Below are 141,981 nucleotides of genomic sequence, written 5' to 3'. Positions count from 1 at the left end.
TCTCTGTAAATGGCCAGTGCGCATCACAGCAGCTCCTGCAATGTGCATCATAGTGACCGGTTGGATGGTTGGACACTTAGCATATTAGCCTTTTATATATATATAGATGTCACAAGAGTGTGCCTTCTGATGGATTGTGGCATGTGTCCAATCAGTAAAGCATGCTACACCAGCAGCATAACGTTTGCAAATATGGTGCTCCTGGCTCTCATATTCCCAAGAGATGCAGTTATAAGGATCAACATGTAAAGTGGCCCAGCTCCTGCTAAGAGACAGTCTGGGGAGTGTAAAGCCTGAAATAAGCTCTGCTAACAATGACCTTCCATTTTCAATTCCTTCTCATAAGTTGCATGGTGCAATTATAAGCCACACCGCCATCCCACCATCCAACCATTGAGGCTGAATTCCAACACAGAGCCTTTTAACAGACATGGCAGCCAAGGCCACGTGCTGGAAACTCCAGGGAACACCCCACACACTAGAATCCAAGTCAGTAACACTTCCTCGGTTTGGACAATTCATGGTTCTGTGAGGATGGATACATTTCTATAAACAGAAAATCATAGTCTCCACTTCCATGAAAATGTTGGATTAAAAGTATTAAATAATGGAGGAGGAGGCACCTTATTAGCCTACATAATAGATAGTGTGCCATGTGTTTCTTTTCAACTCCACATTCCACATTATGTGGGTAGATTGAAATGTGGCCCGTGGCAGCATTGTTGCAAAATACTCATGGTACTCAATTTGTCTCCCAATAACCTTAGCAAATACAAATAATGAACATTTGATTTTTAGTGTTGGATTTAAATGAGTTAATATATGTAAAGTACTTAAAACGACAGTCCAAACACATATAGGAAATGCACTGATTTTATAGTAATGTGCAAATGTATATGTGCTTGAGCACTTACATATTTAGGATTCTCATATATCAATGTTTTTCTCAAATACAAAATTTTTCACACTGGCTTCAGTCTTTACACCAGAAGCAAATATGCATATTGAGAGAGAACACCTTTACCTGCAGCTGGACTTGCACTATCTTGACCACGTGGAAGATGTACTTATCCTCACTCTCTTTGTTGTACTCTTGCATGGCAAACCACAGACACTGCTTCACGTTGTAATTAGAGGCATCGATAACTTTTAATTCCCTTACCACCTTGACCTTATTCTTGTCTGGGTCTGTGCTGGCCACCAGAGCCACCACAAGGGTAAGCAGGAACAGGCAGGACCCCCAGAGTCTTGTCATGGTCTCTCCATCCAGGGGCACAGGTAAGCGTCTTTGTCCTCTCAGGGATGGAGCTGCAGATGAGATGGGGTGACCGCTGCTACTACTGCTATAGGTTCAAAGATCTTACCACAACAACATCAGCCCAGCTAGATTCAAGACAGGGTCACCTGTAGGGCTACCCCTGTCCTCAAAGGAAACCCACCCTAGAGAAGCTATGAGGAGTCTCTGCTCCAGGCATTTGCCCTCCTTATCCTGGGTGTGGTCTGCGGTCCCAGGGACAGCACTTGGCCCAGAGGTACCAACATCTACCCTGTAAGCCTCACCACACACTCTTGCTTGTGTGTCTCAGGCCTATAAGATGTGACTGGGTTCCTGGCTCCAGCACTCAGTGGGCCTTCCAACCTACCCCACTGCCAGCTGCTCCTTCCTCCTTGTGGAGTCAGATTCTGCCCCAGGTGCCAGCTCGTGGTTCTCCTGGGTCTCCAGCACTCTCAGCTTGCAGCTGTACCCTGGCCTGTGGCCTCCTAATCTCTGGTTTCTCTTCATCTGTTGAGTCCATGCCCCTGCAGAGAGGTCCCACTTTGTGATGTAATCTAGCACTTGTGACCCTGCCTCAGGGAGGGCATCTCCAGTCTGCTGCCACTGACCTTCAGTCCAGGCAAACCCTTCCTGCTTCTGCCCTTGGAATGAGGGTCCCTCAAAGGTTTCCTGCTCACATGTGCCATGACCCTAGCTTCCTAAATGCCTGGCCTCTGGACGCCCAACAGTAACTCTCTCCACTGTTCTGCCAGAGAGCAGGTAACACAGCCCACCCTGTGGGGATCATGCACCCCCTGGGCTCTTAGAAATTCTGCTTCTCTGTGAAAATCCCAAATTGGTGTCCAGCACATTACTAGAAAGGTAGATAGGTGAGCATTGGTCCCAGGGTGCCTTCACCTGACCTTGGCCTGCACCTCTCAGGAGGCCCCAGAGCAGTACATGCAGTGGAAAGCTTTAGACCACATTCAGCACCACCACCCAACCACCTCCACAAGCAATACACTCCAGAGGCAGGCTCAGCAGGCAACAGAACTCTGATGAAGTAAGTCCTGCTCTTTGGTGTGGGCTCCTGCACAGCTGGTCCTGGACAGTGTGGGGAGATCAGTGGTCATAGGCAGTCCTTATAGCTGATAAACCTGGGAGTAAATCTCTCCCATTGATGAGCCAAGAACTATCAAGGCTCAACTACAAGAGGAGGGTGTACACAGCCCACACCTGGGGTGAATTTAAAGTGCCCAGTTTGGATGATCAGAGAGGCTATGACACTGGATCCTACAGGACACCTACAACATTAGGCTACTCTACTAAGCCTGGGATACATAGTAGCTCTACCTAATGCATAGAAACAAACACAGGGAAGCAGTCAAAATAAGGAGACAGCCCTAACCAGTTTGGCTCAGTGGATAGAGCATCAGCCTGCGGACTGGAAGGTCCCAGGTTTGATTCCGGCCAAGGGCATGTACCTTGGTTGCGGACACATCCCCAGTAGGAGGTGTGCAGGAGGCAGCTGATCGATGTTTATCTCTCATCAATGTTTCTAACTCTCTATACCTCTCCCTTCCTCTCTGTGAAAAATCAATAAAATATATTTAAAAAAAATAATAAGGAGACAAAGAAGTAGGTCCCAAATGAAAGAATAGGAAAAATCTCCAGAAAAAGAACTAAGCGATACGGAGGTAAGCAAGCTACCAGATACAGAGTTCAAAACAATGGTTATAAGAATGTTGAGTGAACTTAGTGAGAAACTCAACAGCATAAAAAAAGACCAGTCATAATGAAAGATACATTAACTGAAATGAAGAATAATTTACAGGGAATCAACAGTAGAGTAGAAGAATCCAAGAATCAAATCAGCAATTTTGAATATAAGGAAGCAAAGACCACCCAATTAGAACAGTAAAAGAAAAAAGAATCCAAAAAAATAAGGATAGCATAAGGAGTCTCTGAGACAACCTCAAATGTACCAACACTTGCATCATGGGGGTACCAGAAAGAGAAGAGAGACAGCAAGAAATTGAAAACCTATCTAAAAAAGATAATGATGGAAAATTTCCCTAACCTGGTAAACGAAATAGACAGATGAGTGCAGGAAGCACAGAGAGCCCCAAACAAGATGAACCCAAAGAGACCTACACCAAGACACATCATAATTAAAATGCAAAAGTTTAAAGACAAAGAGAAAATCTTAAAAGCAGCAAGAAAAAAGGAGTTAGTTATTTACAAGGGGGAGCCCATTCAACTATCAGCTAATTCTTTAAGAGAAACTTTGCAGCCAGGAACTGGCAAAAAAATGTTCAAAGTGCCCAGCTGGCATGGCTTAGTGGTTGAGTGTCGACCTATGAACCAGGATGTCACAGTTCAATTCCTGGTCAGGGCATATGCCTGGGTCGCGGGGTTTGGGTGTGCAGGAGACAGCTGATCAATGTTTCTCTCTCATCATTGATGTTTTTATGTCTCTCTCCCTCTCCTTTCCTCTCTGAAATCAATAAAAATATAAATAAATAAACGAGATGAGACTGGCCATGAGGGTATAGGAGGCCTCCTGCACAGTTGGTGGGGATGAGAACTGCTGCCTCTATTCTGGAGGACAAATTGAGGGCTTGCAACCCCTGAAATGCAGCAAGTCCATCCTCAAGTACCAGTTGAAAGAATTTCTTAGGTACAGGAGGGACATAAAGGTTCATTGCAGCAAATTTGGCAGCAAGGAATCAGAAGCAGTTTAGGAATGGAAGAAAGGGTAGGTAAAATAAGTGGGCATTCCTATCATACTATGCAAAAGTGAGAAACTAGACTAGATGTATATAGAGAAACAAGAACAGATCTTTTAAAAGACAATGCTAACAGGAAAAAGTAAATTCAAGGGCCTTGGCTGGTGTGGATCAGTGATTAGAGCACCAGCCTACTCACTGAAGGGTCACAGGTTTGATTCCTGGTCAAGGGAACATATTTAGGTTACAGAATCGATCCCTGGCCCCCATTGGTGTGCGTGCAGGAGGCAACCAATCAATATGTCTCTCTCACATTGATGTTTCTCTCTCTCTCCCTCCCTCACTCCCTCTCTCTGTCTCTCTTTCTCTCCCCCTCTCTCCCTTTCATTCTCTCTAAAAAAATCAATGGAAAAATATGCTCAGTGAGCATTAACCAAAAAAAAGTAAATTCAAGTTACATAACGACACAATTACATAAACATTATGAACACAAAACAATACTACCAATTCTTCAAGAATACCAGCATAAAGATACCCATAAAAGTCATAAGATTGGTTATCTAAAAAGGAAATGGACAGGGAACACCGGAGTAGGTGTAAGAGAAAAAGAGAATGAATCAATAAGTGAATAAATGGGAAGCAGAAAAACCAGAGAGGGCTCTGGCACCCTTGGATGGCAAGGGGTAAGGCCTAGGAGTGGGAAAGTACTGAGAACTGAGTCATAGAGGAGAAAAGTGCCTTCAAGTGCCCCTCCCCATGAGGAGGTCCCCTGTAAGCAGTGTATCTGTTGAGTACCTCCTGCACAGGAGGGGAGGGCTGAGTCCTTGCCTGCCCAGTGTGGCAAAGAGATCAGCTTGAAGTCTCCAATGAATAATTTCTTCTTGATTTCTACCCTAATTTCACTGAGGTTTTAGAAGAGTCTGCATGGTATCAGGTCTGTGAATTTCACTGAGAATTACTTCGTGACACCCCATTGATCAAGTCTGAAAATGTTTCATGTACACCTGGCAAGACCATGAACTCATGTTCAATGTTTCAGTGATGTTGGGACAATCTGATATTGTGTCATTCAGATCTTCTGTATCAGAATTTGAGACCCTGACTGATGCCTTGTGTCCAGTCAGTTTTACCAGTTTATGGAAGTTGTGTTTTCTACGTTCACTATGATTGTATATTTGATTATTTCTTCTTTCTGTTCTGTTTTTGCTGTAAGTATTTTTAAACAGGTGAACATTTTCATCAGCATAATAGCCCCCTTGATTTCAGGTGGTGCTTGTTGTCTTACAGTTAATTTTATAGGCTATTAGTACTGTTACACCACAGCCGTTGGCATAGTATACTTTAGTCCATACTCATTTTTCAAAAATCTGTTTTCATATATTTATGACGTTTCCTTTTTGCTTTGTTTTCTTTTTTGGACATTTTTTATTGATTTCAGAAAGGAAGGGAGAAGGAGAGAGAATCAATGATCAATTGCCTCCTGCACATCCCCTACTGGGGATTGAGCCCGCAACCCAGGCATGTGCCCTGAGCAGGAATCGAACCATGATCTCCTGGCTCATAGATTGATACTCAACCACTGAGCCACACCAGCTGGGCGCTTTGTTTTCTTTTGTTTTTCCAACAATAAACTAAATTTGTCTTTTAACTGGAGCATTAAGTTCACTTACATCATTCTAGCTACATTTACTCTTCTCCCAGCTTTGTGCCATGATGTTCATGTATACTAATTCTATATGCATTTTACAATCTTCAATAAAATATTATATTTATAGTCTGTATATCATCTAGATTCATCCACATATTTATTCTTTTGAATGTTGTGTCTTTCTTCCTACTATACTATTTTTTCATCTTTTCCTTCTGCCCAGGAAACTCCCTTTAGTATTTATTTTAGAACAATTCTACTGGCAATAATTACATTCCACATTTGTTTAAAATTACTTAGTTCTATATGCACTTTTGAGAGATATTTTTGCTGGCTAAGGAATCATTTAGAAGATGCATGACAATGTCTTTTGACTTTCATTGGTTCCTATCTGAGGGCAGCGGAAAGCCTGATGTTTGCTTATTTGAAGAGAAAACACCTCTGTCTGATTTCAAGACTTTTCTCCTTAAATTTGATTTTTAACTTTTTCATGCTCAGCTGTGGATTTCTTCTCTTATCCTGCGTGGAGTTTGTAATACTGCTTTAAAAAAATGGTTTGATGTCTTTGGTCAGCTCTGTATAACTCGGGCTTTGCAGTTCCAAATATTGCTGCGGCCCCATCGTCTCCTCCTTTCACTATGAGGCAGATCTCACACTGACCTTCTCGTGCTTTTCATCCTGCAGCCTCTCCTTTGTCCTGCCTCCTGCGGTCTAATTCTCCTTTCAGCTGTTTCTCATCTGAGCTTAACCTGCCTGTCTCACTATTCACTTCAGTTATTGTATTTTCCAGTCCTGGGACTTTCCTTTTATTCTTTTTTGATAACTCCAACTTCTTTGCCAAAATTATTCATCTTTGAATTCCTTGAACCAATTCACCCTAGGTAGGTTAAAGTCCATATCTGATAACCACGTGGGCTAGATAGCTTTTCAGGTTTGTTTCTATTATTTATCTTTGTTCTGTCCCATCATGCCTTGTACTTTCTTTGATAGTTTTTTTTAACGTGTTCTAGAAATTTGTGTTTCAAAAATATAGAACTAATTTGAACCTTGGTGTGATTTGGCTAATATTTTAGATTTATCTAACAGCTATGCACACAATGTAAGCCATAGGACAGGTCTATGTAAAATGTAAGCGATTTCAGAGATAATGGGTGTCATCGTTTACAGAGTAACAGAAAGTGGGAGGCAGTGAAGAAAGCGGAAGAGGAAGAAAAAGAGATGGTACAGGGTCTATGGAGTGCTGGGGATAGATTGAGGCAGATGCTATGAGGCCTTTGAGTTTGGGGCAGTTGGCGATGGGGTGAGGGGCTCATCCTGACAAATGCAATGATTTGAGACATTGATTTGTTGGTTTTGATTCACTGATGGTATTCCTAGGCTGATAATGTGACCTCATAAGAGAGGACAGGAGAGCAGATAAACAACAGCGGTTTCTGGGGCAGGTGATGTTGTTCTGAAAATAATATTTGGAGGGCCTCACAGAAAGGAAATAAGAAGTGGTTAGTTACAAGTGTTTCTAAGCCTTTGTTTCTTTGCTAATAACAATGAATCTTTATGTTTGGAAACCAAAGAGTCAAGAGGGAAATTGGTGATAAGAGTGCTGGATTCAGTTGGCCTTGAGCTCAATTCAGAAAACCACGAGACAAGTTTCTAGTTTCCTGATATAGAAATGGAAAAGGGGGCTGATGGTGGAGATTCACAGAGGTAATCTCATCACTCAAAATGTACTGCATCCAATGTGTAGGGAGCACGGTTCTCCTACTTCTCCTCCACCTCCTTCCCTCTGCCTTGTACTTTTTCCCCAAAGACCCCAGTGCTGCCATTTGGGTTAAGCCCCATTTTCAGGAGGGAGGGGGGTTCTCAGCAAATATATTCCATAAAACAATCTGGGTTTTGTGGAAATCAAGAATTTCTAAAATGTGCCCATTTTCATATTGTGTGCTCGTATTGTGACTTTAAGTGCATTTGTACTCCCTCCTGATGTGGGACAAATAGTGGCTGCACTGAATCCGGAGAGGTCTCTCCAGGACACAGCGACACAGGATAGGTTGCTCCTGTTCTAACAGACCTTAGTGAGTGGCGCATCATTCAAAAACTACTGGTGTGGGTTCAAGGACCGTGGTGTTAGGCAGAAAATGTACCAACCCTACCACAGACCTGTAATTCGGTGAGAGTGGGAATCAGAGGAAAGATGGAGGCCACAAACAATATTCACTAACTGTGATTTACATAATTTCTAAATATGGAAGTTCCTTAGAGAACCATTACACGACCTTGGCCACAAGTGCCAATCACCTGGGGGCTTTCTATATTTCTCATGTCAGGTCACAAAAATTCTTCTATCGTAGAGATGGGGGTGTGGCCTGGTCTCTAGGAAATTTGTAAAATAAAACCAATGGGGTTTTCACACAAATCAAGGTAGGAAACTACTGAAGTACAGTGAAAAGGAATAGGACACCAGGCCCCTGATGTAAAACGGGAGTCAGAGTTGAAGGTGATGCCACCCATGAGGAATGCCAACTAGCATTCAGGCAGGGTCTGGCTGTCCTCAACCATGAACAATGTCTCAACCACTAGGAACCCGAGTGCTATCATAGGCAAGAGAGGGCAATAGGCTGGCTTTGCTGACTACACACATGCCCTTGCAACTTTATAGATGCCCCTATAGAACTGTGGGCAGATGTTACAAACTCTATACACAGATTGGTCAAAAACTCCCAAGCTGGCCCAGGCCACTGTCTTCACGCTGTCTCCAACTGTTCAGGGAAATCCTACACCGTCAGCCTTACAACCAGTTCATGGCAATGGGATGGCCAGGAAAGAGCCAGCCTTTCGACTATGGACCAATTAAACCAGAGTTCCCAGAAACCCAGGTGGGATGAAGGAAGTCCCGTCAGCCCTTCGCTCTGAAATATTTCGACAGAAGGCATTGCCATTGTGTCTCTCCCCATTCATGCTCTGCACCCTCCCATGCCTTCCATCTGTCTCTCCAGTCTGCTCCTCCCTAGGACCCAGGGACAGAGAGATGCTCATCAGAGTGGGTGTCAGTGGCCATAGTGCCTCTCCCAGGGGAAGCGAGTAGTGTTGATAGCCATTTACATCACACTAAGCCAAGATGGAGAAACAGAGGCTCAGGGAGCATGTGGCAATATAGTGACTGGAGCTGCTACATTATAAGCCTTCTCAGAGAGCATGAGAGGATGTTCTTGTCGACAATTCAGCTCTTTGTGTAGATGCTCTGATGAATGTACAGGGAGGACAGAGCCTTCAATCAGCTTCAGTCGCCCACCTTCCATCCCTATGTCTGGGCATAACGTACTATAAAAAGGCCACTATACTGTGACCTGGGCCCAGAGGGGGAAATTTATCTGCATTCTTATCAGTGGAATGAAAGAGGAGCACAAAGAGATTGGGGAATAAATGAATAAACAAATAGATGGATGGATGAATAGATGAACAAAAGGAAAAATGGATAGATGGATGGATGGATGGATGGATGGATGGATGGATGGATGGATGGATGGATATACAAACAAACCAATGGGGCTCTACAAGAACCAGTAAGGACAGCCACACATGAACTGGGGAGTTGGATTTACTCAACACACTGCACCTGCAGCCAAGGTAGGAACAATAGTGGTAAATCCTCTACCACATGTCACTAGCAGAGCTTTCTCTGGAAAATAAACAACAGGAGAATGCAAAATTGACAGGGACCCAGGAAGTGCTCTGAAATGCCTTTAATTCCCCTGTGCTTCACAGTCAGACCCACTGTCACTCTCCAGAGGAAAGGAATCCTCTGCTGTGAGAAGCAGGCGCCCCTTCCCGGCCTATGTCTGCAGGCAGGTGCTGTCCAGGAGGGTGAACTGGGAAATCCACGGTCGGGCATCCACAATGAAAGTGCAGTTCACCTGAAAAGTGGAATTGCAGGACAAAATCAGAGCCATGTAGCACATGAGAGCACTTACCATGAAGAACTTGATAGGAGCTCAAGACGCATTTAAAACTACAAAGGAAAGAAAAAAAACAACAGTGGCCTGAGGTGGACTTAGGAAGCTCAAGGTTCAAACAGGATGATAGGCAGTGGTTACCTGAGTCTGTCCACCTGAGCCCAGAGACTCCTAAGAGGTTGCCTGCTGGAGTCAGCACCTAGCTCTGAGGGTCTCCCAGGGCACATGATGAATGGTCCCTTCCCCATGAGTTCTAGGGGACCAGCACAATGCCCAGGGGATGGTGCAGGTGGACATGCACCCACTCAGCAGAAGCTGCAAACCTACCCCAAGGGGAGACTTTCCCCAAGGCTGGGGTAGGAGGGGAAGACCAGCCCCACTGACAGTGTCACCCTGAGTGAGGCTCATCCCCAAGGTCCGAGTTCCATGGATCAGATGTCATCTCATCAGATAATGACAAGGGCTTGGACCAGGGATGGGCAAACTTTTTGACTCGAGGGCCACAATGGGTTCTTAAACTGGACCGGAGGGCCGGAACAAAAGCATGGATGGAGTGTTTGTGTGAACTAATATAAATTCAAAGTAAACATCATTACATAAAAGGGTACAGTCTTTTTTTTCTTTTAGTTTTATTCATTTCAAACGGGCTGTAGTTTGCCCACGGCTGGCTTGGACTGATGAGGCATGTCCTTGCAGCCCAGGAGGCTAGAGGGAGAGGTGGGATGACCAGACCAACTAGACCCATCCATGGTCGGCAAACTGCGGCTCACAAGTCACATGCGGCTCTTTGGCCCCTTGAGTGTGGCTCTTCCTCAGCCTTAGGAGTACCCTAATTAAGTTATTAACAATGTACCTACCTATATAGTTTAAGTTTAAAAAATTTGGCTCTCAAAAGAAATTTCAATTGTTGTACTGTTGATATTTGGCTCTGTTGACTAATGAGTTTGCCGACCACTGAACTAGTTGATCTAAGATCCAGAAGAACAGGAGCAAAGAAAGAGCAAGGACCATGGGGAGAAGAGCATCTGCCTTGATCCCAAAGTCTCAGAAAACTCCGAGGGAGGAAGGTAGAGTGTGTGTCGTCAGAGTGTCTCTGGTTAGCCAGTCAGGCTAGGAGCACAAGGTTCAGCTCACTGCTCTGCTGAGAGTAGCTCTGTCTGCTTAAAATGACCTCCTTCCTCCTCCAGGGGGGAACGCTGGGACCTGGTGAGAGGTGTCTCTGAGACCTTGTGGGAGAGGGGCTAAGACCCTCATCTACCCCAGGATTATTCCTGAAGGCTTTCTTAAACCTTCTCTCTGACATTATTTTTTATTTCCAGAAGATTCATGATGCTTTGTGGTTGTTTTAGTCTCACACCTCTTTCATGCCTGGGCCTTCTTGCAAGGGGCAGTTGTCAATGTCTTCATCATGTTTCTTACAAATCGTGCGGCCCATATTCAAGTCCATTAAATAATTCCATGAAAACAGCTGTCAAAAAGAAATTGTAGAAACTGCTATAAATACTTACTGTGAACTAAGGAGTAAAACACAGACAACCGAATAGAAAAGTGGGGGAAAGATATGAATGTGCAGCTGCATGCATATAAATAATGATATACATCGGTGCACTTTTCCTTACTTTTCTTATTTTTTAATTTATTTATTATTTCACTTGCTCCTTGATAGTCTCCATTTCCATTACAAAAAGATGTTCATGTGTGCACACAAAGCATGCACTAGCATCTCCCCTGCCACACTCCTCCTGATGGCCAATACCAGGCAACCGCATCGACATGCCATGAACACAGGGGGACATGTGCACAGGATGGAAAGCTCCACAGCAAGGAGCCTACACACGCTGCAGCCACACCTGACACAAGACCCGTCTCTCGCTTCTATGCCCGGGCACAGCCGGACACCAGAACACACGGAATGAGTGCTGCTATGGAGAGTAGGACAATGAGCCTGCCTGTCCTCTGACTGGACATCAGAGCTGCACTATTCCTTTTGGGGGCCCTGGGGGCGGGGAACACTCTGTCTCTCCCCGTGGGAGCTGGCTGCACAAAAGGGCTCATCTTGCAGACATACATTGAGGTGATATTTATGAATCAGGTGCTGCTTGCGTGTTTTTTAGGCTTCTACAAGAAGTTATTGGAAGTTGTGATTTCCTCCTCTGGTTGGGGTGGCTCGGTTGGTTGGAGCATCGTCCCGTGCACTGGAAGGTTATGGGTTTGATTCCCAGTCAGGGCACCTTCCTAGGTTGCAGGTTCGATCCCCCGTAGGGACATGTATGGGAGCCAAGTGATCAAAGTATCTCTCTCACAGCAAATTCTCCCTCTCTTTCTCTCTCTGTCTCTCTGTCTCTCTCTCTCTCAAATTAATAAGAAAAAAGTTTAAACATAAAAATTAAGAAAAAAGTTATGATCTCCTTTCTTTAGATATAGTCTCTGAAAACTAGGGAAGAACTCAAACTCAAAGAGAAATCTAGCCAGAAACCAGCGCAGGCGGGAACATGCCTCTCTCACTGGACTGACCTGGAATTGTTTAGAAAGTTGATTCATTGGGCCTCAGGAATTCCTGCAGCTGACACATGACACCCACTCGTGCCTGGACACACACCAACAACACACTCAGACACACAGACACTCTTGCATGCCCAGGCCCTCTGAATAGTATCAGACCCTGAGCTAGGACAGGGTTCAGGGTCTGGTGCAGGGGCAGTCGTGTTGGTGTCCCATGGGCCTATGTAGCCTACCCGGATGCAGCACAAGAAAGAGGCAGACATCAGGAAATGGGAAAGACTGAGGGGAGCCGGTGTCCCTATGCAGGTGAGGCCCACCCTCCCGTCCGTCTCTTCCAGAGTGTGGCCAGTGGCGGGACCCTGTGACAGGGTGCCTGGCTCAGGGCTGTTCACGGGGAACCAGAATCTGGGCATGGACAGAACGACTAGAGAACAACACTCTTCATTCAAGTCAATGTAGGCAGGAAGTGGTAGGAATAAACATCAGTAGGAAGGTTTGCATAAACAGATGTTAATGACACCTACATTTATTTCAGGCCCAATCTCTTTCTACCCTTAAAGCTCTATAACCCACTGCCATATATGTGTATATATATATATATATATATATATATATATATATATATATATATATATATATATATATTTTCAGAGAGGAAGGGAAATGGAGAGAGAGATAGAAACAGCAATGATGAGAGAGAATTATTTATCAGCCACCTCCTGCACAACCCCTAGAGGTCAAGCCAGCAACCTGGGCACGTGCCCTGATGGGAAATCAAACCATGATCACCTGATTTATAGGTCGACGCTCAACCACTGATCCACGCCGGCCAGGCTAACCCACTGCCTTCTTGACCTTCCATAGCTGGTTCAGGGATACTAAATGTCATATTTCTACCTAGATTTTTCCACCTTGGGTCTGCCCTTGACCCCATTGTTTTTCTCACATCCCACCTCAGTGCACCCCACATCCACCTTGAAGCAGACCCAGATGCCAGCACTTCTTCTATCTCCTGGTGACCAGGAAACCGTCCCTGCCTCTTGGTCTCAGCTTGCCCATGGGCTGTGGACCCCACTGTGCCCACAGTATCCAGAGAGATGTCGCTAAAGCATCTGAATTACTTCCCCCCATGGGTGCTCATTACTCTGAGAATAAAATCCTAACTCCTCACCTGTGGCTCTGAGCATGCCCCAGCCTCACCTCCCCCAGAACCCTCCTCTGTGACACAGGTTCAGACTATTTGGTTGTTTCCAGGATTCCCGGGGCTTGTCCTGGTCCAAGGGCCTCTTGGTGGCTGCCTGCCCTTCTTGTCCCCAAACCTCCACCATGTGACTTGGTCCTTACAGGAGTGCCCATCAAAGAAAAGCCCTCTCTGACCGCCCCCACATACCTTGCCTGCCAGGGCCCTGGGTCCCTACACTGACATTCTTGTCCCAACTTCTACTGTTTCACTCATGAACCTGACGCCTGATTGCCTCTCATCACCGGCATAACAGTCCCATGAGAACATGTCTCCGTCTGTCCTCTCTGCCACCTCCCACCAGGCCTGGACCCACAGTGGCTGCCAGGTCAAGGCCTGCCGGCTTCGATTCAAGCAGGAAAGAAGGCCCCTGCCTTCAGATCAGCACAGCGGGGCTCCCAGGAGCCTGGCCCAGGCTGCAGCCAGGTGCCTCTGTGCCGCCTTTCCTTCTGGGGCTTTTGTTTCCAGCAGCCGCTTCTCTTTGTCGTTCTCCTCACCTGTCAATCTCTGCTGCCCTGCTTCTCTCAGCTGCCTCACTTGAGAGGTTGCTTTTCTCTCCCCCACACAGCCGGCCCCTGAGTGCTCTCCTTCCTGCTGTCTCCTTTCCTCCTCTACCCGGATTTCTAGGGGCTTCACTCGTTAAGGAACCAAAACAGAAACTTGAAGCACTTGTAATTATACCTTGCATTTCTAAAAATATTTACCAAAACCAAAAAATCTTCCTTTCCTCCTTTGCAGACCAAGGAGTCACCTCTCCCAGGTCTATTTCAGGGCCAACATGAAGCCTGGGGGGGAGAGGGGCTGGGGGAGGTGGTGGGGGGAGGCGTTGAAGCACCACTTACCTTGCGCTGGCTTCTCCCCACCCACAGCAGCTTGTAAGCATACTCATCCTCCTGGGCTTGGTTGAACTGAAACATGGCAAACTCCACACCTATGGCAAATAATTGTGTGTTCTTACTCTCGTCCACAAACTTGGCACTGCAGACAGGAGGCCCCAGTGCAATGAGCCCCAGGAGCAGAGGCACCTTCAGGAGCATGCTGCCTGGTGTCAGCCCTGGGGGCCAGCAGCTTGCCAGTGTTGAGTGGCACCTGCTTTGGCACCGCCTCCATAGCTCCCCATCCCACACAGCCCTGCCCCCAGAATCCACGCGCTGACCTGTGCCTTGTCCGGCTCCTCCTCTCAGCTCCCTTCCTTGTCATCACCAAACGGAAGGCAGAACATTTTCCAACCCTTGGTCACATAAACCTTGAACCCAAGGACATTCATGCCACATGACCTGTTCCCTGCACATTTCCAGGGCTGCCTCCTCCTGCCCCAGGCCAGGCCTGATAGGGCCTGGGTAGGGGTCTGAAGCCCCGCTAGCTTGCCCTCACAGCAGTACAGCGTGGGGATGACAGAGTCACTGGAGCTCTTAGGAATACCGATGGACCCTAAGGACTTGATATAAAAGCCAGGTCAACCTCGGACCTTGGCTGCAGCCGACAATCTCAGGGAACATCGGAAGGGTCAGGGAGAGGTCAGTGCACAGTCTCCTACACCACCTCTGGCACCTGCTGACCTACTCGCTATGAGGCCTGCCCAGGCTTGGCAGTGCAGAGAGGGAGTTCTATTATACTGGGATGGGTTTACACCTCAAAGGGCCACCCACTGTGATCATAGTCACAGATATGGAAGCAGAGGGGACACATGAAGACATGGAGAGATTGGAGAATAAATGAATAAACACATAGATGGATGGATAAATAAGTGGACACATGAACAACAGGATGGATGGATGGATGGATGGATGGATGGATGGATGGATATACAAACAAACCAATGGGGCTCTACAAGAACCAGTAAGGACAGCCACACATGAATTGAGGAGTTGGATTTACTCAACACGCTGCACCTGCAGCCAAGGTAGGAACAATAGTGGTAAATCCTCTACCACATGTCACTAGCAGAGCTTTCTCTGGAAAATAAACAACAGGAGAATGAAAAACTGACAGGGACCCAGGAAGTGCTCTGAGATGCCTTTAATTCCCCTGTGCTTCACAGACAGACCCACTGTCACTCTCCAGAGGAAAGGAATCCTCTGCTGTGAGAAGCAGGCGCCCCTTCCCCGCCTATGTCTGCAGACAGGTGCTGTCCAGGAGGGTGAACTGGGAAATCCATGGTCGGGCATCCACAATGAAAGTGCAGTTCACCTGAAAAATGGAATTGCAGGACAAAATCAGAGCCATGTAGCACATGAGAGCACTTACCATGAAGAACTTGATAGGAGCTCAAGACGCATTTAAAACTACGAAGGAAAGAAAAAAAACAACAGTGGCCTGAGGTGGACTTAGGAAGCTCAAGGTTCAAACAGGATGATAGGCAGTGGTTACCTGAGTCTGTCCACCTGAGCCCAGAGACTCCTAAGAGGATGCCTGCTGGGGCCAGCACCTGGCTCTGAGGGTCTCCCAGTGCACATGATGAATGGTCCCTTCCCTGTGAGTTCTAGGGAGCCAGCACAATGCCCATGGGATAGTCCAGGTGGACATGCACCTACTCAGCAAAAGCTGCAAACCCACCCCAAGGGGAGGCTATCCCCAAGGCTGGGGTAGGAGGGAAAGACCAGCCCCACTGACAGTGTCACCCTGAGTGAGGCTCATCCCCAAGGTCCGAGTTCCATGGATCAGATGTCATCTCATCGGATAATGAACAAGGGCTTGGACTGATGAGGCATGTCCTTGCAGCCCAGGAGGCTAGAGGGGGAGGTGGGATGACCAGACTCACTAGAGGGTCTAAGTTCCGGAAGAACAGGAGCAAATAAAGAGTGAGGATCACGGGGAGAACAGCATCTACCTGATCCTGAGGTCTCAGGAAACTTCTACGCTGTGACTCCAAGAGAGGGCTCCATCCAAGGAGAAAGGTAAGGTGTTGTCAGAGTGTGTCTGTCAGCCAGTCAGGCTGGGAGCACAAGGTTCAGCTCACTGCTCTACAGGGAGCAGCTCTGTCTGCCTTCCCCCTCCAAGGTGGGAGCTATGGAACCTGGCGGGAGAGAGGCTAAGACCCTCATCTACCCCAGAAGTGTCTCTGAGTCCTGTTGGGAGTGGGGTCAGGACCCTCATTTTACCCCAGGAGAGTTCCTGAAGATTTTCGTAAGCCTCCTCTCATAGTATAGTTCCTCTGTGAGACAATAGAAAACATATATATATATATATATCCGCCCCCTGATTCTTGGCACAGAGCTCTTGAGTTTCTTATAAATTTTGAAGTGATAAGAACACTAAGAGCATTTTTTGTTCTATTAAGGTGACTCTGGATGGGCTCTTGGATGAGGATTGGGTGACAGAAAGAACAAATCATGATCAGTAGGTTAGAATTCTTTGCCCCACCAACCTCCTATCTTCCAAAGAGGGGAAAGAGGCTGGAAATGGAGTTAATCATCAATCATGCCTACACGATGAAGCCTCCATAAAATCCCAAAAATATAGGATTTGGTAACTTCCCGGTGGGTGGACACATCCATGTACTGAGAGGGGATGCCCCCTGACTGCATGTGGACAGGACTCCTGCTCTCTGGACCTCCCCAGACCTCACCCTGTGTATCTCTTCAGCTGGCTGTTCATTTGTATCCTTCACCATGTCCTTTAACAAACTGTTAAACATAAGTGTTTCTTGAGTTCTGTGAGCTGCTCTAGCAAATTAGAGGTGGTTGTGGGAACCTCGGATTTTTAGCCAAATCAAACAGAAGTTGTGGGTATCCTGGGGACCTACTATTGTGATTTGCATCTGAAGGGAGGGGAGAGTAGTCTTATGGGACAGAGCTCTTAACCTGTGGGATCTGGCACTATCTCCAGATAGAATTAGAATTACATTACATTGTAAGATACCTAGCTGGTGTTACAGAATTGCTTGTAGTGGGAACACCTCCACCCATTTGGTGACCAAAAGTATCAGGAACGAAGTATTCTGGGTGAGGATTAAAGAAAACATATAGCAAGACTGTAAGTTTTCTTTGCAATAAACCTTTCTTGATATTATTTTTCATTCTCAGAAGATTCATGATGCTTTGGGGCTGCTTTTATTCTCAAACCTTTTCCGCTCCTGGGCCTTCTTGCAAGGGGCAGTTTTCAATATCTTCATCATATTTTTTTTTACAAATTGTGCAGCCAATCTCTAAACCTCATTGTCCACAGCCCTTCTTCTTTGGCAGGTGCTGAACTCCAGTTTTTGTTCCCCAAATTGAGACAAAGAAAATGCCTTTTCTTCTGAGACATTGAAAATCACCACCTCTCAATCCTCCATTCACACCCCCAGTGCCCTCCCACTCTCTCATCTCTCCCTTACAGGTCTTGTTCTGAGAAAGGCAGAATAGGGATGAGACAGTCCACACCAGGTGAGTGTCCATCGCCACGCATTTCTCCCAAGGGCAGTGATTGGTGTCTGCCGTCCAAGTTCTCAGCGTGGAGGGCAGTCTGGGTCCCCAGGTAGGGAAATTTATTTTTTAAAATATATTTTTATTGATTTCAGAGAGGAAAGGAGAGGAAGAGAGAGATAGAAACATCGATGATGAGAGAGAATCATTGATCAGCTGCCTCCTGCATGTCCCACTCTGGGGATTGAACCCACAACCCAGGCATGTGCCCAGACTGGGAATTGAACTGTGACCTCCTGGTTTATATAGGTCAATGCTCAACCACTGAGCCATGCCAGCCGGGCCCCAGGTAGAATAATTTATGCATCAAGGAGTAGGTAGGCACATGCAGAGCTGAGTTGATGCCTTTGAAGGTCAAGTACAGTCCTGGTAAAGGTATTCTCTTATTTTTATTTTATTTTAGTATTTTATTTTATTATTTTATTGATAAAGATATTCATGTAAAGCAGTGACCCCCATGCAGTGCTCTTGGTGGGTATCTACAGATAAAAAGAGCTTCCCTCGGCCACCCTTCCCCTCTTCTCAGGCCTGGGCATGGCCCCTCCAGAGAAGACCTGTGTCATGTATGAAAGAAAAGCTATAAAATATATTTTTATTGATTTCAGAGAGGAAAGGAGAGGAAGGCACTGGGAGGGCACTGGGGGTGTGAATGGAGGATTGAGAGGCGGTGATTTTCAATGTCTCAGAAGAAAAGGCATTTTCTTTGTCTCAATTTGGGGAACAAAAACTGGAGTTCAGCACCTGCCAAAGAAGAAGGGCTGTGGACAATAAGGTTTAGAGATTGGCTGCACAATTTGTAAAAAAAAAATATGATGAAGATATTGAAAACTGCCCCTTGCAAGTTGGTATTGTCAAGAGAGCAATCTAAAATGGAGCCAGAGATCTCCAACAAGCTGAGCTAACACACTTCCTCCGTCTGAAACTGAACTTTTAATTGGGCTAACCCAAAAGGCTACATCCTGATACAGTTCCTGGAGCTGGCTCTGCATCACTGAGCTCTCTATTGAAAGTTTTTTATCTAGCAATCAATCATGGATAGCATCAATCACGGCTCTTTCAAAGCAACTTGTGTAATCACTTTGTAAGTGACCCTTTTTAAGCCTTTATAAACTCTGTCCCTTTCTTTCTCCCTGGAAACCCAGTTGGATTTCTGCCTAAATCTGTCCCTCAAATTGCAATTACTAAAAACAAAACAAAACAATTAAAACTTTTGTTTGCCTTGCAATTCTTGCTCAAAACTGATTAACACCTATAAGCCTTGTGGCCTGAAGCAGAAGTGGCCTTATTTCTTGAGAAGTTCTCCTGCAATCCTTGACATTCAGGAAGTTTATATAAAAAGAAGAAAGTTTTTGTTTCATTTGAAACAACATCAAATTTTGCAACCTGACTTTGCCTTAAAGGGTTCTTTCATCTTTTTTGGCCTCTAGTCCAGGGTTGAGCACTGCCCCTGTAAGGGTCAACAGAGGTATTTCTCCTCTTCCCTGTGGAGGTCAGGTCCCCAGGGGCAGGACCATAGGATTAGACCCACTTGTGGCTTATGGACAAAGCAGAGAACTGCTTAAGTCAAGGCCTTAGAGGTTCTGCTGGACCCCAGTAGTTACTGCTCTGGGATGGGGCTCAGGCCTGAGCAGATATGTGCACACCCACATCACAGTAGCTTTAGTCACTGTAACCAAAAGACAGAAGCAACCCATGTCCATTGACAGATAAGTGGATAAACAAAATATTGTATATACATACAACAGAATACTATTCAGCTTTTAAAAAGACTCTTGAGGATATTATGGTAAGTGAAATAAGCTAGTGACAAAAGAACAAATACTATATAATTCCACTTGTATGAAGTATGTAGAATAGCCAAATCCACACACAGAAAGTGGAATGGTGGTGTAAAATGGGAGGTATCATGCTCCCTGTTTTCAAACTGTACTACAAAGCTGCAATAATCAGCATTGGTACAACCATAAAAAAACAAAAACAAACAAACAAACAAATAGATACATAGATGAATAGAATAGAATAGAATAGAATAGAATAGAATAGAATAGCCCAAAAATAAATCCTCATTTACATAGTCAATCTTCAACAAAGGAGGCAAGGATATATAATGGGGTAAAGACAGTCTCTTCAATCATGGTGTTGGGAAAACTGGATAAATAAATGCCAAAAAAATGAAACTGGACCATTTATACCATAAACAAAATAAACTAAAAAGTAATTAAAGACTGAACTGTAAACCTGAAACCATAAAAGATCTAGATGAAAACGTGGGCAATAAACTATTTGACATTGGTCTTGGCAATATCTTTTTAGAAATGTCTCCTCAGGCAAGGGTAACAAAAGCAAAATAAATGAGACTACATCAAACTTTAAAACTTTTACACACTGAAGGAAACCATAAACAAAACAAAAAGACAATCTACTGAACAGTAGAAGATACTCACCAATGATACATCCCAAATGGTTATTATCCAAAATATATAAGGAAGGATACAATTTAACACCAAAAAACCCCAACAATCCAATTTTTAAAATGGCCAGAAGACCTAAATAGACATTTCTCCACAGAGGGCATACAGGTGGCCAACAGATATATGAAAAGATGCTCAACATCACTAATCATCAGGGAGATAAAATTAAAACACAATAAGATACCACCTCATACCTGTCAGAATTGCTATCATCAAAAAAATCAATAAAAAGCAAGTGTTGACAAAGATGTGGAGAAAAAGGAACCCTTGTGCATTATTGATTGGATTGCAAATTGGTGCAGCCACTATGAGAAACACTATGGTGGTTCCTCAAAAAAATTAAAAATAGAGCTGCCATGCAATCCTGTAATACCACTTCCCTGAAGAAAACAAAAACACTATTCGAAAAGGTACATGTACCCTATGTTTGCAGCATTTTTTATAATAGCCAAGATATGGAAGCAATCGAGGTACACATAAAAATGGTAAATAAGTACAATGGAGTATAAGTCAGCCCCCAAAAGAAGGAAAATTTGCCATAAGGTATTATGCTAAGTGAAATAAGTCAGACAAAAAAAATACTGTATGATTTCATTTATATGTGGGATCTTCAAAAACAAATCAAATGAATAAGCAAAACAGAAACAGACCCATAGATACAGAGAACAATCTGATGGTTGCCAAACGGGAGAGAGGAAGGGGATGGGTGAAAAAACCTAACATCAATAATTATTTTTCAAGTTCATGTGCATGTGTGAATTATAGGGACACATTTTGTTAAACATCTTACTGATATATATTGTTTAAAAATATACCATGCACAAAATCAAATAATACTTGCAGATTTTTTAATTAGCACCTACTATGTGCCAGACCTGTGCTAGCCTTTGTGCTATAAGGCAAAAATATTGTCAGAAAACATTGTGATTTCTATTTTCAAAAAAGCCCAGTCGGCATGGCTCAGTGGTTGAGCATTGACCTATGAACCTGGAGGTCACGGTTCGATTCCCAGTCTGGGCACATGCCTGGGTTGCAGGCTCTATCTGTAGTAGGGGGTGTACAGGAGGCAGCCAATCAATGATTCTCTCTCATCATCAATGTTTCTGTCTCTCTCTCCCTTCCTCTCTGAAATCAATAAAAATATATTTAAATAAATAAATAAATAAATAAATAAATAAATAAATAAATAAGATTATGTGGAAGATTTTACCACCAGCAGGGCAGGTCATTTGAGACAAAGAGAACAATATAATATACACATTAACTCCCAGGACAGGAATCAAAGCAGTGGGTTAAGAAGGGGGGGAAAAAGAAAGAAAAGTAAGATGGTAGTTGCCAGGGATTGGGGGAAGAATGATTAAGGTGTTATTTTTTAATGGGTGCAGAGGTTCAGTTTGGAGATGGATAGTGGTGAGGGTTGCACAATAATATGAATGTTCTTAATGCCACTGTTCACTTGAAATGATTCATGTGGTAAATATTATGTTATGTATGTTTTACCACAATAAAAAAATCAGGGGCGTAAGAAATTTAGCATCGTAAAAGAAGGAAGCCTGTGGTTTTAAAGGGCAGGTTGCTCCCATAATGCCCGTTGTCTTCACCCTTTGGTGTCCCACTGTCAGCAGGAAGAGCAGAAAGGAAGAGCTCCTCTTCCCCAAACACAACCTGACTTCAACCTGCTACGCCTCCCCCCAGTTAGCCTTAGGTTGCTGGCTCTTTCAAGAGCACTGGGGGCTGATATTGGCCACTCTCAAAGCTTTGTCACATGTCTCAGAACATCTAAGGCCTGCCCAGATAGATGTCCAATTTCTGTACCACATTTGAGATCATTCACTCCCAAGGAACCATCAAAACTAAGCAGATCACAGCAGAGTTACTGGCTGTTAGCAGCATGTTTTATCCTCTTGAGAGCTCTGAAAAGTACATCTAGGTAGCAAAAAAATGTTAAATGGTGCAAAGGAAAGCCGTTTCCTCAATCACTTAGCCATCGATCAGAACCAGAATCAAGCATCAGTGTCATTATTTCACCATTTGAGAAAGGATAGGAATTTTTTCCCAGCATCTGGCAAAGCACTTTTGTGGGTGTTTGAGGGAACCTTTCTAGAAGGAAATGGGTGTGCTGGAAAAGACAGAGATCTGACTAACATCGTTCAAGTGCCCAAGCAAACCAGACCGCAGCCCCCCAGGCCTCTGCTCTCCTATCTCATCCCACGCCTCTGACCTTGACCCTGGGAAGATAAACCAATGCATGAACATGCTTGCTACAGGGACATTCCTATTCCTTAGCTCTCAACTGGTCTGATGGTTACTATTTCAGATGTTGGGAGGGACCAAGACGGCTAGCAAGGCACCCACTGAGAGAACAGAGCGTCCTATCTCGGGGGAGTGGAGCCTGAGCTGAGGCTTTGAGCAGATGTGGGAGGTGCATTCACGGGGACTGACAATGGGCACAGACCAGGACAGACCTATGGCTAGGTTTCTGCACTGACAAGGATACCATGTTAGTGTACACATTAAACAAATACAAATTTATGAAAATTCTATAATATAAAGACCCTTCAAAAGTGTCAAATTTATAAAAGTCAAGGAAAGACTAAGGAACTGTTCCAGGTGGGAGAACAAATGTAACCCACGATTGTGCATCCTTTTGTTATAGGGGCAGTTGGGAGGAGAAAGGGCTCCTTATTCTGGAAAGCCATGACCCCACCCCAGCCCACAGAGCATCCTCGGAGCAACACGCTTTTGATGGTCTATCGTTGGCTGAGCCTGGGGGAGGCAGGCCCGTCCAGTGACACTTGACCAGGTCTGAGGATAGAGCAGGAGGGACAGATGCCTCCACGTTTATGCCCTGGATCCCATGGGTAGCACTGTGGTCAGGGAGGAGAGTGTGCTTGCTTGTAGGACATTTTGGGGGTAATGAGGCATCATGTTGTCAACTTCCCCTCAAATGTTTCAGGAGTAAAGTTCTTTGCATTGTAACTATATTTCTGTGCATTTAAGATCCTTTTAAAGTAGAGGGAAACTAAGATGGCGGCATAGGGAAACACCGAAATTGCTGCCTCCTACAACAACTTCAAAACACAATAAAAAGACAAAACGGGCATCATCCAGAACTTGCAGGAAGGCTGGCAGAGTGGAAATTCTACAACTAGAAGGAAAGTGAAAAGCACATTGAGAATCAGGAGCTGCGGAAGTAAAGTGCAAAGGTACGGAGGCTCAAGCGCGCGGAAAGGGGCTGGTACCTGAGGATGCGGCTGTCTTTTTGAATCAGGAGGGAGTCACAAGCTCCCGACTGCTCTGAACTCTGGTTCCGGGAAGTCTCTGGGGACTCAGGACTCATACGGGGAGAAACTGGACTGTCTGGCAGCGGGCAGAACTCGGAACTCGAGGGCGGCTTTCCCTCAGAGGTGCTTGAAGCAATTAAATTATCAGGACACTGAGACGCGTGCGGCCCCTTAGGGCAGGGCTGAGAATCCGCCATAGTTCCTTGCTCCGCCCTTTGATTCCCTGAGACCCTGCCCTACCCAGGCTTAGGCAGAGGCTTTTGCATATGAAAGCCCTGGCCCTTTGCAACCTGAAAAGTACCTAACAAACTGCAGCTGGGCCACAGACCCAGAACTTCCAAGAGAAGGCCCAAGGCCCCACAGCAGCTTGCATTGCTTCACAGCTGGGCCTCATCAGGGCACCTCCAAACTCCAAAAAAGGAAGGGGAATCTGCAGTTCTCTTCATAGCTCCTGCTGGGTAACCTCCAAGAGCCAGTGTACCCAGTGGTCAGAGGGGGACCATCTGGATTACAACTCCTCAGATCCATAAGGGACACACCCAGGGGGCAGACTCAGTGAGCACCAAAGCCCCACTGAAGCAAGTCTTGCCCCAGAAGGGTGTCTTCAGCACAGAAGTTCTCCCACTGCAAACAGAGCCGATTCTCACTGCCAATTGGCCTGGAGGTCAATTCCTCCCAGTGATCCTACAACAATCAAGGCATAACTACAACAGGACTGTGCACAAAGTCCACAAGGGGGTGCACCAAGAGTGTCCACCTCAGGTAACGGGGGAGGCTGGGCCCTACAGGACACCTAGCACACAAAACCACTCTACCAACACAGGGAAGCATAAAAAATGCGGAGACAAAGAAACAAGTAACAAATGACAGAAATGGAGGAAAGCAAACGACTGGATATAGAGTTCAAAACCACGTTTATAAGGTTTTTCAAGAATTTTATGGAAACTGCCGATAAATTTAGTGAGACCCTCAAGAAATCTAGTGAGACCCTTGAGGATATGAAAAAGGACCAACTAGAAATTAAGCATACACTGACTGAAATAAAGAATATTATACAGAGATCCAACAGCAGACAAGAGGATCCCAAGAATCAAGTCAAAGATTTGAAATACAAAGAAACAAAAAATACCCAACCGAAAAAGAAAAAAGATTCCAAAAATATGAAGATAGTGTAAGGAACCTCTGGGACAACTTCAAGTGTACCAACATCAGAATTATAGGGATACCAGAAGAAGAGAGAGGACAAGATATTGAAAACCTATTTGAAGAAATAATGACAGAAAACTTCCCCTACCTGGTGAAAGAAATAGACTTACAAGTCCAGGAAGCCCAGAGAACCCCAAACAAAAGGAACCCAAAGAGGACCACACCAAGACACATCATAATTAAAATGCCAAGAGCAAAAGACAAAGAGAGAATCTTAAAAGCAGCAAGAGAAAGAAACTCAGTTACCTACAAGGGAGTACCCATACGACTGTCAGCTGATTTCTCAACAGAAACCATGCAGGGCAGAAGAGACTGGCAAGAAATATTCAAAGTGATGAATAGCAAGAACCTACAACCAAGATTACTTTATCCAGCAAAGCTATCATTCAGAATAGAAGGTCAGATAAAGAGCTTCACGGATAAGAAAAAGCTAAAGGAGTTCATCACCACCAAACCAGCATTATATGAAATGCTGAAAGGTATTCTTTAAGAAGAGGAAGAAGAAAAAGGAACTCTAACCATTTGCCACAGCATGGATGGGACTGGAGAGCGGATAAATACCACATGATCTCACTCATTTGTGGAATATAATGAACAACATAAACTGATGAACAAGAACTGATCCAGAGACGGAGAGGCATTGATTGGACTGTCGGGCCTTGGAGGGGAAGGTAGGGGAGGGTGGGGGTAAGGGGGAAAGATCAACCAAAGGACTTATATGCAAGCATATAGGCCTAACCAATGGACACGGACAACGGGGGGGTGGGGGGGAGGGCATGAGCGGGGGGGGGGCGGTAGGGGGTAACGTGGGGATAAGGACACATATGTAATATCTTAATCAATAAAAAATATATTTAAAAAAATAAATAAAAAATAAAAATATATTTTAAAAAAAAGATCCTTTTAAAGTAAAACTTATTTTAAGAAATAAGTTTTTAAAAGCAGAACTGGGGCACAGCAATCCCCTGGGCTCATGGTGAGCAAAGTGGAAAGATGAGCGCACCAGGACAGGGCATTGCCCCAGCCCTGGGAGATAAAAACGGAAGAGATAGGTGTATCCTAGTGCAGCACTGTGACCCCTCTCTCCGTCTTCGGCAACAGGAAAATATCGCGTTGCTCCTGACAGTGTTATTACAAAAGGATAAAAACTGCCAAACCAGAATTCCATATTCAGTGAAATTGGAAATAGACTGTGATATAAAGATGTTGTCATATGAAGAAAAGCTAAGATTGCCAAAACCGGTTTGGCTCAGTGGATGGAGCGTCGGCCTGTGGACTGAAGGGTCCCAGGTTCGATTCCGGTCAAAGGGCATGTACCTGGGTTGCGGGCATATCCCCAGTAGGAGATGTGCAGGAGGCAGCTGATCGATGTTTCTCTCTCATTGATGTTTCTAACTCTCTATCTCTCTCCCTTCCTCTCTGTAAAAAAATCAATAAAATATATTTAAAAAAAAAAAAAAAAGCTAAGATAGTCCATTGCCAGCAGACCAGCTATAAAAGAAGGGTTAAAGTAAATTCTTCAACAACCAAAAACAATACCAAAAGTTAACCTGAAACACCAGAAATACAAGAGAACAACATAAATGTACATATTTGGATAACATAATATACAATTATTCCCCTCTTGACTTTTTAAAGTACATTTGATGGTTGAAAGCAAAAATCAAACATTTTATGGAGTTTTCGGTGTATATGATTCGATAGGTAAAATGATTCTAACATAAATGGGGGGGAGGATAAGGGGATATCTATTATGGTAAGATTTCTACATTCCAGCCACAGTAATGGAATTAATGATCCTAAGTTGTCCTTTAAAGGTTAGAAATGTGTATTACAATCCCTAGAGCAACCAATGAAAAACTATACAAAAGATATAGGTAAAATCACAATAGATAAATTGAAATGAAATGCCCTAAAAATGTTCAAATAACCCATGAGAAGGCAGGAAAGCAAAATCAGAGAATGAAAACAGGATGGTGTTTTGCAGGGGGAGGAGTAGGGGTGGAAGAGGGTATAGAGGGTATAAATGGTGATGGGGGAAAAAAGAAAAAAAGAAAAGGATGACTCTGGTAGGCTGCAAAATCCTAAACAGCTTTCTGGAACAGGAGAAAAAAAGATTAAATGCAGCTTGTTATGGTTTGTGACAAGTGTTAAAAAAAAAAAAAAATACAAGATAATGGGTCCTTCCCTAGAGTCTCCCGGAGGAGTGCAACCCTGCCAACACCTTGAATTTAGGACTTCTGATCTCCCAAACTCTGAGATAATAAGTGTGTGCTGTCTTAAGCCACTGTCGCTGGTGACTTGATAGGACAGTCGGAAGAAACTAACACAGCTGCCGAGAGGGCTGAGAGGAGGGTTAACTAACCAGCAGTGAGGTTAGGGGAGAGCCAGGAGGGCACCGGCAGAAGAGTCAGCTTTAAAACGCCACCAAGTTTGGGGAGCACTGAAGCTGAAGCCAGTGGGAACTTTCCAGTCCCCTTTTCCTTTGCTAGTACCAGCCCTAGGAAGGTCCTCAAACCCAGGCTTGTAAGACGGTGGAGGGAGAGTAGCCAGAGTAGATGGGGAAGGGGGAAGCCATCACTCCCCACAGGCAGACCTCCAGGAGGTTCAAAGCTCTGACAATCTGGAGCGGTTACTGACCACATGGAGCATCTCCATTCCTGGGCCGAGGCCATCTGCACTGTCTGAGAGTGTCTTAGAAGGTCCCAGGGACAAACAGCATGGCTGTGTCCACCAAAAAGGTCAGTAGAGAGTGAAAATACAGCCACAGCATGACTATATCTGCAAGTGGAGCCTGCTTCACATACAGGGCACATCCTCTGCTTTCTGGGGACATCAGCTTCTCCAAGGGGCCCAGGCCTCCCAAAGTTAAGAATTATTAACACAGAAGAAGAGGCCAAGGATTGGGCTTGAGGGACCACTTGTGTCCTGGTTGGCCAGATAGAGTGGGGAGGGATGACAAGAACAATCAGAGGGAAGGTCAAGAGGACAGGGAGGATGTGGTGGTGTTCACCCGCTCACCTGTTCATGCCCCACTGCCCTGACATCCGCATCCCCTGTGTCTCAAGTGCTTCCTGTCGCTCCAGACCTCCCACATCCCTAGCCGAGGCGAGCTCAGTGAACAGAGGCCCCTGGCCAGGCTTCCACCCAGATAATGCTGGGGCAGCAGAGGAGAGGGGGTGTTGCCGAGAGAATAACCCCCAAAAGAGGAGATGGGTGTTTACATGGGTGTATGAGTAAAAGACACAAATGGATGCAAAAGGGTAAGAGGAAGTGAGGGTGAGCTTGCCAACCATTGCACAATCTCCCCTGCTCATCAGGTTCAGCTGCGGATGAAGAGAGGGGGAGGAGAGCTGTGGGCGTCCACCATGCATGGGCTTAAATCCACCAGGCCAGTCAGGGTCCCTGGGAACCAGGACGTGGAGGGAGCTCTTCCTAGACCCCCTGAGCTGAGGGGCAATGGCTAGACCCAGGCAGGCCCCACAGCTTCTACTGGCCATTCTGGTGGCCCTGGTGGCCATTGCCTACCAAGAAAGGAAGAAAACCTTTATTAGTGTCCAAGAAGTGCCTGCATCAGAAGCCTTCGTGGTAACCACCTTGGAGTATGTGACCAGTGAGTTCAACCAGGAAAGTGATGACAAGTACAACTTCCGGATTGTGCGTGTCCTGAAGGTCAAGAAGCTGGTCAGTGGGCTCCTCTCCCCCTCTTCCCCGTGCCCCTATGCCAGGGGACTGCTGACACTCTGGGGCAAGCCTATTCACGTGAAATTCAGCCTCATTTAATGAGAAGTGGGCATCTGAAGAGAAACCTAAGTTCACTGATAAAGTTAAGTTGCTTAAGTGGTGCCCAATACCAGGAGTCGGTACATTGTGGCCCGAGGGCCAAATCTGCCTGTTGTTGCCTCTGTGGTTCGTTTCATTGGTTCCAGGTGTGCCATGTCCTGTGGGGCTGCTTTTGCGCTGTAATTGCAGGGTTGAGGACACATGCCCCCAAAGGCTAAATGTTTACTCTCTGGTCTTTTGTAGACATAGTTTGCAGACCCTGTACCGGAATCATTGGCATCCTTTGGGTTTTCCAAGGGATGGCTTTGCCCACAGAATGGTTTCTAGTGAGTTGTCCTCAAATGACAAAAGGAGGCATGGGAGTCAGATGGTTAGGGGAGAGAGGGGCCCATCTCTCTACCTAGGATGGGGTCCTTGCCCTTTGGCACCACGGGAAAGAGGTCCCGCCCCCAGAAGCTATGGAGAAGGAGAAATCCTTGTGTCTCCTTGTCGCCTGCTTCCCACAGGTTACCGACCACATGGAGTACCACGTGAACTTCGAGATGCGGCGGACCACCTGCCCAAGGCTGGAGGCCAACAACTGCAGCTTTCAGGAAGGGGAGCTTTACAAGGTACTGGGCGAATACGCCTTCACTCAGGGCGAACTCATTTGTAGTGGGGTTTGCCTCTGGTTTTGGGATGGTGTGGGGTGGAATTATTGGGGCTATATTTGAGCTCACTTAAAAAGGAAGGAGGGTAACCAACACCTGCTTTCTCAAAACAGAGCAGCGAAGGTGCCTGGCAGGTGCTGCTCCTTCGTTGCTGGAAAAATAATGGGGAGGTCGAAAGGGTTGAGAGGGGGAAGCGAAGTGTCTGAGCTCCGGGAAACACTCTGCGGCTGAAGGAAGTAGTTAGCTATTTCAGCAGCCAGTGGGACCTCACGGTGTGCCCTGATGAATTTCTGAATATCAGCCTGAAGTTAACACAAAAACCACTGGGCTACTGGCCTCTGTCCCTTTCATCCAGCAGTGTGGGAGGCAAAATGGGAGAGGAAATAAGAAATTGAGTTCAGAGATAGTTTAATGGGTGGTAGGAGTGGGTTGGGGTAAGGGAGGTCAAACCTGTATGCGTGTGATCTGCTGAGGAGCCACTCCCACAACAGTGACTTAGTCCTCTCCTTCCTCCCTCTCCCCCCCACCCCTCCATGCCTCATTCCCACCCAGTGTTGTCACATCGGAGGGAGGCTGGCCAGACATGCATAGCTGCAGTGTGTAGTCTGGATGGGCCCACTTGTATAGGGCCTTGAAGGTCTCAAAGCTCACAGGCCCTGCAAATCACTTCTTTTACCCAAATGAGTTAGAATGAGGATGATCCTATGTCCCACCCTGCCTGGATAGTCCTGACTTGCACCTAGCTTCTTTGTGTCATCACTAATGGCATCCCCATTTGCTTACAACATGTCCTGATTCATCAATTATATGGTGACCCTGGTTGTAATGGCCTGGGGTGTTCTCAATGTAGAAACCTGTGATCAGGAGCTCCCTCTGCACTTTCGTCACAAATAATTCTTCAAAATCTAGCAAAATGGACTTTTTTAGTTCTTCCCTGAAGAAGATCATGAAATCTATAACAAAGTAATTGAAGACAGCAGTAAAGTAAAATTAGAGGATCTTATTGATATGACTAATTTAATTGGTGGAATTAGTATTCTGATTTCTATTTTAGGAAAAATGTAAATGCATACTTAACCCTCCCACCAGCACCACATCCCCCAGCCTGGACTTTCCAATGAAGAGCAGGAAAACAAGCTGACACTATAAAATGATAATGTGCAAAATTTATTGATTGATTTTTCATTATGGAGGAAGAAGGAAGTTAAAAAGAATATCTTGAGAGAGAATAGGGGCAGAGTGAGAGAGAGAGGGTGTGATGAATGAGTATATAAATGGATAAATGAAGGATGGGAGGAAGAAAGAAAAGATGGATGGACTGGGTGAAAAAAAGGAAGGCTATATTGATGGAAATAAGGATGGATGGAGATGGATGAGAGGATGGATGAATGGATTGATGAAGCCAGTACAGGTCAAGGAAGAAAAAGTGTGAAGTAAACAACACAAGTAAAAATGAAAAGGGAAATCAATCAGTGAATATATGCGGGGGTGGGGGGGGGCACTTTATTTCTAGTCTCTAAGTTTAACTACAAACAGAAGAGCATTTTCTGGAATGACCTCAACTCTAATACTATCAAGTGATTAAAATCACAATAAAGAATAAACTATCCACAAGTATTCTATCCTCGTCTTTCCCCTTTAAAATTTCCACCTTGCATGTTATCTTTTTAAAATATTGTTTTTTGTTTCTTTGTTTTTTAGCAAATTGAGTGCTTTTACTCAGTGTTTGTTGTCCCCTGGTTTGAAAAGTACAAAATTCTGCGCAAAAATTGCACCAATGGCTAGGTGACCTGGAGCACACACACACCTGTGGTCACTGTATGCGAAAGTATCCTGCAATAAGCAGTAACTCCCTGTACAGAAAATAAATGTTTGTCCATCTATTCTCTTAATGTTCTTAATGTGTAAAATTCCATTTTTCCCCAAATTCTTCAGTTCATAATAATATCGTCTGAAGGTCTTCTGGGCAGGGCAGTTTTGGGGTCCAAATGAAATGACATGAATAATTTCAGGCCTTATAGCCTGCATAACCTGCATGGTAGCAGAACTTCAACACTATCCTCACATCCAGGAGGTTTCTTTAGATTAAAACAAAACAGAGAAAGGGGAAAGAAGAGAGAAGAGGAAAGAAACGCTAAGACAAGAGGTATTGGCAAGTATGGACTATGATGGCATCTCTGAGGAGTCCAATAAAGAACATCCCCTTTCTTGTCTAGCATGCAAAACACAGAGAAATAATATAACTACAAAAGCTAAAAGGCCTTTGTTGCTGATCAGGACTAAGTTGGGAGCTGTGCCATTTTGATAGGCAAGTGCACTTCCTGATACCAAATTCTAGAATTCAACTTAGATGCCCAGCATCAGCAACATTGGACCAGAGCAGGTCTCTTCACAAAGAGGCTCCTCTCCTGGAGTTGACAAGGAAAATGTGTGCCCCGTGGGAAAGAGTAGGACCAGGACTACAGTGCCCAGTTTTTTCTTCCCAAATAGGCCAATTGGATTAAGTTCTCCTGGAGAGAAGTGATGAGGACAGCAAGAGCAGGGAGGCTATGTAGGGGCTCCTCTTCCATGGATGGCGATTAGCAGTGGAGAATAAGCAGCACCCAACAACGTGATTCAGGATTTTAAACTAAGTCACCAGGCTCCTCTCTCCACTCTACTTCTCCCTTTGCAAATTTAGCTCTGTGTCCTTTCACTACAATGGATCACAGCCGTGAGTATGACTCTATGCTGAGTCCTGGGAATCCTTCTAGTGAATCTGATACTGGGGGGTTGGTCTAGGGCAGTGGTTCTCAACCTTCTGGCCCTTTAAATACAGTTCCTCATGTTGTGACCCAACCATAAAATTATTTTCGTTGCTACTTCATAACTGTAATGTTGCTACTGTTATGAATCGTAATGTAAATATCTGATATGCAGGATGGTCTTAGGCGACTCCTGTGAAAGGGTTGTTCAACCGCTGGACCGCTGGTCTAGGGTGTCTTGGACACACTCAAAAAGACATGTGTCAGTCACAGAATTATATGTGCATTGAGAAGAAACAGAGCTCCCTCAAGCTTGGGTCAGAGGTCAAGATGTGCCCCAGAGATACGGGCTGATGTAGAAAAAGTTATGAGATTCCTCCAAATACATAACAACCTTCTGCTCAAATTGAACCAGCCCTCTAAAGACCACTCTTGTCTATGTACAAGAGTGAGTGTGAATGTGAGTGAGTGTGTGTGAATTGTGTTTGGGTTTGTGTGTGTGTGTGTGTGTGTGCGCGCGCGCGAGCGCTGTGTGAGTGTGTGAGAGCTAGTGCATATGTGTGTACATGTGTGAGTGTGTGTGTAGTGAGACCCTGCTGAGGGGGATGAGGTCCTTCCAGGGGTCTGTAATAGAAAATGCACAGCACAGCCATCTAAGTTTTCATCGAGGATCTTTGCACAAACCCATTTACAAGTGGGCCTCCAGACAGGAGTTGTTCCAAAGCTCATAATAGTTGATCCAGGGCACAGTGTATATCAAAAAATCGCAGATGAAGCTCTGTGGAAGGAGAAAGGCACAATCAGCTTTCAGGGAAATCTCCTGCCCCGAGACCCTCGGTGGGAGTTCAGAACCATCGCTGAGGCTGCACACTGGCCATGTGGGTGGGGAGAATCTGCTCAGTCATCTGGAGGGAGCTGAAGGGACTGAGGGGGTTCAAGGCCTGGAACAGGAATGTCACCTGGGGCTCCCTCTGCCCAGCTATTTGGGAGCTGGAGCAGGTACAACTGAAAAGCCCTCCTCAGATCCCAGTCCCCCAGACACATGCACTCAGGCACAGGGAGACTGTCATATTTGCCAGTAAGTGGTGCCACCCAGAGGAACCAGGAAAAGAGTGAGCAAATTCATGAAGACAAGGAGGCAATTAAACAATCCTCAGCGGCCTGGAGAGTGCAAGCCATGACCAGAACAAGGTCCCCATGGGAAAAAAAAAAATGCTGCTTCCACTGAAGGCTGGGAATGGTCCTGGAGACCTGGAGGCCAGGGTCCAGGTCTGTGCCATGGCCAAGGTTGGGGGGGACTGTCCAATCAGAGAGCCTCCCTCCTACCCCCAGCACCTCTGGTGGTTTCAGCAGCCCTGGGGCTGTGCCCTTGCTATGCCCCAATCCACACAGTGGTAAAATCTGTCAATGTCCAATTGTGTTAACTTTTAAAGTTTTGACTTTTCTCCCTTTGGTTAGGAGTCTCTTTTCAGATGACTGCCACCACATACCTTCTTCATCTTCTTCTCGCTTTGTCGGGGGCATGAATGACTTTTTGTGCTGTTCTTTTTGCACTTCGTCCGGCTGATCTTTACGGTGGCCAGATACTCCACTCCTGTCGTCAGCTACAGAAAAGCATTAGCACTGTTAGTCTGGAGTCAAAGCATCCAGTTGCTGGCTCTCTCCAAGGAAGGCTAGAATGGAGAGTGAAACCCCAGGAGCCACGCCCCTGGGTCTGGCTCACCCACCCAAGCATGCCCCACCCCCTCCCTCCAGCTTGAGGATGCACAGAGGCACTAAGGCCCCTGGTCAGTGCCCAGCATGTGCATAACCCATTCCCTGGCTCTGCACTGGACTCACTGCAATGGGCACAGATGGATCGCACCTATCCCCCCTGCATCCTCATACATTGAGCTTGGCTGACTGGCAGTGCCAGAGCACCCCCAGGTCTGCACACATGGTCCTCAGAATGCATAGAACCAGCCACACCTTATCCCCCTGCTCTCCCAGCCCCTTCAGCCATGTCCTCCTTCTCTTCCTTCCTTCCCAGCCAACCTGATGGGAGGCGGTCAGCAACACAGCTCAAAACATAAGCTTGGAGGATTCAAGTGGGCTGCAGTGTAACTTGTAGCTATGCAAGTTACATAACCCTTGCTCCCAGCCAAGGACTGGAATTACAGTTCAAGTACTTTGCAATCAATTTGAAAAGTCAAGAGAAGTGCAGCTGGTTGGACATCTATCTAAGGAGCACCAAAGAAACAACATAGAGACTGGAAAGAGAAGGGGAGTCACGGAAAGGGGGAGCCCCCCCTGGAGCAGGTGCTTGGCTGAGAGGCCGAGCAATATCAGCAGCATTATTTACAATAGCCAAGATCTGGAAATGGCCCAAGTGCCCATCAGCAGATGAGTGAATAAAAAAGCTATGGTATTTTTACACAATGGAATACTACATGGCTGTAAAAAAAAGAAGGAACTCTTACCCTTTGCAACAGTATGGATGGACCTGGAGAGTATTATGCTAAGCTAAATAAGTCAGTCAAAGAAAGATAAATACCATATAATCTCACTAAGATGTGGAATCTAATGAACACAATAATCTGATATACAAAATAGAACCGGAAGCATGGACACGTGGATCAGACTGGCTGCTGCAGGAGAGGAGAGGGGTGGGGATGACTGGATAAAGATGATGAAGCAATTAGCTAAAGATCATACGTGCATACCCCATGGACACGGACAATCGTTTGGTGAAGGCCAAGGGAGGGGGAGGTGCCTGTGGATGAGGTGGGTAAAGGTGGGGAGAAAGGGGACACCTGCAACAATGTCAACATTAAAATTGTTAATAAAAAACCCATAAGCTTAGGACTCTAACTGATTTGGAGCATGTGTTCTCCATACAGGAATGCTGTGACCTTGGGTCTAGCAGCCTTAGTTTCCTCACCGACAGAGTATAGGTAATAATTATGCCTATTCTAGGAGTTGTTACATGGCAGTAGTTCTCAACCTGTGGGTAGCGACCCCTTTGGCAGTCGAACGACCCTTTCACAGGGGTCACCTAAGACCATCCTGCATATCAGATATTTACATTATGATTCATAACAGTAGCAACATTACAGTTATGAAGTAGCAATGAAAATAATTTTATGGATAGCGAACTAAGATGGCGGCATAGGTAAACACCGGGAAATTATCGCCTCACACAACAATTGAAAATTACCGCAAAGGACTGAGCAAACATCATCCAGAACAACAGGAAGGCTGGCTGAGTGTAAATTCCACAACTAGAAGGAAAGAAAAGCACGCTGAGAGCCAGAGGCGCTGCGGAGGTGAAGTGCAGAGGTACGGCGGCGCGCGCGCGAGGAAAGGGGGTGGTGCCTGAGGACGCGGCTGTCTTTTTGAATCACAAACTCCCGACTGCTCTGAACTCCGGTTCCGGGAAGTCTCCGGGGACCCAGGTCTCATACGGGGAGAAGCTGGTCTGTCCGGCAGCGAGCGAACTTGAAGGCGGCTTTCCCGCAGAGGTGCTTGCAGCCGTTACCGGAACACTGAGATGCGCGACTCCGGGCGGAGAATCGGCCATGGCTGCTTTCTCCGCCCTCTGACTCCCTGAGACCCCGCCCCACCCAGGCTGCGGCAGAGGCTTTTGCATGTGAATGTACCTAACTGCAGCCGAACCAGGCAGACCTGGAACTTCCAAGAGAAGGCCCAAGGCCCCGCAGCGGCTTGCATTGCTTCACAGCTGAGCCTCTTCGTGGCTCCTGCTGTGTGGCCTCAGGCAGAGGCTGAATTAGCACCTCCTTAGAACCAGGAGCCACTGTACCCAGTGGTCAGAGGGGGTCCATCCAGACTGCAACTCCTCAGATCCATAAGGGACGCACTCAGGGAGCAGACTCAGTGAGCACCAAAGCCCCACTGAAGCAAGTCTTGCCCGAGAAGGGTGTCTTCAGCACAGAAGTTCTCCCACTTTAGACACAGCTGATTCTCACAGCCAATTGGCCTGGAGGTCAATTCCTCCCAGTGATTCTACAACAACCAAGGCACCAAGAGTGCACCAAGAGTGTCCACCCCAGGTAACTGGGGAGGCTGAGCTACTGGGCCCTACAGGACACCTGGCCCACAGGGCCACTCTATCAACACAGGGAAGCTGCCAAAATGCGGAGACAAAGAAACAGGTTACAAATGGCAGAAATGGAGGAAAGCAAACGATTGGATATAGAGTTTAAGGCCACGGTTATAAGGTTTTTCAAGAATTTTATGGAAACCGCCGATAAATTTAATGAATCCCTCAATAAGTATAGGGAGACCATGGAGGACATGAAAAAGGACCAACTAGAAATTAAGCATACACTGACTGAAATAAAGAATAATTTACAGAGATCCAGCAGCAGAAAAGAGGATCCCAAGAATCAAGTCAAAGATTTGAAATACAAAGAAACAAAAAATACCCAACTGAAAAAGAAAAAAGAAAAGAGATTCCAAAAATATGAAGATAGTGTAAGGAACCTCTGGGACAACTTCAAGCGTACCAACATCAGAATTATAGGGGTACCAGAAGGAGAGAGAGGGCAAGATATTGAAAACCTTTTTGAAGAAATAATGACAGAAAACTTCCCCCACCTGGTGAAAGAAATGGACTTACAAGTCCAGGAAGCGCAGAGAACCCCAAACAAAAGGAATCCAAGGAGGACCACACCAAGACACATCATAATTAAAATGCCAAGAGCAAAAGATAAAGAGAGAATCTTAAAAGCAGCAAGAGAAAGACAGTCAGTTACCTACAAGGGAGTACCCATACGACTGTCAGCTGATTTCTCAACAGAAACCATGCAGGGCAGAAGAGACTGGCAAGAAATATTCAAAGTGATGAATAGCAAGAACCTGCAACCAAGATTACTTTATCCAGCAAAGCTATCATTCAGAATAGAAGGTCAGATAAAGAGCTTCACGGATAAGAAAAAGCTAAAGGAGTTCATCACCACCAAACCAGCATTATATGAAATGCTGAAAGGTATTCTTTAAGAAGAGGAAGAAGAAAAAGGAACTCTTACCATTTGCCACAGCAGGGATGGAACTTGAGAGAGGATAAATACCACAGGATCTCACTCATTTGTGGAATATAATGAACAACATAAGCTGATGAACAAGGACTGATCCAGAGACGGAGAGGCATTGATTGGACTGTCGGGACTTGGAGGGAAGGTAGGGGAGGGTGGGGGTAAGGGGGAAAGATCAACCAAAGGACTTATATGCAAGCATATAGGCCTAATCAATGGACATGGACAACGGGGGGGTGAGGGCATGAGCGGGGGTGGGGGGGGTGGGGGGTAGAGGGCAACGTGGGGACAAGGACACATATGTAATATCTTAATCAATAAAAAAATATATATAAAAAAAAAAAAGAAAATAATTTTATGGTTGGGGTCACAACATGAGGAACTGTATTTAAAGGGCCAGAAGGTTGAGAACCACTGGGTTAAGAGAAGCACGCATTTCACTGAATGCACAAAATACATTTCAAAGTAACTACATAATTACGAATTATTAAATGCTTTAACAAGTGTTGGGAACATTACTCTGAAGTAGCAATGGAGTTGGGAGAGTGTCAGAACAGAAGACAGAAGAATTGAGCTCAAGTTCTGGCTTTAACCCCTGCCAACTTTTTCTGAGCAAGTAGAGTCCCTCCACCTACCTGAGCCTCAGTTTCCTCGTCTAGAAAATGGGAAGAATAGTGCCCATTTGCTCTGATGATGTATGGAAATGGTGAATATATAACCCATGGAGATGCACACAAGAGCCACTTCCTGTCGTTGTGATTTGTCTTCTTGTCGTACTCATGTTCAAGTGCAAGATCCGAAGATGCAAGGGCAAAAGACTGGGAAAGCCTTTGGTGGCAGGTAAGCCCTACACACAGAGGTGAAACTAATTCATGGTTTGTGTTGGAAATGGCTGAATTTTCCAGTAACCGTGGGGACTAGTCACTAGAGAGTTCTGCCTGGTGAGGGGAGAAGCTCCTAGAAGGTCCTGCTTCCTTGTCCAAATGCAGTGGCCAACCACATAAGAAGGCTTGTACTCTCTGCTGTGGTGATAGAAGGAGTGCTCATACCGCCCCTGAGAGGAAAGCGCCACTACAAAACCTCAAGGTGTGCAGTGTGGCTGGGGGTGGAGGCCTGAGGGCGGTACCCCCACCCTGGTCCCCACGTCTAAGGGAAGAACCTCAGGATGCAGAGCTCCTGAGTTCTTCATGAAGGGACAGTTTCATCCAAGTATTGTTGGCAGCTTGCAGGGCTTGTGCCAAGCACTGTCGCATTGATGTTCAGCACATTCTGCATGTATGGAGAAACTAAAACATTGGCCATAAATTTAACTAACATTCCAATGAATGTAGTGCTTTCTTATTCATTATAAGACTTGACTGTTAAATAATAATAGGAATTATCATAATAATACAAATGTTTTCATAAATGCTGCTTCACTCTTTTCTGCCTACTTTGCAAGTGAGTCAACTGAGGCTGCAGGTATGGATGGCACTTGACCAAAATCCCATGATTAGGAGGATCTGGATGTCAAACTCAGAAGGTGCCCACCTCCTGCATCCCTCTGTGAGGTATTAGAACAAACACCATCATGCCGTAACAGGTGTGGGGATGCCCAGGGATCCTTGCCCCAGATCACCCAGCTACCAAAAGGTATAGTCACTCTGACAATTCATCCATTTGAATGACATCACATGTTTACTCACAAACAACTCTTTCAGAGGTAACTGTTAATGGCAATGGATTGATTCCACAAGACAGACCTGAGATGGTCAGATTTATCCTTGGGAAGACAAGAGGCGAACAAGCCAACTTCCACAAGAAAGTTGGTCAAGGGCTGCCCCCTTGTGGCTAAGTCACTTCAATGTTAGGCTTTAACAAGCCACAATTTTGTGGCAAGGGTGAGTTACTGAAAAAGAACAAGCTGATGCCTATGAGGCCCATTTGTGTCTCATTAACACTGCCCATCCCCCTCTGCCCCTGCCCTGGCTGTTTTCTCCCATTCCCGCTGCTCCTCTCTTATCAGTCCAGCGATTTTCAGTCCATGTGTCGCAAGAGGCACACCGGTGTGTTGTAAAAAAATTTAAAACATGCAATACCTGACTATTTAGTCAGGGGCACTAATTTCTTTTCCATTAGATTATCAAATAAAAGAATGACAGCAGCCAACACAACAATAGCCATCCGATGTGAATGAATCAAAATTATACATATTTTTGGTCAGATAGGCAAAAAATGTATTTTTTGGTGTGCCACATGATGTTACTAATTACTTTATCTGTGCCATGGTATGAAAAAGGTTGAAAATCACTGTTCTAGTCTATTAAATTTTTTATTAATTCAATAATACATAATTGAACTAAGATGTAGTATTGCCTTTTACCTAACTTACATATTTTACTGACAAGGAGAAAATTCTGAGATGTTCTAAATTAAATTACAGAGGTCAAAGAGTGAGAGAAAAGTGACGGAACTGTTCATCTGTTAATGACTGAAGGTCAGCTAACAAAAGACTGCTCACATTCCTTCTGTCCGTTGGAATTTGGAATTAATTTCCAGTTGGCTATTTCTACAGATTCTTTTAGCCAGGAACCATCAAACTCCAGGAGCTCCAGTTATTGTTTACATGTGGGCTTCCCAGAATGCTGCCTGCAGCCCATCAACAGGAATGGACATTTCTTTTTGCAGACTCTGCACCTACTTCAGAGCTGGCCCTGCTTTCTCCCACCACTTCTCCTGTAGCTCATGTAAATTCTTTCAGAAGGCTTACATCTTTCTTTCCCCTGCCCCCACGTGATGTATAAAAATGCTTGCAGAGTCCAAGACAATGGATTATATGTGTCTTTTCCACCAAACCATCTGCTGGTGGTTTGGACTTCATGCCTCAAGATCAATCTTCTTTTTGGCTAGCACTTTTAAACTTTCAGTCATGGAAGTTAAAATTGTTGTTTTTAACATTACTATCTGACCTTGAGGAGAGGTTAGACAAGCAAAAGTGATTTTCAAACAACTTTTTTCATCCTCTATCATCCTTCAATTGATATCAGAAAATTTTACACAAAAAACAAATAAAAGAAGAGATGATCTGATTGAAGCCTAGCCCTCACTCCCCTTGGTCTCCTCCTGTTAAACAAACAAACAAACAAACAAAACCCACACCTCTGTATAATTCATTTTCTATAGAACACAGCCAGAAAGTCCAGACTTAGATTTTATAGCCCTGGACATTCAAATACTATTGTTGAGGGGAACCTACAGAGAACACTTATATTTTGCCAAATGAGACTGTTAGAGAAAACAGCCTGGACAAGATGGTGGCACAGGTAAATGCGGTACTGGGAACCTCCCACAACCACATCAAAAATTACAATTAAATTATAGAACAACCATTATTCAGAATGCCTGAAATTTAGCTTTACAGAAGTCCTATAACTAAGGATATAAAGAAGAAGCCATGTTGAGACTGGTAAGAAGGGTGGAGACATGAAACAAACTGGTTCCATACCCACATATGGTGGTTAAAAATCAGGAGGGATATCTTGACTACAAAAGCTAGAGGAGCTGCTTTCTCCCAGACAGAAGTGCTGGCAGATACTGTTTCTTTGCTGAGCCTTTTGCCCAAAGAGCTGGCAGTCCGGTGCCATATCTAAGTCTCCATCAACCTGGCTAACACTGTTCACCCTGCCCTGGTAATTCCCTGAGACACTGCCTCACCCAACTTTGGGGCCCATTCAAGCAGTTTCCAGTGTTTTTTTCCATACAAGTGACTTCTCTTGGCTCATGCTTCAGATTTTCCTAAAATCTCTCAAACAAGCAGTGTCTGGCTTCTGCATACCCTGTATATAATGCTAAGTGACCCCAAGGCCAGCACTAGTGGCAGCCAGACTTGGTTCACAGTTTGGCTCACAGTTTGGCTTTTTCTGGGCACCTCCTAGTCCAGGAAAAGCAGCAACCATCTGTAGACCAAGCTGGGCCCAAGCAGGGCACAGGTGGTGGCTGACCTTTTACCTTCCAAGAAGTCCCAGAGCCAGTGCACATGGTGGACAGCTTCATAGCATGCCAGATTACAACCCAACAGCCTTCATGAGTGACACACTAAGGGTGCAGCCTCAGCAGGCACCAAAGCCCCACTGAAGAAAGTCCTGCTCTATGGGGTCAGCCCCTGCAAGCAGCTCCCCCATTGTAGTTGCCGCCAGTCTTTGCAGCTAATCCCTCCCAGTGATATGCCAACAGCAATTAAGACTCAACTACAACAAGACAGCTCCTACAGCCCACACAAGGGCCATACCTAAAGCACCCAACATGGGTGACTGGGGAGTCTGTACCCCTGGACCTTGCAGGACACTTACTATATTAGGCCATTCTACCAAGTCTAGGAGACATAGCAGCTCTATATAATACATAGAAATAAACACAGGGAAGCAGCCAATATGAGGAGACAAAGAAACAGATCCCAAGTGAAAGAACAGGAGAAATCTTCAGAAAAAGAACTAAATGACGTGGAGGCAAGGAACTTACCAGATACACAGTTCAAAACAGTGCTTATAAGGATGCTCAGGAAACTCAGTGAGAACTTCAACAGCATAAAAAAGACAAGGAAATCGTAAAAAAAGAACCAGCAGAAATGAAGACTACACTAAATAAAATAAAGAATAAATTAAAGGGAATCAACAGTAAAGTAGATGAAGCAGAGTATTAAATCAGTAATTTGGAATATAAGGAAGCAGAAAACACCCAATCAGACCACCAAAAAGAAAAAAGAATCCAAGAAATGAGGATAGTGTAAGAAGCTCCTGGGATAACTTCAAGCATACCAACATTTGCATCATAGGGATGCCAGAAGGAGAAGAGAGAGCAAGAAATCGAAAAGTTATTTAGAAAAAATAAAGATGGAAAACTTCCCTAATTTGGTGAAGAAAATAGACATAGAAGTCCAGGAAGCACAGAGTTCAAACAAGATGAACCTAAAAAAACCCACACCAAGACACATCATAATAAAATGCCAAAGGTTAAAGACAAAGAGAGAATCTTAAAGGCAGCAGAGAAAAGCAGTTAGTTACCTATAAGGAAACTCCCATAAGTTTGTCAGTTGATTTCTCAACAGAAACTTTGTAGCCAGAAGGGACTGACATAAAATATTCTAAGTGAGGAAAAACAAGGACCTACAACCAAGATTACTCTACCTAGCAAAGCTATCATTTGGAATTGAAGGACAAATAAAGAGCTTCCCAGAAAAGACAAAGCTAAAGGAGTTTATTACCACCAAACCAGTATTACAAGAAATTTTATAGGGTCTTCTTTAAGGAGAAAAAGAGAAAAAAAATATTAAAAATATGAATAGGTCCCAGGTTCGATTCCAGTCAAGGGCATGTGCCTTGGTTGCGGGCACGTCCCCAGTGGGTGGTGTGCAGGAGGCAGCTGATCAAGGCTTCTCTCTCATTGATGTTTCTAACTCTCTATCCTTCTCCCTTCCTCTCTGTAAAAAAATCAATAAAATATTTTTTTTAAAAAAATGAAAATATGAATAATAAAATGGCATTAAATATATATCTGTCAACAAGTATTTTATATGCAAATGGATTAAGTGCACCAATCAGAAGAGATACAGTGTTTGAATAGGTTACAAAACCAGACCCTTATTTTATGCTGTATGTATGTAAGGGACTCATTTCAAATCAAAAGACACACACAGGCTTGGTCAGTGTGGTTCAGCTGGTTGGCGCATCATCTGTACATAGAAAGGTGGTGGATTCAATTCCTGATCAAGGCACATACCCAAGTTGCAGGTTCAATCCTCAGTCAGGGCATATATAGGAGGCTTCTCTCACATCAATGTTTCTCTCTCTCTCTCCCCCTTCTCTCTCTCTCTCTCTCTCTCTCTCTCTCTCTCTCTCTCTCTCTCTCTCTTCCCCTTCTTCTCTCTAAAAAAATTCAATAATAAATAAAATAAAATAAATAAGACACACACAGAATGAAAGTAAAGGGATGGAAAATGATATTTCATGAAAATGGAAACAACACAAAACAAAAAATGTGGGGTAGCAATACTTATATCAAACCAAATAGACTTTAAAACAAAAGCTATAACAAAAGAGAAAAAAAGACCTAACATCTCTATTTCTAAGTATTTATTCAAAGGAACCCAAAACACTAAAGCAAAAGGATCTATACATTCATATGTTTATTGCAGCAAGATATAAAAGCAACTTAAGTGTCCATCAATACATGAATGGATAGCCCAGGCAGTGTGGTTGAACATCAAACTATGGTCCAGGAGGTCATGGTTCTATTCCTGGTCAGGGCACATGCCCAGGTTATGGGCTTGATTCCCAGTGGGGGGTGTGCAGGAGGCCCCCAATCAATGATTCTCTCTCACCATTGATGTTTCTATCTCTCTCTCCCTCTCCCTTCCTCTCTGAAATCAATAAAAATATATTAAGAAAAAAAATAGATGAATGGTTAAAGATAAAGATCTATACAATGAAATATGATTCAGCCATAAAAAAAGAATTAAATCTTGCCATCTGCAACAACAGGGATAGACCTAGAGAATATTATGCTAAGTGAAATAAGCCAGTCAGAGAAAAACAAGTAACAAATGATTTCACTCATATGTGGAATTTAATGAACAAACTGAACTACCAAGCAAAATAGAGACAGACTCATAGATAAAGAGTAGGCAGACAGCTCAGGGAGGGGTGGTGGTGTTCGGGTGGGGGTGGAAGGATTAAGCAAAATAGAAAAAAAAAAAAAAGGCTATAACAAAAGACAAAGAAGGGCCCAGCATTGGCATCATAGGGGTGCCAGAAGGAGGGGAGAGAGCAAGAAATCGAAAGATATTTAGAGCCCTTACCGGTTTGGCTCAGTGGATAGAGCATCAGCCTGTGGACTGAAGGGTCCCAGGTTCGATTCCAGTGAAGGGCATGTACCTTGGTTGTGGGCATATCCCCAGTAGGGGGTGTGCAGGAGGCAGCTGATCGATGTTTCTAACTCTCCTTCTCCCTTCCTCTCTGTACAAAATCAATAAAAAAATTTTTCAAAAAAGATATTTAGAAAAAGTAATGATGGAAAACTGGACAGCAGTGTGGTGATTGCTGAGGGGAGGGGAGGAGAGGAGGTGAAGGTGGGTATGGGGCGGATAAATGGTGATAGAAGGAGACTTAACTTGGGGTGATGAACAACAATACAGCAGGGGTCCTCAAACTACAGCCCGCAGGCCACATGCAAATACAAATATTGTATTTGTTCCTGTTTTTTTTTTTTGTTTTTTTTTTTTACTTCAAAATAAGATGTGTGCAGTGTGCACAGGAATTTGTTCATAGTTTTTTTTTAAACCATAGTCCGGCCCTCCAACGGTCTGAGGGACAGTGAACTGGCCCCCTGTTTAAAAAGTTTGAGGACCCCTGCAATACAGTGTACAAATGATGTGTTGTAAAATTGTGCACCTGAAATCTGTATCATGTTGTTTACCAGTGTCACCCCAATAAATTCAATGTAAAAAATGGGCAAGAATGGGGGTACTACCCATATTCAGAGAAACCGAGATACAAACCTGCACATAACTTTGAAGTACTTTGTCTACTCGAAATAAGTAGGTGTCATTGCTCACATTGTTGTAGTTTTCAATGAAGAATCTGAGTGTTGAATTCATGTTTTTCTTGCTTGTGGACTTCTCCTGGAAGCCTCCCCACCTTTGAAAGTGACCCAATTTGGCCGTCAGGACCAGAGCAGCCAACAACAACAGAAGGTTTCTCCAGCATTCAGCTCCCATGTCCGCAGCTTCAGAAACCGCCTATCCACTGCACCTTCAGGCTCGCTCGCTGCTCATCCACAGCCCTCACCAACGCAGCCTTTCCCCGGAGACAGCTGCCTGCATTTAAACAGAATTCCTCTCAACACCCTGCCCACAATTTGATGGAAGGACCAGACAGAGAAGTCTCTCTGCGTGGCTGTCCAACCTACTCTCAGGTCAGGTCATTTTCCACACCCATCCGGTTCTTCGGTGTTTCAGACAGGCGTAATTTCTAAACTCCTGCCAAGGTGGGTAAGACCTTCTCCCTGCCTTTACACCTACAAAGGAAGAAAAATCTAAAACAGACCCCTGCAGTGCTATGCAATAAGACCTGGTGTATTGGACAGAGGAACACCATTCATGGAAATAGGGAAAGGCTTATGGAGAACATGATGTTTGGACTGGGATATAAGAAATCAGGGGCATGGAACAGGGTCAGGGGCATTCTACTTACCTACTTTGGGTTCCAACTATCTCACCCAGCCATCACCTATTTCCTATGCTTCTCTAGAGGTTCTCTGTACTCCCCCGCCAGCTACTCACCACAGATTTCTGCCGGCTGAATTTCTCACTGTGCCTGCAGGCCCTGGCACTGGCTCAAGCTATCTTAGTATGAGCCCAGCAGAGCTTTGTGAGGTAAGCCCCACCCGCCTCCTTGTGAGGGAGGAACACATTGTGAACTTTACTTATTCAGAATTTAATCATGCACTTGTGATGGTTGCCAAGTGGGAGGGGCCATGGTGGGTGAGTGAAAAAAGGGGAGGGATTACATTGTATAAATTGCTGGGTATAAAACAGTCACAGGGATGTAAGTACAGCATGGGGAATATAGTCAATAATACCGGAATAACTATGTATAGTATCAGATGAGTACTACTCATTGAGGTAATTACTTCATAAGTTATATAAATGTAAAATAACTATGTTGTACACCTGTATCTAATATCTGTCACCTGTAATTGAAAAATTAAAAATAATATTTTTCAAAAAAGAAAGTTGATTTCTAAAGTTTGGGTGTTGCTTATAAAGGGAAGGAATGTCTCCTGTACCCTCTTTGGGGCTCTGGGTTGGCCTAAGAATTATTAAACTGGTATAAGACAGAGTAACCAGAGGAAAACACACACATTTAATTGAATTTTTACGTTTTTGTGGGAGACCTGACAAGAGAATGGCAACCCAAAGAAGTGCTCTGAGCAGAAAGGTTGTATACCTGTAGACAAAGAAATAGATTTGTAAAGAATTGGCAAGACAAAGGAGTTTGGGTGAGGGGTAGTAAGTGGTAAAGTCTCAAGGTTTGTTTATAAAGCCTTCACGGCCCTAAATTCCCCACCTCTAGTGATAAAGATGTTTTCCTTCTTTCTGGTACCAGGAGGGCACTTACACAGGGACAGTTATCTCTTGCTTTCAAAGGAGAAGGGTATGGGGAGGTCAGAGTGTCTTTCCTGCTTCTGCTGTTTTCTCAAACTCCTTCAGATTCCTCATCTGTCCCTCTAGTCCAGTGGTTCTCAACCTGTGGGTCGAGACCCCTTTGGGGGTTTGAAAGACCCTTTCACAGGGGTCGCCTAAGACCATCGGAAAACACATATATAATTACATATTGTTTTTGTGATTAATCACTATGCTTTAATTATGTTCAATTTGTAACAATGAAATTGGGGTTCACCACAACATGAGGAACTGTATTAAAGGGTCGTGGCATTAGGAAGGTTGAGAACCACTGCCCTAGTCAGTCCTCACTCTATCAGGTTTGTCTCTCTGCCCTGTCACCTCTGCTCACCAGGCTCTGGGTGTGGCCTGCGGGAGAGTGGGAGTTCCTGTAGGTTTACTGTGAGGGAGAGAGAGAGAGAGAGAGAGAGAGAGAGAGAGAGAGAGAGAGAGAGAGAGAGAGAGAGAGAGAGAGAGAGAGAGAGAATGAATGAGGGAAATACCCAGAAACAGAAGAATTTCCAATATATATCCCTGAAACCCTTAAATCACAAGTTCTAGTTTAGAGGAGGTAGTCCATTCCACCTCCTTTCCAGCTGACTAGATGGGAGGACCTAGAATTGTACGTTTTAGCATAGTTGTGGAGAGTTCTTACAATGTACACTCCCTGGACCCCACCTCTAGGAGATCCTGATACAAAAAGCTAGTGACTCAGGAGTCTGTATTTCTTGGACATTCTTTAGAGTGTCCACATTGAGCTAAGTTTGGGAACTGTTTTAATCACCATACTGATGCTGCACTTCAGAGCTTTTGAGATGGCCCTACTCCATTAAATCCCCATGTTATTGGACAGGGACCATCCAGAACAGGTAAACCTCTTCCAGCCTGTAGTGTGTGGGTTCTTGACTTTATGCAGGAGAGATTTCACAGCATAAGTACAGGTGATATAGACAGTACTTTGATTAAAGCTAGGGACAGTGAAACAGGAAAGCCTAGGATAGAAGCAACAGGAGAGAGAGGGGGGGCTGCTTTAGCTCTCTAGAAATGTTACAGGAAAGAAGTGAGCCAAGGTAAGGCTTCTGCCAGCTCACTGGAAAGTCAGAGAAAAGGGACCTTGGAGACAAGTTCAAGGGGTTAGCCAAGGGTGAGCTGCCACTGCCCATTGCTCCTCTGGTTGCAAGTTTCCTGGGGTCCCTTAGGAGATGCATGCCTGTGGGGGAAGGGAAAGGTATGGGCATGCTCCTGGGAGGGAGAGCTTTGCTGGGTCCTTTGTCTTGAAGGGTTTAAAAGACTGGGAGTTTAGGGGAGGTCTCAGGAGAAGATCTCATACAATATTCATCAATTTTATGCTGATACATCAAATGAGATTTATTCCCATAATTTCATCTGTCCTTGTATGTGGTTGGCAAATGGTGCTAATTGGACTTCTAATATCTACTAGCATCTCTTTGAGTAGGATGATTTAAGCTATTTACCTTCTGGTTAGGAAGAAGTGTAAACCATTTACTCTTGGGTCCTTGATTATGGAAGATAGGATTTTGTGACTTACTAGATGGCTGTAAACTGCCTGGCCATTTAACCCTCTGTCCTAGTTTCCCTAGTCCACTTATCAAAGAATTTTCCTAGCTTCTTACAATCCTGCCTCACCCGTAGATGGCTCTGCTTTTCAAGTGCTTACGTTCTTTTTTGTTCTTTTCATTTTTCCTCTTTTCTCCTGCATTTATGCCACCTCCAATTTCCTGCTCCCAAAATACACAAGTTAGGATAATGCATGTAGTAATACTAAATAAACTCGAAGATCTGAGATTTCCTTCTACTTTTGGAGTCCAGCTGATATGGTTGTAATAAGCTAGGTATTAATAATAGGGGAAAGGAGCAAAAGGGGAGGCCAGACATTATAAGCACAGCCATCTGGGCACCTTCACCAGGAAGCTGAAACTTTAGACTCCCCAGGGAATCACTGGCCCATTCCCCAAAGATCACTAGGGGTAGGGGAGATGGATACGTGTGCAGTAAAGTCAGGGTGACGTAGGGAAGGTGCCTGTCAGTCAAACTTGGGAACAGAAATCGTTTGCTAGAGGACTGGGGCCACTGCAAACCTGTGAAAATTTGGGGATATATAATCCCAAGACAAAGGAATTCTCACCCTCTTGGCTCTTGTGACTCTTTTACATTTGCCCATGTTCCTGCAGAGCCGTGTGGCCCTAGAGGCCCCATGGCAGATGGCCATGCAGACCCCACATGCAATGGACTGATGGACTGCAGCAGGGAACACACACTAAGCTAGCCTGCTGGGTTGGACTTGCCCCAACATGGAACGGAAACTCTGGGCAATGGCTTTAATCCCAGCCCTGCTGAAGGCAAAGATGGACTTCTTCCTTGGTGGGACTACGGAAATGTAACCTGGGAAGCGCAGGGGTTTAATTCCACAGAAATAAAGCTTTCTACAATATCTCATCCTCCCGTGCGAGTCTCAGAAAATTCCTTTTCTCATGATATCACAAGAAGCTCACTCCCCCTCTCCTCCCAGCAACAGGTAGGTACTTGGAGAGCTCCCTACAGATAACACTGAAATGTGAAACTCTGATGTTTGCTTCAGTCATCTTTCTAGGAGTTTGGGCCTTCTTGTCTTGCTCCCTGAAAGCATCGTCTTAGACAGATTTTGTGTGGCAGTGACCACAGAGTACCGATTAATAGTTTGAAATTGTCACAAGCTCTCATTTGGCCATGATCTTTGTATTTGCGTAACCACCTCTGCTTTAGCATTGCCAAATGTAAACGATCTAGACAAGGCTTTGTATTAAAAAACGAACAAACAACTCCCTCTGGGACAGTCCTGGAAATCTTTGGCAGACAATGGCATCTATCTATGGATACTTCTCCTAGGAGATTAGAATTTTTATTGGAAGTCAGATATTGTGTCCCAGGAGATCCACCGCCTATGGAAAACATTATGTAAAGGATAAAGAGAGCTCAATGGCTCACATCCATTGAAAAGAATTCAGTCAATAAAAACAGTGGATTATGCATATATTGCATATATGCAACTCAATTATAATCAAGCAAGAGAGGACCATTAGAAGGTTGCAATATGGGGAGACTGAAAAATAACTCTGAATTTATATTGGGAGAAATGATACATTCTTAAATGTCTTGCTCTGGAGGTAAAAATGTCTCTTTCTGCCAGCTGTTCCTGGGTGGGTGAGTGGGTAAATGGGCATCACACAGTTAATGAAGTTATTTTTGTGTGTGGCCGCTCTGTATTTCCTTTTGCAAAACTAGACTGTAGGTTGAGCATTCCATTCTGGGATCCAGGTATCTCATCCATCCACTGGCCACATGCCAATTGTGCTGAGCAGGAATTCCTGAACCAACATAATGCTGAGTGTTTAAGGTGATCTTTCTGGAAGCCAGGGGTCATTTTCCATTTCCCGCATACTTAAAGGATTAAACTTCACCTTGGCCTAAGACCCCACCCCCAGCGCCAGCGGTCAGGGAGATTCGACCCCACCCTGGCCTGCTCTGCATCCCACTGGGAACTGTCCTTGACCCCAGCCGAACCAATCTGCGCTTCGCGCCTGCGCTCCCGCCTCCAGGGTGGGTCCCGGACTACAAATTCCGGCAGGCTGTGCGCACCGCGCCTGCGCGCGCCGCCTTGCAAGAAGGGAGCGAAGGCGTGGTAGGCGCATTCAGCCGGCAGAGGAGGTTGTGGCGGCCGCGTTAGGAAGTATGGACAACGCAGGGAAGGAGCGCGAGGCAGTCCAGCTGATGGCGGATGCCGAAAAACGACTTAAGGCCTCCCACTCCTTCCTCCGAGGGCTGTTTGGGTGAGCGTCAGGCCGCGCGCGTCCTGAGGGGGTCTCCATCCCCGGCCCATCCCCGGTTGACTGCCCCCCAACGCGTCCCTCTGGGAGCCGCTAGGGCCCCCACACCTCTGCACGACGCGGTCTCTACAACCCTTAAAAAGCCCAGGGGCCTCCAGCCCCAGAGCACCCTCCCGCGATTCTCTAGGGCCCACTGAACCTACTCCTATGCCCCACTATGTCCCCTCGGGCACGGAGCTGTCTTCGCGTTGGTGCGAGGATCCCACGGCCTTAAGGGTCCGCGGCAGCGGGTGTGCGGTGGCCCTAACCGCAGTGGCCGGACGGATGGGTTCGTTTCGCCCCCGCTGAGCCCGCGTAGCTAGGGAGACCTGTGTGGCGTCGGCGCGAGGCGGCCCGGGAGCCCGCGGGGCTGCACCTTGGACCCCTGGCTCGCGCATCTGGGGAGCGTCTGGCTGGGCGATGCGCCCCGCGGTGGAGCAGACGGCCCCCAGCACCCCTAGCCCAGCGTCCGTGTGCCCGTTTTCATTGCGCCAAAGTAGACATTTAATAAATAGTCGTTGGATGGACGGATGTTTTCTCAGCTTAGCATTTTTCCTTCACCAGAGATTGATGTGATTGCCGGGGCCTCCTTTTTGGTTAAGGATAACGCAGCGAATCACTCTCATTTCCTGTAATTCTTCCATGCGCTTCTGGGGAAGGTCTTAAATTCGGACTTTGCAGAAAGCAAAGCCTGCATTGACAGTTCTTGGAAGCATTATGGCCAGGAGAATATGTGAATGATTCAGCTGTTTAGAATTAGAGAGGCAGAGCTATCGCGGGTTTTGTTGTTGTTGTTGTTTCCCTTTTGAAAGTGAAAGATCCTCTGCTGACACCAGGAGCGCATTTTTTATTCTTGAGAAGGGCAAGTGGCCCGTACTCAACCATTGCATTAGTAGGCGCGGTTTTATTTCTGTACAAATTCAGTTTGGAATCTGCTTGTTTTGCCAGCTTCATTCTTCAGGTTGTGGTCCTTGACCGTTGTTGACACATCCCCAGGAACTGCTTAAATGCAGGCTCCACGCTGTGCACAGCAGTGTGGGGTGCAAAGACACAGAGATACGGCTTCCTGCTTTCAGGAACCTTTCCGAGGGCATGTATCCCAGCTGGGTTCAAAATTCCTCATGTGATGTGTAGTTTGAAATGCAGTGAATCCTAAGTTTGTTCCCCTTTAAAAAAGTTACCACAGTGCATAAGGAACACTGCCCAATACTTGATGCTAACACCAAACAGTAGCTCCTTCCTCTGATTCAGAAAACGTTTAAAATTTATTTAGGTAAAATTTAATGTCCTAGCAGCTGTGGGCAAACTACGACCCGCGGGCCGGATCCGTTCCCTTTGAAATGAATAAAACTAAAAAAAAAAAAAAAAGACCGTACCCTTTTATGTAATGATGTTTACTTTGAATTTATATTAGCTCACACAAACACTCCATCCATGCTTTTGTTCCGGCCCTCCGGTCCAGTTTAAGAACCCATTGTGGCCCTTGAGTCAAAAAGTTTGCCCACCCCTGTACCTAGTGTCTCATGTCAGGAGATGTTTTAATGTCACAGCATATTTCAAGCCAGGGTGTCCTTCCCTGGAAGAGAATTTGTAATTGGCAGGAGAAAAAAGCATGCCAGCACTTGATGCTTGTTTCAGGGGAACACATTGCCTTTTTTTTTTTTTTTTTAAAGAGGTGTTGTATCATTGTTTTTGTGAAACTAGGCCAAATCTTGTCATTAATCCTAAAAGGATTTTGAAAAGCCTTTTTTTTTTTTTTTCTTTTGAAGGCCTTTTTGTTTTGAAAGAAACATCTATTTTTCCTTGGCTGGTAATCACCAATTTTTTTGTTGTTGTTAATATTTTTTCATTGATTTTTAGAGTGGAAGGGGGTGGGGGGCGGAGAGAGAGAGAGAGACAGACATGATCCGTTGCTTCCCGCATGCAGCCCAACAGGGACTAGGGATCCAGCCTGCAACCAAGATATGTGCCTTTGACTGAATCAAAGCAAAGACCCTTGAGTCCCCTGGCCCATGCTCTAACCACTGAGAAACCTGACTAGGGCCCAGCTGGTGCTTTAAAGGATACAGGTGATGCTGTTTTGAGGATGTGGCAGCCATTAAAATGTGCTCAGCATTTTGCAGATATTTTACATCATGTATGCAGTCTTAGCTACACATTAAAACCTATTAGGAGTTCATCTTCTTCACTCATTGTTTATCCACCACCCACATTTGTGGCAGTAATGTATCCTCAAAATTATTCTATAGCTCTTCCTTTTTGTGGCTCTCAGTAAAATTAAATGAAAATATGCATTGTATATTTCCAAGAAAAAATCAGTCATGTATTATTTTGTGTGTAAGGCACAAGTCCCGTGCTTGTTTTAGAAATGTCAGTGTTCCTTTCTCACATCCCTCCCATAGGAAAAAAGATGCCGGGGAGGCACAACCATCACAAGAAACCAGTTAGTGAGTGGTGCTTTGTGTTTCTTCTTGACTGCCAGTTCAACCGTGATGTGTTTTGTGGTTGTGGAATTCAATTAAAACTCACTCTTTCTGAATGGGTTACCATAGTTTAGCAAAACTGCAGCAAAAGAGTCGTGTTTTCATTTTATGTGTTTCCAGAGGTGAGCTATTGAATTTGGTACTTGATTTCAAATTCCGATTTAGAATATTAGTGAACTGCTTAGAATGATCTCTAAATGAGCTGCTTAGTAGGGCTTGGATTTGTCAGTTTTGACAATAAGATAGTTTTGCAAAGCTAAGGCCTCTGTTACTATCCCTCCATCTTGCTGTTAGGAGACCAGATTGGGGATAGCCTGCACCTCAAAGAGAGTGGCTGCTTAAGAATGACAGATGTTCTGGATGATTAATGCTTTCTTCTCTTGCTTTTGAATGTTCCCCCATCTCAAAGCTTATAACAGAGACATAAATCTGGCAGGGTCAAAATAAATTTAATGAAATAACCCTACTGGGTTATCTTGAAATAATTATAAGTCTAGAATTTCTATTTGTGAAAATAGGGAATATTTCTTACTCATTGTGGACCATTAATTATCAGTTTGCTTTTAAGAGAGAGAGAATGAAAATGAGAGAGAAATATCAATTTGCTGTCCCACTTATTTATGCATTCATTGGTTTATTCTTGTATGTCCCCTGACCCCGGATCAAACCCACAACCTTGGAGTATCAGGGTAACGCTCTAACCAACTGAACTATCCAGCCAGGACTCAGTATTTACTCAACTTTATTTTGAGAAAGATTTTGCTTTAAGTTTTTCTAAAATGTGGGGATATGTGATACCATTTGTAAAACATTTAAGTCTCCCTCAGTTACAATAGATATTCAAATGTAGATTAAATTTTTTTAAAAAGTCAATAGCTCAGATTTAGAGACAAGTAGTATATTTCTTATGTACTAATATCAGCAATAGAATATTCTATATACTGGATAGTTATTTTCTATATATTACATAGTATATATTATATATGAACTATAATAAATACAGCTCTAATTCTCTCATTTACTAATTTGATGACCCTGGCCAAGTAAATCATAACCAGAGCTTCTGTATTTTTCAGCTTTCAAATGGGCAGAGGGAAATAATCTACTTTTCAAAATTGTAAGGGTTGAATGAGGTATCAGAATGCTTATTAAGCTGCACAGAGCTATATTGCTATTATATCATTTGGTTTTTCCAATTATAGTGTCAAGTTACAGTTTGTGTATCAAACTGTATGGGTTACCCTAGTATAGCAAAACTGCCAGCAAAAGAGCTATGTTTTCATTTTATGTGTTTCCAGAGGTGAGCTATTGAATTTGGTACTTGATTTTTAAATTCCAATTTAGAATCTTAGTGAACTGCTTAGAACAGGAGTAGGGAATGTCTGGCCCTTGGGCCGTATAAGGCCTGCAAAATCATTTGGTCTGGCCCTGCCAGGGCATTATGGTTGAGTTAATTAAATGTTTGACCAAATATAGCAGGCTAATTTTTAAGTTGATAATTTTGTATGGCCCAAAAATGACGTTATAAATATCCAAATGGCCTTTTGCAGAAAAAAGATTCTCCACCCTGGCTTACAACGATCCCTAAATGAACTGCTTAGAATGGCCTGGGTTTGACAGTAAGATAGTTTTGAATGGCTAAGGCCTCTCTTATTATTTTCTCCATCTTGTTACTAAGAGACCAGATTGGGGATAGACTGCACAGTGCACATCAGGTTGGCCTTTTTCTGTTTGCATTTTTTCAGTGTTCACCATTTTTTCTCTCACTAGAGGCCCAATGCATGAAATTCATGCAAGAGGCTCGGCCCTCGCAGACCCGGCTTCATCCGGAAGGATATCCGGGAGGTCGTTCGGCTGTCTGGTCTAATTAGCATATTACGCTTTTATTATTATAGATTCCTGTGAGCCCTGTGAGGTGCATACTTGTTTATAAAAGGTCGGGATAACCCAGTGGTTGTGTGTGGCTCTAGAATGTAAGCCCCTAGGGAGTCTGTCTTATTTTATTACTATGGCATACCTCATTGTGGTGAGCAAGGGAGCATCCCTAAAAGGAATCACTGGTTAATTAGGGGAGACCTCCCCAAAAGCCAATAGAATCACACACAGGTTACACACAAAGAGTGGGAGCTTATGCAATAGAAGTGAGCTGAGCAAGCATCTGGCATCAAGTCCCAGTCACTGGCAGCATAACAGGTGGAGAGGCTACAGCGGTGGCACAGGTCCAGTGGAGTGGAAGTCTGGCAGGGCTCCGAGCATGACCCTTGGTACAGCCAAGCTTGAGGACTGGGTGGTCAGAGCTCTGAGTTTTTATAGCCCACTAGAGGCCCGGTGCACGAAATTTGTGCACTGAGGGGAGGGGGGTTCCCTCAGCCCGGCATGCGCCCTCTTGCAGTCCGGGACCCCTCACTCCTTACCACCTGCCTGCTCGCTGCTCTTTAAGCTTGGCTCACTGCTCCTTAGCACTGCTGCAGAGGCGGGAGAGGCTCCTGCCACCGCTACTGCACTCACCAGCTGTGAGCCCAGCTTCTGGCTGAGTGGTGCTCCCCCTGTGGGAGCACACCGACCACCAGGGGGCAGCTCCTGCGCTGAAATCTGCCCCCTGGTGATCAGTGCGCATCATAGCAACCGGTCATTCCACCGTTCGGTCGATTTGCATATTAGGGTTTTATTATATAGGATAAGGGGTGGAGGTCCCACTCATATTGGTGTCTAGATGGAGCCCTTGTCCAAGTGTCCAGACTTATTGATTTTGGTCATTCCAGTCCCTCCTAGAAGCATTCCTGATGCACCCCCTTACCTTAGCCTTGACATAGCACTTGGCATAACTGTCATGGCTGACAGTGACTCCATTTTATATGGTTAAAGGTGTCCAAAAAGTCTGATAATGCTCTTGCTCTATACAGTCACTCAGCACATGGTATGCAGTAGGCACTTAGTGAATATTGGTGGAGAGAATATGTGAATGCTAATACAAATGCTGATTTTTATTTTTATTTATTTTTTACTCTTTTGTCTGGTTTTTAAGAGCAAAGGCAACAACATGAAAGGGAGCTCATGTCACTTCTATGTTTTACTTAAATATCTGTTTATTATAAATATAATAGCTATATATGGTAGAAAAATGCAAGGAATACAGAAAGATTTCAATTAAAAAGTAAAATTTTCCCTGAATCTTCTCTCTTCTAAACATTACTTCCTAGAAGTGACTTTTTATTTTTATTCTTTTATTTTTTTAATATATTTCTTACTGATTTCAGAGAGGAATAGAGAGATGGAAGCATTGATGAGAGAGAATCATTGATCAGCTGCCTCCTTCCTGGGGATCAAGCCAGCAACCTGGGCATATGCCCTGACCAGGAATCGAACTATGACCTCCTGATTCATATGCCAATGCTCAACTACTAAGCCACACCAGTCGGGCTGATTTATTAATATTAGACAGTATCTATCAATTGTGCTAAAAATGATGAATTTAGCATAGCTTACATGGCCTTGCATTTTCTCCTTTACTTCCTGATTTTACTAAATTAATTCTCAGTTTCTAAATACTACTTTTTATATGTAAATAATATGTAAAGCTGTAATTCTACTTTAAAATTTTAAAAACAACATTTCCCGCCCTAGTCAGCTTGGCTGAGTGGATTAAGCTTCGGCCTGCGGACCAAAGGGTCCCCAGGTTTGATTCAGGCCAAGGACACATACCTTGGTTGCAGGCTCCTTCCTGGCCCAGGACCTGGTCAGGCATGTGCACGAGGCAACCAATCGATGTGTTTCTCTCACAACGATATTTCTCTGCCTTTCCCTCTCTCTTCCATTCTCTCTAAAAATCAATGGAAAATAGGCTCTGGTAAGGATTAAAAAATATATATATGAATATATTTCCCTATTTCTGTGGGTTATAGATTGGCTGTGAACATATTGTCCAAACTGGGATTGATTGATTGATGGATGGATTTTAGAGAGAGAGGAAGTGAGACTGACAGACAGATATAGATTTGTTGTTCCACTTACTTATGCATTCATTGGTTGCTATTTGCATGTGCCCTGATCAAGTATTGAAACCACAACCTTGGCCAAACTGGGATATTTGTGAGGTATCAAGAAATAGATATAAATCAAGGGTGTTCTTACAACCAAGATATAGGGTTATCCTAGTTATAGAAGACTTTATAATCTATTTTTATGCTTTTAATTTTTGATTATATGATTAGATTATAAAATCAGTAAAGCTTTTATACCTTCAAAATTTTTTCAGTGACTGACAGAGTTCACAGTAAGGAAACTTAGTAAGAGAATTTCACAATGTTAGCTATTTCTGTATTTAAATGGAGCTTATTGTAAGAATGGTATTTAATTAAAATCTAACTAATATATCACTACTTTCTTGGTTCAAGTATATACTTTTTCATGGTAAGGAAGTATCTGTCAATTCCTGTCTTAATGGATGTTTTCATGAGTTATTGAATGAAGTTACATTTTTAAGGCCTTTTCCATATCTGTGGAGGTAAACATGATTTTTCTCCTTTGTTATTAATATGTTAATTCATGAATTTCCTCATAATGAACTGTCCTTGCATTCCTTGAATAAACCCTCTAGGTTATAATGTATTTCTCTTAATGGGCTAATGGATTCTGTTTTTAAATATCTTAATTGTAATTATTTTATTTCTAACCAGAGGCCTGCTGCACAAATTCTTGCACAGGTGGGGTCCCTCAGGATGGCCTGCGGAGATCGGCCCCTGGCTTGTGCCCCAGCCTCACAGCCCCAGCTCGAAACCCCAGCCTTGCAGCCCCACAGCCCCGCCTTGGCCTGGTGCCATCCCCTCACCTGCTTCACCATCTCCCCTGCGGGGCGATCGATTGGGGCAGGCCCCCCACCCAGCTCCCTCAGTGCCTGGGTGGGGAAGATATTCCCCTTTCCAGCTCCATTTTAAATGAGGTTTTCTTTATTTAGGTTCACAGGGCAAAAACAAGACTTCACATTATTTGATGATCAGTTGGGTTTTAAAACTCAAATGCATTGCCCTAGCCAGTTTGGCTCAGTGCATAGAGCATTGGCCTGCAGACTGAAAGGTCCCGGGTTCGATTCCTGATCAAGGGCATGTGCCTGGGTTGCAGGCTCGATCCCCAGTAGGGGACATGCAGGAGGCAGCCAATCAATGATTCTCTCTTATCATTGATGTTTCTATCTCTCTCTTCCTCTCCCTTCCTCTCTGAAATCAATAAAAAAAAATAAATAAATAAAAAACACACACACAAATGACTTATCTGCATGTAGGTATCATCCGAGCTCTCTGAAATAATGGGCCTGTAATTTTCCTGAGCTGATTCCCTGCCAGCTCTCTAAATGGGAACGAACAGGATGGCATAGTGAGGAGAAGCAGGGACTCACAGGCTGACTTCAAGGACTCAAGACACAGCTCCCCTACTCGCTGATGTCAGTGGAACATAGGGCTGTGACCAAGCTTTCTCAGTGTAACATGGGTGGGGGTTGGACACTCTGTTTTTTCTAACCTGAAGTTTAATGTTCTTTCCTTAGCATTAAGGGGTAGGAACTTTATTTCCTGTGTTTTCTGGCACACACTGATCTCAATGAATGATTCCTGAGTAAGCATGATCGAAAAGAGGAGGGAGGTCAGCCTTGCCCCAGGAATTGGAGGGAAGGGGAAAGTCCGCTGGGCTGCTTGGTGGTGGGGATGGTGCTGGTGGTTCTTGTTCAGGCTGGTCACTGTTTTCTTCATGGTGGTAAAGTGTTTTCTTCTTCAAGGTTAAGATACCATAATAAACCCTCTAGGTTATAATGTATTTCTCTTAATGGGCTAATGGATTCTGTTTTTAAATATCTTAATTCTAATTATTTTATTTCTAACCAGAGGCCTGGTGCACAAATTCTTGCACAGGTGCAAAAAATAGTCAATTTGGCCCAATTTAGCTTTCTTAATGTCAATTTATTATCATTATATACATTATATCCACTTTATAATGTAGTTTACCTCACAGAAACTTGTTTGTGTTTTCTAGACTCTTCTACCTCAGTGTGTGGTCTCTGGATAATAATCAGTTGCATTATTTGATTGTGAACTCTGAATGTTTGTCCTTAAAACTTATAAAAATTAACTTTCATATGCCTATTCTTTTACTAGAATAGGCATTTGAAATAATTTCAAAAGTCCTTTTATTTCGTTAAATTTTAAACTTAAGTTATCTTTATGATAAGTGGCTTTCTCTAGTACTTTGAAAATAAAAATACTATGTTTTTTCTTTTTTTTTTTTAACATATATTTATTGATTTCAGAGAGGAAGGGAGAGGGAGAGAGAGAAGAAACATCAATGATGAGAGAGAATCATCCATCAGCTACCTTTTGCACATCCCCCCAGTGGGGACTGAGCCCACAGCGCAGGCATGTGCCCTGACTGGGAATCCAACCGTGACCTCCTGGTCATAGGTCGACACCCTCAACCGCTGAGCCACGCTGGCCCAGGCAAAAATATTTATGTTTTAAGAGAGGTGAGGGTCTTGAGTCTAGCAGGAGGGTGCACTTAATATTTTTATAATGCTCACTAAACTTGAAATCAGGTGTTCAGTTTCACCACTGACCTTGCCTGAATGACCTTGGGTGAGCCATGACCTCCAGATACAGTTTTCTCTTCTTTAAAATGGATATAGCGTCTTTCATGATTGTTGCAATAGTGAAATGACATAACGTGGAAATAACCAGCATAAAACCTGGCATAATGTAGGCGTTCTATCTCTGAAAATAATAGGATGAAGTATATTTTAATTAAGCTAGTTCTATTTGGAAACCTTTAATAAGAATGATTGTGTTATAATTATAGGTAAAGATTCCTGGTATACTTTAGAAAAACAAGACACAAGAAAATAGCAAGTTTTTGTTAGATCCAAAGAGCTATGGTTAATATTGAAAACTCTGTCATGTTGGGAATTTTTCTTTTTTTTTTTTTTTTTTTTATCTTTTTTTTTGTTTTTTTTTTTGTTTTTTTTAATATATTTTTTATTGATTAAGATATTACATATGTGTCCTTGTCCCCACGTTACCCTCTACCCCCCACCCCCCCCACCCCCGCTCATGCCCTCACCCCCCCGTTGTCCATGTCCATTGGTTAGGCCTATATGCTTGCATATAAGTCCTTTGGTTGATCTTTCCCCCTTACCCTCACCCTCCCCTACCTTCCCTCCAAGTCCCGACAGTCCAATCAATGCCTCTCCGTCTCTGGATCAGTCCTTGTTCATCAGCTTATGTTGTTCATTATATTCCACAAATGAGTGAGATCCTGTGGTATTTATCCGCTCTCAAGTTCCATCCCTGCTGTGGCAAATGGTAAGAGTTCCTTTTTCTTCTTCCTCTTCTTAAAGAATACCTTTCAGCATTTCATATAATGCTGGTTTGGTGGTGATGAACTCCTTTAGCTTTTTCTTATCCGTGAAGCTCTTTATCTGACCTTCTATTCTGAATGATAGCTTTGCTGGATAAAGTAATCTTGGTTGCAGGTTCTTGCTATTCACCACTTTGAATATTTCTTGCCAGTCTCTTCTGGCCTGCATGGTTTCTGTTGAGAAATCAGCTGACAGTCGTATGGGTACTCCCTTGTAGGTAACTGACTGTCTTTCTCTTGCTGCTTTTAAGATTCTCTCTTTATCTTTTGCTCTTGGCATTTTAATTATGATGTGTCTTGGTGTGGTCCTCCTTGGATTCCTTTTGTTTGGGGTTCTCTGCGCTTCCTGGACTTGTAAGTCCATTTCTTTCACCAGGTAGGGGAAGTTTTCTGTCATTATTTCTTCAAAAAGGTTTTCAATATCTTGCCCTCTCTCTCCTTCTGGTACCCCTATAATTCTGATGTTGGTACGCTTGAAGTTGTCCCAGAGGTTCCTTACACTATCTTCATATTTTTGGAATCTCTTTTCTTTTTTCTTTTTCGGTTGGGTATTTTTTGTTTCTTTGTATTTCAAATCTTTGACTTGATTCTTGGGATCCTCTTTTCTGCTGCTGGATCTCTGTAAATTATTCTTTATTTCAGTCAGTGTATGCTTAATTTCTAGTTGGTCCTTTTTCATGTCCTCCATGGTCTCCCTATACTTATTGAGGGATTCATTAAATTTATCGGCGGTTTCCATAAAATTCTTGAAAAACCTTATAAACGTGGCCTTGAACTCTATATCCAGTCGTTTGCTTTCCTCCATTTCTGCCATTTGTGACCTGTTTCTTTGTCTCCGCATTTTGGCAGCTTCCCTGTGTTGATAGAGTGGCCCTGTGCGCCAGGTGTCCTGTAGGGCCCAGTAGCTCAGCCTCCCCAGTTACCTGGGGTGGACACTCTTGGTGCACTCTTGGTGCCTTGGTTGTTGTAGAATCACTGGGAGGAATTGACCTCCAGGCCAATTGGCTGTGAGAATCAGCTGTGTCTAAAGTGGGAGAACTTCTGTGCTGAAGACACCCTTCTGGGGCAAGACTTGCTTCAGTGGGGCTTTGGTGCTCACTGAGTCTGCTCCCTGAGTGCGTCCCTTATGGATCTGAGGAGTTGCAGTCTGGATGGACCCCCTCTGACCACTGGGTACAGTGGCTCCTGGATCTAAGGAGGTGCTAATTCAGCCTCTGCCTGAGGCCACACAGCAGGAGCCACGAAGAGGCTCAGCTGTGAAGCAATGCAAGCCGCTGCGGGGCCTTGGGCCTTCTCTTGGAAGTTCCAGGTCTGCCTGGTTCGGCTGCAGTTAGGTACATTCACATGCAAAAGCCTCTGCCGCAGCCTGGGTGGGGCGGGGTCTCAGGGAGTCAGAGGGTGGAGAAAGCGGCCATGGCCGATTCTCCGCCCGGAGTCGCGCGTCTCAGTGTTCCGGTAACGGCTGCAAGCACCTCTGAGGGAAAGCCGCCCTCAAGTTCGCTTGCTGCCGGACAGACCAGCTTCTCCCCGTGTGAGACCTGGGTCCCCAGAGACTTCCCGGAACTGGAGTTCAGAGCCGTCGGGAGTTTGTGATTCAAAAAGACAGCCGCGTCCTCAGGCACCACCCCCTTTCCTCGCGCGCGCGCCGCCGTACCTCTGCACTTCACCTCCGCAGCGCCTCTGGCTCTCAGCGTGCTTTTCTTTCCTTCTAGTTGTGGAATTTACACTCAGCCAGCCTTCCTGTTGTTCTGGATGATGTTTGCTCAGTCCTTTGGGGTAATTTTCAATTGTTGTGGGAGGCGACAATTTCCCGGTGTTTACCTATGCCGCCATCTTAGTTGCTCCCTCATGTTGGGAATTTTTCATTGTGGAAATTAGCTAATTGGTTTTTTAAAATATATATGTGCAGATTTGAAGTGGAGGAAAAGGAGCATGAGGTGTGAGTAAGAAAAGGCCTTGCTATTCTTCACTTTCACTTTTGGTATGGCTTGTTGCCATCCTGTCACTTGCTGCGTGACATAGCCCCCAAACGTTTTTTTTTAATATATATTTTATTGATTTTTTTACAAAGAGGAGGGGAGAGGGATAGAGAGTTAGAAACATCGATGAGAGAGAAACATCGATCAGCTGCCTCCTGCACACCCCTAATGGGGATATGCCCACAACCAAAATACATGCCCTTGACTGGAATCGTACCTGGGACCCTTCAGTCCGCAGGCCAATGCTCTATCCACTGAGCCAGACCGGTTAGGGCTGTTTGTTTTTTTATATGTGTATATATATATACATTAAAAGTGTAGAAATCAATCATTTTTAGCATATTCATGGAGCTGTGTAACCATTGCAGCAATCAGTTTTAGAACATATTCATAATCCAGAAGGAAGCTCTGCCATTTTTTTTTTTCAGCACTCCCCCACTAGGCAGCCAGTAATCTGTTTTCTGTCTCTATGGATTTGCCTGTTCTATACCTCTCATCTATATATATAAAAGCCAAGCGACTGGAACAACTGGTTGCTATGACATGCACTGCGGCCAGCCATCCGGCCCGATCTGGGGCGGGGCTGGCCAGCCAACCTCCTGTGGCCCCTCCCCCTGGCTGGACCCCACCTGTGAACAAATCCATGCACCGGGCCTCTAGCATAAGTGGAATTGTACAATATAAGCTCTTTTGTGACTGGCTTCTTTCACTTAACATATAATGCTTTCAAGGCTCATCTACATTATATCATATATCAGGACTTCATTCCTTTTTATTGTCTAATAATATGTCTGTATGTGTATACCACATTTTACTTATTCATTTATCAGTTGATGGATATTTTGGTTGTTTCCTCTTTTTGACTATTTTGAATAACTAGAGGCCCGGTGCATGAAACTCATGCACGGAGGAGGAGGGAAGGGTCCCTCAGCCCGGCCTGCACCCTCTCGCAGTCCGGGATCCCTTGGGGGATGTCCGACTGCCGGTTTAGGCTTGGTCCTGCGGGCCTAAACTGGCAGTCGGACATCCCTCTCGCAATCCGAGACCATTGGCTCCTAACTGCTCACCTGCCTGCCTGCCTGATCGCCCCTAACCACTCACCTGCCTGCCTGATTGCCCCTATCCATTCTGCCTGCCTGTCTGATCACCCCTAACCACTCTGCCTGCCTGATGCCCCTAACTGCTTGCCTGCCTGCCTGATTGCCCATAATCACTGTCCTGCCTGCCTGATTGCCCCTAACCACTCTGCCTGCCTGCCTGCTCACCCCTAATTATTCACCTACTTGCTTGCCTGATGGCCCCTAACTGCTCGCCTGCCTGCCTGATCGCTCCTAACTGCTTGCCTGCCTGATGGCCCCTGATCGCCCCTGCCTGCCTCATTGCTCTAACTGCCTCTGCCTGCCTGTCTCATTTCCCCTAACCGCTCACCTGCCTGCCTCATTGCCCCTAACCACTCTGTCTGCCTGCCTGATCACCCTTAACCACTCGCCTGCCTGCCTGATAACCCCTAATCACTTGCCTGCTTACCTCATTGCCCCTAACTGCTTGCCTGCCTGCCTGCCTGATCACCCCTAACCACTCGCCTGCCTGCCTGATCACCCCTAACCACTTGCCTGCCTGCCTGCCTGATCACACCTAACTGCCTCTGTCTGCCTGCCTGCCTGCCTCATCGCCCCTAACCACCCTGCCTGTCTGCCTGATCACTCCTAACCACTCTGCCAGCCTGCCTGATTGCCCCTAACAACTCTGCCAGCCTGCCTGATCACCCCTAACCACTCGCCTGCCTGCCTGATCACTCCTAACTGCTTGTCTGCCTGCCTGATTTCCCCTAACTGCTCACCTGCCTACCTCATTGCCTCTAACCACTCTGCCAGCCTGCCTGATTGTCCCTAACCATTCACCTGCCTGCCTGATCACCCCTAACCACTCGCCTCCCTGCCTGAACGCCCCTAACCGCCTCTGCCTTGGCCCCCACTGCCACGTCTTTGTCCGGAAGGATGTCCAGAATGATATCCGAAGGTTGTTCTGCTGTCTGGTCTAATTAGCATATCACACTTTTATTATTATAGGTGGTGTACAAACACTTCTAAAGGATTTTATGCCTTCAATACATAAATCCAATTATAATAATCATACTAATTGAGTATATATTCTGGGTCAAGTCCTGCAATGGCAATTATTATGGATTATTTCTTTTGATCCTCATAATAACCCAGAGATATAGATAATATTATCCTCAGTTTACACATGCTAAAATATAGGCCCTAAGAATTAAAGAACTAGGCTAGAGTCAGTTAGTAGTTACTGTTGTCTAAGATATAATTCATACCTGGGCCTACCAGCTAAACTGCAGTGAACTGCATGCCTCTAAACTGGAGTTTGAAGCCTGTTGGAGTTCCTGGCATATGCAGATGCCCTCATTCATGTTCATGTCATACTCACTTTTGTCAGCCTTGACCTTTCTTGTCTCTTAGTCTTTTTTAAAAATACATTTTTATTGATTTCAGAGAAGAAGGGAGAGGGAGAGAAAGATAGAAATATCAATGATGAGAGAATCATCGATCGGCTGCCTCCTGCACGCCCCCTACTGGGGATCGAGCCCACAACCCAGGCAGGTGCCCTTGACCAGAACTGAGCCTGGGACCCTTCAGTCCGCAGGCCGACACTCTATCCGCTAAGCCAAACTGGCTATAACTATTAGTGTTTATGTCCATACTCACTCTCAGTTACTCATCATGTGTTCTGCACAGTTACAGTCTGCTGTGTCATGGTTTTCCTCTGGTTATTCTGTGTTTATAATATAGATAGATAAGATGAGAAACGTCTTTAATTGAGGGGCCTGAGCATAGTGAAAACAAGGTTGATTTTGAAAATTGGTGGAAGTTATATAGGGTTATTTTGGTCTTTATGTGAGAAGAAATTTCTAAGCAGCTAAAACTGTTCCTCAATGTAATCAGCTGCCTTGTGAAGAACTTTCTAGAACTGAATGTTCTGAAAGCAGCAGTGGAGTTCCCTCCTCTAAGGATGTTATAAAATGCATTTCCACACCAGTGAGTGGCAGGACCCAAAGGCCCCTTCCACCCTGGGGAAGGGCTTGTTCCCTGGCACAGCTGACAGATATTAGCCATAGAGCAGTGTGACTCGTTCTTATATGCTCTGGCTTCAGGTTTTGTTTTCATTTTCAAGTCTAAATAAACATAATGCCAAACTGTTGGAAATTAACTTGGTAAAGATGTCTTTATCCTTCCGATGCATTGGAGAGAACCAAGATGGCGGCATAGGTTAACGCTGGAGTTTGCTGCTTTGAACAACTACTTCAAAAGTGAAACCAAAAAACGGAAGGGACATCACCCAGAACCACAGGAACGCTGGCTGAGTGGAAGTCCTACAACTAGGAGGAAAGAGAAACGCATACGGACACTCAGAGGAGGCGCAGTGCTGAAGTCAAATTCTGAGGTGCGGAGTGTGCGCAGCGGGCTGGCGGCGGAGGGCGCGGTTGGCATTTTCAATCGGGAGGGAGTCGCAGACTCTGAGCTCCAGATCCGGGCGAGTCTCTAGGGACCCAGACTCAAATGGGAGAAGCGGGACTGTCTGGCTTCAGTCAGAGCGAGTGCAGCTTTCTCTCCGAGCTTTGCAGCGGGTGCTGGGACTCAGAGAGGCAGAGCCCCTGGGGACAGGACTGAGAGCCGCCATAACTGCTCTCTCCAGCCCACCCTGTTGATCCTGTGCGACCCGCCCCGCCCCGCCCAAGCCCTGCACAGAGGCTTTTGCCGGATAGCCTCAGGCAAAGGCTAGATTAGCACCTCCCTAGAGGACAGAAGTTCTCTCACTGCTGACACAGCTGATTCTCATAGCCACTTGGCCTGGAGGTCAAACCCTCCCTGGAATTAGCTACAACAATCAAGATTTAACTATAAGACTGCGAACAAAGACCACTAGGGGGATGCACCAAGGAAGCATAACAAAATGCGGAGACAAAGAAACAGGACAAAATTGTCAATGGAAGATATAGAGTTCAGAACCACACTTTTAAGGTCTCTCAAGAACTGTTTAGAAGCCGCCGATAAACTTAATGAGATCTACAAGAAAACTAATGAGGCCCTCGATCTTATATTGGGGAACCAACTAGAAATTAAGCATACACGGACTGAAATAACGAATATTATACAGACTCCCGACAGCAGACCAGAGGAGCGCAAGAATCAAGTCAATGATTTGAAATGCGAGGAAGCAAAAAACACCCAACCTTGAAAAGCAAAATGAAAAAAGAATCCAAAAATGCAAGGATAGTGTAAGGAGCCTCTGGGACAGCTTCAAGCGTACCAACATCAGAATTATAGGGGTGCCAGAAGATGAGAGAGAGCAAGATATTGAAAACCTATTTGAAGAAATAATGACAGAAAACTTCCCCCACCTGGTGAAAGAAATGGACTTACAGGTCCAAGAAGCGCGGAGAACCCCAAACAAAAGGAATCCAAAGAGGACCACACCAAGACACATCATCATTAAAATGCCAAGAGCAAAAGATAAAGAGAGAATCTTAAAAACAGCAAGAGAAAGAAACTCAGTTACCTACAAGGGAATACCCATACGACTGTCAGCTGATTTCTCAACAGAAACTTTGCAGGCCAGAAGGGAGTGGCAAGAAATATTCAAAGTGATGAATACCAAGAACCTACAACCAAGATTACTTTATCCAGCAAAGCTATCATTCAGAATTGAAGGTCAGATAAAGAGCTTCACAGATAAGGAAAAGCTAAAGGAGTTCATCACCACCAAACCAGGATTATATGAAATGCTGAAAGGTATCCTTTAAGAAGAGGAAGAGGAAGAAAAAGGTAAAGATACAAATTATGAACAACAAATATGCATCTATCAACAAGTGAATCTAAGAATCAAGTGAATAAATAATCTGATGAACAGAATGAACTGTTGATTATAATAGAATCAGGGACATAGAAAGGGAATGGACTGACTATTCCTGGGGGGGAAAGGGGTGTGGGAGATGCGGGAAGAGACTGGACAAAAATCGTGCACCTATGGATGAGGACAGTGGGTGGGGAGTGAGGGCGGAGGGTGGGGCGGGAACTGGGAGGAGGGGAGTTATGGGGGGAAAAAAAAAGAGGAAAACATGTAATAATCTGAACAATAAAGATTTAATTAAAATATAAAATAAAAAAAAAATAAAAAAAAAGATGTCTTTATCCTTCCAATTTTAATCTCCTCTGAAAAAGCTACTTCTGATTTCTCAGATTGATATAAACTTTAGTTTGCATGCACGGAGAGGACTCTGGTTAAGGGTGAAGATTGGGGGTCAGCCAGGTCAGTATTTGAGTCTCAGTTCTGTGGCATCCTTGCTATGTGACTTGGGCTAGCTACTTTACTTTTGTTTGCCTTAGTTTCTTCATCTGCAAAATAGGAATAAGAGTCTCCCCTATAAGCAGCTGTTAGGATTCTATACTGCTTGCCTGGCACATAGTATATGCTCATTAAGTAATTATTATTTGAGGATTAGGAATTTGGATGGTTATTTTAGAAAAACTTAATCTCATTTTTTAAATTTTTCTCAGAGGAAACACAAGAATAGAAGAGGCTTGTGAAATGTATACCAGAGCTGCAAATATGTTCAAGATGGCTAAAAATTGGAGTGGTATGTATACAGTTTTTATTTGCTTGCTTTTGAGGAAGATACTTTTAAAATCATTTTGAAGGAGGAAATGACTGCTCTCCCCTTAGAGAATAAGATTGTAGGCCTCAAGCCAGGTGTCAGAACTGGGATTAAAGGACCTTGATTTAGTGAATGAAGTTGAAATCCTGACATAAAATTTAAACATAAGGACTGGGTCTGTTTTAGTTTCTATAAACCACTTCCTACAGTAATAGTAATTTTTTTCTTTTTCTTTCTTTTCTTTCTTTTTTTTTTTCACTTTAGAGAGGGAGGAAGGGAGAGACAGAGAAACATCAATATGAGAGATACATAGACTGGTTGCCTTGACTAAGGATCAAACTGTAATTTTTGCTTCTTATTAATGTACTCAAATAAATCTATTGCCATAAAAATTGAAAGTTGTAGTAAAACTCAATGAAAACAAATAAAAATGCCTACTTTTCTTTACCTACACAGTAGCAGAGAACTTCTATTTCTTGCTCTGAGAACAACTCTGTGATAATTGATTGTGGTTCCACTGAGAAGTGTGACAATGGGAGCGTTACTTATATATACCCCAACAGACTTTTTGTCATGTTTTAAAGTCATGCTTTCGACCCAGTGAAATTACACATAACAAAGTCAACAGAATCATTATTTTCATTGGTCTGAGAGGGGATGTTTCTTTCTAACACTGACTTGAGAAACAAAGTTATCCCCTATCCCTCGAAAAAGGGGCTTGTCATGGTAGGGTATCTCTCTAGTGAAATGAAGATGGCCTTCAACCAGAACAAGGACATGGTCTCTGCACCCTGGCCTACAGTGGGGTCCTTGCCCCCCACACGTTCATTTCCCCATTTCCTATTCCTTCCACCCTCAGCTCTATTAAGATACCAGAGGCCTGATGCACGAAATTCGTGCAAGGGGCTCAGCCCTCGCAGCTGCAGCGGCTTTGTCCGGAAGGTCGTCCAGCTGTCCGGTCTAATTAGCATATTATGCTTTTATTATTATAGATTATTATAGATAATTGACACAAAACTTTGTGTAAGCTTAAGGTTGGTTTACCCATTTGCTTTTAAAAATCATTTCAATGAAGGAAATGCTGTTGAACTAGATGAATATGAAAGGTCTTTTTCTGGCTTTAAAATTTTTTTGTAGGTTTAGTTTTAGATAAAAAGGTCATGTTATATGTTTTCAAAATACACTTATGCCTGAATTATAAATTACTGCAAAAAAAATGGAGGAGAAAGGAATATTATCTCAGCATTCACATCTTTTGTTTTTTTCAGGGCCTGTAATAGTAGGGGAAGGAGTGGTCTTATCTAAAAAGACCACTTGTTTTATCTGGTGATCAAATGTTCTAACCTAAGGAAATTCCATTTCAGAGAGGCTATTAACATTAATATAACTAAAGAGGCTTTGTATTTATCCTCCCCCATCATCTCTTGCCTACTCTGATATCTCAGCTTCTGCATTTTTTTCTGGTCTGTTTTAATGAACCACCAAAGTAATTCCGTTCAAACGTGTCAGCTTATGTTATTTCAGATAAGAGCTAAAGTCCTGAACAGTGGCCTTCTAGGACTTACCTGGTCTCTGATCCCTGACTCTTCCTGTCTTGTACCTCATCTCCTACCCACTCCCCTCATTCGCCGGGCTCCTTCCTCAAAGCCCTTTTGGCACTCTTTCTTCAAAATAGAGTGTAGCTGGTTCTCTTTATCTCCTTCAAATATTGCCTTTTCAGTGAGGTCTTCCCTGGCCAACCCTTTTAAAGATAGCAATTCAGCCCTAACCGGTTTGGCTCAGTGGATAAGGATCCCAGGTTCGATTTCGGCCAAGGGCATGTACCTTGGTTGCGGGCATATCCCCAGTAGGGGGTGTGAAGGAGGCAGCTGATCAATGTTTCTCTCTCATCGATGTTTCTAACTCTCTATCCCTCTCCCTTCCTCTCTGTAAAAAATCAGTAAAATATATTAAAAAAAAAAAAGATAGCAATTCACTATCTAGCAAAATTAATTAAAAATTGTTTACTAATTATATTGTGTATGTGTTTTTATTATATACTGTCTCTTCACTAGAATGTAAACCATAGAAGTCCAGGATATTTCATCTCTACTATACCTGCAAGACCTGGACTGGTGCCTGCAGCATGGCAGATGCTCAGGAGACTCATGCAGTAAATGGCTAAATATTAGATTCTGTGAAATTATTTCTGTGTAGCAGTGGTGGTTATCATAACACCATTGCATCTCAAGTTTTAAAAGTTAGAAAGATTAAGTTAATTTAATTGATACTGAGCTTTTGAGAGATCATCCTGGAAGGTATTAGACCAGTTTGACAGGTGAAGAAATTTAGCTTGAGAAGTTGTATGACTTTAGTTTAATATCTGCTCTTTTAAATACACTTTTAAGTTTGGGAAAATTGAGTGGCTTTTGTTAGCATGATTAGAATGAGTGCTCAGTGAAAAAGTAAGCCAGCAATTAGTTTTGGAAGAGCTAAATGATAAAAGCCAGCAATTAGCTTTGGAGCATGAAATGATAAAATCAAAACACTTAATATTGTCTGGGGAAATGGAGCCAGCCCTAGAGAGCCTGGAGTTGTGGGATTATACTCAGTGAGGAAAGGATGGACCGTCATTGGTTCTGGGACAGTCAGCATAGATAAACTGCAAAAAATGAAGTTACTGGTAGAAGAGGAAAGATGTAGGTTATAAGGAAGTGATGACATTTAAACATACCAAACCACTGGTATTGGTTGTAGGGTAGATTTGCGTGTAATAATGATAATGACCAACACGTGTAACTGGAGCCAATGTAAGCACTTGACTTGGGGATCCACGTTAGTACCACACTCTTCCGGGGCAGAGCCCATCAAAGCTTCCATTCAGCTGATACGTTCCTGAACTGTCCCTCAGAAGTTCGCTGCTGCCCCAAGTACCTCAGGGCCTACCGCTACCCTTGCAGTGGCATCGGCCCCTCCTCTGGGAACCCCTCATGAATCATCAAAGAAGTGTTCTCTCTTCCATGCTGGTGGTTAAATATTTTCAAAACTTCCTGGGCACTCTTTAAATCTTGCCCAGGAATACAAGCAGTGGGTACTTAGGCATCTGATACTATTTTCTGTATGTTTTTGAATTGTGCTTTTTTTTTTTTTTTTTAAATACAAAAAGGTTTTGTGATATTCTTAATTGTGCTTTTCCTAGTGGAACAAATTCCTTCCTCTCCATCCCTGTTAGTACTAACTTTCCTATTCCAGAATTTAAGAAAAAACTTTGGATTCCACAATTGAAGGCCTAATTATCACTCTTTGAGAAACTTCCTTTGTCCATGAAGCCTTCATTAGCAATTTCTTCAACAATTACAACTAAGTCCAGGGGACACTGTAAGATAGAAAGATGACCTCAGTGTTTTACCTTTCGTTAAGCATTAGTAGCTTCAGTCTGCCAGTCAGTGTTCAGTATGAGCTATGGGATAAAATTGAGTGGCCTGGTACTAGGCTGTCGCTACTGAATGGAAGCTGATAGCCTAGGTGCAGTGGTCGGCAAACTGCGGTTCCTGAGCCGCATGCGACTTTTTGGCCCCTTGAGTGTGGCTCTTCCTAAGCCTTAGGAGTACCCTAATTAAGGTAATAACAATGTACCTACCTGTATAGTTTAAGTTTAAAATATTTGGCTCTCAAAAGAAATTTCAATCGTTGTACTGTTCATAATTGACTCTGTTGACTAATGAGTTTGCCGACCACTGGCCTAGGGCCCACTTGGGAGGTCTTCTGTGGCTGAGAGAGGCTTCTATCACTGTTTGACTTGATTCTGGCTGTTTTTATATATACCTAAGATGCATTGATTGCATTTCCATGTGCTTCTGACTGGAATACTTCTTTCAGTGGCATGGAACTTTCTAGCCCTTAGGGCATGGGCTTTTCTGTAGGGATACTTGTTCCTCTCTGTTTAATTGTAATAATTTATCTTCCGCAGCTGCAGGAAATGCATTTTGTCAGGCAGCCAAACTCCATATGCAGCTCCAGAGCAAACATGATTCTGCCACCAGCTTTGTGGATGCTGGGAATGCTTACAAAAAGGCAGACCCTCACGGTAAGACACACCTCTGTCTAGGACAGTGATTTTCAACCTGTGTGCCGTGGCATACTGGTGAACCACAGTAATTTTTATTAAACCATGCAGTACCTGACTATTTAGATAGGGGCACTGAGTTCTTTTCTCTTAAATTGTCCAATTTTAAAAATGACAGTAGTCAACGCAACAATAGCTATCCGGTGTGAATGAATCAATATTATACCTTTTTTTTTGGTCAGATCAGCAAAAAGTATACTATATTTTTTTGTGTGCCACAGAATTTTACTAATTAGTTCATGTGTACCATGAGATGAAAGGTTGAAAATCGCTGCTCTAGGATGGTAGGGCTGAAGTTGGTGACCTTTTTCACAGGTTATACTGCTGGGCCTTTAGAGCGCTGATAAAAATAAACTTTTGTACTTTAGAATAATAGAGATTTTGGTAACTTTTAAGAATTGTTTAATCATTTGCAGCTTTAATGAAGAGAAGATATGTTAAATTTAACCTGGTGGTTTAGTTGCTTAATAGCATTTTCTTAAACTTCATTTATATTGCATTTTGGAGAACTTTTTGGAAATTAGCTTTAATTTTATCTAAGACTTATTATGTCCTAATTTTATGAATATGTATATTGCTTATTAGAGGAAACACCATGTTTCCTCACTCTTAAATACTTGGCGCGTTTTAAGATCCAGTTATTGGGAAATTAGAATATCCGATGTTGGTTTTTTTGTTATTGTTTGTTTTTTTTGAGAGAGAGAAACATCAATTTGCTGTTCCACTTATTTATATATTCATTGGCTGATTCTTATATGTGCCCTGATCGGGGATCGAACTGGCAACCTTAGCATATCGGGACAACACTAACCAACAGAGCTACCCTGTCAGGGCAGTATCCGCTGGTAAAAATCAACTTATTTACACAGTATTCATCTGACTTTTTAAAATGTTTTTCAAAGTATTTGTTTTAAGGAAAGAGTGAAGTTGGATATTTAAAGTGGTAAAATTTTGCAAATGTTATATTTCTTTTAGTTAGAGGAGTGCACATTTAACAATTAAAAGCATTAATTCCTTCCCTCTCACACATGTACTGGTAGCTGTGGAATTTCTCTTTTTTCTCTTAGCAGTCCATTTTAACATAGAAATTCCAACTTTTATGATTATATCATACAGAAATAAGATATTTTCAAGAGCTTTTGTGTAGAGATTGACCACGGTTGATTTCCAAAAGTGAAATACTGAACACAGCCTAGATGAGCAATGAGATAAGAATGGTACCCCTAGCCAATGGACTAAAGGGTCCCAGGTTCGATTCTGGTCAAGGGCACATGCCCAGGTTGTGGGCTCATTACCTAGTAGGGGGCATGCAAGAGGCAGCTAATTAGTGATTCTCTCTCATCTTGATGTTTCTCTCTCTCTTTCCCTCTAAAATCAATATATATTGATTTCAATCAATCAATATATGTATATATATATATATGAAATGATAAAGTTATAATACATCAGTATTGTAGAATATGATGCAGTTACTATAGTCCTTGATTTCAGAGAATCTTTATTGACCTGGTCAATGTTTACGTGGTAACTGAGAATTGAGATCTCAAATTCATAATAAAGTCTGTGCACATAAAAATGCACCTAGAAAACACTGGAAACATGAAAGTGGGTTTGAGTGGGATCATAGGTAGCTTATTTTTCTCTTTATATTTTCCTGTAGTTTTAAGGGAGCGACAGTGAATTCACATTTCTTACATAGTTTAGGAGGAAATTGCTTTTAACTTTTGTTCATCTACTTTCTGATTTTTTAGTTAGGCCTTTTTACTCTGCCACCTCTCTTTTAGAAGCAATAAATGTGGAGCTTTCAGACGTGTGCCAGAATTATAAACACCACCATTTTGTGATGGGTGTTGGTTCTGAACACAGCCTAACTTTTGGAAAAATAATATACTTTATCAACACTGTCACTTACTAGATTTTTTTATTCCTTTTGTGTGTATGTTAGTCCACCAAAAGTTAGTATCTTTAACATTGTACAAATTGTTGACTTAAGAGTTGTCTGAACAGGGATTTCAAAGTGCTTTGATTTTGGCTGCATGAAGAGTAGTCTGTTAAAGTCGTCTTTCTTATAGAGAACTTTCTTCCAAAATTAATATACTGTATATACATGATGTCACTGAAAAATACAATTACATTTGTGTTTTAGCAGGTGTAAATGATGGGTGTTGATGACAATCCCATTGGTTTGCTTTATAATGCAATCTCTCCCCTGGATGGAGTCCTCACTCGTAGGTTAAGAGTAACCGAGCCAATACCACTCTAGCTCCAGCTCCCTAAGTTGTACTGCAGCTGCTGCAGACAGAGCATGCTGAGGGGGCCTGGACTTGTGTATGATTCATGTTTGTTTCTCATTTACGAATATGCCCACCCTCTGCCCCAAGTGGTACCTCCTTAATGTTCTAGTAGCAGCTAGGAAAATAGGCTCACTTGAACCCTCTTTGACTGAATGGATTTTTCATTGTTTTTCTTAAATGCCTACGCTTCAGAGGCTATCAACTGCTTAAATGCAGCCATCGACATTTACACAGACATGGTAAGACATTACCTTGCTTGAGTGACTGTGGGGTGGACTCCTTGAAATGGCTTAGAGTTGTATTTTTTTTTTATCTTGTTCCTAAACTGATTGGCATTAAAATAGGTAAAACAGGAATGTAACTCTGTTTTTTGTTTCCCCCCAGGGAAGGTTTACAATCGCAGCCAAACACCACATAACTATTGCTGAGATTTATGAGACTGAACTTGTAGACATCGAGAAGGTAAGCAATGGGTCACATTCTCATAACCTTGGTGTGAAGCAGGTAACTGACTCCAGGGACTCTTGCCTCTTCCAGCAGAGTTGAATGGAGTAGCGTGACAGTCATGCATGGCTACACGTGGAAGTTTTAGGGGCTTGGTGGCTAAGGAGTAGAGGAACTGTTTTCCTGGAGTAAGTATTTGAGATGAGAGCTAGTGAAGATTTACTTGCTGTGTCTGCTTATGTGATTCATGTTAGAATCTTCATCTCTTCTGCTGAGGCTTCTGTGACCCTGGGAAGGAAGCTTAGGTACTGTGGGCATTTGTACATCTTTGTCTTCAGGCCTTGAAACCTGGGGAAGAAGGTAGCTGAACACCAACGTGGCCACATATCTGCTTCACTCAAGCCTGGCTTTTTAAGTGGTGGTTTATACTAGTACAGGCATACCTTGGAGATATCATGGGTTTGGTTTCAAACCACTACTATGAAGTGAAAAGCACAATAAAGTGAGTCACACATGTGAATTTCCAAGTGCATATGAAAGCTATGTGTACCCTATATAGCACATCCTAGTATAGCATCGTTTGTTCAGCGTTGTTCCATTGTAACGATGAGATACTGTAGGAACTTAACTCTTGTGTATATTAATTGGCCTATGGTATATTTGGTTACGTTATGTCATTTCACTTTAGGTGGTAGAACCTATCGACAACATTAAGTGAGGATTTACTGTAGCCTGTTCAGTGTGCAGTGGCATTATGTCTATTAAAACAGTGTATATACATTAATTAATAAAAAGGTTTTATTGCTAAAAAAACAAATCATCTGAGCATTCGGTGAGTCCTAATCTGTTTGCTGGTTGGATTATTTTTTGATGTTGATGAAAATGCAGTATCAGCAAATGCAATAAAACAAGGTATGCCTCTAGTAGCAAAAGAAAAGAGGAAGAAGGAAACACCTTTTGAGAAAATACTGTTTTCCAAACATTGTCCTTGGTAGCATGCCATGAATGTTACCACATTTCAGCTTTATGGCTATGGAAAAACTAGGACTCACAATGGTTCCACTGCCTATGCTCACTCAGACTGGAACGAGTGGAGCATACGCAAAGCTGGCCCAGCACTGTCCTATCTCCTGCTGTCTTCTCAGTGAGGGGATCTCCTGCAGGGCTGGAGTATACCCCGGTGAGAGGAAAACACATTGGCCACACTTCAGAGGCTGCCTCAACTCAGACTGGAGACAAGTGTTTATGTAAAGCTGTCCTCCTGAGTACTGCGGATGACACAGGTGTGAATCAGAAAGAGAAATGTAGTGGAGATCATCACTCTCAGAATAATGAGCACTAAACATACTGAAAGATTCCAGTTGCCTATCTCAGTGGTCGTGGCACTCCCTGTGCCTGCTGTGGCACTGAACAGTTGTCATTCTTCCTCTCCTTTGTTTTACTTCTTTCTTGGCTTCTGGAACACGTCTCCCACCGGGTTCTCTGGCCACCTCACTGAGTGCTCTCTTCCTGACTCCTTAGCTGGTACCTTTTCTTCTTCTCACCCTGTAGTGTGACCCTAGAATTGGGTCGTTGTCTTCTCTCCATCTTGCTCCCTCGGTATGTCTATCTGTACTCACTCAGGATCACAACCTTAAGTACTGTCTGTATCCCAGGACTTGCAGATCTGTCTGCAGCCTAGACCTCTATCTGAGCTTTAGATTCCTATGTCCCCATGTCTGCCAACCTCTCTACTGTAGTCTCAAGGCAAGCGTGTGTAAAACTGAATTCTGACCTGGCCTTCCTTCCCACCTGATGTTCCCCCTCCATGGGCATACTTGCCTTTTCTCTTTCTCCACATCCAACCTGTGAGCAATTTCTGTAGGCACTGTCCTCAAAATTCCTAAGTCTCAGCACTTCTCCCTGTCTTTATCGGGGTGGCCTCAGTCTTGGGGAGATGAGCACTTGTGTATCATCTTGCCAGCTGAAGCCACTGCATCAACTCCTTGTCCACAGTGGTCAGAAGAGCACTCTGGAGGCAGAAGCCTGAAGTGCTTTGTGCCATCTCTGCTGCCAGGGCCTGGATGTTGGGGTCCAGCCCCAGCAGGTCCAGGGGTTCCCAAAGATGTGGACGGAGTCGGTGAAGAAGGAATGACACGGAGACAGCGTTCAGTTGATCAGCATAGTGAGGTTCTTTTTTTATTCTCCTATTACATCTGTATTTATACCATTTGATTTTAATCCTATCCATTCTATTCCAAAAGTTAGGGTGTTTGTTATCTCCATTCCAAGGTCACTACTCTATTGTTCTGTTAAGCTACAAGGAAGTAACTGAAGGAGATTATCCTAAGTAAAAATTATGTAGCTTAAGTGAGATTGTTAGTAGTTAAGGTGATTAACTACCCGCCTGGCACTTAGTTAAGGGGTTTTACTGATTCCCTTCCTTAGTCCTGTTAATCCCTAACTCCAGGGAAAAATCCCCACCTGGGGAAACAACCTTTCCCGGAGAGGTGACCTTGGTTAAAACACATAGCGCTAAGAAGGGGAGCAAACATATTACGAACAGTATGCCATATACGCCAGGTCCCTTGAAACATATGCTGTGCAGATGTTTCTTCCCTGCAGCGACTGTGTCAAGCAGCAAGGATGGACCGGCTTCCGGCACCTGGGCTCGGGCAACCACTTCACCACAGGGGTTTCCTTAAAATTGAGGGTGAATAAAATGACTTAAGGTGCACTCTTGTTTTCTTTCTTTATAAAAAAATTTGATGATTTGCCACGCAGCTTCTGAAACTTCCATTACTCACTACCCACAGTGTTCCTGCCATTCTGCGAGTTGACCAGTAGGTGACATCTTTTTTCATTGTTGTGTTCTTTTTAAAAAAGCAATTTAAGAATATTACTCAACCACACGGGGTTAGCTCATTGTGTTCTCTGATGTTTGACCTGCTATGTTTAGAAACATTGCCTTCGCGTCTCTGGTGGGTCCATCAGATTTTGGTTGGTGTACGAAGTTTAAGTTTGAAAAAATCAGTTACACCAAGTACTTTATATCTGATTTCTAACAAATGAATTTCTTTCCTTTTAATACTAGCCTCTATATGTCGTCTGATTCATTCACAGATTTTAGATAGTGAACAGTGAAGTTTCATAAACTCACATTACTTCTTTGACTTCACAAAGTAAAACATGGAACCAAATAATAAATAGGTCCTTTTTAAATGGTCCAGAGGAATTATGACTCATTTCTGTCTTAACTCCCTAGAGGACATGATTTAGTACTATCTGTTACTATTACATGTAGTGTGTCAGGTTCCTGTTAGGTCCTGTCTGGGGGTATGTGTTCTAAAAGAATCAATCCCATATTTAAAGCTATTTTACGTACAAAGTGGACCCTTACGCTTGAACCCTGGAAATTGCATTTGCCTTAATGATGATGGTGCAGTCCTAGAAAGTCTTGTTTCCTTTCAGGACCCATGTGTTCTGCAGCACTGTGCCACCGCCCAGCTCTCCCAAGGAGCCGTGTGATCCCTGTGGCATGCCACTTAAATCACAGGATAGTCAGCTGGGTTGTTTTTGGATTTATTGCTATGTGTGCTATTATTATCGGTTGCTTTGTTCTACTTTTTATGTTATTGTCTTTGGGACTATAACTTACAGTGGGCTGATTTCTAGTGTGTAAGGTTCTGCATATGCTTCATAAGTTTCACTACTTGTTAAAACTCCAAACTAGGTGGAACATCACAAATAACATGTGGCCGACCTATTTACTCTGAAACTTCTCTAAGCCAGTAGATAAGCTTTCCTTTCAACTTCAGTCTCTGTCAAAACTTGGGAAAACCATAATTTTTTATTATTGGTTTAATTAGCATTATTAAAAACTAAATTTAAAATTTTTCTTATATTATAATAAACCTACCTGAAGTTTACAGTTATAACATTTTGATTGATCAGTATCATTATTTAATAAGTATTAGGCTAAACCAAATTGTTGACATTGGGCCTTTTTTGTTTTTTTAACCTCCAAAACAATAGTTCCATATGGTTCAGCCCAACTCTATTCATTGAGTGCTGGGGTGCTGTAAGAACTGGGAAGAAAGTAGCTACATTTCCTCCTTAGGAAGAAGTTATATAACTGATCCTCTTTACAAAAAGATTTGGTCATGTTTCTTATGTTACCCTATTTATTACAGTGCAGACTAGTGCTGAATACTTGAGAATGAGGACAATTCGAAGAAGATTATTTTTGATTAATCATAAATTCATTGAAAAACTTTCCTGGGCATTCCAAACTAATCAAGATATTGGCAGAAAGGCCCAAGTCTGCTCTGGAGAAAAGAGGGAGTCCTGGGGAAAGGCATGGGTGTTCTCAAGAGAAAGCGTGAGCTTGCATATGTTTTGCCTTCTGAATTGTCATATGCTTGATTTCACTGAATCTATGCCCCACAGGACCAGAGCTTTGAGCTTTCCAGCCTGCACTCTTTCTTTTCCACTTGACTATGAATTCAGCACCACATATTTTAGAGTGAAAACAAGACCTTTAATCTAGATGACACGTAGGTTATTAGTGAGGATAATCTGTGCTGCTTTAGCAAACCTTAAATCTAAATTTAATAGGGCTTCACATATCTCAAAAACAACAATCCAGCGTAGCTATTCTGGGTTTGGCAGTGGTGGAGCATGGGATTAAAGCCCATCTGCTCTTTGTAATTAGTTAGGAACCAGGCTGACAGAAGTTCTGCCACCTTTAGCTCAAGGCTTCCATTGCCACTCTAGACGTGGCTCTTGCCATTCTGGCTCATGAGAAGGGAAAAGGCCTGGAGAAGGATGCAGAGTCAGATGCATGGACCAAGCCTGGAGTAGTTTACAGCATGTTCGTTTATATTCTATTGGAAGGAATAGGTCTCATGGCTTCTCTAACTGCAGTGCAGGCTAGGGAAGTGGTATCGCTGGGTATTTGCCATGGGGGAGGGGGATAAGAGATTTTGATGGACAGCGAGCAGTCTGCTGCCAGGCTTCGAGAGGTGCATGCATTTTTGTGTTCCCTGAATAAAGTAGGCCAAGTTGTGAAAGGTTTACTATTGGGGTAGGTTTATCTATAAGAAAAAATAGCCATGCAAGTGTAGTTTTTTAAATGCAACTCTTTAAACAAGTAGTTTGAATAAGATATGTTTGTGTTTTCAGGCTATTGCACATTATGAACAATCAGCTGATTATTACAAAGGAGAAGAATCCAACAGGCAAGTATTACTTTTCTTAACATAATTAAATGGATTTTCGTCAAGTGTGATAAAAGATAAATGTTTACTATACTCTGTTAGCGAAACGTACTGTACTGTACCAAATGAAAGTGTACTGGGATGTCACTTTATTTCTCTGTTACTTACTTTGCTTTGGTTCTTGATTTCAGTTCAGCTAACAAGTGTCTGCTAAAGGTGGCAGCATATGCTGCCCAGCTTGAGCAATACCAGAAAGCCATCGAGATCTATGAGCAGGTGAGGTTACTGCTGTCTATTCAACTTCCAGCAGAATTTACTCTGAATCTTTTTTTTTTTTACTTTTAAATTTAATTTTCCTTTTTATTAAGACTAATTCACACATTATATAATTCATCCTTTTAAGGAGTACCATGTCTGTGGTGTTTAGTATATTCACAAAGGGTGTGTAACCATCACCATTTCCTAATTCAAAAACATTTTTATCATCTCCAAAAGAAGCCCCATGTTCTCCTCCAGTCCCTGGAAAGACTATCTCTTGTCTGTCTAAGTGGATCTGCTGATTGTAGGCCTTTAATATGTATAGAATCGTTCAATATGTGTGGCCTTTTGTGACTGGCTTCTTTCACTTAGTAAAATTTTTTTCAAGGTTCACTTATGCTATAACATGTATTAATTCATTCATTTTCAAAGCTGAGCAATAGTCCACAGCTTATCCATTTATCAACTGATGGACACTTGGGTTATTTTTATTTAGGGGCTATTATGAATAATGTTCTATGAACATTTATGTTCAAGTTTTTGTTGCGTGTATGTTTGCAGATCTTTTGGCTATATACTTAGTATTAGGATTGCTGGGATATGTGTCAAGTTTATTTTTAACTTTTTGAGGAACTGCCAAATTGTTTTCCACAGTTACCACACTATTTCACCATCCTATCAGCAATGTACAGGGGTTCCAGTTTTTCACATCCTCACCAATCCTTGTTGTTTTCTGTTTGCTTGTTTGAGAACCATCCTAATGAGTGTGAAGCAGTCTCTCAATGTTTCTTTGATTTTCATTTCCCTAATGATTAGTGATGTGGAGTATCTTTTTATGTGCTTATTGGTCATTCATATATCTTCCTTGGAGAAATGTCTATTCAATTCCTTTGCCCATTTTTTTTAAAATATATTTTATTGATTTTTTACAGAGAGGAAGGGAGAGGGATAGAGAGTTAGAAACATCGATGAGAGAGAAACATTGATCAGCTGCCTCCCGCACACCCCCTACTGGGGATGTGCCCGCAACCAAGGTACATGCCCTTGACCGGAATCGAACCTGGGACCTTTCAGTCCGCAGGCCGACGCTCTATCCACTGAGCCAAACCGGTAACGGCCTTTGCCCATTTTTGAAACAGGTTATTTGTTTCCTGGTTTTGAGTTTTAGATGTTCTTTATATATTCTGGATATTAATCCCTTATCAGATAAGTGATTGCAAATATTTTCTCCTGTTCTGTGGGTTGCCCTTTTACTCCGTTGTTAGTGTTCTTTGATACACAAAGTTTTAAATTTTCCTTGACTCAAATTTTTCTTTTTTTGCCTGTGTTTTTCATGTCATATCCAAGAAATTGCCAAACCCAAGGTCATGAAGCTTTCCCCCTGTTTTATTTTAAAAGTTTTATAGTTTTATAGCTCTTCATTCTATTTTGAGTTAATGTTTTGTATATGGTCTTAGTTAAGGATTCAACTACATTCTTTTTTACCTGTAGATTTTCAATGTTCCCACCCACTACTTGTTCAATACACCATCCTTTTGACATTGAATGGTCTTGGTACCCTGTTGAAAATTGAACAATGTGCAAAGGTTTATTTCTAGGCTCTCTGTTTTAATCCACTGATATGTATGTCTGTCTTTATGCCGATATCACACTGTTTGATTACTGTAGCTTTGTAGTACATTTTGAAGTCGGGAAATGTGAGAGTCTTCCAAGGAACTTTGTTTGTTTGTCTGTCCGTCCATCCTCACCCAAGGATTATTTTTCCATTGATTTTTAGAGATAGTGGAAGGGAGAGAAAGGGGAAGAGAGAGAGAAACATTGATGTGAAAGATACATTGATTAGTTGCCCTCTGCATGTGCACCCAGCCATGGCAGGGAACGAACCTGCAACCCAGTTATGTGCCCTTGACTGGAAATCAAACCGGCAACCTTTCTTCTGTGTGCACTTCTAAGCATTGAGCCACACCAGTCAGGGCCAACTTCTTCTTTAAAGATTGCTTTGACTATTTGGAGTTCTTGCATTTCCATATGAGTTTTAGGATCAGCTTGTCAATCTTTGCTAAGAAACCAGCTAGAATTTGACGGGGATTGCATTGAATCGATAGGCCAGTTTGGAAAATGTCATCAAGTCTTACAGTCTGTGAGCACAAGGTGCCTTTCCATTTATGTAGAGCCTTAATTTGTTCACGTCTGTGTGCAAGCCTTGCACTTCTTTGGTTAAACATACGCCTAAGTATTTTATTCTTTTTGATGCTATTATAAATGGAATTATTTTCCTAATTTCCTTTTCAGATTATTAAATGCTAGTTTTATATACTGCAACCTTGCTGAACTTATTCATTAGCTCTAATTTTTGTTTTGTGGATGTTTTTATATACAAAATCATGTCATCTGCAATAGCGATAGTTTCATAACTTCTGCAATCTGAATGCCCTTTACTTCATTTTCTTTCATTTGTCCTGGCTAGAACTTCCAATACAATGTTAAATAGAAGTAGCAAGGGCACACATCCTCACCTTGTTCCCATCTTACGAAGAAAGCTTTCAGCTTTTCACCATTAAGTGTATTGATAGCTGTGGGTTTCTTAATAGATGTCCTTTATTAGTTTGAGGAAGTTCTCTTTTCTTCCTACTTTAACTGTTTTTATCATCAAAGGGTATTGGATTTTGTCAAGTGCTTTTTCTGCATCTGTTGAGAGGATCATGTGTTTTTTATCCTTTAAGTCTACTAATATAGTATATTTCATTGATTTTTATATGTTGAACCAACCTTATATTCCTGGGACAAATCTTACTTAGTCATTGCAACGTTTAGGGGACTCCAAGAACATCTTTAGGTTCAGTAATCTCTAGGATTCATAGAACTCAGTGAAAGCTGTCATACTCAAAGTTATGTTTTATTATAAAAAGGATACAGATTAAAATCAGCTAAAGTAAGAGGTGCCTGCCATAGGGTAGGGTCCAGAGTTCCAAGTAAGGAACTTTCTGTTGTCCTCCCCCTGTAGAGTTGTACAGACAGCACTTCACCTAACAATGTGTGTAAGTATGTGTAGAGTATGGACAAGAAGGGAAGCTCACTGAATGTAGTGTCTGAAGTTTTTATTGGGGCTCAGTCATGTAGATGTGGTTGACTCTTATCATGCAGGACATTCCAAAGATTTAGAAATTACCACCCAGGAGTCATGGACAAAGGCCAGACCTCACTTTAGACAAATTAATCCTTAACTGTATAGTCATGTAATCCTTTTTGTAAGTTGCCAAAATTATTTTGCTAGTATTTTGTTGAGGATTTTGCATTTATATTCATAAGGGATACTGATCTTTAATTATTTTTTTTTTGTCTTGTGATGTGTTTGCCTGGTTTTGGTAGCAACGTAATACTGGCCTCATAGAATGAGTTGGGAAGTTTAAGTGTTTGGAGATTTTCCTGTTATCTTTTTGTTGTTGAATTCTAGTTTGATTCCATTGTTGCTGGAAAACACTCTATGGTTTCAATTTTTATAAATTTGTCAAGGTTGGTTTTATAGCCCAGAATATGGTCTTTCTTGGCATATGTTCTGTAGTTCTGCTGTTCCTGGGTGGCATGTTCTAGGAATGTTACTTAGATTTCCTTGGTTGATGGTGTTGAGTTCTATATACTTGCTAATTTTCCTTTCTAGATCTATCCATTGATGAGCTTGGAGTGTTGAAGTCTGCAACTATTATTGTGGGTTTGTGTCTCTCTCCTTTCATTTCTGTCAGTCTTAGCTTCACATATTTTGCAGCTCTGTTGCTTGCTGCATACATGTTTAGGATTGCTATGTCTTCTTGGTGGGTTGACACGTTTATCATTATACAGAGTGAGGCAAAAGTAGGTTTACAGTTGTGAGTATGCAAAACACAGAATTTATTCTTGTATTACTCTTTATTAATTATTGTATTATTTTCCATATGAACAACTGTAAATCTACTTTTGCCCCATCCTGTATAGTATAATTGTCTTTGCTCTGAAGTCTACTTTATTTGATATTAATACAGCCTTTCCTGCTTTCTTTTGATTAATGTTTATATATGTCTTTTTGCATCTTTTTTCTTTTGACCTGCCTATATCATTATAATTGAAGTGAGTTTCTTTTTTTTTTTAATATATTTTATTGATTTTTTACAGAGAGGAAGGGAGAGGGATAGAGAGTTAGAAACATCGATGAGAGAGAAACATCGATCAGCTGCCTCCTGCACACTCCCCACTGGGGATGTGCCCGCAACCAAGGTACATGCCCTTGACCGGAATCGAACCTGGGACCCTTCAATCTGCAGTCCGACACTATATCCACTGAGCCAAACTGGCTAGGGCTGAAGTGAGTTTCTTATGAACAGCTTATTGTTAGGTCATGCTTTTTAATTCACTTTGCTAATTAGCATATTTTGAGAACATTTATTATAATTACTAGAGGCCCGGTGCATGGAATTTGTGCACGGGGGCAGGGATTGTCCCTCAGCCCAGCCTGTAACCTCTCCAATCTGGGATCCCTCTCACAATCCAGGACTGCTGACTCCCAACCACTCGCCTGCCTGCCTGCCTGATTGCCTGTAACTGCTTCTGCTTGCCAGCCTGATCACCCCCTAACCACTCCCCTGCCAGCCTGATCGACACCTAACTGCTCCCCTGCTGGCCCTGATTGCCCCCAACTGCCCTCCCCTTCCGGCCTGGTTACCCCTAACTGCTCTCCCTTGCCGGCCTGGTCGCCCCCAACTGCCCTCCCCTGCCGGCCTGGTTGGCCCCAACTGCCTTCCCCTGCCGGCCCGGTCACCCCCAACTGCCCTCCCTTTCAGGCCTGGTCACTCCCTACTGTCCTCCCCTGCTGGCCTGATCGCCCCCAATTGCCCTCCCCTGACTGCCATCTTGTGTCCACATGGGGGTGGCCATGTTGTGTGTTGGAGTGATGGTCAATTTGCATATTACTCTTCTATTAGATAGAACTAGCGGCCCAGTGCACAAAAATTTGTGCACTCGGGGGGAGGAGAGGGGGGGGTCCCTCAGCCCGGCCTGTGCCCTCTCGCAGTCTGGGACCCCTCGGGAGATAACGACCTGCTGGCTTAGGCCTGCTCCCGGGTGGCAGAGGGCAGGCCCAATCCCTAGGTGCAACCCCTGGTCGGGCTCAGAGCAGGGCCGATTGGGGACTTGGGGCGCTGCCCCCTGTCATGCACAGAGCAGGGCAGATCGGGAGGTTGCGAAGCCACCCTCAGTCACGCTCAGGGTAGGGCCGATTGGGGGGTTGGGGCACCGCCCCCTGTTACACTCAAGGCAGGGTCGATGGGGAGGTTGCGGCGCCACCCCCGTCACACACAGAGCCACAGGACGATCAGGGGATTGGGGAGCTCCCCCCTATCAAGCACAGAGCAGGGTTGATCAGGGGGTTGGGGCGCCTTCCCCTGTCACGAACAGAGCAGGGCGGATAGGGAGGTTGTGGCCCCGCCCCCTGTCACACACACAGCCGCAGGGCGATCGGGGTTTGGGCGCTGCCCCCTGTCACGCTGATCCCGGTGCCGGGAGGCCTCGCGGCTCCGCTGATCCCGGTGCTGGGAGACATATTACCCTTTTACTATATAGGATAGAAGCCTGGTGCACGGGTGGGGGCCGGCTGGTTTGCCCTGAAGGATGTCCTGGATCAGGGTGGGGGTCCCGCTTGGGTGCCTGGCCAGCCTGGGTGAGGGGATGATGGCTGTTTGCAGCTGGTCACACACCCTTCAGGGTGGGGGTCCCCACTGGGGTGCCTGGCCAGTCTGGGTGAGGGGCTGAGGGCTGTTTTCAGGCTGGCGGGTGACTGAAGCTCCCAACCGCTCCTTTTCTTCATTTTTTTAAATTCTGGGCCAGCTTTAGCTCTGAGGCTTGGCTCCAGCTCTAGCTCTGAGGCTTGGCTCCAGCTCTTAGGCCTCTGCTGCTGAAAGCAGGTATCTGGTTTGTTTGGGTTCTATAATCGAAACACTATTTCAACTCCAGCTCTGAGATCCCGGCTGGCTGAAAGCAGTTTTCTGGAGTTTGTTTAGATTCTATATTTGTAACAATGTTTCAAACTGCAAGCTCAGAGGCCGGCAGCGGCAGGTGGGGAACGTTGGAGTCCTCCGTCACTGAAGCAAGCAAGCCTCATGTTCGCTTCAAGCTGCCTGGCTGCCGGCCGCCATCTTGGCTGGCAATAAATTTGCATATCGCCCTGATTAGCCAATGGGAAGGGTAGCGGAGGTACGGCTAATTACCATGTTTCTCTTTTATTAGATAGGATTGTTATATTATGGCTTACGTTTGCCATTTTATATTTGTTTCCTATTTATGTTGTTTTACATTTCTCTGTTTTCTTTTTTCCTGCCTTCTAGTGGGTGCCTTACCTGTAGTGTTTTTTTTTTAAATATATATTTTACTGATTTTTTACAGAGAGGGAGGGAGAGAGAGAGAGAGTTAGAAACATCAATGAGAGAGAAACATCGATCAGCTGCCTCCTGAACATCTCCCACTGGGAATGTGCCCGCAACCCAGGCACATGCCCTTAACCGGAATCGAACCTGGGACCCTTCAGTCCGCAGGCCGACGCTCTATCCACTGAGCCAAACCGGTTTCGGCTGTAGTGTTTTTGAGTATGGCTTTTTTAGTGATTGCTCTAGCTGTTACATTTGTATAACTTACCATAGGCTAATGGGGACTTCATTTTATTACTTCCAATGAAATATAGAAATCTTACCTTTCTTTTTACTCTCTGTTCAATATATAACTGTCTTAAATGTTTTCTTTATGTACTTTTATAACCACAATTTTTGCTTCAACCATCAAATATAATTTAGAAAACTCAAGAGAAGAAAAGCTCATTGTATTCACCACATTTTTTTTTTTTATTGCTTAAAGTATTACAAAGGGTATTACATATGTGTCCATTTTATCCCCCCGCCCTAGACAGTCCCCTAGCCTCCCCTATCCCCCAATGTCTTATGTCCACTGGTTATGCTTCTATGCATGCATACAAGTCCTTTAGTTGATCTCTTTCCCCCCTACCTCCTGCCCCGCAACCCTCCCCGGCCTTCCTGCTGCAGTTTGACAATCTGTTTGAGGCAGCTCTGCCTCTGTATCTATTATTGTTCAAAAGTTTATAATGGTCTCTATTATCCATGAATGAGTGAGATCATGTGGTATTTTTCCTTCATTGACTGGCTTATTTCACTTAGCATAATGCTCTCCAGTTCCATCCATGACGTTGCAAATGGTAAGAGTTCCTTCCTTTTTAGAGCAGCATAGTATTCCATCGTGTAGATGTACCACAGTTTTCTAATCCATTCATCTACTGATGGGCACTTAGGCTGTTTCCAGATCTTAGCTATGGTGAATTGTGCTGCTATGAACATAGGGGTGCATATGTCCTTTCTGATTGGTGTTTCTGGTTTCTTGGGATATATTCCTAGAAGTGGGATCACAGGGTCAAATGGGAGTTCCATTTTCAGTTTTTTAAGGAAACTCCATACTGTCTTCCATAGTGGCTACACCAGTCTGCATTCCCACCAGCAGTGCACAAGTGTTCCTTTTTCTCCACATCCTCTCCAGCACTTGTCGTTTGTTGATTTGTTGATGATAGCCAGTCTGACAGGTGTGAGATGGTACCTCATTGTTGTTTTGATTTGCATCTCTCGGATGATTAGTGACTTTGAGCATGTTTTCATATGTCTCTTGGCTTTCTGAATGTCCTCTTTTGAAAGGTGTCTATTTAGGTCCTTTGCCCATTTTTTGATTGGATTGTTTATCTTCCTTTTGTTAAGTTGTATGAGTTCCCTATAAATTTTGGAGATTAGGCCCTTATCAGATATGACATTGGCAAATATGTTTTCCCACACAGTGGGTTTTCTCGTTGTTTTGTTGATGGTTTCTTTTGCTGTGCAGAAGCTTTTTATTTTGATGTAGTCCCATTTGTTCATTTTCTCTTTCGTTTCAAGTGCCCTAGGAGCTGTATCAGTGAAGAAATTGCTTCGGCATATGTCTGAGATTTTGTTGCCTTTGGATTCTTCTAGAATTTTTATGGTTTCCTGTCGTACATTTAAGTCCTTTATCCATTTTGAGTTTATTTTTGTGTATGGTGTAAGTTGGTGGTCTAGTTTCATTTTCTTGCATATATCTGTCCAATTTTCCCAGCACCATTTATTGAAGAGACTATCTTGGCTCCATTGTATGTTCTTGCCTCCTTTGTCAAATATTAATTGAGCATATTGGTTCAGGCCGATTTCTGGGCTCTCTATTCTATTCCATTGATCTATATGCCTATTCTTGTGCCAGTACAAGGCAGTTTTGAGAACAGTGGCTTTGTAATACATCTTGATATCTGGTATTGAGATCCCACCTACTTTGGTCTTTTTCAGGATTGCTGCAGCTATTCGAGGTCTTTTTTTATTCCAGATGAATTTTTGGAGAGTTCGTTCTAGATCTCTGAAGTATGCCGTTGGTATTTTAATGGGAAGTGCGTAGAAATTATAGATTGCTTTGGGTAGTATGGACATTTTAATGATGTTGATTCTACCAATCCATGAACACGGTATGTTCTTCCATCTGTTTATGTCTTCATCTATATCTTTTTTCAACGTCCTGTAGTTTTCTGAGTAGAGGTCTTTTACCTCTTTAGTTAAGTTTATTCCTAGGTAGCTTAATTTTTTTGGTGCGATGGTAAACGGGATTGTTTTTATAATCTCTCTTTCTGAAAGTTCACTATTGGTGTATAGAAATGCCTCGGATTTCTTGGGGTTAATTTTGTATCCTGCTACATTGCCAAATTCATGTATTAAGTCCAGTAGCTTTTTGATGGAGTCTCTAGGGTTTTGTATGTATAATATCATGTCGTCTGCAAATAAGGACAGTTTTACTTCCTCTTTTCCAATTTGGATGCCTTTTATTTCTTCTTCTTGCCGATTTGCAATGGCTAACACTTCCAGTACTATGTTGAACAGGAGTGGTGAGAGGGGGCATCCCTGTCTTGTTCCTGTTCTTAGGGGAAATGGTGTTAGTTTTTGTCCATTGAGTATGATGTTGGCTGTGGGCCTGTCATATATGGCTTTTATTATGTTGAGGTATGATCCTTCTACTCCCACCTTGCTGAGAGCTTTTATCAAAAATGGGTGTTGAATTTTGTCAAATGCTTTTTCTGCATCAATTGATATGACCATGTGGTTTTTTTCTTTCAATTTGTTTATGTGATGTATCACATTTATTGATTTGCGGATATTGTACCATCCTTGCATCCCTGGGATAAATCCTACTTGGTCATGGTGTATGATCTTTCTGATGTACTGTTGGATCCGATTTGCTAAGATTTTGTTGAGGATTTTGGCATCTATGTTCATGAGGGATATTGGCCTGTAATTCTCTTTCATTGTGTTGTCTTTACCTGGTTTTGGTATTAGGGTGATGCTGGCTTCATAGAATGAGCTTGGAAGTGTTCCTTCCTCTTGAATTTTTTGTAGTAGTCTGAGGAGGATAGGTTTTAGTTCTTCCTTGAATGTTTGGTAAAACTCCCCTGTGAAGCCGTCTGGTCCTGGGCTTTTGTTTGCTGGAAGCTTTTTGATGACTGCTTCAATTTCTTCCATAGTTATTGGCCTGTTGAGATTTGTAGATTCTTCCTGATTGAGTTTTGGAATGTTGTATTTTTCCAGGAATTTGTCCATTTCCTCCAGGTTGTCTAGTTTGTTGGAGTAGAGCTGTCCATAGTATTTTTTAACAATCATTTGTATTTCTGTGGGGTCTGTTGTTATTTCGCCTCTATCATTTCTGATTTTGTTTATTTGGGCCCTCTCTCTTTGCTTCTTGGTGAGTCTGGCTAGAGGTTTGTCAATCTTGTTTATCCTTTCAAAGAACCAGCTCTTGGTTTCATTGATTTTCTGTATTGTTTTTTTGGTCTCTATGTCATTTATTTCTGCTCTAATCTTTATTATCTCCTTCCTTCTGCTCACTCTGGGGTTTTCTTGTTGCTCTCTTTCTAATTCTTTGAGTTGTAGAGTTAGATGATTTACTACCATTTTTTCTTGTTTTTTGAGATAGGCCTGTAGAGCTATAAACTTCCCTCTCAGGACTGCTTTCATTGTGTCCCATAGGTTTTGGATTGTTGTGTTTTCATTGTCATTAGTTTCCAGGATGTTTCGAATTTCTTCTTTGATTTCATTGGTAACCCAATCAATATTTAATAGCATGCTATTCAGCTTCCAGGTGTTTGAGTATTTTGGGTTGTTTTTATTGTAGTTTATTTCTAATATTATGCCATCGTGGTCTGCGAAGACGCTTTTTATGATTTCAATCTTCTTGAATTTGGGGATACTTTGCTTGTGACCCAATATATGGTCTATTTTTGAATATGTCCTATGAGCATTTGAGTAGAATGTATATTCCCTGGCTTTCGGGTGAAGTGTTCTGAAGATGTCTATTAAGTCCATCTGATCTAGTGAGTCATTTAGGATTGCTGTATCTTTGCTGATTATTTGTCTAGAGGACTTATCCAGTGCTGTCAGTGGTGTATTAAAGTCCCCTACTATGATTGTATTGTTGTCAATCTCTCCTTTGATATCTTCCAGGAGTTTTTTTATGAATTTGGGTGCTCCTGCATTGGGTGCATATATGTTTACCAGGATTATATCTTCTTGTTGTATTGATCCCTTTAGTATTATGAAGTGGCCTTCCTTATCTCTTGTTATGGCCTTCACTTTGAGGTCTATTTTGTCCGATATAAGTATTGCTACCCCAGCTTCCTTTTCCTTTCCATTTGCCTGAAAGATATTTTTCCATCCTTTCACTTTCAGTCTGTGTGAGTCCCTTCTAATGAGGTGGGTTTCTTGTAGACAGCAGATGTATGGGTCATGTTTTTTTATCCATTCAGCCACTCGATGTCTTTTGTTTGGAGCATTTAGTCCGTTTACGTTTAAAGTTATTATTGAAAGGTACTTGTTTGTAGGCATTTCTGTTTTTGTGTGGCTGTTTTCTTTCTGAGCTTTTTATTTCTTATTTTTATACCAGTCCCTTTAGCATTCCTTGCATTGCTGGCTTGGTGGTGATAAACTCCCTTAGCCTTTTTTTGTCTGTGAAGCTTCTTATTTCCCCTTCAAGTTTAAATGATAGCCTTGCTGGATAGAGTATTCTTGGATTCAGTCCTTTGCTTTGCATCACTTTGTAAATTTCCGTCCATTCTTTTCTGGCCTGATGTGTTTCTGTTGAGAAATCATTTGACAATCTAATGGGAGATCCCTTGTATGTAACTTTCCGTCTCTCTCTTGCAGCCTGTAAGATTCTCTCTTTGTCCTGAACATTTGCCATGGTAATTATGATGTGTCTTGGTGTGGGTCTTTTTGGGTTCACCTTGTTTGGGACTCTCTGGGCTTGTGTGACTTTTTTCTTCCCCACCTCAGGGAAGTTTTCTGATATTATTTCTTCTAATAGGTTTTCTAATCCTTGTTCATCCTTCTGTTGTTCTGGTACCCCTATTATTCGTATGTTGTTTCGTTTCATGTTGTCCCAAAGCTCCCTTAGGCTCTCCTCCTGTCTTTTCATTTTTTTCTCCAATTGCAGTACATTTTGGGTGTGTTTTGCTTCCTTGTCTTCTAAATCACTAATTCGGTCCTCCGCTTCTCCTAGTCTACTGTTGATACTTTCAATGGAGTTTTTCATTGCAGCTATATCACTCTTCATTTCTTCTTGGGTCTTACTTAAGTTGTTGATTTTTTCATCTGTTTCTTCTAGCTTCTTCCATATGTTATCGATTTTTTCATCTGTTTCTTCTTGCTTCTTGCTGAGGTTGTCGATTTTTTCCTCCATCCGGTTTATGCACTCTAGGACCCTTATTCTGAATTCTTTTTCTGTCATGTTGCATGCCTCTGTATTACTTAGCTGCTTTTCTGGAGAGTCCTCCTTCTCTTTCCTTTGGGGGTTTCTTTGTCTACCCATGTTTGATCTCACTGACATATCTAGACGTTGAGTCGTTCAGTGGCTGCTCCTTTGGTGGCAGTGACTCCTTGGTCTGTGGTTGCTCTTCGGGCGGTTGCGGTAGCAGCTGCTCTTCAGTTGGCAGCAACTCCTCTGGTGGGTGCTGTTCACAGCTGTGGTGGCTCTTCTGGCTGGTGGGGCGAGGTTTCACATACAGCTGCTGTTCCTCAGCAGAGGGTGTGGTGCTCAGGAGGTTGCTGTTGCTTGGATCTGCTGTGTTGATTTAAAGGCACAAAATACAACACAACAAGGCACCACGTACCAGGCACTATACACAAATATATTCACGATATTAATAACCCCAAATAAAGGTGACCACCTGAATTAAGAGAATTAGGGGATAAGGAAGAAGGAAGAGAAAAAGAGAAAAGAGAAAAAAGAAAAGAAAATTAGGGACCAAAAAAAGGAGTGCAAAAATGAAATTGGGAAAAGGGAGGGGGGAAAGTAAAAGCGAGAAAAGAAAGGAAAAGAAAAAAAAAGAGCGAAAAGAGAGAATGAAGTGGAAGAGGGGAAGAGACTTTTTTATATGAGGAGAATACTCCTATAGAACAGCCATTAATCCCAACAAATTCCAGCAACAGCTCCCTGGAGATGAATGCAAACTAGAAACAACCAATAATTGCCCCAACCAGTTTGGCTCAGTGGATAGAGCGTCAGCCTGCGGACTGAAAGGTCCCGGGTTCGATTCCGGTCAAGGGCATCTGCCTTGGTTGTGGGCTCCATCCCCAGTGGGGGGCGTGCAGGAGGCAGCTGATCGATGTTTCTAACTCTCTATCCCTCTCCCTTCCTCTCTGTAAAAAATCAATAAAATACATTTAAAAAAAAAAAAAAAGAAACAACCAATAATATAACGATGAAAATAGAATGGAGAACACTAATCCCAAAATAAAATAAAGAGAAAATAAAATGGCACTTTAAAAAAAAATGGTAAAATGGTAGCAGTAATAATACTGGTTAAAAATAAGAAGGTAGTAATTAAAAGGGTAAAATCAGGTGATGGAAAAAAGAAGAAAAAAAAAAGAAGAAGAAGAAAAGAAAAAAAAAAGAAAAAAAATTGGTTTCTTAGTTAAAAGGTGAAAAAAGAAAAAAAAAAATATTGCAGTAGTGAAGGTCCTTCGGTTCTTCTATTCTTCAGTGTGGCTCGCCTTAGACCTGCCAGGTATTCAGGAGAGTGTTGAGTTTCCCTGCGATACACTGTTCCTCTGTGTTGTAAACCACAGTCCTTATTTTAAAGCAAGCCGCATTTGTTTCCCATACTGCCTTATTTTGTGTTTAGCAAAGAATCAGTTTGTGGGTCAGCCTCTGGGTGGCAGTGTTCTGGGGTTGGCCTCTGAGGCTACAGGGCCTCTCTGTCCAGTGGAAGTTCACTGCCCAGAGCTGGCTGAGTAAGAGTTACCAGTGCTGTGTTGTTGCTGGGATTCTGTATTCACCACATTTTGTTTGCTGTGTTCTTGCTTCCTTCCTGATGTTTTGAGATTCAGTCTTTTATTGTTTCCTTTCTGCTTAAAGAATATCCTTTTACCATTCTTTTAGGGTAGGTCTGTTGGCAACATATATTTCTGTTTTCCTTTATCTGGGAATGTTTTGATTTTCTTTTCCTTCCTGAAGCATATTTTCCATGGGTATACAATTCTGGGTTGATGTTTTGTTTTGTTTTGTTTTAGTACTTGAAAAAGTGCCACTTATGGCCATTGTGGTTTCTGGTAAAAAGTTGGCTATTATTCACATTGATTTTCCCCTGTAAATAAGAGGCTATTTTTCTCTGGCTGCTTTCAAATTTTTTTCTTTAACTTTTAGTTTTCAGAAGTTAATGTGGTGTGGCATAGATAGCTTTGCTTTTATCCTGTTTGGGTTTCGCTAAACTTCTTGAATCTGTAGGCTCTTGCTTCTTACCAAATTTGGGAAATTTTTAGTCATTATTTCTTATAGTATATATTTAGCTGCTCTCTTTTTCTCCTCCCCTTCCAGGTCTCAGAGGATCCCAATGTTAGACCTCATTTCATGGTCGCGTAGGTCCCTGATGGTTTGTTTATTGTTTTTTGTTGTTTGTTTTTTGTTTTTCAGTTTGTCTTCTCTCTGTTGTGGAGACTAATTTCTAATGTTCTTTCATCAATTTGTTGATTCTTTCATCTGTCCCATTTATTCTGCTGCTGAGCCCATCTCCTTTTTATGTGGTTTTGTGTTTTTCGGTTCTGAGATTTCCATTTGGTTCTTCTTTATGTCTTCTGGGATTTGTTGTGAATTTTGTTTTTTGTTGATGTTGATTTTGCTTTCTGTTTTTTGTTTTTTTGTTTTGTTGTACTTTCAAGTGTTTTTGTGTTACTATTTTGAAGCATTTTTATGAGGGCTCTTTCAAAACCTTTGTTATATAATACTGACATTTCTGCCATCTAAGAACTGTCATCTGTTGGTTGTCTTTTTTCATTCAGCTTTAAGATCTTTCCCTTTTTTTGTATGGCGAGTAAGTTTCCATTGAAAACTGCACATTTTTACCCTAACCCTAACCTAACCCTGTTACTTAAACCTTCTCTGCCAGCTGGTTTTCTGTGGCATTGCCCTGGCTGAGGAAGAGTGTGTTGCCCTTTACTGCCAGGTGGAGGTTTCCCACTTGGCCTCCATTGACATCTGGGGACAGGCCCTCATTTCTTTCCAGCGCCTGCTTGCTGTCCACCATCTCCATGGTGGGGTTGTCCTTGTTACTGCCAGTGATGGTGAAAGTCTTAACCCTCCACTAGGCTTCTTCTGAAACCATGCCTGCTGGGAGGTGAGCATGCCTGGTTCTGCTGGGCAGAGGTGGAATCCAGGCTGCCTGTGTGGGCTGCACTGCCTCAGCTGCCCGGGAAAAGGGTGGGCTCGTTACTAGCTGGCGGGGATGAAGGCTGCTCCCTTCTTGGCCTTCTCTGAAGTCACCTTGGGAATTTTGGGCTCCTCTTTGCAGTCTCGAAAGGATGGACATCTTGATTTTCTCTTTGGCCTTTGATGATGTGAGTGAGGTTAAGGCCACAGTTTTCTTTTTTTTTTTTTTTTTTTTTTTAATTAAATCTTTATTCAGATTATTACATTTGTTCCTCTTTTCCCCCCCCCCATAACTCCCCTCCTCCCAGTTCCCGCCCCACCCTCCGCCCTCACTCCCCACCCACTGTCCTCATCCATAGGTGCACGATTTTTGTCCAGTCTCTTCCCGCATCTCCCACACCCCTTTCCCCCCCAGGAATAGTCAGTCCATTCCCTTTCTATGTCCCTGATTCTATTATAATCAACAGTTCATTCTGTTCATCAGATTATTTATTCACTTGATTCTTAGATTCACTTGTTGATAGATGCATATTTGTTGCTCATAATTTGTATCTTTACCTTTTTCTTCCTCTTCCTCTTCCTCTTCTTAAAGGATACCTTTCAGCATTTCATATAATCCTGGTTTGGTGGTGATGAACTCCTTTAGCTTTTCCTTATCTGTGAAGCTCTTTATCTGACCTTCAATTCTGAATGATAGCTTTGCTGGATAAAGTAATCTTGGTTGTAGGTTCTTGGTATTCATCACTTTGAATATTTCTTGCCACTCCCTTCTGGCCTGCAAAGTTTCTGTTGAGAAATCAGCTGACAGTCGTATGGGTATTCCCTTGTAGGTAACTGAGTTTCTTTCTCTTGCTGTTTTTAAGATTCTCTCTTTATCTTTTGCTCTTGGCATTTTAATGATGATGTGTCTTGGTGTGGTCCTCTTTGGATTCCTTTTGTTTGGGGTTCTCCGCGCTTCTTGGACCTGTAAGTCCATTTCTTTCACCAGGTGGGGGAAGTTTTCTGTCATTATTTCTTCAAATAGGTTTTCAATATCTTGCTCTCTCTCATCTTCTGGCACCCCTATAATTCTGATGTTGGTAGTCTTGAAGCTGTCCCACAGGCTCCTTATACTATGCTCGCATTTTTGGATTCTTTTTTCATTTTGCTTTTCCGGTTGGGTGTTTTTTGCTTCCTCGCATTTCAAATCATTGACTTGATTCTTGCGCTCCTCTGGTCTGCTGTCGGGAGTCTGTATAATATTCGTTATTTCAGTCCGTGTATGCTTAATTTCTAGTTGATTCCCCAATATAAGATCGAGGGTCTTATTAGTTTTCTTGTAGATCTCATTAAGTTTATCGGCGGCTTCTAAACAGTTCTTGAGAGACCTTAAAAGTGTGGTTCTGAACTCTATATCTTCCATTGACAATTTTGTCCTGTTTCTTTGTCTCCGCATTTTGTTATGCTTCCTTGGTGCACCCCCTAGTGGTCTTTGTGTGCAGTCTTATAGTTAAATCTTGATTGTTGTAGCTAATACCAGGGAGGGTTTGACCTCCAGGCCAGGTGGCTATGAGAATCAGCTGTGTCAGCAGTGAGAGAACTTCTGTCCTCTAGGGAGGTGCTAATCTAGCCTTTGCCTGAGGCTATCCGGCAAAAGCCTCTGTGCAGGGCTTGGGCGGGGCGGGTCGCACAGGATCAACAGGGTGGGCTGGAGAGAGCAGTTATGGCGGCTCTCAGTCCTGTCCCCAGGGGCTCTGCCTCTCTGAGTCCCAGCACCCACTGCAAAGCTCAGAGAGAAAGCTGCACTCGCTCTGACCGAAGCCAGACAGTCCCGCTTCTCCCGTTTGAGTCTGGGTCCCTAGAGACTCGCCCGGATCTGGAGCTCAGAGTCCGCGACTCCCTCCCGATTGAAAACGCCAACCGCGCCCTCCGCCGCCAGCCCGCTCCGCGCACTCCGCACCTCAGAATTTGACTTCAGCACTGCGCCTCCTCTGAGTGTCCGTATGCGTTTCTCTTTCCTCCTAGTTGTAGGACTTCCACTCAGCCAGCGTTCCTGTGGTTCTGGGTGATGTCCCTTCCGTTTTTTGGTTTCACTTTTGAAGTAGTTGTTCAAAGCAGCAAACTCCGGCGTTAACCTATGCCGCCATCTTGGTTCTCAGGCCACAGTTTTCTTGTGGTATTTTGCTAGAATAGAGCAGTTATTGTCTAAACATTTTCTGTCTTACTATGCTAGGCTGCCCCTTCCGTAGTCCTTTGGCTAGAGACAGCAAACTTTTGTCTAGGTTTTTTGTTTTGTTTTTTTTTTTTTTTTGTATCCAAAGACTTTTATGCCAGCTTTTTCTATAAAAAGTCAGGAATATGTGAAAGAAAAAGGAAACCCAGGAAATTCACTGTCATGTTTTCCATTGTGTCTCAAGGTCCCTATCATTCTTCTGTTCTCTCTTCGCCTTTCAGTTTTACATCTGTTTCATATAAAATGACTGGGGCTTTTAGTCGTACTTAGGAGGAATAGAGGAAAGGATGTCTGTTCCATCTTCCTACAGGTCAAAGTCTTCTGAGTTCATTTTTAAGTGGTTAGCACTGTATGTGTTAAATATTATTTCTTCTAGTAAAATTTTCTAGTTATAATATTGGATTAAAAATGTATTTCATAGCTAAACTAACACAGAATTATTTTCTAAAGGCAATAGATGATAATCAGTTTGCCTAATGTAAGAAGCCAAAACTTTTTAAAAAATAATATATTATGTATGACACATAGACATGGACAACAATGTAGTGATAGCCAGATAAAAAGGAGGGTGTGGGGAGGAGAAAGTGGACAAAGGGGGACAAACAGCAGAAACAGACTTGACTTTGGGTGGTGAGTGCATGGTGTGCTATGCAGATGATGTCTTATTGAGTTGTACACTTGAAACCTGTATGGTTTTATTAACCAGTGTCACCCCAATAAATTCAATCTTTAAAAAAACACCACAAACCTTTTATATCTAACTCTGCTTTCTGTGCCTAGGTTGGGGCAAACACCATGGATAATCCTCTGTTGAAGTACAGTGCAAAGGATTACTTCTTTAAAGCAGCCCTCTGTCACTTCATAGTCGATGAGTTGAATGCCAAGGTATGGTCAGTCCTTAGTACTAGTTTTCTGATGCACATTGCCCATGAGAGCGGGCCTCACTCAGGTACTCTGTTGTTCTTTATATCATTTGGTTTGGGTGATATTCGTTAGTTGCAAGACTAAACTGGGTACCTTAAAAAAAAAAGACACCTGTTTATGAGTTTTAAGAATTAGATTTGGTTTACAACATCTTCTCTACAGCAACCTAATTCTGGAAAATTGTTTTAGAACTAGATTCTTAACTGAAATTGAAAATCAGAATAGAATGGAGTCCTGTGTTGATTTTGATGAATTTAACACATACTTATACAATTAAATAGGATGTAGATGAGTCTTACTTAAGCGAATAGAATGTTCAGCCCCAGCTGGTTTGGCTCAGTGGATAGAGCGTCAGACTACGGACCAAAGGGTCCCAGGTTTGATTCCAGTCAAGGGCATCTGCTTGGGGTTGCAGGCTCGATCCCCAGTAGGGGGCGTGCAGGAGGCAGCCAATCAGCGAGTCTCTCTCATTATTGATGTTTCTGTCTCTCCCTCTCCCTTCCTCTCTGAAATCAATAAAAATATATTTAAAAAATAAGAATGTTCAAAGCTGTGTTTCCTGGTTTAGTGAGTCAGACATTAACAAGTGTTTTTTCTCTCTCAGCTGGCTCTTGAGAAATATGAGGAAATGTTTCCAGCATTTACTGATTCAAGAGAATGTAAATTATTGAAAGTAAGTAATATTAGGACTTTAAAGAAAAAGGTTTTGCTGTCAGGTGGAACTGGGTGTGAAGTGAAGGATAAATCTGCGGAAGAGCCTTTCCTACTTTTGCATATTAGGTTTCAAATGCCACTGAGAGTCAGGGATAGAGTGTTGTGTTCCAAAGCAGGCAATTCAGAAATGTTAGCTCAAATACTGGACCCAGGGCTTGGGGTAATTCTTTATTTGTACTTGAATATTTCTCCAATTTTATAAAGTATTTAGCAACATCAGTTAATGTGATACTGAGGCTACTTCTGTATTTAAAGTATCTCTATTCACAGATGGAACTTTTTTAGCCTACCAATCTAATTTTTCCATATTTATGTTACTAGAAACTTCTAGAAGCTCATGAAGAACAGAACAGTGAAGCTTACACTGAAGCAGTAAGTTATGTCCTTGAAATATAATACATACTTAAAAGGTTTATTACAGGATCTTTTTCTTCTTTTCATTGTAAATATTTATTTGAACATTATTCCAGTATACCCAATTGTATTTTCCAAAGATCATGTTTTTTTATATCCCACAAACCTATACAGTTATATGGTTTCATTAGCCATGGTGAATTTAACTATAAGGCAAATTCAAGAAAAAAAATCATATACTGTTATAATTTGCTGTTTGAATGTTTTCTTTTGAAAATAATATGCTCCAGAAATAAGTGTAAAGTAAAATCAGTTCAGTACAATTTAAAATATAAAAACAAAGCAGTGAGAGTTTGCTATATTCCTGGCATAACATAAATGGAAGATTTTTTCTTTATATTCATCTATCTTCTGTTTTCCCATCTTTTGGCATCTTATGCCATTACTATATTTATCATGGCTTTGAAGCAGTGGTGGGAAGGAATGTTTTCCCATTTAACTTTTGCTGCAAAACCATTTACATTCTATTGAAGTCTTATTCTTTATTAATGTGTTGCAGTGAGTTAAAGGAATCCTGCTTCCATACATCCTGTCTCTGCAAATACCTTTTTTCTTGTTCAGTGAATATTGGAACACTTAATTTTCCATGTTCCCTTCTAAGTCTTATGCACGGTCTAATTTCCTTTGTTATATTAATTGTGATCTTCTTCCAATTATAAAGGCTGTTAGGGATTTTTGTCATCAGATGTTATATACAGAGCAATATAAAAGGCAGAGAAACTTGTTAATAGCTCCATCAAAATAGGCAGAGAATAATGAAAAAATAAAAAATTTTTAATGACTGTTATGAACTGGAATGAATAATTTTAAATGAAGAAAGTTGGTTGATTATCACTATTTAAGTTTAAACAGCTGCTTTATTTCAGTTGCATTTCCATAGATTAATTCCTGTTCCTTTAACCTTAAACTAGGTGAAGGAATTTGACTCAATATCTCGCTTGGATCAGTGGCTTACTACCATGTTGCTTCGTATCAAAAAGTCCATCCAAGGGGATGGAGAAGGAGACGGAGACCTAAAGTGAAACATTTATACGTCTTTGTGGCATGCAGCTAACTCCTTTTTAGTTCCTCTTAGGGCCAAGTGATCTTTATGGGATGCCCATTTAACGGCTTAGTTTTGTTGCACATGAACCAAACAATGCGTGTGTGTTTCTGTGTTTATATCACTGTTAAGCAAATGGATAAAAGAATCTCCTGTGCATATTGTGGGCGTGATGGGCTATTTCATGCTTGCCAGAGTCCCCAGAGTTTTCCGAGTACTACTTCAGAATTTTATTCTTGTTTGATATTTGCAGAGTCATGTTTAGTTTTGCCACATATTCTGTCCTTTTTCTTGGACTTGAGTATCTAACCCAATTTGCTCTAATCGCTGCTTTGCATACTCTCTGTAAATTTGCATCTGGATGTATTCTCTAAGTGTATGTATTTAGTTTAGGGTGGTTGTTAGGAATCAGTTGATGACTTTCTTTATTATAAATTTGTTGTTGTTATCTTGTGATTTTTTGATGATACTAATGACCAGTTTCTGCTTTTGACATTGTTCCCTATGCTAACATGCATGTGAAAATTCGGAACACAGGCCTGCCTGCGTCACTTAAACTTGCTTATGTGTGTGGATGTATGTCAAGGTGGGTTTGACTGCTTTGTATTTACACACACACAAATATATAAGATCTATGAGAAATGGAAATTTTCCTTTTCCTAGACCTGGTTCCACTTTTAGTTGGCGGGGAAATCCCATTCCTTATATTCGCATAAAGGTGGTGTAACTGGCATACCCCTTTCTCTTTATTTTCATGGTCATACTCTTTCCCACATTGAGATGCCTTCCTTTATGCCACAGTCATGCACATCCTCACTGGGGCCCAGAGATTATAAGTCAAAGAGTGAAAAGGGGTTTCAGTAATTTTATCCATTTATTGACCATGATGGGTTAGGTAGGGTATATATGGTACAGAGGCTTACTATATGCCTCCAACTAGCTTTTCAGGAGACTGTATTTTCTTCTTAGCTGATGGGATTGTTTTAGCTTTTGTATTTGAACTTTAAATTCTATCCTTTTATTTTACATAAGTGCTCTATTAATTTACGAACTTGACCCCTACCCATTATGTTACATGCTGACATTGTACTTAGACGTGATCTTGTTTTTTGAATCTCCTCTGTACATATTTTTTCTTATTAATTCTCACCCAAGGATATTTTTTCCCATTGATTTTTTTAGAGAGAGTGAATGGGGGGGGGGGGGGGCGCGGGAGAGAGAAACATTGATGTGAGAAAGACACATCAATTGGTTGCCTCCTACACGTGACACAACCAGGGCACGGGATCAAACCTGATACCCAGGTGTGTGCTCTAGATCAGGAATCAAACCCATGACCCTTTGGTGCGCTCTAACCACTGAGGGAAACTGTCCAGAGCTCCTCTGTGCATAGTTTTAGGCTTAAATGATTTATGTTTGATGTGCATTTGTTGCCATATATAGCCTGTTTTTTTTCCTGACTTGTGCTGCTCTCATTAATGACAGGTAATGAAATTTCCCATATTATGTTAGATAGTAACTAGTATTTAAATGATGTTTTCATTTTTGGGTGGCCCTCAACTGGAATTAATAGGCTTTGTTGGATAGAAGTAGAATGTGCCCAGACAAAGAGCTCAGTGAGGAAGAAGGTTTGGGGATGGTGAATGGGTTAACCTGGGGTGAAGGAGAAAGTAGCAGAAAAAGAAAAGGGCAGCCAAGGCCCAGCTGGGAGGCTGTTTCTCAGGTGGCTGAGGATTCCCTGGCTGTACCTGCAGAGTGATGTGTGCAGGGTGGGCTGATGGAGAGGAAGGCGTCATACTATCATCTGAGGCAGAGGGAATGGACCAGAAGACACGGGCACTCTGGCATTGGGTGCTGGAATCTGATAAGGATTTATTTTTTTCCTTAAAAGTCAGGGATTCTTAAAAGAAAGCTGGCTATTACAGTACAAATTTGGAATGGAGCTTGTTTGGTACTTTATTTCCTGTTGGACTCTCTTATGAAAATATTATAGAAAAGTGGGGTTTTGTTGCTTTATCTAATATATTCCATAACCATCCAACTGTGCTTTTGTAACAAGCTTTTTTCCAAATGCACTTTTGTGAAAGTGAGGCGTGGGGAGTGCTTTTGCAGCCCATGTCCTCTGGCCATAGGTCTGCCCATCTGAAGAGCATGTAAATCCCAGCCGGTCAACATGCTTCTTCCATCACTAGTTTAGAAAGTGTGTTTCCACTCTTTAAAAGAGCCTTCTGGTCTGACCACTTAAAAGTAAAAACTAAATGCTTTTGTTTTAAGGCAGTTCCATTTAGCTTTATCGTGATTCCTTAACAAACGCACCTGAACAAGAGGTATGGTTTTTAAAAAATTATATTGGTAACATTTTGTGATGTCAGTCAGGGACTTGCTGTTTTGAAATAAACAAGGATATCAGTGCCTAAGTTAAGAATTTTCAAATATTTCACACGAAAGAGTAAAAGTAACTGATGACTAGAACAGACTTGCTAGGTGAAAGGAAAAGGAGAGGGAGAAAATCCCATTAACAATATCCAAACTTCCTTCCTTCCTTCCTTGAAATGCTCCATTGTTGAATGTAGGGTAGTGCCGTGACACAGAGGCCCAAGGTATGTTCTCAGGATCTAGAGAATGTTATTTATGAACAAAATGTAACGACTGTTATGTTATAGTTCTTGTATTTTAGCAAATCGGGGTTTAGTTCATAGTCAAAATCAGTGGTGGCAACATTTTTATAGCTTCTGCGAGTTCCTTTTTTATTTAATGACTTAAAAACAGTATTTTTGCAGTTGACTGTGTGTGATGATGTCACTATAATCAAAGTGTGTGCATTTATTGTTTCCTCTGATACTGTGCGTTTAAAATATTCAAATGCAAACCTGTGGCTTCCTTTGGAGGGTTTGGCAGCACAGCATGCTGCCCGTGACCCACCTCCAGGGCCGTGCGTGCGGGGTCCTGCCTGCGAAGTTGAGCCGGTCACGGTGTTCTTTCCCATGCTCTCCGGTGGAGTATTGTATTATGGAAACTAACCATAAATCTACCTTAGCAGAAAAGAGTATGTATGTTTTGTGTGAACTTGTACAGTAAATAAAGTGGAAATTATGAGTAATATTTTTGACAGGTCTTTCCTACTACCTAAAGCTACACAAGTCACAAGTAGCTTCCTTTTCTTGAAGTTGTTCCTATAAGTTGAAGACAGTGAGCATTATTCTCTAGGTTCTTTGTCTATGCATTGAAATATAAGTTTGACTATGTTAAAATCTCTATTACTTGGTGGGAATTCAGGGCACTGTAATGGTTTTGGAAGCTGGGGGTTTACAAAAGAAGCCCTGGCTTTAGTGTGTTGATATAATCCGCAAAGTTTGCAGTGACTCTACGCCTCCCATTCTCATCCCGTTTAGCTGCCCTATTAAGGAGTGTTGGGCTACAGTCACTTGCAAAGTTGAGGATTGGTTCACAGAAAACTGCTAGGTGGGGGTGGGGATGAAGGAACCATGAAGCCCCTCAACTCTGTTGGCAGTGTGGGCATTTATTTACCTTTGCAGATACCTGTACAGGGTCAGCACATGCCCCTGGGGAAGGTTGAACCCCCCTGGCCACTCAGGCCACAAGTTCTATGGAGGAAGAGGGTGCCATGTGGGGAACTGTGGGTCAGCTCATCCCATCAAAGAGCAGTGTTATAGTCTGTGAGTATATTTACAACTTAAAGATAATTCAAACTAAATTTTGAAAAAAGAATGGTATAACAGGCCATCTTAGGAATCCTGAGAAGCTGTTGATCATTCAAGGTTAGTTTATCTCACAGTCATTATTTCCTAACAGAAAGAAGCCACAGTGATGGTTTAAAAACCTGGTTTTGCCAGCCTTGGTAAGAGTCCCTGTAAAATTGGCAAAGGTAAGTGTGTGGTTTCTGGGGCTTGGCTAGGTGACATGCTATTTGGTCCTCTGACCTGTCTTTGAAGCTTGCTCAGTCATACTGCCCCCATCTAGATAATAGTAACATGTGAACAAATGGTCCTTCACACAAGTGTCCTCCCGCCACTGAAATAATATGGTTACTTCAAGTTTCACACTGTCAAGTTTAATTAAAGGGACAATCACTCATTTTATCTCAAAAAATGTCCCTGGGTGCAAGGTATAAAATTTAACAGGTTAGGATTAAATTATAATCCATACTCAAATTTGTTGGTTTGGATTATCGATAGCAAAACCACATTTCTCTTAAAGTTACCTTTTTTAAAAAAAAAATATTTTATTGATTTTTTTACAGAGAGGAAGGGAGAGGGATAGAAGTTAGAAACATCGATGAGAGAGAAACATTGATCAGCTGCATCCTGCACACCCCCTACTGGGGATGTGCCCACAACCAAGGTACATGCCCTTGACTGGAATCGAACCTGGGACCTTTCAGTCCACAGGCTGACGCTCTATCCACTGAGCCAAACCAGTTAGGGTTAGTTTAAAGTTACCTTTAACAAAGGTCTTCTCCCACCACATGACCTATTTTTTCCCAAATTGTAACATAAAAGTTTTGGTAAAACCAAAGGCAGTAGAGGTCTTTGGAGTTCGGGCAGAGATTATTTCCCACACCATGGTTGGAAGGCACTAAATCACCTCACAATTGCCTGCCTGATGCTCGGAGAGTGGTCGGCAAACTGCGGCTCGGCAAACCGCGGCTCGTTGGCCCCTTGAGTGTGGCTCTTCCACAAAATTACCGACTTCTGCGCATGGGCCACGAAGTTTCAATCGCACTGTACGTGCGCGCCAGCACGTGGTATTTTGTGGAAGAGCCACACTAAGGGGCCAAAGAGCCGCATGTGGCTCGCGAGCTGCGGTTTGCCAACCACGGCTCTAGGAGAAGCAGTGCCAACACCAAGGGCACTTCCTAACCGTGGCGTTAGGACTGACATGGTGAGGCAGTAGCTTGCTTCACTCCGGGAGGCTGTACTTGGATTAAGAGAAATAGGGGTAGATTCCCACAAACCCTCAATGATGAGTCTTCCAGTTTTCAGAGTTCTGTTCTCAGATGCAGCTTTACCCTCCTGGGAAGCAGACAAAGAAGTACATATACTGAAGTGTCCATGATGCAACTTAAACATGACATTGAAGAAACCAGTCCATTTACACACTCCACAGTGCCAGCTGCACAGGTTACTTCTACATAAGCAGAGGGTAGTGTTACTTACCACCAGGCCTTTTATTCCTAGAGAATTAATGTGCAGTCCACATGGTTATAACTAAAGAGATTACTCCTAAGACTATAACCTTGATTTTAAACTTCATTATCCATGACATTAAGGAAATTATACTTCTTTCTATTTACAGAGCCTACATTTTAATAATGGGGGAAAAACTTCAGACTTGCAAAACTATTTTACAAAGCAAACGTTTATTAACACAGTAAACGATTTTTTTTGTAGAATTTCTAAAGAAACCAAGACAAAAATTCTAGTAGGTAGCAAAATAATCTATTATTTAAATTCCTTCTCATTAAAATGACTTTACTCCATGAAACAGTACATCAGTTGGCCAATTCATTCTCTTACCAAGAATAAAATGGTTGTATGACAGTTTTTTGTTACTGTTGTTCTGTAAACACAACTAGGATATGTTGTCATAACTGTATTTGAAGTAGTTAAGTACTGCTGTGTTATCAGCACCTAAACAACTTATAGTGGCTTTAGTATGTAACATGTCACAAACTAGAAAATAAGCACATAGGAAGAAAGTCTCTCATTAGTTCCTGGCATAGTACAGCTGTGTTCATCCTGGAACTTATGGATAAGTTCTTTCTCTTAGAACTTTTCTCAAAAATTAAAGTGTTTCACAGCAAGTCAATAAATTAAAATGTAGAAAAATTGGTAAACAAAAGACTTTAAGGTTGTTTAAATTAAGTTTAGGGTTACATATGAGTCACGGCTACATACAAAAGCCACTGGAACCAAGAATCAAACTTAGCAAATACAGCAGAATTATCTTTTCATTGTAAAGTCCAGCATGAGACAGCCGAAGGAGCATTTAAGACAAGTATTGGTTCTTCACAATCTACTCTTAAGGCATAATCAATGATGTGTGCCAAGGCTTTTGGTCCCTTCTGCTATATTCTCGCATACTCCCGAGGAAACAAAGGTGTGACATTTACCTGCCTGTTTCTAGCTCTTGATTTGGCAATGAGAAAGTTCTGATTTTCTGAAAATCTTGAAAATTAAATCAGAAAAAACAGGCAGAAATACTAATACTCTGTGCTCTAAGATTAGCCACAATCACCTCATTGCTACTCGTCAGTAAAATGACTACATAAGTTTCAAGTGTTCTAAAGCCTCTTGCTTAATTTTTCGTACCTCTGCAAAAAGAAAAAGAAAATACTAGTTTGCTCCTAAAATCTTTGGTAGGACAGCTTTTACCTTATCAGATTTTTAGGAATGAAAATGAACAGCCACATTTCATTTCAAAAGCTACTTTATGACAAATTTCCTAGCTGCACATATGCTGTGAGTAGAGGCTATACTAAACTATTTTGCAGGTGTTCAATTTGTCATTCCTTTATTTAGTGCGGGGCTGGGGGAGTAGAAAGGGGTGAATGCAGTAATTCATCTCTTCAGTTCAAGGGTACTTAGAGCAAATCTGATTTGCTTCAATTCGGCAGGAAAGAAACAATTAAAAATATATGGCCCCAGTTTTATTTCAGTTGGTAGAAAACTATCTTTAAAGTATCAGAGAAATACACCCACATGGAAATATAAGGCAGGCTGAGAGACTAGGGAGACCATTAAAAGCAATTTCATGAGCTGGATCAATGCTGTGTACTCTATTAAGGTAAATAGTTAAGCTTCATAAACATCAAGACAATCAAGCATTAGAATGATGAATGCCTATAACAGCCTACACCAGAATTAAGTGAGATTATGTTAACTGCCTTATGTGTTGATAAAGTGTAGCTGAGGTCGTGCAGATCAGGATTTTTAAGGGGAAGCTTCAAAAATGCTTTGATAAAAGCGTGCAAGTTATCAGAAATTGTGGAAAATGAGAAGCCATTCTTGAATGCCCACTTCTTTGCCTACGGACGGTTCTTTATCTTGGCTCCTGATACATCACCTTGCACACACTGTCACACGAGATGCAGGATGGGGCCTGCTTGGCGGGTCACTTCAAGCTCACTCCATGCTGGTCAGTGAGTGAAGTTGTGTGGGCATCAAGTCTGTCTGTGGTGTCAGCTCACTAAGCTCACTGATGGTGGTGGCCAGCAGAGCATCCTGGGATACCACAGAATTGTCCGACTTGCAGGCTGTGTTGGCAGAACTATTCTCATGCACAGTAGATACGCTGCCTGGGACTGTGGCCAGGTTGTGAAAATGGTTATTTTCAGCAAAAGACAGCAATTTATCTGAAAGTTTGGATGATGCATATTCTTCATCAGGCTGTTCAGTCTTATGCCCTTCATCATTCTTGGGTGAGCCATCTACAATAACAAGGAAGGACTTCCATGGTGTATTCTTGTCATGAACCTACAAATCAAACACAAAAGTCACCAAATGTGTCTGAACAAATATCTGTAAATCATCCAATTCTACTTACTTATTAAATACATCTGTTAAAACAATAGTCTCTCTTCAATTTAAGTTTCTACGGCAGCAATGTCTTTACTAATTGCCAAGTATCTTTCTGCCACTGCTGTCACTGTTAGAACGTGTTTACCATGGATTGTGCCTTCCTGGACCTCAAGATTTAGTTCTTTACTTCATTCACACTATGAATGTGCTCACTGCAGACAAAACTTCAGGAAGAAAATACCTGTTGTCTGTCTTCTATAACCAGCTTATGGAACACCAGGCATTTCTTACTGTCTAGGGTTTTGCATACCTAGGGACCAGCAATTTGTCATTCTTAAGCCACACTGTTGCTTACTGAGGTGTGCCTCCGGAGAGTGGACTTGTCAGTAAATGTCCTTCCACATGCGTTACACATGAACGGCTTCTCTCCCGTGTGGATCCGATGGTGACGCTGGAGAGCGTTGAGCTGGGTGAACTGCTTACCACACTGGTCACAACAATAGGGACGTTCGCCTGAGACGGGAAGAGAGGAAAACTGGTTGATCTCTTTAGCCTGGTGTATATAATTTTGAATAAAATGTGGAGTAATGCTGTTTGTATACCACTAGGAAGTGTCAGCATTCCACCATAAGGATGATCAGTGGAGGGTCAACTGACAGGTACAAACCACCTCTACACAGGTTTCCAAAGTCGTGTTCCCATGAAACCTTTTGTAAGCCAAAACGGCATAAAATGAAGAGTATCCCTCACATTCTGAAAGTTCATGTCACACTTTTTCCGGTTAGTGAAAACAGGAGTGAATGTAGGTCTCTTGTGAAAACAAAGGGGCCTAATGTGAACTTTTGGAAGGGGGATACCTGTAATACCAAGAGTATGGCCTACACTAAAACAGCCAAAATCCATACTTGTAGCTCATATTCTATCTATAGAAATTTTACCTATTCCCATAGTAATCTATAATAATAAAAGCATAATATGCTAATTAGACCGGACGACCTTCCGGACGAAAGCTGGGGCTGCAAGGGAAGCCTGGGTCCTGAGTGCCTGCCGGCGGCCAGCCAAAAGGAAGCCCAGGTCCCAGGTGCCAGAGGGAAGCCGGTGCTGGCAGCTGGGGGAAGGAAGGCCTACTCTTGCATGGATTTCGTGCATCGGGCCTCTAGCGGAATATAAAATTCCCAAGTCCCACAACTGAATTTGTATGCATGTATATATACACTGATATGTATAGATTATCCCTGATTTTAATCTGAAAGTGGCAAAATGTTCACATATCCATACCTTTTCAGTTTCTCAGAGCCAGAAACTAAAAATTCAAAAATTTAAAAATGCTATTATGACACACAAAAGTTTATCCTAAAGCTAAATTCCAAGTTCTCCAGTAAGTTAAAAACCTTTGGGATATTTTTTCTTGGCACACTGAACTCCCTTCTCCAGTGACGTTCCAGCCATACCTGTGTGGACTTTAATATGCTGGTAAAGTGAATTCCGTTGGGCAAAAGTCCTGAAACAAACTTCACATTTAAAGGGTTTGGATCCAGTATGGATTCTATTGTGATGTTTTAAATACTCCTTAGAAGCAAAACTCTTGCCACATGTTTCACACATAAAAGGTCTTTCACCTACATGAAAAGATGAAACAAAAAGTTAGAAATAACAGACACAGAAACATACAGGAAGAGTGGGTCCAATCTCTAAAATCCATATGAATTCCAAAAGCGCAGGCAGCCTGCTGTCATAAAATGTCTAGCCATGTAAGATGCTTACTACCTGCTGAAAGTTGGTGTAAAATCCCAAAGAAGAAATAAGAGATAGGCCAGCCAGCTCACATTTTAGAAATTTATACAACTTGTTTGGAGAAATTAAGATTTTTTTCTCAAAGAAGCACTGCTATTGATCTTTTACAGAATAAAAGTCCCTCTTTTATTGTGTAGTTTGAATCCTTTGATTCTACAAATCAGATTCATCTGATCAGGTGTACCCCTGATTTCACAAACATCAAAATAACAATACTGGGTTTAATAAAATCTGAATATATTAATATTTTCATCAAATGATTGATTCTAAATCCTTCAATGTAACCTGACTTCATCTCTACTCCTAACCATCCATTCAACACCAATTCTGCTGCTTACATTTTACAATCTAGTAATTCATATCATTAAATGACTCATGTCTGTCTCACTTGCATTTGAACTTAAGGATCATATGACAGAGTTTAGAAGTAAAAATTTAGAAATACAAATAAGGAACTGAGCATGATAACTACAGTATAGAGCAGGTTCTGTATACTTTGTGTCATAAACAGTTTTCTGAATCTCAGGGTTACTATGCTGAATCAGAATAAAGCCAATTTAAATTTTGTCCCTCACATAATAAAATCCTATCACAAAATTTTAGGAACTGGAAATAAGATCATTCCACCACCTTAATACATCATATAGCTATTTTCTAGTCTTCTGTACAGGAGTTCAATATAGTTGGGATTCACTGTGTACTTTTCAAGTCAATATGCAAGTACAGGTGTTTTTCATAATATTCAGAGCCCTCAGCCCAAATGGCCAGTGGGTGAGCGTAGAGTTTTTAATTTACTAAACTACTGTGACTGGACAATCAGGTTGTTTCTAATGCTTTCTTATTAGAAATAGCAAGAAGGAAAATAGAGCTTTTCCCATATGCTGAACAATCTCTTTAGGACAGACTCCTGAAAATAGAATTTGGAGCTAAGGCAGCAGGAACTATTTCATACCTTTTTGATACCTAAGTCGCACATGCCAGTTCCTACTGCGAAGTACCAGTATGCAAAAGGCCATCACCAAAGCATATTTTATTTATTTGTTTTTGCTCACTTTTTAAATGGGAAAGCTAATTCCTGGCTTTAACCTGTACTAGTTTGGTAGATGCCAACTTCTAAATTAATAAACTGCAGTTTCCTTCTACAGCTAGGCAAGACATTCAATCACAACAGCAGGAGTATTTACCTGTGTGACACCTTTTATGATAAATCAGCATGTGGTTCTGAGTGAATCTTGCACCACATTCATCACAGACAAAAGGTTTTTCCCCTGTATGAATTCTGAAAGTACAACATTCAGATGATAACTTAGGATGTATCTCAAACCTCGCTTTGCAATACAATTTCCACACTAACCTGAAAGATACTTTGTTCAAGGAGACCTGATGAGAATGATTGGAGTGAAAGGTGAAGAGACCCATAATCTTCTTCCTCAAATCTGCGTCCACACAAGGCCAGCTAACTGCGATGCGCTGCCCAGTAAGACACCGAATGTCCACCCACACCTGTCTTGGGGTTTATGTTGTACAGCCCATCCAGAGACCGTGCCTTTACATATTTTTAAAAACACTACAGAGCATTGTGTAATATCTCTAAAGTTTCCTTATTCAGAATAATCAACCACAAACACCATAGGAACTATTGCTATGAAGAACCACATAGCCAAAAAATTAACTATCATTTCCTAGTATGTGTAACATAACCAGTCTAGAAAGAACTGTTCTCAAAATGCTGAAGAAACCTGGTTCCAAAAATGCATATTCATTTTAATTTCACAAATGGTATGAAGTAGCTATCAACCACAATTTACTGAGCACTTCCTAATAAGCCAGGTTTTTAAACTTGTTATATACAGTAAAAAGATGAACACCAAACTACTTCCCCACAGACCAGCCGAAGTTTGAGGGCAGATCTAGAATAGGGTAGAAAACTGCTTATCTGGATTGGAAGCATAAATACTGAGCACCATAAGGAAATTTATTTAAAAATAGTATCACCTACAGTACAAAAGTTAAGCAGAAAACACTGTCCATCCTAATTCTGGAGTTTAGACTAACCAGTGGCACAGTTTCCAAGCCCGGAGACCAAACATGATCAGAGAAGTGTCCTGAAGCCCTAAAAATGTCATCTCCCTGAGGTCATTACTGAGACTGTGGGACCAGGATGGTCACAAGCCGAAATTCTAAATAAGTCAAGAAAAGAAAAATACAGGTTATTAGCATCAGGTGTGGTGGGAAGTGTGCCTCTGGGAGTGGGAGAGCCCTGGCCTCCAGTACATGCCAGCCAAGATCTGCAGGACCTGGCATGTTCAGCAGCTGTCGGCCACCCTGGTTCTGGGTCCTCTTCTGCACTGTGACCACAGACAGGAGGAGCTGGGAGGTCCTCATCAGCCCAAGGCCTATAGGAACACTAGGGGATTTCTGTTGTAGAACAAGACCACCTCCTAACATCTCAACCCAGAAAGAATTCAATGATATCTCAAAACAGCCCCCAAACCTCTAGAGGGAACAAGTTATGAAATGAAATGTAGCCACACTGGTCCAAATCCTAGAACTACTTCAATTTCTGACACGCATTTTAAGAAAATTAAGCCACATTCCGGAAAAAACATTTTGAGAGGGTTTCTGCTTTCCCACACCAGGCAGCTGGAGCCAGGTCCACGTACCTCATGTGGGTCTTCAGTGCCGAGGGCTGTGAGAACTTGGCCTCACACTCGGTGCAGCCGTAGGGCTTGTGGCCGGTGTGTGTCCGCTCGTGGAGCCGCAGGGCCGTCTTGGAGCTCAGGCCCTTGCCGCACTGCTGGCACTGGTGCCGCTCGCCACCCCCCTCGTGAACCTGCACCACGTGCCGCTTGACGTCCTTCTTCCTCTTGAATTTCTTCCCGCAGAGCTCACATGGGAAGTGGCGCTCACTGCTGTGGACGTGGCGCTGGTGGCTCTTCAGGTTGCAGCGGTTGGCGAAGGTCTGGCCACAGGTGTCACAGCGGTGAATCACCTCCGTGGCCACACCGTGATGGTGCCTGATATGCTTCAGGAAGCTCTTCTCATACAGAAAGGCCTTTTCGCAGATGGTACACTTAAAGTTGCTCTTCCTCTTCTCCTCCTCCTCCCCCTCCTCCCCTTCCTCCTCCTCCTCTTCTTCACCCACCTGCCCTGCCTTCTGCAGCACCTCCCCGACCTCCACTCCAGCACTGAAATCCTCACTTTTTGTCACTGGCTCATCCTCGATCCCCACAGTGTCTGGGCTGGGGTCTTGGGTACACCCGTAGTCCCCCACATCATCCTCAGCACTTTTCTGCTGCTCTCGGAGTCTTCTTGTGTATTTCTTTTTAGGAATTTCCACAAATACCTTTCTGCCAGCCAGCCTTCCACTAGCTCTTCTGACTTTGGGGTAGGAAGGCTTAACTCCATCTTTCTTCTTGTCTGGTTTTTCTTTGGACTTCTTTGGGGACAGATCTGGCAACGTACCGTTGCTGATTCTCTGCACTGGAGGAGCTAAGGAGGCCACAAGGCCATTGGTGAAAGGACTGTCCACGGCCACACTTGCCCCAGTGTCAGAAGTAACACTGCCTTGGGAGCCACTGCTCCCTTCCACCTCCTGAGACTCGGAGAAACTCTGCAACTCCAAAAGCACTGACTCTAACATCTGTTTCTTTAATTGAAAACAAGTTTCTGATAAGTCCAAACATTTTAGCTTCTCAGCCATTTCCAGCATTCGCTGCACCCGATCTTCTTCCACCTGTACCTTTGCGGTGTAGACAAACTCAAGAAATGAAGCAAAGTCAACCACTTGCACTTCATGTAAGTAGACAGTCCTAGTACCATCCATAGTCTTCTCATTAAGGAACATTTCCTTAAAAAATTTGCTGGTGGCTGCCAGCACCGCCTTATGGGCCATGAATTCTTCTCGGACACCCTGGTACTCCACGCTCACAGTGACGTCACACAGGTGGCCCAGAAGGCGTAGTTGATGCATTTCATGCAGAAGGTTAACTGGTGAGGATTTGGATTCCAGCAGAACTGCACCACTTTCCATGTTTCTTCTTTCCAAAAACAGCCTTGAAAACAAAAACAAGAATTATTTCATGCATAAGCAATTACTGAGGTAAAAGGTTTAAAAATTAATGAGGGTTATTTCCGTTCTTTAGATGATACAAACTTATTCACAACCTAAACCTAACTTTTCTCATGTAAAGTTTGAAATCACACTTCACTTTAGCAGTTTTCCGAAGTCCTGGAGTACCTTCATAAGATAATATTTGCATGAAAAAAATAGCATATTGCTAAGGTTTCCCCAAGGATAAACATGAATGCTTAAAACTATAATTAATGAAATGCAGTAAATTTTCTAGTTCATTTTCTAATTTGCGTATAGAGACCCGAAACTAACAATTTATGGCAACAATTTATGTCCAGTTCTTTGATCAGGAAACCAAACCAAACAAAACACATGCCCTCACTATCTGGGAACGAACCTGAGAAGAGAATCATGTCTGCCTTTGAAGACAACCAAATAATAATAAAATAAAAAAAACTACTTTCATGGGAAAACTTCATGGAAATGCAGTCCACAATCCATGACCATTTCCAACACCCCTAAAATCCAGGCAATTTGAATTACCATTATTCTACTGAAGTAAGGCAAGTGCCACAGCTTTCACCTTGAGCAGGTAACTTCTCTGACCTTAGTTCTGTCCTCTGTAGAGGCTGGCGGGCTGTTGCGAGGCTTCGGGGAGTACAAACATGTCAAATGCTTACGCCGGAGACTCGTTAGCTAGTTACCTGCTTCCCATGCAGCAGGCCCCGGCGCTATCATCCCTATTTCACAGACGAGGAAGGAACTAACAAGGCACCGGGAAGTGGTGGGGCTGGGACTTGACGCCTGAGCCTGGCGGGAGTCTGGACAGTGAGCCTGCTCAGCACACCCCCCACCTCAGCCTTGCCAAATGCAAAGAGCTGCTCTCACTCCCTGCGTCTGTCCACCGCGTGGGCACACCCCTTCCCCAGGGCTCCTCTCCTTGCTCTCCTTGGTACCCCACACCACCTTGGGTGGTTCTTTCTGCTTGGCCGGTCCTCCTCTCACCTAAGACTCCCTGAATGTTTTCTCCTTCGGGTCCGCCCCCACCTTCTACTCTTGAATCTCCCTCCTCTTCCAAGTCCCTTTGGTTCCTACATCTCCACCCACCCGCCTTCCTTCTAACCTTCTTCAGCCAGGTCTTAGGTGTCCCCTCAGACTCCATGTGTCTGCAGCAGAACTTTCCTCGTCTCCCCTGAAAACCAGCCTCACTTCCCCAGTCCCATCAGTGATACCTGCCCCCCCCCCCAACACGAAAAACGGCTGCGTCTGAGGTTTAGCTGTGAAAAGGACATGTGCGGGAGCTGAGCAGTCACCTGAGGGAGACTGCACAGTAAGCTGAGAAAACCGATCACCCCTAATCAAGGCTGTAGGAGGGGGACGTGGGGGGCGGAACACCAACACGCGGACTGGGCGGTCAGCCCCAACGCCGGGCGAAACCGCAGAGGACGGCTCTCGCAGCCTCCTGCCCAGACGCACCAGCAGCCCCCGCTTTCCCCAAACTCGTGTGGGCCCGACCCCTGAGCAGATGTGCGAACTCACAGGGCGGCCTGATGCTGACTTCCAAGTCAAAGTAGTTTCTGAGCACCATTTCCCAGTTTGCCCGCGCAGGGAATGGGAAGCAGGGATCACGCAACAAAGATGTTTCGGCTTGAGGGGCAGCGGCACCTCCCAGTGTAAGTGGCCGGCACCCTGGCAGCACCTCCGTCCCCGGGCATCGCCTACCTCGGCCGCTCTCTGAGGTCCGCGGCTTTCCAGCCGGGCCGAGCCCGAGTGGGCACCGCACCCGACAGCGCCCACCCCGGACCCTCCCCAGCGAGCTCGCTGCCGGCGCACGGCTGCCCCTCGGCCCCTCCAACCCCCACATTCCCAAGGACACCCGGCCCCAGCGGCGGCCGGACCCGGTGCCTGCTGCGCCGCACGTAGACACCGGGCCCGCGCGATCGGGCCTGTTCCCGTCGCCCGGCCGCGCCCGCCGCCCGGCTCCTGCAACCCTGCGGGCCGCCGCTCCTTCGGGATGGGCCCGCGCGGACAACCGGGAGACAGCGGCTGGAAGGAGACTGGCGGGCGGGTGGGGCAACTACTCACCTCCCTGCCGCCGCCGCCACCGCCGCGCGTCCGCTCTTCCAGGCCCGCGGGGCAGGCCCGCCTGCTGGGCGGGGCGCGGCGCGGCACCGGCTCGGGCGCCGCCGATTGGCCGCCTCCGGTCCCGCCCCTTCCCCTCCCTGGCCCGGCCCCTCGCGGGGCTGCGGCGGGACCTACGCGCCCACGTCCTCCTGCGAAGGCCGACCGGCCAGAGTTACGTAGTCCGACGTATACTGGGGTCCGGCATCCTGCGAGCGGGGCACGATTGCGTCACTGGCCCGAGGCCAAGATCTGCGCCTGCGCAGAAGGCAGCAACGGCGGCGATGCGACTGTGACTCGAGGGCGGTGCTGGCAGCCCCGGAGGTCACGTGAGGAGCGGGGGCGCGTTGTTCTATTTAAGTCCGACCCAGCTGCTGGCCCACGGTACCGGCAGCCTGCGTGCTGCACGTGGCCAGGCCTGGCTTCGCCTCTGAGAAGGGGGATCAGAGATGAGGGCCACGGTCCTCCAACCAGGTACTGGGAAGGGGCAGGCGCCCTGCGGCAGTCCTCGGGCTGGCGGACAGCGAACAAAGCTCCCCTCGCTTGGGCGGGCGCCTGCTCGGTTGCGGACATCCTTCCCTCGGATTGCGTGATTGTCCCGGGAGCCCCCAGCCAAGCACAAGACTTGATTGGTCATTATGGAACTTCCCCCAAAGACCCATCAGCTTCGCAGTGGAAAACAATTTATGCCCTACCAGTCTTTGAATCCTTCAGCTCCAAACCTTGTTGCTTCCACCCATTTGTTTGCAATTATAATAAAAACCCCGTTTTGCAAAACTCGGCGGGACTCAAGCTTCGAGTTAATTCTGACCCTAGGTCCTGCTCCTAGCCACTGCTAAATAAAGCCTTGCTCTCATGTCCTCCTGTACTATGGGAACAACCTATTCACCCACAAGGAAACCACTGAGTAATTTATGATACATCAGCCATGCACTGATTTATTATGTAGTCATTAAAATAACGTTTAAAAACGTTCAGTGGAACTTGTAATTATTTCACAATATATATGAATATCAAACTATCCTGTTGTACATTTTTAAAAATACTGTTTTGTCAATTATACGTCAATAAAGCTGGAAACATGTTTAATGACTTGGGGAAATGCTTACCATATAATGAGTAAAGAAGGCTACATTATTTTACTTGTATCTCATCTGAGGATATGTTTATTGATTGGGGGGAGGGGGAGAAAAACACTGATGGGAGAGAAACATCCATTAGCTGCCTCCCATCCTCGCCCTGGGCTCGAACCCACAACTTTTCCGTGTTTTGAACGAGGCTCCAACCCGGACTCTCCCGACCAGGTCAAGGAGGCTCCATTCTTTTACATAGGGAATGATCTAAGTTAAAAACATGTCAATACACTAGACTGGAAATAACTATAACAAATTCTGAACTGCCCTGAGAGTGAGCGCACAAGAAGCTTGCGCAGCTCCAAGGCCCAGCCTACCCGCGCCAGCCCCGCCCGGCACGACCGCCCCACCACTCCTCCTGAGCTGCCTGGGTCAGAGGGCTGCAGGGGCAGGTCGGGCCACGCCCTGCAAGGGCTGGCCTAGCGCTGCGGCGGGGCAGGGGCTGGATGGGCACCTCAAGCCCCAGGGAAGAGGGTGGGTCGCGGGAGGTGATGAAACGAGCCGCCATCCCGGATATTGATGTACAGCTAAGCCAGCGTGCGAGGGCCGAAGCTTCGGCCTCCCAGGCGTCTGGTCTGGTCCACCCCTCTCCCCTGCACTCAGTCCCGCAGAGGCGCTGGGAGCAATCAGCAGGGCGCTGTGAGTCCAGAAGGCCATTGCTGCGGGCTGGGTGTCCGGGTGGGTAACCTCCGAGCCCCCGCGAAGGGAGAGCAGCCGCCGGGGACCAAGGTCAGGCTACCTGCAGCCCTGGCACAGGGTGGCCTCTAGGAGAGGAATGATGTCTCCCCCTAGTGGGCGATTTTCTTAATATGTGGATTCCAAGGCTCTATAGTGCTACAAATTAGGTTATATTGCAGTGGGTCAAATTAAGCATATTTAGGGAAGTTTGGGGTTAAGACCTTATTTGAGTTTTTGCACGTGCGTTTAATTTGGGCAAATTAGTAGAACTAAGTTATTTCACACAAGGTTACTTGCCATTTTTAAATATTTAGAATATGCCCTGACTGGTTTGGCTCAGTGGATAGAGCGTCGGCCTGCGGACTGAAGGGTCCCAGGTTGGATTCCGGTCTGGGGCATGTACCTTGGTTGCAGGCGCGTCCCCAGTGGGGAGTGTGCAGGAGGCAGCTGATCGATGGTTCTCTCTCATCGATGTTTCTAACTCTCTGTCCCTCTCCCTTCCTCTCTGTGAAAAATCAATAAAATATATTTAGAATGTATATACAGTAAAACCTCTATATAACTAATTTGGGCAAGGAGGTATCCGTTAAAGCTGAAGTCCATTATATAATAAAGTAAATTTTTCGAATGCATATGTTTAAAAAATGACAAATTATTTTACCTGTTTTTACTTATGTGGACACGTTTGTGCAATTAAATTAAGTATATACGAAAAGTTTAATTTCACAGAAAAGTGTTCTATATGTGTTAGTGCTTATGTACTCACCATAATTTTGAGACTGTAATAAACAAGCAATCTAAATAGAACTAAACATTTTTCCAAAAATACATTTTAATTATACACACACACACACACACACACACACACACACACACACACACTGAGTGGCCAGATTATTATGACCACCCCATCAGTACTTCGTTGGGCCACCTTTTGCCTTCAATACTGCGGCGATTCTTCTTGGCATTGACTCCACAAGATGTTGAAAGGTGATGTGAGGAATTTGACACCAGGCCTGATGAAAAGCACTGTCCAGTTCTGTGAGATTTGATGGTTGTGGAACCAGCTGCCTGATGGCTCTTTTAACTTCGTCCCACAAATGCTCAATTGGATTGAGATCTGGTGATTGTGGGGGCCACCTAAGCAAAGTAAAGTCTCCCTCATGTTCTTGAAACCATTCCTGCACAATACGAGCACCGTGGCATGGTGCACTGTCTTGTTGGAAGAAGCCATCTCCATTGGGATATGCCATCAACATGATAGGATGAACCTGATCAGCAAAGATACTTAGGTATGTTGTGCTATTCAGAAGTTGTTCCACATGAATTAAAGGGCCCAAATCATGCCAGGAAAACATGCCCCAAACCATAACACTGCCCCCACCAGCCTGAAGGGTTGTACTCATGCATGTGGGATGCATGCTTTCATGCTGTTTCTGCCAAATTCTCACTCTGCCATCTGCATGATGCAACTGGAAATGTGATTCATTGGACCACATGACTTTTGTCCAATGCTCGACTGTCCAATCCTTGTGTTCCTGTGCATATTGGAGACGTTTTATCTTGGTAACTGCAGACAGCAAAGGTGTTCGAACAGGCCTTGGGCTTCCATATCCCATATGATGCAGTGTATGGCTAATTTGCCTACAAATATCAGGTGGTCATAATAATATGGCCACTCAATATATATGCCTAAGAAACTGTCTGACCATTCGAATGTTGACCGGTAGCTATGACGTGCACTAACCACCAGGGAGCAGACACTCAACACAGGAGCTGCCGAGTGACAGCAACTTTGCAGAGTGCCCTCTTGCACTCTGGGATGGTGGACTGCCGGTTTCGGCCTGATCCCTGCAGGCCAGGCCGAGGGACACCACCTCACTCTGCAGATGCCCCAGGTGCAGCCAGCCAGGGAGGGACTGGGGGAGGTTGGCTCCAGGGCATGTCCGGCCCATCTCACCCAGTCCCGCCCCGCTGGCCACCTTCTAGTTAATTGCCTTTCAATGTGCATGAATCCGTGCACCGGGCCTCTAGTATTTAACTAAACAAATAAAATTTTATAAAAACTGCCTGACCGGTTTGGCTCAATGGATAGAGCGTCGGCCTGTGGACTCAAGGGTCCCAGGTTTGATTCTGGTCAAGGGCATGTACCTTGGTTGTGGGCACATCCCCAATAGGGAGTGTGCAGGAGGCAGCTGATCGATGTTTCTAACTCTCTATCCCTCTCCCTTCCTCTCTGTAAGAAATCAATAAAATATATTAAAAAAATTTATAAAAACAAAAAATGTTTCTATTATTGTCTCCAGATGATGATATATCCAGACACTCCCACTGTGGCATGAAATGTTCACTATTGAGGCACTTGCTTTAGGCAATCCTGCTTTGAAAAACTATCAAGTTTTGTTTGAACTTTTGAAGTCTGGTGTTTTTTTATAATTAACTCCCCACAATTATGAAAATGGGTATAATAAAGCTGAATTTTGTTATCTGATGAATTGTTAATAAATGTTATTAGAACATTGAGGTACAATCTCTGATAACGTTATTTTTGGGTGTGTTATTTCTTTTTCCTCCTCATCTTCACTCCCATCCTCATCTTCCAAGGTCATCACCTCATCTGCTTCTTCACTTTCAGTCATAGCGTGATACCCAGGGTCACCTTCATCTTCTAACCACTGTACAACATCTTCCTTAACTACTTCTCTTCTCCACCAATATTACAGGTGTCAGTTTATTTATTTTTAAATATACTTTTATTGATTTCAGAAAGTAAGGGAATAGGAGAGAATGATGAAAGAGAATCACTGATCAGCTGCCTCCTGTATTCCCCCTACTGGAGATTGAGCACGAAACTGGGCATGTGCCCTGACTGGGAATCGAACCCTGACCTCCTGGTTCATAGGTCAATGCTTAACCACTGAGCCGCATTGGCCAGGCAGGTATCAGTTTATGCTCTCCATCTGTATTGGCACAAAGCAGTGCCTAGATCCTATCCTTGCTGATTTTTCTTCCAGATGTCCATTTTTCATATTTGGAGGCTTGTGTGTTTTCAGGCACAGAATGCCAGAACAAACCAGTTTTGTCACACTAAATCTGAGATTGTAATAGCATTTTGTTATTTATACATTCTATTAAAATTTGCCTAAATGGTTCAGTATCTTCTCTTGGAGCACTTGAAATTTCACTGTAAATTCCTTTGTTCATAATTCCGTGCCTTTGAGAAAGAGCCAAAGGCATCCATCACTTCTTTCAATGATGTCTTTATATGATTTGCTAATTTAATTGCTGCGGATTTCAACTCAACTGTCCGAACAGGAACCCCACAAGAACGTTGTTGTGGGTACCATTTCAACAGTGCTTCTTTGACTGAAGTTTCATATGCCAATTCATGATTTCTGGAATTAGTGTTTGCACCTACATCACATATTAATGCAATGTTTTTATTTTATCTGTTTTTTTTTAAATATCTGATACAGTTTGCTTTCTTATGCCATATTGCTCACATATATGAGACACAGACACTCCCGACTTCAACGTCTGTATGGCTTCCAATTTTTGATTTAGCGTTAAATTGACTCTTTCATTTGTCCATAGTTTAAGGTTAGGGTTACAACTACGTGCTTTACTATCTTCTAATCTAATAAAAGAGAAACATGCAAATTGACTGCACCTCTGCTACACCCCAAGCCACGCCCACCAGCCAATAAGAGCGACTGTATGCAAGTTAACCCAACCAAGATGGCGGCCGGCAGCCACAGAGCTGGAGCAAGCAGGAGGCTTGGTTGCCCCAGCGATGGAGGAAGCTAAGCTTCCTGCCTGCCCTGGCTGGCTGTGGCCTCCGCTCAAGGCAACAAAGTTTCAATTATAGAAGATAAATAAATCCCAGATACCTGCTTCCAGCCAGCCTCCACTGGGAGATTGGGTGGCTGGGGGCCGTGGCCAGCCTGCAAACAGCCATCAGCCACTCACCCAGACTGGCCAAGCACCTCAGCAGGACCCCCCTACTTCTGAAGGGGGTGTGGCCAGTCTGAAAACAGCCCTCAGCCCCTCACCCAGGCTGGCCTAGCACTCCAGCGGGGACCCCTACCCTGAAGGGGGTGTGGCCAGTCTGAAAATGCCCCTCAGTCCCTCACCCAGGCTGGCCAGGCACCCCAGTGGGACCCCCACCCTGATCCAGGACACCCTTCAGGGCAAACCAGCCAACCCCCACCCATGCAGCAGGCCTCTATCCTATGTAATAAAAGGGTAATATGCAAATTGACCCTAAAAGCAGAAAGACTGGGTATGACTGGTCACTATGACACACACTGACCACCAGGGGGCAGACGCTCAATGCAGGAGCTGTCCCCTGGTGGTCAGTGCACTCCCACAGGGGGAGCTCTGCTCAGCCACAAGCCAGGCTGACAGCTGCCAGTACAGCGGTGGTGGTGGGAGCCTCTCCCGCCTCCTCAGCAGCGCTAAGGATGTCTGACTTCAGCTTAGGCCTGCTCCCCGCTGGCAAGTGGACATCCTCCGAGGGCTCCCGGGCTGCCAGAGGGATGTCTGACTGCCAATCCCCTGGGGAGTGGGCCTAAGCCAGCAGGTGGTCATCGCCCGAGGGGTCCCAGACTGCGAGAGGGCACAGGCCGGGCCAAGGGACTCCCCCGAGTGCACAAATTTTTGTGCACTGGGCCTCTAGTACATACATAATTTTAAATTTATACTTAATTTTAAACTTACACTGAATAGTTCTAGTACATGCGTGCATTCACTAATCACTGGGAGTAAACAAACGCACATGGCTGGGACATGGCTTAGCACACTTCTGAAAAATCAGCCAGCACTTGTTAAATCTGCTACAGAAAGTCATGCCACTCAACAACAGAACCAATTACTACTCGAAATGCAGTATGATCACATGCTAATCATTCGCCAAACATTGTTTAGGAGTGATAACTCTTGGATTTAAATATGTAGACTATAGTTGTAGATATGTAATATTTATGTCAGAAAAATTCTATAGTGTTTTTTCCAACATATGGCCTATTCACTAAATTTGTTCAAAGTAACAATGAATTAATAACAAAACAATAATCTGTTAATTTAACTATAAGCAAATCTTGCTTAAAAGCCTTTTTAAATTAACAGGGTGTTAATTTTCACATATGACATACGGACTGGAAATTTTGTGCATTAAGTCCAAAGTTCGTTAAATTGAGGTCCAAAAAATCAAAGGTTTACTATATTTTTGAGAGACCCTATCCCCAGCATATTTCAATGAAACTTCTTTGGAGACTTCATTGCTCAGCTCAGTCTCAGGTTGGGCTATTCTGTGGGGAGAAGTGAGACCACTTCCCGCATTGCCCAATAACTTCAGCCCTTTACTTCTGGCTGCAATACTTCTAATTCATAAATACATGAAAAAGCAAGATGTGCATGCTATAAAAAAAAAAAATGAAGTCTAAGACAGCGGTTTTCAACTTTTTTCATCTGATGGCACACATAAAATTCAGTACCACACCAAAAAATACATATATTTTTGCTGATCTGACAAAAAATAGGTATAATTTTATTGATTAACCAATAATAATAATAGTAATTACCTTTTTACTCCAAAGTGACTTTTTAAAAAATCAGGTGCCTAGTGCTGGCCAAGTAGCTCAGTTGGTTAGAGCTTCATCCTGATACAAAAATGTTGCAGGTTACATCCCCTATCAGGGCACAAACAAGAATCAACCAATGAATGCATAAATACGTAGAACAACAAATTGATCTCTTCTCTCTCTCTCTCTCTCTCTCTCTCTCTCTCTCTCTCTCTCTCTCTCTCTCTCATCATTTTATTATTTGACAATCTAAGGGAAAAGAGGTCAGTGCCCCTGACTAAATAGTCAGGTGTTTCATGTTTAAAAAAATCACTGGCTGAAAATCGCTGGTCTAAGAGGATATATAGCAGCAAATGCCTTGTTCCCACATTAAAACCCTAAATCCGCCCTGGCTGGTTTGGCTCAGTGGATGGAGCGTCAGCCTGTGGACTGAAGGGTCCCAGGTTCAATTCCGGCCAAGGGCACATGCCTGGGTTGCAGGCTCGATCCCCAGTAGGGGGCGGGCGGGAGGCAGCCAATCAATTATTCTCTTTCATCATTGATGTTTCTCTCTCTCTCTCCCTCTCCCTTCCTCTCTAAAAATCAATAAAATATATTTAAAAAACCAAAAAACAATAACAACCCTAAATCCAATCCCTAAGGACAGCCATCATTAAGTTTTTGCCAATTTCTCCAGAAAACCCGTGCTACAGAGCAAGCCTATACTATATGGAATCTCACCCCTCTCCTTTTTTAAAACACAAATCCACTTCCTCATCTGTAAACAGTTCTTGAGATATTCTTACTGCCTGTAACAACTATTGTTAATATTCTAAGAAGTGTTTGAACTTTGCCGTCTGACTACCAATGAATCTCAAAGATTGTTTCATATGCATATCATGGACAAGTCGGCCTCTTGTTTTCAAGGCTACGCAATAATCCATCTGAGGAAATAGTGTAACCTGTTTAATTGCTTATTGGTGGACTCTTCGAGTGCTTTTACTATTATTAGAAAGTCTGCTACGATGAATTATCTTGTATATGGGCAATTGTGTTTGCAAAACACATATAGGAATGGAACTTCAGGAATAAGGGAGGTGAGTTTTAAATGCCACTTGCCCTCTGAAGAACTTGCACCAATCAAATCCCCCCAAAACGGAGCAGGAATGCTCCTTTTCCTGGACCCGGGCCAACAGGGAGTACAGCAAAATGTGTTGGTCCATTCTCACTATGATAAATGAAAAGTGGTGACTCATATCTGTTGGACAACTTTGCAAGTTGCAGAAAGGCCCATCAAACTGTCTTACCTGTTAAGAGGGATGTGCTGACTCCCAGAAGGCCTGGAGGTGGAGTACATGGGCTTTGGGGTTGGTTCAGTCACATAGTGGACCGAGGCTTCCTTTTCCCCTCTGCTCTTCGCTTCTGTTTGCTGGGCCAGGTCCCTGAACCTGCCACTCTTGCAAGGACAATAGGATTCCTCTGCCTGAGACCCAGCAGGAGGTCTACTCAAAGATGAGCAGGGGTTCAATCCCCTGAAAATAAGTTACAAAGTAGGATTTCAAAATGGCCACAACATCCACTATAGTCCTCCTTTATAACGTGCATCTTAAAAATTAGGCTGGTTGAGCACCTTGTTCAATATAAACAGACCATCTATATTTTTGTGATCTGCATGCATTAGTTCTTTTCCAAGGTTTCTGTTTTGCTAAGCCTTGCTGATTTATAAACTCATTAAGTGTTAAATTATCTTTGTCTTATGTAACAGATATTTCCCCCCATTCGCTGGCATCCTTCAGGATGCCATGAACATCTCTTTCTTCACAAGCTTACCTCCACTACCACTTCCAGCCCCAACCCCACTCCTAACCACCACGTGGAAAAGTTGGTCACAAGATTGTTTCCATTGCTTTTCTAAACTGGGTTGAGAGTAGGGTGAGGGGAGTGGGGCACTAAGGCACACAGTGAAAGGAAGTGCTCACTTTCACGTATGTTCAGGTGCTGATCTTGTCCTTGTGTGGTCTTGAGAGCAGCACCTCCTTACATTTTGCACACTAACCAGCTCTTTATTTCACCAAATGCCTTGTCCACACATTAAAAACCTAGAATCCAATCCCTAAGGACAGTCATCACTAAGTTTTTGCCAATTTTTCCAGAAAGTCCATGCATACAGAGCAAGCCCACATGGAATTGAAACCAGACAATCAATGGGTCTGGGCTGCCTGTCACTACTTGAGCCAATTCACTAGAGACAGGGCTGAATCATATATGAGCATTTATTCCAATAATGCCGACAGTATGGGAGAATAGCAGGTCACCCACAAAAATCTGCTCTCCACCTCCCTCCCTCATAAGCCAGCTGCTGATACTGGGGTAGGAGGACAAAGATAACATGGGGAAGTAGGCAAAAGGGATAAGAATGGGTATGCAAAATGGGCAGTTTACAGGCAATGTGGGCTGGGGGGTTTGCAAAGGGCTGGGGGTTGCAAAGGGATGGGGGTTTGCAAAGGGCTGGGGGAGTTGGCAAAGGGATGGGGGTTTGCAAAGGGCTGGGGGGTTGCAAAGGGCTAGGGATTTGCAAAGGGCTGGGGGAGTTGCAAAGGATTGGCGCCTCTAGTTTCTGCAACAAGGTTGTTGTTAGTCTTATAGGCAGCTCCTGGATGTGGAAGATGGGCCGAATTTCCAGGTGACAGAAGCCCTGCCCCACCAGGTGGGGGTCGGAGGAAGCTGGTGGGAACCAAGGAGGGGACCCTGAGCTGGAGCAGGGCAGGCAGGATGGGAAAGGAACCCAGTTCGGTGGCCCAACTCTGCCCCCTCCTCCATCATTCCTGAGATTGCAAGACATTCAGGCAAAGGTTTTCACAAAGTTGGGAATGAAAGTCTGAATTTTTTAAGTGTTTTCTCATCCTTCCCAATCCATTCCCTTCATCCCAGCAAAAGGACCTTGAAACCAAAGCTGCGGATCCATTTATATTTTCAGGCTGTGAAAACAGAAGTGGACACAAATTTCTAAATCTGGTATAGAAAATTAATTGTAAGGCAAATCTAGATGGTGTAGTTACTACTTATTTTTGCAAATTTTATACATTTTAAATTATTTTAATACTAACGATCATTTAAAATTAATTGTGCTTAGGGGTGATGTTAATCCCTGTGTGGGTTTTTATTCTGGCCCAAATCCACAAACTTTATGGTGTGGAGAAGGGGAGGAGGGGAGCTCGCTTTCTCTGTTTCACTCTCTCCTGATGATGGCTACTTCCATGTCCCTGAGGCAGGTCAGCTCTGGGGCAACACTGCAGCTGGGAGGCGGTGACAAAGCGCGGTCTGTTAGTTCAAATTGGTTTTAATTCTATGAAGGCTACAGTGGTAGCGCAGTAAGGTGGGCAGGGAGCAGAGGGAAGTCTTGGATGGTCTGAGGGAGAAGTGGTGAGGCCCTAACTCAGTGATGGCGAACCTTTTGAGCTCGGCGTGCCAGCATTTTGAAAAACCCTAACTTAACTCTGGTGCCGTGTCACACATAGAAATTTTTTGATATTTGCAACCATAGTAAAACAGACTTATATTTTTGATATTTTATATACTTAAATGCCGTTTAACAAAGAAAAATCAACCAAAAAAATGAGTTCGCGTGTCACCTCTGACAGGCGTGTCATAGGTTCGCCATCACTGCCCTAACTGAACAGAGGTGGGAGGGGCAGGAGCTGGCCTGGGGAGGGGAGGTGGTGAAGGCAGAGTGCTTGGAACCTCTGGTAGAAGTGAAATGGGTGGGAGGTGAAATGGACAGTGAGCAAAGCTGAGGGGGTGCTAATGGACCATTTAAACTCAGATTAGCTATTCAGAAAATGCCAGAAAGCATCTAAATCTGGTCAGCTCCAAGCTCAGTAGATACACACCATCCTGCTCACCTTTGTAACCATGATCCATGTAGCAGGCTCTGTCCTAAGAACACTGTGCACACTTATGCCACGTAAAATCCTACCCCACGGTGCAGATGAGGAAACTGAAGCTTGCAGATGCTGAGCAGTAGATGAAATTTGACCGCAGTTGGTGTCCCTGCAATGCCCATTTTTTAACCTTCACTCTTCTCTGACAGATCAGTCTCCCAGCAAGAAAAAGAGTGCATATTCCAAAAATTCAGTGGTCCTCCAGCCTTATTGAGCACCAGGGCCTTCATGGACAGCTTATTTGGTCAGTGGTGGGGCCCTGAGAACCCGAATCCTTAGCAAATGCCCAGGGGATGGTCCAGAGAAGCACAGCTCTAGGTCTCTAGAGTGCCTGTTCCAAACCTTTTTTCTTGCTTGGGGATAGGTTTTGCTACAGTACGTGACACAGGCCCTGAAGCAATAATGGCCTGAAGATAGGATTTACTTCTAAGGCTGGGAGTAGGCAAACTGAGACCATTTTGGTGGTTTCACATGGTCACCAGAGACCCAGGCTCCTTCCAGCTCAACATAAACCTACCTCTAGAGTAGGGGTGGGGACAGTCCAGCCTGCGAAATCATTTTGTCTGGTCCTGCCAAGGCATTAGGAGTGAGTTAATTAAATGTTTCATCAAATATAGCAGGCTAATTTTTAAGCTGATAATTTTGTATAGTCCGAGTGATGTTATATCCAAATGGCCATTGGCAGAAAAAAGGTTCCTCACCCCTGCTCTGGAGTACAGCCAAGTTGTCCTCCTGGCCCAAGAATGAGCCAGAGCCAGTGGTCCAGCCATCAAAGCTGCCTTCCAGGCAGCAGGGCACAGGAAGAAAGGTCTTTTGAAGCAGTATTCCCCTACAAGTCCAACCCTTCTACATTGGCTGGGACTTGGTCATTTATTTAGCTATAAATCAAGTGGGAAGTCCTCTTTCAGGTGGGTACCTTGTTTCGCTCAACATTGGGCTTCAGTAACTAGAGAAGGGGAAGCGTATTAGGAGGAAACTGTCATCTGTGCCACCCTACACATCCATAGTTTCCTTCTCAAAGGGAAATCCTAGCTACTCTACCTCCAACTAGCACACTTATCAAAGAAAATTTAACTGGGGAAGCCACTTGGCTACGAGATCTCCTCTATTGGTTCAAGGATGATGGAACTTTCTAGGTTTCTATTTATTTGTTTACATTGGAGAAATGCAATTAGAGTTGGTCTTCAGGGCCAATAAAACTAGCTTCTAATTCTAATGTCTCCCCCACCCCAACCTCAGTACTTCTTCCTCATAAAAGCAGTTCTTTATCTTCTGTTCATAAGAGAGCAGTTAATATAGTTGCTTCATTTACAAGCAGTTATTAGCTCTTCAGTATTTTACCTGTTCTCATTCACTTAGCTCTTAGCTAAGGTTCTAAGGTAGGGCCCAGCTACCTACATTAGGTGATTCTGATGTTTTCTAGAGTAAACTACACACTGAGACACCAAGGTCTTTTGCAAAATGCCAATGCCCAGCACTACCTCAGACATTAGGGTACAGTTAGTCTGGGATGTGTGGCCTGAGCAAAGGTAATTTCAGTGTCGCAAGGGATTCCAGTGTGGAGATGGCCATGAAGCCCAGCTCCAGTACATTTGTGTGCACGCCCATGCCTGGGCAGGTGCTTGCCCCTGGACCTCACACCTCTGCAGGTGCCTTCTACTAAGATTACTGCCTTTAACCTACCTTCTAAAAACCTGTCAAACACATTAGGCAAGAGAAAAGAAACAACATTTGTAGTATTATTTTATTTGTCAGAATTTCCAGAACCAGGGTCTCTACTGGACAAGTAGAAAAATAGAAAACTGTACTACGAAAAGGCAACTATGACAAATAAGTATACTCGTAAAGGGGCTCCTTGGACTTGAGCAAATGCAGAGTTCACCCTGGGCAGCGTAGCCCACAACAACAGAAAGGAACTGGTGTCCCCACATTTTGAGATGTGTTTCTCTCCAGACCTCTACTAGCTGGCCCAGTCCTGGAACCGGAAGCAATCACTTGCTATCTTCCACACTGTGTTGCTAGGTGAGGCCTGGGCAGTCAGAAGGAAGTTCTGGTTGAAGTCCCGTTGTTTGTTGCCTTCAAACTTCACTGTTCCACAGATCACAACGAGGACTGTGGTCTGGCTTGGGGTGGCTTCATCATGTACAGGCTGGCAGTCAACCACATTGATTTGGAACTCACTGGAAGGCAACATTTCAAAAAACTCACTCAAGGACTCTTGTCCTGAAACTGCGTTTCCATTCCACACCAGGGTGGCTGTGCCCATGTAGAGGCGGGACAGCAGGCGCCTCCGCTTATCCATGGTGGTGTAGTAGACGTTGACGAACTCCTCAGCAGCCCTGCAGGCCTGATCCACGTAGGTCTTGAAGTCTACGGATGCCATCTCTGGCTCTCCCGAAGGAGGCCTCCACCCAGGTGCTTCCTGCACCTGAGAGAGCCGGGGCTGTGGGGCAGGAAGGTTGAAGAGAACCCAGGTGAATGCCAAACTTCGCTCTATCCTAACAAAGAACAATCCTCCTTTTCTATTGGTGGTAAAACACTTAATTACATACTATAGAGAGATGACTCTAGTCTCAAATGGCTGCCGACACCTCATCTTACTAAACCTCAGTTTGCTCCTCTTAAAATGGAAATATTACCACTTGTGGCACAGTTGTAATGTGAGAAATTGCTTAGTTAGAAAAGCCTGATACCGACATCTCAGAAAATAGTAGCCATTACTATGAATTTTAAAAATCTCATTTTATAAAACAGTATACATGACTATGGAAGGTCAGTTTTTCCCGAAAGTGTGGATAGTGAGGAAAATCTATCCGGTAAAGACAGTGGACTTTGTTGAAGGGAACAGTGGCCCAATAGAGGCCAATCAGATGGCATAAGCTCATCAGTTGGTGACAGTCTTCATGGGTTCACTCCAGAGACAAAAAGGGTTTTAAAAAAAAGTCATTTCTTAAGAGGGTAAGAGAACAAATGCCACAAGGGCAGAACCAAAATGATGGTCGTAATTCTCATGATAAGCTATAAACAGCAAACCTGGCAGCTGGCTGGGAATGAGAATGGAGAACACCTAGCATCTGTGAGCACAAATACCCACCACCGGGTAAGTCCTGTAAGCCACAATGGAAAGACAAGATAGAACCAAAGAGAGTCTATGGGGTGGTGGGGAGGGGTATGAGAGCGGCAAAAATAATTTCAACTGTAGCTGCGATGCTACATTTCCCTCAAAAAAAACAAAAACAAAATGTCCCAAAGCATAAAGAAATAGTATTACTTGTGTGTGTTTGTTTTTTTTTAAGGGTATGGTACAACTGTTATAGTTCCCTGTTCTTTTTTGCATGTTGGACCAATCTATGTTGAAGTTCTCATTAGTCCAACCGGATCATAAAATATTTCACTAAAAAAGAATCCAACATTACTGAAATAGTGGATATGCTTATACTTACAAAATTAAATATTAAACCTTTCCTTAAATTTCTCAGACCTTAACTTTTTAAATGAAATCCATAAAAGATTACACAGAGGACCTGGAAGCAGCCGGGGCTGAGAAAAGTGGAGGCCTCCGCCTCCCGTAAAGAACTCTAAGGCGCCGGGAGGGAGCACCGTCCTAGGGGTGAGCACTTCCAGGGCCAGATGCCCACCTTGGTCTTCCCACTCCCTCCATGAACCTGAAGTCAAGCCCCCGCAGACACTCTCGGCTGGTATTTGCTAAATGCTTTGCACGCATTACCTCACTGAATGGTCGCCACAAATGGGCGAGAGGGTATGAGTAGCACTAAACAACAATTATACTTAATAAGAAAATTGAAACAGGTTTAGTCAAGGTCTTGAAAGTAAGCACACTCCTAATTGATCATTTACAAGAGCGTTGGTAGCCCTTAAAAACATGTTGTCAAGATTATGCTGACCTTTTACTGGCTTATTTTTTTAAAGTTCCTGCATTTTGAAACCAAGGCTATCGGAGCACAATTCCCGGATGCTAGTTTGAAAATTCCGCTCAGGGGCCCAAGTTTCTGTCTTGCTGGAATTCTGAGCCACATTCATCGCCTGGACATAACCTCAGTCCCTCTCCCATCTCACGGATCTCAGACACCCGCCTCTGCTCCCCGCCCCCGTTCCCAGCCCCGTGGGGTTCCCCAAGCGGTCTTTCCAAACACAGGTAACCACCTGCCCGCCCGAGGCTTCACACAACGACCACTGACCAGGGCACGTGGGTCGCTTACAGGGCTGAGGGCCCGCCTCCATCAAGTCAGAGAAAAGGAGACTGGAAACAAGCAGGACCGGAGAGGCTCTGAAGCTCGCCGCTTCCCAGGGTCCCCGCCCTGAGGTCTTTGAGGCTGGACCTGGGATGAAACAGGCCCCGTTTCTGGTGGCGAGTGGCTGTCAACCGAACCAGGAAAGCACGCTCTTCCTGGACCCAAACCTGCTCCAGGGCACGGGCACTTCATCGTCCAGCGCACCGACTGCCCAGCGTTTCGCACAGGCCAAAGCCTGACACAGACCCGCAGCGCTGCCTCCCGGGCAGGGGCAACACCCGGCTTCACCCTGACAATGGAGGGCGTGGGGGACACACGTGGGAGATGTCTCGGGAGTCCCTCCGACCGCCCGCCCGGGGATCACCTACCTGCGCCGGCGAAGGCCGGGGTCGGCGTGGGCGGCGACCTCGGTCAGCCCGGTCGGCGTTGGCGTTGGCGTTGGCGTTGGCGTTGGCGGTCCTCCTCCCGGCGCCCCCCGCGCGGACCACAGCTCCTTGGAGAACTGGCCCCCCGAGGTCACGGGGCGGGCCTGCGGAGGCTCCGCGCCCCTCCGCTGCTCGCCGGAGCGCCCCGACAGCGCCCGCCCACCTGCCGTGAATGGCAGTTGTGCCAGCCAGTGGCCCGGCGAGCTCGCAGGCTAGCTCCGCCTACGTGTGGCTCAGAGGAGAGGGCGACTTCCGGGAGAGGCGCTTTCCCAGAAGACCGCGGCCAATCTACGCCGAAGTTCTCATTGGTCCAACCGGATCATAGACTCCCGCCCAAGGGGCTAGTGGGACCTCTGATTGGATAAAACCTCCAAGTTCCGTCCTGGGACGCGGGGGTGGGTGGGCTCTCCGGCGCGAGGCGGTCATTTAGTAGGAGGATGGGCTACGGGTGCGGTCGGGGGGGCGGCAGAGGGGAAGTCAGGCTGCACCGCGAGGGCGCCAGGAAAACCCCGCCTAGACTGTGGGTGAAGCCCGCAGAACCTCTGCTGAGCTCCACCTGCTCAAGTGCCTGAGCTGGTCCTAAAGAATACATAGAGGAAACCAATTTACGTTAAGTGGGGATTTAAACTAAAAGTGAGGCAAGAGTTGAGGGTGTGGGTCAGGCTTGAAGTGGCAAAAGTGTGCCAAATAGGGAAACTTACCTGCTTGTGTCCTGTGAATTGCGGGGCTAGGAAAACCGCCTGGCTCCAGCTCTGTCTCAGAGCTTGGTTGATATTTTGATTCTTTCTATTCTCCAGCCTTGAAACTAGCTGCATTTCAGCTAATCTGGAACCTAAGCTGATTTTTTTTTTTTTTTTTTTACTGGACTTTTGTTTAAAACAACAGGCTCAGTAGAATGGAACCAGTTAGCCCCGCCGGTGTGGCTCAGTGGTTGAGTGTGGACCCATGAACCAAGAGGTCCTGAGTGCAATTTCCCGTCAGGACACATGCCTGGGTTGCAGGCGGAATCCCCAGTAGGGGGCATGTAAGAGGCAGCCGATTGATGTTTCTCTCCCACCGATGTTTCTATCCCTCTCCCTCTTGCTCTACAACATAAATCAATAAAAACATGTATTTTTTTAAAAAAAGAATGGAACCAGTTAGCACGGGCTTTGGGAAATTTAGAGTTTACAACATAAATTTAAAAATTTGGTTTCTTCAGACACAAGATTCTCAGGTCCATCCGCTGCTCTGAGGGACTGAATAATTCCTTGCATATAAATCTGTGGGGGCCCTCTGGGAATTCGAGGTTTACTGACTTGCCCCATCTTTAGAATGTGCATGCATTCAGCTCGTACCTTGTTAGCTGCCTACACTATGGTGTACCTTTGCTTGAATTCCTAAGAGAATCCTTGCTCAGATTTCAGGACAAATTTAGAAACTGGGTGGTCTCTAATGTAGGTACCCCTCACCCCTATCAACTTAAATACAGTAGGTGAAAAATTTGGATTGTAAAAAATTAAGTTGTAGACTGAGTAGAGAGGGTGAACTAGCATCTATGGAGCAGTATTCACACTAAAATGACTTTATAAAGCCTGAGACAATAAAATTAGGATGTAATGTACAGAAATCCAAATCATAGCATCAATGGAATGAAAATGAGAGCTGACTTACTACATGCCCATTAGGTTGAGTATCTACTGCTTTAAGTTTCCTCATGTTTCCCATCAAAGCCATTTTTATTTTGTTAACAAATGGTCCTTGCCACCAATCCAATGCCAACAGGAGCCCACAGTCTGAGGTGGTTAAAAGGAGAGACCGTTTTCGAACCAGAGAAACACAGCTTGGGTGGAAACCGAAAGGGGTGCACTCCCACTCGCTCTCCAAAGGAGAGGCCCACTTTTATAAAGTCCCTGCCATGGTCCCTGATTGGTCTATTTCTATGCAAATGCTGAATCCAAATTTATACATTTTAATTGGTGCACTTAGCATTGTCCTGATTGGTTAGAATCATGCACCCACTTGGTCCTTATGGAGATGCTTTGATTGGTTGGTAAAGATGCAAAGGAGGATGTAGCACACAGTTCCAAATGAACAGGGCATATCTTGGTCGAAATATGATTCCAGAAACTTCTTTATACGCATTGGCTCCAATGGCAAGAAGTCTTGGCAGCCTGACCTGTTGTGCCTCCCTAAGATGCATTATGCATGAGAGGCCTGGGTCAGCAATGGCTGCCAGGTTCTGGTTATGAATTTGAGTCCAAGTAGCCAGGAGGAGCCCTTCCTGACAGGTATATTTCTTCTCAGAGTCCATGGTTTCATTCTGATAACTTTGGTGGAGGTATCATTATTCTCAGTTTTACAGATGAGGAGCTGAGAGACAAATTAAATGATCAGCCTGGAGCCATAGAGCTGCTTCAAATCTAGAAAAGCTGGTTAGGAGGACATTTGTCCAGTGAAAACAAAGCTTTAGCCCTGAGAGCCAGCAGAACCAATAGCAGGAGGGTGAGAGGACTGGTTTGTGCCTCCATCATCTAAAATTGTGCCTGACCCATAGCAAGGACCCAATAAATACTATGTGAATAGACAGACAGGTCTGGGTTCAAATCATTGCTCCACAACATTCTAATAGTGGTGATTCCCCTCTAACAGTCACTTCCCCACTCTTAGAAACAAGCCTGGTGTTTACCTCCCCTGTAGTCCTTGATTTGGGGAGGTTAGAGATACTCTTGGCTCTAAGGCTCTGTCCTGAGTTGTGGAGTAGTGGGGGGCCTAGTTTGGAACATTGAGTCTGGAGAAGGATTTCATAGGAGATTTTGGGAAAGATCTTTTCCCTTTTCTCCTTCTGGACATGTGATATGTGGATGGTGCTACTGCAGTCATCTTATCCCCTGAGGGGGAGCCCTTAAGGATGAGGCAGACAGGAGAGATAAGGAGAAATCAAACTTTTGATGACTATATTGGGAAAGAAATCAGCCCTGAAGTTTGGGCCTCTCAGTTTTAATAGCCAGTTAATTCCTTTTTAAAATACTATTTAAATTTGGGCATAAATATAAAGGTACTTTTGTCAGTTAACTACTATGACTTAGTGTACTAGCGGAGTGATTGTGGCAAGGGAGTTAACCTCCTGAAAGCTCAGCTGCCTCATTGTAGAGTGGGGACAGTAATAATATCCATCTTCTTGGGTTGACATGAGGAGCTAATGAAACAATACATGCTCAGTTTCAGCACAGGACCAAGCACCAAGTAAGCATTTAGAAAATGTTAATATGCTTTGACATTTTGCATTGACCGCAACTTCCTTATTTGCCAACAATTCCTCCAACAACTGGCTTTTAAGCTTGGGACAAGTGTACAGACAAATTGGTAGGATTTGTCACCAAGTCACATGATCACCTCCTGGAAGAGGAGCCTGGCTTCAGCAATGGAGCAAGTGGTTCCATTTGCTGTGTGGAGTGCATCCAAGGAAGAAGGCCACATCTGGTCACACTGAGCCTCTGGCAGCTCTGAAGATAGACGACTTTTGGATCTTGAAGTCTGTAAACATAGGACTGAGCTTTTCCTCATTTTCAACATAGTTTTCTGGTACAGGATCTAATATTTGTTTGCCAGGAGAGGTTAGAACCAGGCAATCTATAGCGATGGCTGGGCAGTTGTACCTCTAATGCATCACCACCAAATAACTAAATGTGTGTTGTTTTTATCTTCCTGACTTAAAAGGATTATGAGCTACAGCTGGATCAGAGTGAGCTGGGACTATATTTCTGGGAGGTCACCTGAGGACCTGCCTTTTGGGGAGATTCTGGAAAGGCAGGAAGAACTGAGACCCTAATCTGAGGAGGTGAGGTGTGGCTGTGAGCACAGAGAGGAGATAATGAAGTAGAGGAGAAAAGCCTTGTGACTAGAGAGAGAGAGAGAGAGGGAAGGAGAGGAAGAGCTAGAGTAAACACACACACACACACACACACACACACACACACACACACACACACACGTGAGCTATGGAGAGTGGCTGCCTTATTCCTATTGGTTTCTCATTTCTCAGTGTGGTGGGTTATATTTTCCAAAAATGGCCACAAAAATATTGCAGTCCCGTATGCTCATCCAGTACCTTGCTCATCAGGAGATGGTGTCAAGCCCCCTCCCTTGGCTCAGGAAGGCCGATGGGACCGTGTGAGGCCCTTTACAGACAGAGTTCAGGAGAAAGAACGCTGTGTAACTTCTGAGACACAGCCTCTGCTGGGCTCTTGGTACTCATGTCCTTGAACCCAGTCACACTACCATGCTGTGCACAGCCCAGCCCAGGCTACATGGATAGGCCCGTGTGGAGAACCAGCTGAGCTATCCTGGAAGCCAGGGTTGTGGGAATGGGCTGCCTTGGGGAAATGGATGCTGCAGTTCTGGGTTGGGCTGCTGGGGCTGCTGTGGCATAGAGCAGACATGAACCTTCCTTGCCAAGCCCTACCCAAAGTGCAGATTGGTTGGTGAAAACAAGTGACAGTTGCCCTGTTAAGCCTTGAGGTTCACGGTGGTCTGTTATGCAGCAAGCCAGCTAGAATTCTTTCCATTCTCATCCTTGGAGTCCCCTTGAGGCTCCAGGAGAGTGCCTCCAGCCAATAATACCTCCCTTTGAACGGTATGAACTCTATGAACTGGGTTTGCTACTTGCTACGAAAGGATCCCCGAAGACAGCCTCCCACTCCCAAGGCCTTAGAAGATGACACCACCTCAAAGAACTCAGTACATTCCTAAGGCTGACTCCCTACTGATTTCTGAAAATGAATTACAAGACTGTGCTTCTGATGTGTTTGTGTTTGTATGGGGTGGTGGTGGGTCAGTTTGTTTATGTACAGTCAGAACCAGCTTCCAGGAAACTAGAACACCCCCTTTGCAAGACAAGCATATTCTCCCTGTGTGAGCAGATGAGGTGAGAGCCACAGCAGCCCAGAGAGGTGGCTCCAGGTCACAGAGCAGAACAAGGAGAGATGGTGGGTGCATGATTCCAGAAGCAAATGGCATGGAGCTGACAGGCCTGAAGATCTATGTTCCAGAAAAGAAAGTGTCCCTAGGGGACATACTGAGTGCTGTGAGCACAATGCCCTCCACCAGTACCACCCATTTTTGCCCCTGTGAAGTTCACCACTCCTTTTTTTGTGCGTTTCTGCACTCTGCTGAGAGAGATCTTAATCCCTTCACTGACATAGCCAGGGAGGCGTGAATTTCCTTTCCTCTTAAAGATGACATTGTATATGTCTGTGCCAATCCATGTCTCCCTGACCTTTAAATATCAGAGGACCATCCTATTTCTTTGCTTCTAAGCAGGTTCCATGAATTAATGTGTATGAAGTATCCCGTGTGTGGTAGACTTATTTGGGATTCTCCAATAAGGGCATCGAGAGCAGGGATTCAATGCAAAGTGTGGATTTTGGTAAGTGCAGGAGCACAGGTCTAGGAGTGGGGAATTGAGATAAGGAGAGTGGATGTCGTACTGTAATTTATCGTAAGAAATACTGATTTGGTCTTTATCCTCTTCCTAGCATAGAACTCCTAAAACACTAGGAATTTCCTAAGTGCTGAGAGGGATCATGGTATCTTCTATTACGTTAATGAGGGGGCTTTGAGAAGCACCTAAAGACTGGGGTAGGCTGCCAGGAGGCTCAACCAAGTGATGAAAGGGCTGGAACTTTGAGTTCTGCCCCTGTACCTCCCAGGAGGGGAGGGGAGCTGGAGTTTGAGTTCAATACCAATGAACAATGATTGGTTAAATAATGAAGCCTAAATAAATTTCCTAAGTAATGAAGCCTCCATAAAACCAACAAGACAGGGTCTGGAAGGCTTCTAGATTGGTGAACACACGGAGATTCGAGGAGAGTGGTGCGCTTGCCCTATGTGTCTCTTCCTTCAGGCTGCTCTTGAGTGTGTGGATGAAAAGGGGCCACATGCTAAATCTGACAAGCTCAGGGGAGGCCTGCGTGGCGGCCTTACAAACTCAGAGACCCAAAGAAACCCATAGGCTCATCTGAAATGAAAACTTTTTAACTAAGGACCGTTTATGGTGGGTAGTCGTGTCCTAGGCTAGAATCTCCCCAGATTCCCAGACAAAAGTCAATCTTTACCTTAACTGAGCTTATCTATTGTCTTTTTGCATCTAGGATAACATATCCTTGGAATGTCAAAGTAATTTTCCTTTTTCCAGACCCCTCGAAGCACAGGCACTGCTCTGCGGAGACCACAGATCCCCTCATTGTTATGGAGTTAATACCTATCCTGCACCCACCTGTGTAAAAGATGTATGTGCCTATCATTCTACTTTTTTTCCCAATCTCAGAGGTTTTCGTGCTTTGCTTTCTCCCACCTCCCAAGTCTACCACTAATGGATTTCATGTAACCCACATTCGTCTCCTCTTTTGATTGTAATGCATAAAATGAAGTGCAAAACTGCCATTCTCTGGAGCATTATCTCAGTCTGTTGAGATTTTGCTTCCCAGCAATTATCGACAGTTAGGATCAAATAAACTCACAAAAATTCTCTATACATTTGAACGTTTCTTATGTTGACAAGTCTTAACTGTTAATCTAATAAGTAAAATGTTTCTGTGAGTTCTAAACTGTCATAGCAGATTAATCGAATGCAAGGAGGGGGTCATGAGAGCCTAATTTATAGCCAGTCGGTCAGAAGCACAGGTGATAACCTGGACTTGTGATTGTCATTCGAAGTGGAGACAGTCTTGTGGGACAGATACTTTACCTTCTGGGATCCGACCGATGCTTTCTCCAGGTAGATAGTGCCAGATTTGAGTGGAATTGTGGGAAACCCAGCTGGTGTCTGAAAATTGCTTGGTGTGGGGCAAAAGCCCACCAATTGAAATGGTGTTGGAATCAAATATCAGATTACTCAGCCAGCTCCACTGTGGGCTACTGGAGCCCAAGGATGCTGCAGAACTCAGCACAGAGGAGCAACACCTCAGGACCCACCTGGAGGGCTGGAAAGGGGATAGGGAGCCGGAACATTCACACACCAATTCCTGAGGGTTGAGGGCACGAAGGGGGTCGTTTTGTTATCGGTGGGGTGCCCTCCATGTCCCCATCTGTTACAGTGGAAGTGGCGTTCTTGTGATGTCACAAGAAAAGGAATTTCCTGTGTGGATGAAAAGGGGCCACATACTAAACCTGACAAGCTCAGGGGAGGCCTGCGTGGTGGCCTTACAAACTCAGAGACCCAAAGTAACCACAAAGGATGGCCTGAAATTACGACCTTTTAACTGAAAGCAGTTTATGGCAGGTGGTCATGTCCTAGGCTGAAATCTGTCCAGACAAAGGTCAATTTTCACCATAATTGAGCCTGCCTATTGTCTTTTTGCATCTAGGATAACATACTTTTGGAACGTCAGGGTCACTTCCCTTTTTCTGGACCCATCTGGGCACAACAACCATGCCAGAGAGGAGACCACAGATCCCCTCATTGTTACTGTTATTGAATTAATTGTTGACTTTTAACTACCCTGCACCCACCCATGTAAAAGATGTATGTGTCTATCATTTTACTTTTTATCCAATCCCAGAGGATTCCCTGCTTTGCTTTGTCCCTCCTCCCCAGTTTATCACCAATGGATATCATGTAACCCACTTATGTCTTCTCTTTTCATTGAAAATAAGATGCAAAACTGCCATTCTCTGGAGCATTAATCACAGCAACAAAATGCCTCCAAATCCACACCTGGAATCTGGACCTCTTACGTCTCTCGTGATTTTAAAGTATTAAAGCAAATGTTTTCCACTTCCCTGACAATTAGTTCAGACCTAACTATCGAGCGTAGTTTTCTCCTGTTTGAAGTTGTCCGGACTTCTCCTGCTCTTAGGTTCTGAGTTGCTATTCAAAGCAACTGCCACATGAGTGTGGGCTAGGCTTTGGAATGAGCTGTTTCCTGCAGCTGGTTGGGCTTTGCTCATCGTGAAAGGAAGGTGTTCCGTTTCTAGATCAAACATTTGAAAATGTTGCAAAGTCCAAGAATATCGCTTGTGTCTTGACAGGTGGGTGTGCTGAGGGGCTTTTTGTGTGTGTTTTTTTGTGTTCTAAGACTGGGAGGAAGTCTTAGAAGCTTCGGAAAGTACGTGTTTTCGGCCTTCCCAAAGCAGGGGGACTTACACTCCGGGTGCTATTTAGAATCCCTGAGCTGCTATCTCAAAATGCTGCTTTTGTTAGTGTTTTTGTAAAATGTTTGGCCTTTTGAACTTTGGCCCGGGGTGGTTTCAAGGCAATGGAGGAGTAGTATAGAATGGGGAAAAGTGACAAACCGATGAGTGGGTGGGAGGAGCAGCTCAGCATGACAATGGAGTCCCCTGCCTCCTAGCCTCATTCTCCATAATCTTGGGAGGGCCTGGCTTTAGGGGTGAAGAAGGGGGCTGTCAGTGAATGTCCAGGGGGTTCTGCCTACTGTCTAGTAACTCTTCTGTCCTCCACCCTAAAAGAAAGCAGGGGCTGTCTTTAACTTAAAATGTTAGGTCCAGCCCTGGCCAGTGTGGCTCAGTAGATTGGACATCGTCCCATGCACCCAAAGGTTGCTGGTTCGATTCCCAGTTGAGGCACATGCCTGGGTCGCAAGCTTGATCCCCGGTAGGTGGCATGCAGAAGGCAGCTGATAGATGCTTTGTGCTCACACATGGGTGTTTCTCTCTCTTTCCTTCTCCCTTCCTCTCTCTAAATATAAATTTAAAAAATTTTATAATGTTAAGTCCAAGTTCTGGTCCATGGTATTCTTGCCAAATACTATTAGAGAATTTATAAAGAAAAGCTACTGCCTCTTGTCCTGCCCTCCCATCCCTCTGCTAATCCATGCTACTGTTTATATTTTTTGGTTTTTTTTTTTGACTGTTATATAATTTTTGCTTGATTCGTCAACTTTGGCAGTCTCCAATGACTCCATTACAAGAAAGCTCACTTACAAAATAGATTCTTAATCAATTTCATTGTGTTTAGTTTCAATGGTTACCTTTATAACTTTAAATAAGTACTTAGTCCTTGGCTTCCTATTATTTCAATGATAGAGAATATCATCTCTTTCTGTCCTCTTGGATGAAAATAGCAAGTTCTTTCAACTATCTCTTTCTGAGTCCCATCTTTGGACAGAGTCTACAGGAGTCTGTACGTGTAATGTCACACAGGGCCACCCCGTCTGAAGACCATGCTTCCTCTTTTCTCTCACGTCCAGCTGTGACATATGACTTTTCTGGTTGAGAAGATGTAATTTGCGGTGTGGGGACTTCCTAAAGGTAAGGAGGCTGGGCCAGCTTTCCCCCTTTCTCCATTCTACGGCTTGAAATGCAGATGTGAGGGCTGGTGCTTTGGCTGCCCTTTGGGACCAGGCAGATGTGGGCTATAGGCTAGGGATGGTGAAGTGTAGGTAGGACTTGGCTCCATAGTGATTTCATGAAGCTGCCACAAGAGCTATGGATTGTTTACACAGGTGTCTTTTACGTGACTGGGAAATATAATTCTATTCTGCCATTTTGAGTTTATTTGTAAGGTACTATCCAATCCAAAGTCTACCTAAGATAGTCAGGGATATCTAAGTATTTTCGCAGTCAAGTCTGACTACATTTACCTTCTCTTATCCTTTGCCTAGTCTGAACCTAAATGCTGAAAACCAATCAGCAGAGTTTACATTATTATGTAAGCATTGATCACTACAGAACCACACAGCATGTGGGCTGGCAGCTGGCATGGTTCCTGGGCTCTGGCAGGGTGGGAGGGTAGAGCGATAGGGGACTCAGGTGGATGGTGTCAGCAAACTCGATGACCTGTGAGGCAAAGGCAGGTGAAATCTGCAAAGGGTGTGCTGGTTGCTAGTATCTTCCGTGGTAAAATCTCTGGGTTTGCAGAGCAGATCACTGTGAATCACAATTGCCCCACTGTGGGCTGATACGTGTATCCCCTCCCCTCTCCTCCCTCCAAGGGTTTCCTATGCACTTCATCTCTGCTGGTCTGGGTAAGGGGAAGCTGATATGGGACATTGGCCCCTCTTCCGTCCCCGAGGAGAGGCTCATTCTAATTGGGGAGTGCCCTCTGGGTGCCGAGCATGCTAGTCTGGGGGGGGGGGGGGATAATGCAGGCAAAACGTAGCCGCTGTCGTTCTCTTCTCATGTGGTTATTCTCATGTTTCCGTTCTGATGTGTTGCTGAAGTTTCTTTCTTTAAAAATACGCTTTTATTGATTTTTTTTTTAAAGAGAGAAGAAGGGAGAGGGATAGAGAGATGGAACATTGATGAGAGAGAAACATCAATTGGCTGCCTCCTGCACGTCCTTATTGGAGATCAAACTCACAACCCAGGGATGTGCCCTGATTGGGAATTGAACAGGGGACATCTTGGGTCCCAGGTCAATGCTCAACCACTGAGCCACACCGGCTGCGCTGAAGTTTATGGTCGGTAGTCATGTCCGAGGCTACAAATCTTCCCTGACTAGGGTCAATTTCCATCTTAACTAAGCCAGTCTGTTGTCTTTTTGCAGCTACGGTAACGTATCTTTGGAATGTCAAAGTAATTTTCTTTTTCTGGACCCCTCAAAGCACAGGCACCACTCTTCGGAGACCATAAATCTCCTCATTGTTATAGAGTTCATTGTTGACTG

General features: G+C 43.8%; 7 protein-coding genes across 14 annotated transcripts in view; 2 read left to right on the top strand and 5 right to left on the bottom strand.

Moving 5' to 3' along the window:
* Positions 1-1,255, bottom strand: part of CST8 (cystatin 8) — a 9,575-nt gene extending 8,320 nt beyond the window's left edge. Inside the window, exon 1 of the mRNA XM_036323376.1 lies at positions 1,025-1,255. Coding sequence (XP_036179269.1) covers positions 1,025-1,255 — 231 coding nt within the window. The remainder of the gene's footprint in view (positions 1-1,024) is intronic.
* An 8,207-nt stretch (positions 1,256-9,462) lies between these two features.
* Positions 9,463-14,385, bottom strand: LOC118662492 (probable cystatin-15). The gene is made up of 3 exons (XM_036320972.1): positions 14,167-14,385; positions 10,940-11,050; positions 9,463-9,543 (listed from the first exon to the last, which is right to left on the bottom strand). The coding sequence occupies exons 1-3, from the start codon at positions 14,359-14,361 to the stop codon at positions 9,463-9,465; spliced, it is 387 nt and encodes a 128-aa protein (XP_036176865.1). The 5' UTR covers positions 14,362-14,385.
* Positions 14,386-28,150: 13,765 nt separating this feature from the next.
* On the top strand, positions 28,151-30,909 carry CST11 (cystatin 11). Its single transcript, XM_036320971.1, has 3 exons — positions 28,151-28,375; positions 28,981-29,085; positions 30,826-30,909. The coding sequence occupies exons 1-3, from the start codon at positions 28,151-28,153 to the stop codon at positions 30,907-30,909; spliced, it is 414 nt and encodes a 137-aa protein (XP_036176864.1).
* A 1,647-nt stretch (positions 30,910-32,556) lies between these two features.
* CSTL1 (cystatin like 1) lies at positions 32,557-44,651 on the bottom strand. The gene is made up of 3 exons (XM_036320970.1): positions 44,433-44,651; positions 33,359-33,472; positions 32,557-32,646 (listed from the first exon to the last, which is right to left on the bottom strand). Exons 1-3 carry the CDS (start codon positions 44,649-44,651, stop codon positions 32,557-32,559), a joined length of 423 nt encoding a protein of 140 aa, XP_036176863.1.
* Positions 44,652-49,744: 5,093 nt separating this feature from the next.
* Positions 49,745-104,081, top strand: NAPB (NSF attachment protein beta). 7 transcript variants are annotated; one of them, XR_004969879.1, is made up of 12 exons: positions 49,749-49,924; positions 67,388-67,467; positions 71,435-71,551; positions 74,077-74,123; positions 74,269-74,346; positions 79,492-79,547; positions 79,718-79,802; positions 97,540-97,644; positions 98,288-98,356; positions 98,719-98,769; positions 99,723-103,530; positions 103,667-104,081. XR_004969879.1 is itself a non-coding variant. In XM_036321563.1 (11 exons), exons 1-11 carry the CDS (start codon positions 49,827-49,829, stop codon positions 99,831-99,833), a joined length of 897 nt encoding a protein of 298 aa, XP_036177456.1. In that variant the 5' UTR covers positions 49,749-49,826; the 3' UTR covers positions 99,834-104,081. The 7 variants fall into 7 exon arrangements, 5 of the variants coding, with proteins under 5 accessions (XP_036177456.1, XP_036177458.1, XP_036177459.1 ...); XM_036321563.1 differs by having other exon boundaries at positions 99,723-104,081; XM_036321565.1 differs by lacking the exon at positions 74,077-74,123 and adding an exon at positions 69,540-69,637 and having other exon boundaries at positions 49,870-49,924; positions 99,723-104,081.
* A 2,205-nt stretch (positions 104,082-106,286) lies between these two features.
* GZF1 (GDNF inducible zinc finger protein 1) lies at positions 106,287-115,471 on the bottom strand. 2 transcript variants are annotated; one of them, XM_036321562.1, is made up of 7 exons: positions 115,349-115,375; positions 113,807-113,911; positions 111,852-113,243; positions 110,373-110,467; positions 108,846-109,013; positions 107,750-107,907; positions 106,287-107,349 (listed from the first exon to the last, which is right to left on the bottom strand). In XM_036321562.1, exons 3-7 carry the CDS (start codon positions 113,219-113,221, stop codon positions 106,999-107,001), a joined length of 2,142 nt encoding a protein of 713 aa, XP_036177455.1. In that variant the 5' UTR covers positions 113,222-113,243; positions 113,807-113,911; positions 115,349-115,375; the 3' UTR covers positions 106,287-106,998. The 2 variants fall into 2 exon arrangements, with proteins under 2 accessions (XP_036177455.1, XP_036177454.1); XM_036321561.1 differs by lacking the exon at positions 113,807-113,911 and having other exon boundaries at positions 115,349-115,471.
* Positions 115,472-128,422: 12,951 nt separating this feature from the next.
* On the bottom strand, positions 128,423-131,559 carry NXT1 (nuclear transport factor 2 like export factor 1). Its single transcript, XM_036323192.1, has 2 exons — positions 131,319-131,559; positions 128,423-129,140 (listed from the first exon to the last, which is right to left on the bottom strand). The coding sequence occupies exon 2, from the start codon at positions 129,078-129,080 to the stop codon at positions 128,658-128,660; it is 423 nt and encodes a 140-aa protein (XP_036179085.1). The 5' UTR covers positions 129,081-129,140; positions 131,319-131,559; the 3' UTR covers positions 128,423-128,657.
* Positions 131,560-141,981: the final 10,422 nt, after the last annotated feature.

This window comes from Myotis myotis, unplaced genomic scaffold, assembly GCF_014108235.1.
Source record: "Myotis myotis isolate mMyoMyo1 unplaced genomic scaffold, mMyoMyo1.p scaffold_m19_p_9, whole genome shotgun sequence".
Lineage (NCBI taxonomy): Eukaryota > Metazoa > Chordata > Mammalia > Chiroptera > Vespertilionidae > Myotis > Myotis myotis.
Note: the sequence above shows the minus strand (reverse complement) of the source record. Positions and strands in the feature narration are given on the sequence as shown.

Excerpts from the sequence above, each read along its gene's own strand:
- NXT1 (XM_036323192.1), bottom strand. The coding sequence starts at position 129,080 with ATGGCATCCGTAGACTTCAAGACCTACGTGGATCAGGCCTGCAGGGCT.
- NAPB (XM_036321563.1), top strand. The coding sequence starts at position 49,827 with ATGGACAACGCAGGGAAGGAGCGCGAGGCAGTCCAGCTGATGGCGGAT. Across the intron at positions 71,552-74,076 it reads CAAAAAGGCAGACCCTCACG|AGGCTATCAACTGCTTAAAT; the intron begins GTAAGACACACC and ends CCTACGCTTCAG. Across the intron at positions 74,124-74,268 it reads TCGACATTTACACAGACATG|GGAAGGTTTACAATCGCAGC; the intron begins GTAAGACATTAC and ends GTTTCCCCCCAG.
- LOC118662492 (XM_036320972.1), bottom strand. The coding sequence starts at position 14,361 with ATGCTCCTGAAGGTGCCTCTGCTCCTGGGGCTCATTGCACTGGGGCCT. Across the intron at positions 11,051-14,166 it reads TGGGGAGAAGCCAGCGCAAG|CTGTTTTCATGGAATTATTT; the intron begins GTAAGTGGTGCT and ends TCTTTTTGACAG. Across the intron at positions 9,544-10,939 it reads AAGGCCCAGGCATGAAAGAG|GTGAACTGCACTTTCATTGT; the intron begins GTGTGAGACTAA and ends TCCACTTTTCAG.
- GZF1 (XM_036321561.1), bottom strand. The coding sequence starts at position 113,221 with ATGGAAAGTGGTGCAGTTCTGCTGGAATCCAAATCCTCACCAGTTAAC. Across the intron at positions 107,908-108,845 it reads GCATATTAAAGTCCACACAG|GCGAACGTCCCTATTGTTGT; the intron begins GTATGGCTGGAA and ends TTCCCGTCTCAG. Across the intron at positions 107,350-107,749 it reads CTCTCCGGAGGCACACCTCA|GTTCATGACAAGAATACACC; the intron begins GTAAGCAACAGT and ends TTTGATTTGTAG.
- CSTL1 (XM_036320970.1), bottom strand. The coding sequence starts at position 44,651 with ATGGGAGCTGAATGCTGGAGAAACCTTCTGTTGTTGTTGGCTGCTCTG. Across the intron at positions 33,473-44,432 it reads TACTTCAAAGTTATGTGCAG|CTGACGACAGGAGTGGAGTA; the intron begins GTTTGTATCTCG and ends GCTTTTCTGTAG. Across the intron at positions 32,647-33,358 it reads GCGAGAAGAAGATGAAGAAG|AGCTTCATCTGCGATTTTTT; the intron begins GTATGTGGTGGC and ends CTCCTTCCACAG.
- CST11 (XM_036320971.1), top strand. The coding sequence starts at position 28,151 with ATGGCTAGACCCAGGCAGGCCCCACAGCTTCTACTGGCCATTCTGGTG. Across the intron at positions 28,376-28,980 it reads TCCTGAAGGTCAAGAAGCTG|GTTACCGACCACATGGAGTA; the intron begins GTCAGTGGGCTC and ends TGCTTCCCACAG. Across the intron at positions 29,086-30,825 it reads AGGAAGGGGAGCTTTACAAG|CAAATTGAGTGCTTTTACTC; the intron begins GTACTGGGCGAA and ends TTTGTTTTTTAG.